Consider the following 144,179-nt stretch of genomic DNA (forward strand, 5'->3'; position numbering starts at 1 on the left):
AATAGTCACAAAACCCCACATTTCTATTTTTAAGTATGGGGGGTTAAAAGCACGACTCTGTACTTTCCTAAAAGAGAATTTTAGATTCTTCTCTCCGGAGACAATTCTTTGAGAGAGACTTTTTGTGTTACTTCTGTGCGAGAGGACCGATTTTGCACAGCAAACTTCAACAGAGACGGCAACTAACAACTCAGACAACGCTCTCCAGCTCGCTCTCTCCATTAGAAGTAGAGGAGAACAGAGTCTTGACTGAAACTTCAAGGGGGCAATTCAATGTGAGACTCTGACATGGCAGACCATAAATTCAGCAAGAAACCTCACCAACTCATTGTTACACCCCAAACACCTTAGACATAAATAGCCGACAGGGAGAGTTTATGAACGTCTAGCTGAATTTACAGCCAGGAAAGTTAGTGTGAAATAATGGTGTGATTTGCTGACTCATCTCAGTAGAAAAAAAAATTATACATTACCCTCCTCAGGGAGAGGGGGCGAAATGACATCGGTGCAAAATGAAACAATAAGAGACAAAAAAAACAACAACAACAGCAACCTTTCACTTCATTTGAGCAGTGTAAATAAAAGAGAAACCAAAGAAACACACACGAGACGTTTCCCTGAAGTATGACAGACTGTGGACAGCATCCTACGGAGTTTAAAACTGAGCTGCCAGGTGTGTGCCAAGACATTTAGCAGTTAAAAATAATAACCCGCTGTTCACAAAAGCAAATTCTTGCATCACAAAATCTATCTAAGAAGAACTCTGGAAGCCATGAAATATTGAACACTTCTTGTTTGCGGTTGCCTTGACCCCACCTAACCTTCCTCATAGATTTATATGATTTATGTATTCATTCAAGTCAGCTGCTGTGGATGCAATCTTGAGGTGCTTTTTAACCCGTTGTGTTTCACAGAGTAAGGCTTTTTCAGCATATCCCTTTCCCCATGGCTAGTTTAAAGGGTGCTGTAAAATTGATTGCTGTTCATTATTGCAGAAGGTCACCATTTGGCCAATAAGCGTTGATGAGGTTTCACCTCTGGTCATTGATCTCAGTGGCGTTAAAGCTGCCGCCTGTAAATTTACGCGCATCTCCTGCCGGCTTCGTCAAGATGCACAACCAGCCATGCATGTTGTTCAATCAAAACACAGAAATTTACGAAGAAGGCAATCATGTGTGCTGATGTTTGTTCTGAACCAAGGACAAAACCTAGTCATGTGGCTACGTTCCAGTAACTTTGTTTAACACCTAAACAAGCAGGTGCTTGACAATCTTTTAAGTCCATCAGTCTTATATTTAAGTCATTTACTAATGCAATTCAAACAGAGAGGTGTAATGACATTGCTTTTTGTTTTTTCATTCGAATTCAACTCAAGCCCAGTTAGTATTCATTAAATGACACAGAATAGTTATTCTCTGATCAAACAGGATTATCTGGAGTGCAGTCAAAGAGTAACACAAGCCTCCTTCAGGCAGAGGTAATGACTATGAAGGACTTGTGTAATGAAATGAAGGACATGGCAGAAACATTCAGCCATGACTTGGATCTGCTGAATTCATAAAGCTGTTGTCATGTCACTAATACATAACTCTAACAATGTAGACTTATGAAACTGGCTGATGCTGATGAGTACTAACAATAATATTATCTAATATCTACAGTCCCTGACAAAAGTCTTGTTGCTTATCTATTTTCTAGAAATACCTTAACCTGACTTTTAATTAATTCATTGGTGTTAGAAATAGCTCATATGAAAAGCTAAAACCCTCCCAAATGATGTTTAATGCACTGAAATAAATAATTTTCACAGAAAAAATATTTATCATTTAATCAAGACAGAAAGGTCAAATTTTTGCAAGACAAAAGTTTTGTCGCCTATACAGAAATTGAACAAATTTACTGCAAATACAAAAATATGTCAGCAAATTAAGTTGTGGTGCTGTGAGATCCAAATCTTGTATGACTTACATGAGCTTGAAGGACTGTATCCATGCGGATTGGCAAGGATTCATACAATTTATTGATGAAGTCATCAGGGATAGCTAAGAAAGCAGTCCCAGAGTTCATCAATATTCTTTGGTTTCGTCTTCCATGCGTCCTCTTTCATCCTACTCCACATATGCTCAGTGATGTTCATGTTTGGTGACTGGGCTGGCCAATCCTGGAGCATCTTGATCTTCTTCGCCTTGAGGAACTTTGATGTGGAGATGGAATTATGCGATGGAGCACCGTCCTGCTGCAGAATTTGGCCTCTTTTATGGTTGGGAATATAAGAGGTAGCTAAGATTTCTTGGTATTTTAGGCTATTGATGTTGCCTTCCACCCTGCAGATCTCTCGCACACCCCCATACTGGATGTAACCCCAGACCATGATTTTTCCGCCACCAAACTTCACTGTTTTCTGGGTGAATCTCGGATCCATTCTGGCTCCAGTAGGTCTCCTGCAATATTGTGCAGGAGACCTACATGGTGTAATTCAACAGAAGATTCATCTGAAAAATCCACCTTCTGCCACTTTTCCTGCGTCCATCCTTTTAGCAGGCTGTGGGCCTTGGCAAATGCCACACGGTTTTTCAATTGTCTTTTGTTTAGTGCTGGCTTCTGGGCACTGATTCGACCATGGAGGCCATTTCGAGAAAGAATCCGACAAACTGTTCTGGTTGACACAGGGACTTCAGGTGACCAGGTCTCGTGGAGCTCTGCTGCAGTGGAAAATGGGCTGGCCTTGGATTTTCGAGCCAACAAACGGTCCTCTCGAGCAGTTGTCTTGCGGGGTCTGCCTGACCTGGGCTTGTCAAAAACGTCTCCAGTCTCTTCAAATCTTTTTTTATCCTCTGTACTTGACGCTGAGACACATTGAAGGTGTCTGCCACATCAGCAGTGGATCTGGTCTTCAGCCTCTTGATAATCAAAACTTTAGTCTTTGGGTGAATCTTAGGCATGTTTGCAGAGGCATGTTTGCATGTTTTTTATACACACTTGAGACCTAATTGATCCATTATTAGTCACAGGTGAAGCTCATATGACAAGGTGACAACACTTATGTCTTTGCAAAAATTGACTCAATGGGCTTTACCAAGCTGTGAATATTAGAATACTTTTTGAAAGTGTGGTTTTTCACTGAAACATTATCACAAAAGCTGGTGGGATTAAAATGAGCCATTTCTTGTAAAAAAAATCTTGATTAGAAATATATTTCAGCGGCACTTTAGGTCAATTTGTACACAAGCGACATATATGTATGTTGGGGTCCAGGCATCTTTTCTTTTCTTTTTTCTTTTTTTTTACAAATATAACACTTATAATAATTCTATACCGTATATTTGTCATTTTCATTCCAAATATTGCAATTTATATTATAAACATTAATTTAATTTACTTAAAAAAACTTTAAACCATTTAATAAGAAATCACTATAAATTATATTTATAATTAGGGAAAAATTATAAATATAATTTATCATATCACATATCAATTTCCTGGTATGACGTCATAATATAATAATTCAAGATTAGCACATCTGGGCTCTCATTTTGTCAAAGGCAGAGAAAGACAGCCAGAACTCTGTTTACACCGATCAAAATTTCTAGCCACTTGGGGACAATATTCAGGCTAGGGGAACTCATATTAATGTTGAAAAACCTCATGCCATGGGACTTTTAATCATAAACACAGGAGAAATACATATTAAAAAAGACAAACAACAAGGGACTGAACAAAAATGGAAGTTTAAATCCAAGACAAACCATATGACTGACAGGTGGTAATGCAACACTGTAGAAACAAACAAGGAGACAATCAGGTGTCAGGGATCTGTGATAAAGAACTCAAGTGCAGAATGAGTTTAAACAGGTTTATTGACAAAAAAGCAGACGAGAGATGGTAGGAGAGGAATGATCACTATCCAAATAATTGGAACAGGGTACAATGCACAATAACTGGCAAGCTGAGCGAACAGCTGCTGAAACTAGCCCAATATGACGGTATGCTGGAGAGCAGTATATGGAAGGGCAGCGAGAGACCGGGGATAGCAGCGATGGCCAGGCAGGACACAAAGCGCGAGAGGCTAAACATCCATGGACTCTCAGGCACCGCACCGGACTTGCTGCTAGGTGGAGAGAGTGTGAGCGCCCAGGGAAGCAGGGAAGGACTGGAACAAACAAGAGACAGAGCAAAACACAAGACACGACAACAAGACAGATGGTGGAGACTAAATCCATGCAATATCAAGAGAAAAACTACAACTAAAAAAGAAAACTAATAAAAGAGAGGAGAAGGAGTGAACTAAAATGAGTCTGACTAGTCAAAATAAATGAAAAGTGCAGAATACTATGAATAAATAAGGGAACAACTAAATACTGTTACACTGGAGCTTCAGAATAAGCAGAGAAGACTAAAGAAACATTTCTAAACAATAGCAAGGATTCTCTGGAACAGAGAACAAAACAGGTAACAACAAAAAAGGGAAAAAAAGTACAATATAAAGGAAGCTGAGAATGTGAGGAACTGATGATCACACTCAGACAAATGAGGACCTAACAAGTACTAAACAAGGGTGTGTGTTAATTGGAAACAAGGAGGCAGGACAAGAGGAGCACATGGCCAAAACAAACAAAAGCAGAGCCATGTGCTCAAGCATAAAACAAACAAAGAAACATTGAATAATTACTAGACAAGAGGAGAACCCTGACAAATATGTGTATTTAATTATGGCCCTGTCCCAAATGGCACCCTAAACACCTGCGTACTAAACACACGAGTCTGGACTTTCGTGTTAAAAAAATGACATTTTCGTCACCACCTTGACTGTCGAGTAGAAGTCTGCTGGGGAGCTCGTACCAGTGCGTGCTCCGCAAAAGTGCGTATTGAGGTAGGCTTACCTACGACTGTAAAGGGAGACATGAAAGCACCCATCTGAAACCTAAAAATGCCAAACGGGACACCCTACAGTCTTGTGAACTTAACGGAAACGTACGCGGCAGTCATATGTCCACAATACCGAAAGTGCACATGAAGTGTGCCATTTGTGATAGGGCCAATGTAGTAACTTTTTTTTTTTGTAGTAACTAAATTTAATCATGGACCCACTTTATATTAGGTGGCCTTATCTACTATGTACTAGCATTTTAATTAATGCACTTATTGTGTACATACATGTTTTTACATTTTAAAAAATACCGGCATAAATAAGTCTGTAGTTAATTTCTGTAGTCTTACACCTAACCCTACCCTTAAACTTACCCACACCACCACACCTGTCCCTAACTCTACCCGGGCCGTATCCCACCTTAATATCAGCAAAGGTGTTTGGCAATACAATTTGAACACAGTAAGTACATTGCTCTTATTTTTTGATGTAAGTACATAGTACTTAAGGCCACCTAATATAAAGAGTGGCCCATGTACTTAAAGCTGTAATTAATTTCTGTAATTACATCTATAATTAAAATGTCGACCCTTCCCTTACCCCCAAAGGCACCCTTAAACCAAACCATACCACCAAACTTGTCCTAACCGTATTCCACTTCACCACAAAAAGTGGTTTGCAATACAACATGAACACAACACACAAGTACATTGTACTTACATTTTTTTCACTTTTTAATTGATGTTAGTACATTGCAGACACCTAATATAAAGTGGTGCAGAGCTATCTAACATGTAGAATAAAAATGGCCTAGAGTGCCCTGCTTGCTCCTTATCTTAGAACAGAGAATATGAGGAATCTTAAAAACTATTCAAGAGAATAAATCGTAGTATAACAACAGAAAATCTTCCTTACGGCATCATTTTAAAATGAACCCACTTGCATGGAAGAGAGCGGCCGACACTCTGACTTGACAAAATGTCAACGTGTTTTCCTCAGGAGAGCATGCTACTTTGTCCTCTCTTCTCGAAGCTAAACGCATGGTTTGCTCCTGGATGCGGAATGTTAATGAGGTTGATGAGTTTGATTGAGCTGAGGTGGGAGAGAGAGGAAAAACAGGGACAGAGAAAGAGAGGACTGCCAGAGCGTGAAGGAGTATGTCGCTCATAAGAATTTACCGCTCCCTCCTTTCATAATACAATAATAGACCCGAGGAAAAAAGAACTGGCTTTGTTTGACTTCACCAGCCCAAGACATAACATGTTTTGCTGCATGTCATCTGCTGATGTCAACAACTGCCGAAACAACCATTGTTAGAAAGTTTTAGTCCACAGATCCAATTTTCCTGCTTCTTCACTGCTAGCACATGCCAATACACAAAACAGCATCCCTACCTGATATAGTATGGCGTTTTTAGAAGTAAAGAAAAACAACCTTGTGTTTGCAGTGAGTCATTTTTTTCTCCATATTTTTAATGAAATTACAATAATTATTATAAATGATTAATCTGTGCACATCATTCATTTATAAGAAAATATTCCTTATGAATTATTATTTTCTCTCATTACGTGTTTCACTTTTATACTAATTACTAATGGACGAAATCAAGTCCCGTATTATGTTTTTTTTCTTTTTACTCGAATATACTGCCGTTTCACTTGAATATATATATCAGGCATAACATTATTACTTAATTTTGTGTTGGTACCCCTTTCGCTGCCAACAGAGCCCTAACCCATCGAGGCATGGACTCCACTAGACCCCTGAAGGTGTGCTGTGGTATCTGGCACCAAGATGTTAGCAGCAGATCCTTTAAGTCCTGTATGTTGCGAGGTGCGGTCTCCATGGATTGGACTTGTTTGTTCAGCACATCCCACAGATGCTCGATTGGATTGAGATTTGAGGAATTTGGAGGCCAAGTCAACACCTCAAACTCGTTGTGTTCCTCAAATCATTCCTGAACCATTTTTGCTTTGGCAGGGCGCATTATCCTGCTAAAGAGGCCACAGTCCACAGAGAATACCGCTTCCATTAAAGGTTGTACATGGTCTGCAACAATGCTTAGGTAGGGGGTACGTGTTAAAGTAACAGCCACATGGATGGCAAGACCCAATGTTTCCTGCAGAACATTGTCCAAAGCATCACACTAACTCCGCCGGCTTGTCTTCTTCCCATAGTGCATCCTGGTGCCATGTGTTCCCCAGGTAAGCGATGCACCATCCACGTGATGTAAAAGAAAGCGTGATTCATCAAACCAGGCCACCTTCTACTATTGCGCCGTGGTCAAGTTCTGATGCTCACGTGCCCACTGTTTCCGCATTAGACGCATTATAAAATTATTTTTCTATAAGTAATAATAGAAAAATAGTGATTATTATAACAATACAAAGTAAATGAAATAAAAATTAGCAAAACTTAGGGATGAGCAAAATGCCAATTGTGTTTCCTGAGGACAAGCCTATGTGGCAGGTCTCAACTTTAAACCTTGCACAATTTTACTTTGATAATGGCTTGAATTACTTACAATAAATGTGATGTTCCTTTGTCGGAAGCCTTAGTTAGCGAATCGCGCTATTACCCCTTATCAAAAGTGCGGGGTCGATTGCTGTCTTTTCAAAACTGCGGGGGTCATGACCCCCTGCCCCCCGTGTCAACGGCACGCCTGCATATAACATTAAATGAATTAAAAATACAGATGACTTGCAGCGTAGCTTTGCTAACAGATACCTCCTCAAAATTGAAAAGCCAAAAGATACAGAAGTACATTACCATGCTGCTTTTGGACAAGATCCACTGTGTTCAGACATGCTTGAGGGGAAAAAAGTTATAAAATCCTTCATTATCCCAAAGCCCCCGTACACCTGAGCCCTTGGCGCTTTTTTGCTCCTGCCAATGAAAGAGTGTGAAGAGAATCAGGTAGCTGTCAGAGCGTATCTTATCATGTCTCCACAGAAAGCCACAATATGTCTCTGCTGATGGTCTTGAAAACAGAATGAGATCTGCACGGTTTTTCTTCTTTAAACCGCAGAAAGGTCCGGACAAGATCAGAGGATGCATATGTGTGTTCATGAATTAAATAACTTTTATTTTGTTGTAATATATTCTAATTTACATGTATCTTTTTTACACAGTTGTTTCGAGCAGATGTTTTTGCAGAAATATGTAGGTCTTTTTTTCAACCCCATTATCAGATGAAACATCTTTTGGGGCTACAGTATCCACGGAAGCGAGAACAAAACTGAAGATCTCATCAGTGAGGGAGCACATCACTAGGAATGCAGAATGCCGTAGCCTACGCTGTGTGTAGGCAGATAGCACAAGGCTCCAGGCAGATAGGCATCGGGCTATGAACATCCAGATCACAGCTTGCAGCGGCTCAAAGCTAAGTACAACATCTAGAGGTGACTGTCTGTGAGGGCAAACGCTGAAAGGTTATTTTATACATATAGATGGTTTAGGGTTTATTTGCACACATAAATATATGTATCTTAGTAAAAAGGGCTGGGAAAATATCCACAAGAAACCATACTTTGCTAAAAACAAAACATATTTTAAAAGGTTTTGGACTAGCAACCATGAACAGTTGCACAAATGTAGGTTGACATGAATAGGTTAGAACATCATTGCCATGAGCTACTTACACAGAAGGTTGATGGTGAGGCCTGGTTAGTCTGGTTTATGGTTCTCTCCTGCCCCCTGCTGATGTGTTGTGTCAATGACAATAGGCTACAGAATAAATTATGTCGATTTCAATCTGCAGCAATGATGGTATGCAAAATTTAACATGTCATATATTTCAGAATTATTATTATTATTATTATTATTATTATTATTATTATTATTATTATTATTATTATTATTATTAATCATCAGTCTTTTTGCTTTGTTTTCCAGTACAAAATCAAATTTACTTGAGAGGTTGTGTAAGGTAATACAACTTATCAAATGTATTTAATATTTTTAAAAACATTTTCTTATATTAAACATAAACTTCAATATAATATATTCATTTTATATTTAATATACAATTCATATAACATATTTTAAATAAATGTAAATATAATTAATATATTTAATATATTATACATTATTTTATAAGTTATTATAAATTATAAAATTATATATATATATATATATATATATATATATATATATATATATATATATATATATATATATATATATAGTTTTAAAATAATATTTTATAATTCAACATTTTTTATAAGATTTAATTTCAATATGAAATATAGTAGTTAAATATAAGTAAAATAATATTGTTTCCATGATTTCTAGGTATCTTTATTGAAATGAAATAGTTAAATTAAATGTAAGTAATGTACAGTGTAATGTACAGTTACAATGTAAGTGTAAATTAAATTAAAGTAAATTAAGTGATTTATTATTATTATTATTATTATTATTATTATTATTATTAATAATAATAATAATAAATCACTTAATTTTAGAGAAAATATTAACATATAGTTCTTTACCCCCCCCCCTTCAAATCTCTTTTTACTCAATTTTTAAGATAATTATCTTATGTTAAACATATACATACATATATATAATTTTATAATTCAAAGTTATATGTCAAAATTATAAAGAAATATTCATTTATAGTATGCAATCTAAGTAAAATGATCTTGTTTTAAGAATGTTCAGGTATTTTCATTGGAATTAAATGGTTTATTATTATTATTATTATTATTATTATTATTATTATTATTATTATTATTATTATTATTATTATATGTTTCCTATGCCCTCTGTTGTGTACTCAGCTGGGCTTGATAAGACAGGAACCGTCTTCTGATTGCTTAACCCACCTAGCTATTTTTAGCACCTTCACCCTCCTTATCATCAAGGTAAAATAAGAGTGTTGCTGAGAGGGCTTCGTTACGTATTTCAAACAGATGCAGCGACACTCATTTCCCTCGTTCACTCACTCTCACTTTTGGGACTCTGTAGTAATGAAACAGGATTTGACCTAAATATTCATTTTGCTTCACTATCGTTTCTAATTATTGCAGCATTACAAAGCTGTGTGCGTTCAAACGCATCTAAAGCTTCAGCTGTATTGTGGGAATTACACTTAAATTAAATTTTCATAATCATTGTTTAACTGGTGCTCAAAGGCAACCACATTCAGAAAATATCCAACATTAATCTATAGGATGTTTTTTTCTTGAAGTCACGAGTTGAATTCTATGTCAGGCCAAAGAAAGAGAATTGTAAAAATAACTGAGTATAAAAAAGTTATCCATTTATTCAGACTGTTTTATTATGGTTCTCACAGCACTTTTTAACACAAGTACACACAGCAGCAGCAGCAGCAGTGCACAGCAATTAAAGCTCAACATTGATTTTTTTTTCTTTTTCTTTTCCAATATATATATTTTTTTCAATGCCAGACAAGCTGTGAAAAATATGTTTTGAACTAACAGAATAACAGCATAAAATAAAGAAAAAATGTGTTTTGAAAATTAAAATGAATCAACAAAATCAATATGAACATGTGAAAATAGCTATAGGCTATATAGGGTTTTGTGAGTAGATATCAAAATTTACAGAGAAAATATATACAAAAATATTATACTCACTTTAAACACTCACCAGTTCAACTGCTCATTAATGCAAATATCTAATCAGCCAATCGCATGGCAGCAACTCAACGCATTTAGGCATGTGGTCAAGAAGACGATCTGCTGAAGAGGCTGAGCATCAGAATGAGGGAAAAAAAGGCGATTTAAGTGACTTTGAATGTGGCCGTTGACGCCAGATGGGATGGTCTGAGGTCTGAGTATTTCAGAAGTTGTATAGTACATAATAAAGCAGCCGGTGTGTATATTGACTATAGTGATTAATCTTTCTACTTAAAAAACCCTAAATCATAATTTTCGATTTGGTTGATACAGTCACATTATATCATTTAAAGGGGCAGTCAGTAGCTAACTTGTTTGGTTTAAAAATAATCCAAAATTACAACCAGCCAGAGTTCAAAACTATCCGATTCACAACCGTAAGCTTGAAATAACGTGTTATAATTTTAGTGTTACTGGTAGTTTTCTTCGGGAAATACGATCTTTGCGTCATTATACGTCACGTCTGCATAAAGGAGTCTGGGCTAGTAGGCAATATATCGTGTGTGTGGATGCTGCAGGTGGCGGATTATTTGTCGAGTTATCTTATGTGGCCTCTTCTTACAGCAGTTGGAATGTAATTATACTTGTCATTTTAATGGCGGCTTGTAATCCCGAAAGATTAAAATGACAATCATTGTTGACAACTGATGTTGATAGACATTACACACACCTCAAAACATTAGATTCTTCTGCACCCATGTAAAAAAGATAACTCTGCAAATAAGTGCAGTTTCAGAGTTTAAACAGAGATGGCGACGAAGAGGTAAAAATTCAATTACACATTGGATGCTGTGTGTAATATTTATGAGGATCTATCAACAAAAATGCAATATAATATACATAACTATATTGTCAGTGGTGTATAAAGACCTTACATAATGTACTATTATGTTTTTATTACCTTGTAATGAGCCATTTCTACAGTGAGGTCGCCTTTTTGTGCCAGCATGTTTCTACAGTAGCCCAAAATGGACAAACTTCTCTACTAAACGCTACTCACTCTCTGCTCTCTGCTTCGAAAGGGAGGGGTGAGCGGTGGGTGAGTGCAATTCACAACCTTACCACTAGATGTCTCTAAAATGCACACACTGCACCTTTAATTCAATATGTGGTGATAAACTAAAAAAAAAACATACAGGGATTAAAATTGGGCCAGACGCCGCAGGGGTTCTGTGAGAGGGAAATGGCACGCCCTGCAAACCCACCCTAAGATTCCAGGAGACAATAACACCAACATACCATCCTATAATGCCTAAAACACTCTCACTACATTTTTACAGTGAATTTCTGGCAATCCAATGCGTACTGTTAATTTGAAAAAAGGTTTTTCTACTCTACTTTATTTAATGCATTTTTAAAAATCTTTCACTGATATCTGGCACAAAAGAGCTTCATGGGAATTTGCTATGTGAGTAGGTGTGTGTGTGTGTGTGTGTGTGTATGCGTGTGCGTGTGCGTGTGCATGTGTGGTCCTGGTAAAACCGGTTATGAAATGTACAAAGATGGCAATGTCCGAAACCAATATCATTGTGGGGACATTTTTGGTCCCCACGAGGAAAACAGCTTATAAATCATACTATTTGATGTTTTTTTAAAAATGCATACATTTTTGTTTAGGAGTAAATTTAGGGTCAGCAGATAGAATATACAGTTTGCACAGTTTAAAAATCACTATGTCTATGGAAAGTCCCCATAAAACACGAAAAACCAACATGTGTGTTTGGGGTGTCTGAACACGCAGTTCACTACTATCAAACTTACACTTGTCAGACTCAAACAAAGTTTCTAAGACTAAACAGCTCAGGTCATTCCTTGAGGGAGACCAGCCCTTACAAGCCAGCTAGTGCCAAATTATTCAATATGCTTCCATTATATGTAGCCTATATCTGATTCCAGAAATAGAATTTGTGCACAAGAAGAGAAGTAAAAAGGAAAAACAGATGTTTACCAGTAGTTTGCACTTATGTTGCAAAAAAAACTAACAATGGTGACTTCACAATGAATATTGCCACAGGCAATATTTTGTAGCATTTCTAGGACTTTTGGAGCTCAGTATGGGGAGGACCTGAAGAAACCGATGAGAGGAGGAGAGAAATGAGGTTTGGAGGGGAGGAATGAACAAAACATTTGTTTGTTATCAGAGGAGGACCTCTTTCCAAGGTCTCCCGTGGCTTTGGCTGTAGAGCTTCTGACCAACACGCCTCTTAGAAAGAGATCGCCCTCCCTGCGGCTTCACAAGAACAGACCACTACAACCACAAATAGACTCTGAGCGGTCCAGCCCAGACCTCACCTGAACATCAGAGGAGATCAAGAGCTGCTTCAGGACGCCACTGAAGGCCTCAGTTCACAAACACTGTAAAAACCCTTCCACCTACAAGAGAAGATGAGAAAGAGGATGGTCTTGTTGATGATGCTCTGCCTATGTCTCGGCTGGTCCACGCCACACGCAGAAGGCATGGTTTCTGGATCTCATTTATGCTCATTTAATGGTACAACTCGTTGTGTCTTCTGTCTGGGCAACAAGGTCCACGAGATGCCAAGAAATATACCGAAAAATACCACATTTGTGTGAGTATAAACAAACACACACATAATTTAGATGCACCTTAAAATGCATGTATAGTAATACACATCTAGATAAAGAATTTCAGGTATTGAATATCAAAAGTACACAAAGATCCACATTAAAAACATTTATGCAGTGTAAAAAATTATTTAGAAAAAAGTAACCTGGTTGCCTTAAAATTTTGAATTCATTGAAATTAAAATTTTGAGTTAATATAATGAACATTTTTTGAGATTCGACAACCTTTATTAAAATATTATTAAAAGATTTTATAAGCATATTGGGTAATTGTGTGTGTTTTATTTCTGATGACGCAGTGAAACATGCCAAATAGTACTATTTTCATGATTTATCACATTTTTTATGTGGTTCAGATACAATAATATTTTCTCACATTTTTAATTTCAATAAACTCAAAATTTTAAGGCAACCAGGTTACTTACTTTTTAAAGTTAAACCAACAAAAAACAACTTCTTTTTTTTTTACAGTGTATGCACATAAATATTAAAGACACGTAGTTGTTTTGGACGTTGAAGCTTTATGTGTTGCTATTTTTAACTAAAATTTCCATTAATTACTTTAACGAAAATGAGCAATTTAACTGAAATAAACTAAGTTGAAGTACTAAAATGACAAAAACTAAAACTGAAATAAAACAAAGCTAAAAATATAAAATAATATAAAACAAAAATAAGAGAAAAATGACAAAAGCATATATCAGACGTAATATTAAACAAATTAAAACTATAATAGATAATTTAAAATATGAATAAATTATATAACAGTATATACAGTAAATCATAATAAAATAAAACTGCAATAGTTAAATAAAAGTAGAAAAAGTAGCTGCATAAATTAGCAAAATTTATTTTAATGAATATTATTATGATTAAAAGTTACTATAAAATAGTATGTAATTACAAAATGAAATATGAATTGTTAGCGTATTGGGATTCATTATTTTATTTAGCTTTTTTGTCATTTAAAACAATTTATATAGTAACTTTAAATCAGTTGAAAATTGATTATACGGTGCGCTATTTTTCAAGCTTTAAATAAAATGATGCAATAAATAAATAATTTTAACGAATGTTGTATATTATGAAAGTAATATACAACAGTGAAAAGCTTGACAGCCCTATTAAAAATCTGAGAAACTCAATGACATTGTTATTGTTCCAGAGCTTGTTATTGTGGTTTTGGAAAGAATGTGATTGACTAGGAATACATGTTTCTGTTGTGAGACTATTTTTTGTAATCTCAAGGCTATCGTCCCTCAAATGAACTCTCAAGCCTGATGTGTGGGAGTGTTTTTTGTACGTCAAATGTATCGCATTAAGTCATTACGTGAATTTGTGTGAGAAAGTTTTTTTTGGTTGCTGGTCAGGGTTGCCGCTTGGTCAAATATCTTGTAATTTGTGCGGCTTTTATCGCCGTTGTGTTGTGTATTATGAGCGCTGTTGAAGTGTTAGTTCGCCCAAAAAGGATAATTCTGTCATTAATTACTCACCCTCATGTCGTTCCAAACCCGTTAGACCTTCGTTCATCTTCAGAACACAAATCGAGATATTTTTGATGAAATTGGAAAGCTCTTTGACCCCTCATAGACTGCAACGTTATTACAACTTTCAAGATCCAGAAAGGTATAAAGACATTGTTAAAATAATCCATGTGACTTGTGAATGGGAACCACGTGTACCTTAATATGTGATGAAGCGACAAGAATATTTTTTGTGCGCAAAAAAACAAACAAAAAAGGACTTTATTCAACAACTCTTCTTGTCTGTGTCATTCTTCTGTTGATGTAGTGTAAACAGTGCAACACTTCAGAGTTCTACGACAGAACGGCGGCTCACCATTGGCTAGCTCCTGTGTCAGCATCACACGCATGCATTGTGGTGCACACGTGAGCAGTGTCGAATACAAAATGTATTCTCATCGCTTCATAAAATAAAGGATGAACCGCTGTAGTCACATGGAGTATTTCAACATCGTCTTTCTGGGCCTTGAAAGTGCTAGTTAAATAGCTTTATATGGAAGGTTTAATAAAAAATATCATCATTTGTGTTCCGAAGATGAACAAAGGTCTTATGGGTTTGGAACAACATGAGGGTGAGTAATTAATGGCAGAATTTTCATTTTGGGGTGAACTAACGACGACAGACGAGACAAAAACTTGTGTAGTGTGAGCATTATGGCGATTCATATAGTCTCATAGTTCTGTGTCAGAGAGAGAGAGAGAGAGAGAGGGAGAGAGAGGGGGGGGAGTGGGGGGGGGCAAACATGAAGATGAAACTATCTTTGGCTCCTCAAGCAGGTTAATCATGGGTTGTATTTCTGTTTTGAGCTGACAGTCAGTCAGTTTAGATAAGGTTGCCCAGCTGAATCTCAAGATGCTCAGCTTGATCACACATTTCACACTAATGGCTGTCTACACTTTGTGTTCATTACTTTAGGCTTCTTTACTTTTCCATTTTAGAAAGAGCACCAAGAGCTTTTCAGCTTGTGTGTCTCAGACTTTCTACTTGGCACCACAGGAACAAACAGTCCTGAGCTTGATAGGAATCATTCAGGCTGCAGATGTGTTCTCTCTTTATAACTGCAAAATATCAAGGAAAATGTCTCTAAAATATTACATTCTTCCCAGAGTCATTTATATACTATTAAAGTTTTTGTCAGTATTTTAAATTAGATTTTATTTTTATATTTTCTGTTTTCACTTTAGGATATTTGTGTAATATTTATTGTGTAATAAATTGTGATAATGTACATTAATGTACAATAATGTACAATAATGTATATTTGCATATATTTGCATTAGCATTTGCCTTGATTCATTGGAGTTTTGTTTTGTTTTACTACTACAAGTTAGACAAAATTATTTTTTTTATTATTATTATTTATTTATTTTTATTTCACTTAAATGTTACATTTGTTTTCTGATTTTATGGTTTTATATTTATAACCCTCATTATGTCATGTGTGATGAGTTCTTAAAGCTACGGTGTGCCACTATAACAGCACCAAACAAATCACAAAAATAAAAATAATGATCACTGCCGCCACTATCAGCCATGCTGATAACCCCGCCCGGTCGCCCTAAACTCAGTCAGGGACAAAACAAGTAAAAATAACAAGAATCAAAATTATATAACAAACATATAATGATTTTTCAAATCTTAAATATCCGTATCTCTTGTAACAGCATCATTTGCTTTAAAAGGCACTCAGTGTGCTTTGTGTAATTGGGCTGTCTACATTTCTGAGGGATTACAGGAATGAATATCCACAGGAAGAACACACAGACACTAATAGCTGTGTGCAAAAACATTTACACAAAAAGCTTGACAGTAAATAGATTGTTTGCAGTTGTCTGTAAATAGGCTACTGGTAACTGTGTATTTCTCATAACATTTCACATCCTGAATGACCTAGTTTCTGCTATGACTCATTCTGTTCATACTAACTTTCATCAGGATACAGTTCTCTCACACACACACGCACGCACACACAATAAACATACACTGAGTCTCACAAATAAACTTAGAAAGGGTTTTTAAGAGCACACACATATTCTGAAACTCTAAATTTGAGCCATTGTGCTCTCATGGAAAGTGATTGTGACATGCATACGTTGTGATTTGTACAGAAATGTGCATATGTGACGGAATTACCAAGGTCTGAATTCATGCAAATTAGCTACCAATTCACTGAAATGCAAAATTGTCACGAATTGGCTTGAAAGTGTGATTTCAGCCAGTCTGTTCCTCTTTGGTATCAATAATAGTTTTAGATGGACAACACATTAAAAAGATAAATAGGATATTTCATAGCGCACTCTCCATTCAAGCACTGGAAAAAAAATCAGGTCTCCAATTGAAAGATTTCAAGTGACTGATCACATCTAAATGTTTCAGTTGGCCGAATTTAATTTCTGTGAATTAAATTGCATCAATTCACAGAATTTCAATTCAGCCAACTGAAAAATTTAGATGTGATCAGCCACTAGAACATTTTCAATTGGAGCTATTTTTTTATTTTTTTATTTTTTACAGTGAGTAAATACCAGCTATGGTTGTATATGCCCATTACTTATAGAAAATAGCTGGCCCGTCTTACCTCAAAATGGCGGCAGAGTCGACTGACTTATGAAATTAAATGATTGGTGATCTTCATGCAAAAACAAAAACAGCCATATCTGATATAGCCATGGCAGCTTTTATATCTGATTGCTTATTAAACATTCACCGCTGAATAGACTGTGATATTTATAACTGTAACACATTGTTGGATGGTGAATCACATCTCTTCTATCTAATTTTGTGCAGGGAGATCAAACTGACTCAGATCAGCGTGTTTCGCCGAGCAGCCCTGTCTGAGCTGCATGAGCTGAAGAGAATGTGAGTGCAAGAGTGAAGGACAACGTCTGAAATGTTTACTATTAAAACCTGGATGTGTACATTCAGCAAGAATGCACATGAAGATTAGAACGCATTCAGTCAATCAAAAACTCTTTTTGGTCTTTGGCTTAGCTTCGCAAAACCACATAAACACATGATATTTAGTCTTGATTGAATATGTTTAGGCTTTGATATGGAACATGATGTTTAACAGTGACCCAAACACCGGAGATATGTATCAAAGGAAAATACTACCAAACCTAAGTGAGAGAAATTGACAAGTGTGATTCTTTGTTGTAAATGTATTTTATTTCTCAAATCAGCATTTTCTGTAGTGTTTTGAATTCCCTCAATGCACTTCATTAGTGAAAATTGTGCATGGCTATTAAGATTATGTATCAATTTGATGTATTGCAATCAAGCTTTAGACATTCATATTAACTGCTCATAACAATATCTGTCGCTATATGATTATTATTCTCCCCAGAGTGGTGTCCGAGAATGGTGCTCTTGAGCGAATTGAAGCCTTTGCCTTCTCCAACCTGACAGAGCTTCAGGAAATGTACGTTGCTTTGCATTACGTCCAATCGCATTCTTTTCAACACGCTGGAATCAAACATTGCAGTAAATATTATGAAACACAAAATAACCTATCTAACCACCTATCTGACAGAACTATTACAAAATCCAAAAACCTTGTGCTACACAAAGATGCCTTCTGGAGACTCCCGAAGCTACGGTATCTGTGAGTTATTTTCTGTCTTCATTACTCTTGTCTAGTAAACTCTGAATGATGGCTTCATGCTGAGGTTTGACAGTTTAAAAGGAGCATATTACCACATGAGTTTAAGTCATTTAGCATTGAGTTATGTTAAGAGTTCTGAAAGACCTCAAAGCGGAACGACCTAAACACAGGTCAATATCCATATCACGTTTCTCACAGGAAACAAAGGCTACAGATGCAAAGACAAAACACAAATGTCAGTCTAACTTATTACATTTCTGTAATCTTGTCTTCCTGTGTGTGTGAGTACTTGCTTAAAGCAGAAATCTCCAACCCTGCTTCATGGGGACCCACCCATAGATATCCATAATAAAGGCCTTTATTATGGATATCTATGGACCCACCGTCCTACAGAGTTTAGCTCCAACCCTAATCAAAGACAGGTGAAGCTAATCAATCTCTTCAGGATCACTTGTTGAAAATACACAGGCTATCGTGCTGAAATAAGGAAATAAAAAGCTTGGAAATAAACTTTGCAGGACAGTGGGTTCCCAGGAGCAGGGTTGAAGACCTCTGGCTTAAAGGGTTAGTTCACCCAAAAATTAAATTCTGTCAGCAATTACTCACCCTCATGTCGTTCGACATCCGTAAGACCTTTGTTCATCTTCGTAGCACAAATGAAGATATTTTTGTTGAAATCCGATGGCTTAAAAAGGCCTTCAATGGGAGCAATGACATTTCCTCCATCAAGACTCATAAAAGGTACTAAGACATCATTAAAAAGTCCATCTCTTTTACTTTTTAAGTAAAGTAAAAGAGATGCAGTGGCTCTAAAATCACTTTTTTAAGGGACGAGAATAGTTTTTGTGTGCAAATCAAAAATAAAAATAATTACTTTTTTCAACAAGTTCTTGTCTTCTATCTCTGACATGAACTCGTGAACTCATGAACTCACGAAGCACCGCTACGCATGCGCGAGAAATATGCCATCGGATTTTAACAAAAATATCTTAATTTGTGTTCGAAAGGTGAACAAAAGTCTTACGGGTGTGAGGCTAAGTAACGACATGAGGCTAAGTAATTAATGACAGAGTTTTCATTTTTGGGTGAACTAACAATTTAACTTATTGGACATCTTGAGGACCAAATGTCCCCACAAGAATAGTCAAACTTGAGATCATCCATGATTCCCCTCTCCATGAGGGTTAGGGTATAGAAAATACAGTTTGTATAGTGTAAAAATTATGTCTGTGTAAGTCCCCACAAAGTTCCTGAAACCTAACTTTGTGTATGTGTGTGTGTTCCTCTAGGACTATATCAAACACTGGTCTTAAAATCCTGCCTGATTTTTCAAAAATCAACTCTGCTGCTCTTGAATTTCTATTGTAAGTCTCTACTCAAGCTGTGTCGCTGTCTTAAATGTTTTTCTGCTTACCCCCAGGGCATCCAAGATGTAGGTGTATTTATTTCTTGATAGAACACAAATTAAGGTTTTTAACTCCAACCGTTGCTCATATAATGCATGACAGTCAATGTTTTTTTTTCTATGAGTGCCACTATAAGAATAAAAAACACATATATTTTGATACATGATACATCATTTCATTGTCAACGGAAATGTTTTTTCAACATTACATATAACTTTCCATATCAAGTATACATAAAGAGGATTATTATTTTAACTGTGACAGGATAATAAATTACATCGTTACTGTTAGACATGTCATAAATACTCACACGACTTTAGCAGGATCCGTCAAAAGTTCTCGAATGGCGGCAAAAATGTCCTCACGTAGTCCACAGCTCGTCTCGGTGACGAAGACGTGCAGTAGGCGGGGTCAGGTCACGAATTTAAATTTCAGTCATTAATCCAGGTAAATGCACTCTCATTACTGGTAAAACCTAGCCAATTTACATTTCTTCAAAAAAACACAAATACATTTTCTTATAAATGTATAATATTTGAATTGATCTAAAATGAGTGATTTATGGTCAGCCAATGAATGCCCATGAGCACTTTTTTGAGTGTACGAATCCATATTAAACCCTGTGGCTCGTGACAATACATTGTTGTCTTAAAACACGAAGCTATTGGTTTCTGCGAGATACCGAACAGTATATATGTTATTTTTTTACCTCACAGCAGACGAATCTCATCCAATATTGCCAACGCCATTATTTCCGCGATCATATATATATGGTATATATATATATAAAGGACCGGACGAATGAGGCATCTATGCACACATATCTATGATCGGCCGTTGTTTTGAGCTTCTCTGGTGGAAGTAATGGCACTGGGATACTGGATGAGATATGTCTGATATGAGGTAAAAAAATTACCATAAATAAAGTTCGGTTTCTCGCAGAAACCGATCGTTTCATGTCTTAAGACATCAATGTGTCGCCACGAGCCGCAGGGTTTAATATGGATTTGTATGTCTATGTGTTTTTTACTCTCATAGTGGCTTTCATAGAAAAAAAACATTGACATGCATTATACGAGCAACGGTTGGAATTAAAAATCTTCATTTGTGTTCTACTGAAGAGACAAACACACCTACATCTAGGATGCCCTGGGGGTAAGCAGATAAACATCAAATTTTCATTTTTGGGTGAACTATCCCTTTAATTTTGATTTGAATCAGGTGCATGTCCTTTCTTGAAACTTACTATCTGTAAATATACAAAGAAATGACCTTTAAACTGTTAAAATCTATGCTATATCAAATTTATGTTATAGTGATCTACAAGATAACATGCACATAGAGAGAATTCCCAGTAATGCTTTCCTCGGATTGACCAATGGCACCATAACTGAGCTGTAAGTGCAGCTGTGTGATTGATTATTCCCAATGACTTATTCTTTATGTGAAAAAAGTAAATGATGAGATGTGATGGGTTGATGATTCATTGAATAATGTACACTATACTTGCATTTCAAATGAATATTAGTCTTGAAGTACATGGCAAAAACAAGCTAACTTCAACTGCTGTTAAAACAAACATATTATATATTACACAACAAAATTACATTATATTGACAATTACAATTTTTATCATGCATATAAATGTAACAGATTTGTACTTTATGTGGTCAGATAACTCAGATTAATGGATTTTTTAATTCAGCAAGGATGCGTTAATTTGATAAGTGACAGTAAAGATTTATAAAGTTGCAAAAGATTTATATTTCAAATAAATGCTGTTCTTTTGAAATTTGCTCATCAAAGAATCCTAACAAATGTATCATCATTTCCACAAAGAAAATTTTAAGCAGCATAAATGTTTTCAACATGTATTAATTACAAACCCTAACCCAATATATTAATAGAGACTAATAAGTGATCTTTTTTTTAAAAAGTCAAAAATTCTTACCGACCCCGAACTTTTGGAAACCGGTGTAACTCGCTGTACTCTTGTAGGAGATTAACGAAGAATGGGATTCGTGAGATAGACAGCTATGCATTCAATGGTACCAAAATTGAGAAACTGTGAGTTCAGTTACATTTTTTAATACATTTATAAATTAGCATCTCAAATAAAACCTCTAATCTTTCGTTTAATCCCTTTCTCACAGCTTTCTCATGGGAAACCAGCAGCTGAGTCATATCCACAGTTACGCCTTTATAGGAGCTGAAGGCCCCATCGTTCTGTAAGCATGAACAACTCTGAATTTCAACAACAATACAACTCACCAGCTGGAGCACCACACACCCACTCTATGTCCTCAGGACAAGCTCTCACAGCAATTCCTGTTACACTCACACTAACCTCAGTTACCTGGTTTGTACACTATTAGTGTGCATATAGTTCAACAACAATCTACGCACATCCAATCCTGCACTGGGAACTGAAATCGCTGCTGTCATTACAGGGACATCTCCCGTACTGCCGTCCACACGCTTCCAGAAAGCATGCTGAAGACCCTTAAGCTTCTGACAGCCATCTCGGTCTACTCTCTAAGGAGGCTTCCGAGCCTGGAGCTGTTTACTGAGCTCACGCAGACCAATCTGACCTACCCCAGCCACTGCTGTGCCTTCAAAAACTTCAAGAAGCACAAGTCAATTACAACATTACATTCAATTACATTACAACTGTTTATTCTGTGATGGTTTACTCATCCTCATATTGTTCCAAACCTGTGTGGTTTATTTCCATTTACAAAATGAACTATTAGACAGGATGTGCACGCTGCTCTTTTCCATACGCTGTAAGTACATGGTGGCAAAAAATACACAAGCTGCCAAAATGAGTAAAAAGCCCCATAAATGCCTGTTCACAACTAAACAAATATTTGGTGCGATAAACATTTTAATTTGGATGAGCAACTCCTAGCAAAATCCTAGTGGACGTTATCGAGTGCACTCATTCAATCCCATAATGCACTGCCATAACGAGTGTACACAAAATGGCTAGAGAATACTCATAATGCTCTTTAGAGGGTTACAAATTATTTATTGCGTCTTACCAGAAGATGGCGCTCGCATCTGAATCATCTATCCGTTTTCCAAACTGCTGGTCCAATGTGGGTATAGCATAATATCAGGTATAAATTCCTTTTTAATTGATTATTAAATAGTATAATTAAGGTTTAAACATGCTAGAATTCCATGACGGAATTGGACTACTGAAGCTGTCAGTTTGCTAGGTTTCAAATTATTATCAAACGAACAAACTATGAAAAAGCGGCAGCCATTACGACGCATTTAGTGCACTCGTTTTCATTCACTCCCTCAAGTGGACAATATTAATGGAGTAACGTAAGGAATAGTGAATGAGGGTCTGGGGGGCAATTTCGGAACACAGCTTAGGATTTGTTATTTTACTGAGCAATATCAGGAACCGGCTCTCTTGTTTCTGTACTCTTGTATTTGAAGTTGATGAATAGTCGTTTTTTTACGCATTGGCTTGAAACGACAAATTACATGCAAAAATCTGACCAAATGTTCCAGTGCATTCCAGCGCACTCAAAACTATTTGACCTTTTGCTGAATTAGTGTATAATTTATATGAATTTGTACAATTCCATTCTTACGTTTCTGTACGATCTGCATATTAAGCACTGAATTAGCTTTAGGGGTGGGGTTAGGGTTGGACCTTCATGCTTACTTTTTGTAATAAGCAGAGTGTACGTGTGTTGTGCGACCGCCTATAGGCACATATTACTAACGCGCCCTTTAAATAACACCAAAAATACTCAGTTGCCTCAAAGTAGCAACAAGGCAACAATGCGCCTGAACACACCTCGTTTTCATACCAGCACGCTCGGCCTAACAGATGGGCGCTATTTAAACAACGTGGCGCTGGAGGTGAAAATGATAGCTGCGTCGGGCTGAAACTTGTAAAAAAACACTTGTGTCGCGCATGGGGTCACATTGCGCCAGGTGTATGATAGGGCGCCATTGTATGGAAAAGAGCAGCGTGAACATTCTGCTAAATGTATCGTTTTCTGTTCCATAGAGGAAAAAGGTCATATAGGTTTGAAACAACACGAGGGTAAGTAAATGGAGATGGAATTTTTCATTTTCTTAATTTAACACTGAAAACCTACTGTATACTCAGATATTATTTGTGTTCGCACAGGCCTGTGAAGAATCAAATGTGTAAGCATCCTGGCGCCCACAGCCTTGAGAACGATTTTTTCAAAGACCACTGTAAGGATGAGATAGAAGTGACCTGCTACCCCACACCAGATGCATTCAACCCATGCGAAGACATCATGGGGTTTACGTTCCTACGTGTTCTGATCTGGTTCATCAGCATACTGGCCATTGTGGGAAATTTGGTTGTCCTCCTGGTGCTCCTCACCAGCCGTTACAAACTGACCGTGCCCAGGTTTCTAATGTGCCACTTGGCTTTCGCTGACCTTTGCATGGGCATTTACCTGTTGCTCATCGCCGGCGTGGACATTTACACGCAATCCCACTACTACAACTACGGCATCGACTGGCAGACGGGAGCAGGGTGCCATGTGGCCGGCTTCTTCACGGTCTTCTCCAGCGAGCTGTCCGTCTTCACCCTGACTGCCATTACCCTGGAGCGCTGGCACACCATCACTTATGCCATGGAGCTGGAACGCCAGCTGCGCCTGCGCCATGCCTGTGCAGTGATGTCGGCGGGGTGGCTCTTCGCCCTGCTGACTGCTCTGATGCCCATGTTGGGTGTAAGCAGCTACAGAAAGACCAGCATTTGCCTGCCCATGGATGTAGAAACGGTGCTTTCGCAAGGATACGTAGTGCTGTTGCTCCTAATCAACGTAGCCGCTTTTCTGGTTGTGTGTGTCTGTTATATGCGCATCTACCTGACCGTCCGCAACCCTGCCTTCGTTCCTGCCAACGCAGACATGCGTATAGCCAAGCGCATGGCCGTGCTCATCTTCACCGACTTCCTGTGCATGGCGCCCATCTCCTTTTTCGCCATCTCCGCAGCCTTAAAACTGCCGCTAATCACGGTTTCTTACGCCAAAGTCTTGCTGGTGTTTTTCTACCCCATAAATTCCTGCTCAAACCCATTTCTCTACGCCTTCTTCACTAAAACCTTCAGGAGGGATTTCTTCATTCTGACAAGCCGGTTCGGCTGCTTTAAAACACGCGCGCACATTTACCGCACAGAGATCTCTTCAGGGCAAAACGGAGCCATGGTGCCTTCGCCAAAAACTAGCGACGGGACACTGTACTCCCTGGTGCACATCGCCCAAGTGCACTGACCACCATAACTCAGGTGTGACGGGCTGTAACTATGTGCTGCTCAAGGCGAAAATGAGGATAAATAAGGAAATTGTGGAATCTGGATATAAAATTCTTTTTCGTTTCTACGGCATTAAATAGGGTAAAGGCATCTCAATGATATTATAATGCTTGACCCCTCGGGTCAAATGATTCAGATGTCTTTAGAAGTACACCATTCACAAGATGCTGCTTGATTGACTTTTGACATATCCTGCACGCACCAGTGTTTAAAAATTTAGATTAGGTGATATCTTTAGTATGAATAATGTAGATTTCTTAATATTTTAACAAGCATGCAGCATTAGATATTGTCATTTAATTGAATTAATAGCCTACTTCTCAGTGTTCTTAAGTGGAAAAGTTGTTATGGGAGTTCACCCTAAAAGTGACATTTCACCCTTACAATGTTTCAAATGTGGAGAAGAGGATATTTTGAAGAAAAAATGTTTTAGTGGTCTTTCCATACAATGAAAGATCACAAAAGTAATTGAAACTCAGACTAACTTTTGTGATCCCTTAAAAGAAAGGAAGTCATACAAGTTTGAAACACATTAACGCTTTGTGCTGATGCTGCTAGCAGAAAAACAAAATGCTAAAAAAATAAAATTGAGGACCTTTTGAGACCTGAAGAGTGGGTTTTTGAGATGAGGATTGTGATTTGTATGTGTGTGCTTTTTTAAATCATAAAAAAATGTAAATGCATTAACGAATAAAAACGTATAAAAACCTCAAGGTCCATTCAAATAGTTATTTCAGTTCTCATGTGTGTTGAATCGGAGAAGACATTTATAGCCCTTCCCATAATCCTTTTTTACAAATATTCCAGTACTTTAGCACTGGAATGGTTTGTTCAAGGTCACAATAACCTCGCTGGCAACCCGCAGTATGAGAGAGGATGTCTGAGAGAGTATGGGAGTTTTGAATCAAATGGACTTATGTTACATGTAATCAATCCTTCACTGGACATCCACAATAAAATAAAGCACAGCTAGCTGCTTTACACAAACTGAGACACACGCCAAGTTAGGAATGAATTTCACTCTGTCCAAGTCTTACTTCTGTTCTTATCTTTGCACCTGCAATAATGTTTAAGCTGTGAGACAGAGAGCTGTTGTTCTGCTGGGTTTTTTTTTTTTTTTTAGGCAGCAATGTTTGCCTCAGTGTTGGAGGGGAGCGATGGGAGTGTGTGGCAGTTACAGCAGCTGTGCTACACGGCACCCTGAACTCAAACCTCAAATGGGCTGAGGAAGTCCACAAAGAAGAGGAATCTGTTATGAAGATATGGCTCATGTATCAAGGCCAGGGGTTCAATGCCGCAAGTCAAGGGAACAGTGGACGGAGAGAAAGCCACACACAAAGACAGAAAACAGATACTGCAACAATTTAATACTTTAAAATCATTTAAAAAATATTTTCAAGACATCAATAATTAAAAAATAAAAATCCTTTTGCTGAATGTGTTTCATGTTTCTACATGTTTTTATAATAAATCATGATTATATCAATGTAGTCCTACGGCTAATTCAACAACGGTGTTTAAAAACAGTTCAGGGTTTCTGGGAATTTCTTGGACTACAACTGACCACTAGATGGCGGTGTAATCCACCAAAAACATGAAGCGGGTCATAACAGCAACATCGTATACATGCATACACTCACTGTTGCTGCAAAATATAGAATTTATTCTGTGCACTGTTGTGCGAATATTCCGTATGCATATTACCCAAAACGAACATTACTGTGTGGAATAACGTATATCTCACAAGACATGACCTTCCAGTTCCAGGGTGATGGATGTTGGTGAAATGTGATTAACATCTTTCTTGAAAAATTAGAAAACTACGGAGTTTCCAGTGGAAACTTTTAACTGGAACGCCCCTTCAAGTCAGATTCGTGACTGGGCAACTCCGGGAAGCTTCAACTAAAGTGAAACAGTAGTAATATATTGTTTAGAATAATTTCTGTTTTTGCGTCTCAATCAGTGTTGGAAAGTTACTTTGAAAAGTAATACGCATTACATTACTTGTGTTACACCTCAAAAAAATATTTAATTGCATTATTTCATTGCATTATATACACGATATATAAACCAGCATTATTTTTATCGAAAGAAATGCGCATAGGATGCTTTTCTTAAACTGGGTTATATATTTTTTTCTTTAACAACAACAAAAAAGGTTGCATTTTCACACCATAAAGTGAAAGCTGGGGTTAAAGGAAATGCAAATTCGCACCTGTATAAGTAAAGAGCATTCAACATTCCTGAAATAAAAGGAATGAAAAGAAAAATGAAATACAAAGGTGACATTTTTGCTTAAAGGTGTGGGCAAAGACAAAGACTAAAAAAGTAAGATTAAATACATAAAGTATATTTGTATTATTTAAATTTAATTATTTAATAATTATATTCAGAGTCTGCATTTTACCGTTTTTATTCAATTTTTTTATTATTTAATTAATCATTATATTCAGAGTCTGCATTTTACCGTTTTTATTCAGTTTGTGGAATGCTTAATCTGTTTTTGCACAAGTGAAATAAATGCATGCTCACATTTAGTGTAGAACTACAATAACAATCACGTTTACACAGCGCTTTTGCACCTTACTCCCAATTTCTCTCGACATGGGGACAGGAGAGGTGCCTGTCAATAAATGGGAGTGGCAAGCAGCAAAACCTGATTTCACCAAGTTCAACATGTTCCTGAATCAACATCTTTGTTGATCCTGAAACAACATTAAATTCAACCTATCAGATTTGAGGGACGAGTTTACAGTTTGTCAAGTTTAGGTTTACTCCCAGGGTTTGGTGCTTCTGCATCAGTGTTGTTCAGTTTGTTATTACCCTCTAATTTTAGGGATAATTTATGAGTAGGCTTTGGTTGAGGGGTAGGGATATGCTTAGGACTACATTTTTTGGACAGGAATGTTGTTCCAGGATCAACAAAATGTTTTGACCCAAGAACACTTGGCAAAATGGAGGTGCAAAAAAAGCAACTTACTTTACTTGTTTGAAAAAGTAACTCGCCTATTGTGTTGTAAAATTTAAAATGTATTACTTTACTCGTCTACTAAAAAGTAACCGGATTACCCAACTCATGTTACTTGTAATGCGTTACTTCCAACACTGGTTCCATTTACCGCCGAAGAGCGATGTGATAGCTCGGAACATTCATCACATACATCACATTATCGTCCGTTAGAGGCCTTTAAACTATCTTCGACATTTGCATACGATTGTCCATTTTACCACTAAGTGGCAGTCGCATGGAACATGCTTCTTCACCATGGTAAAATTACATTATTATTGTATTAATATATCCACAATTTTTTTTTGATTGCCAATATGTCTGAAAGAGTTTCCTGAGGCTAACCAAAGCTATTTAACCATTTTAAATAATTATTTCTTACAGAACTATTCACAACAGAATGGTTTAAAGAATAAAATGGGTAATTATCTCCTCTTTTTACACTAACAATGCAATGCTTAAAGATTTCAAACACATTCAAAGCTCAAATCGGATCTGAAAATGTCACACAATATGAACGGAACCACAAAGCATCCATACTTTTTCATTGGAAATTAATAACTTCTGGTCTGTCGTTTGACAAAGATAGTGAAAAGGCAGCTCAAGACTCTATTTGACTCATGATACAGTGAACAACAAACACTAAATCAGTAAAAGAAAAAACTCTTTTATTCTTTAATACCATATATAATGCAACAATTGCATATCTTTGGCAAAAATAAACTTTATAAACCTTTTATTAACAGAGGTTAGCTTACAAAATCAAAAATCAGGTTCAGACTGCCACATACTACATGGCAGACGAACATGACAAAATTGATGGGGAAGTGGCAACTTAGTTAGTGGACCATTTCTTAATAATAATAATTAATAATAATAATAATAATAACAATAATTAATAGGCAGCTGTTTTCAGAATTGGCCTCAAAATCTAAAACTACTACTCGGTCCCCCTCCCTGCATTAATACTTGCATTCTGTAGTAGCACTATGTACAGCTGGGAGGGGAGGAATTGGCAGCCATGGTTAAAGTGACAGGGAAAGAGCTTCACAAGGATAGGCAGTTTTATAATTATCAACTCAAACAATAAGTTCTGGTTTGCCAGTGTAAGGGGGCAAGTGGCAGTTATATTTCACAATTTCACATGCTTGGGTATATAAAATCCTAATGTAGCCTCAAACAAACACTTAAAAACCCAATCATAAACAAACAACCTAAAGGTCCGGGACCACAGGGTACACACAGCCAGGCAAGTTTTGTGAGCAGCAACTTTGGCGATCTCAAAGGGGACAAAAAAACAACAAAACAAAAACAGCTGGGAGTCCAGAGAGTTCTTAGTAGCACAGTGCTCACTTCACCTCCGGTTGGCTCTCCTATCACCTTTAGCTCATTAAATACAATGTCCACTCTCCCTAGCTTCAGTTACTGTGATCCTTTCTCCCATGATCAGCACCATTCGCGAATGTCTTAGTCTCGGCTGCAGGCATGTTTATTGTGCGGTTCACATTGTCTCTGGTTTCCTCTCAAGCCCTGGGAACTCTCTGGGGGTCTCAAAAGCAGCAGTGGATAGGAGGGGGTCCCCATAGCACCCCCTACTGGAGGATTCGTCACACATTTTGAACCAAGTAAAAGATGATAAAGGCCTTATTCGGGAAGAGGTGACGCTCTCTGCAAAAAAAGTCAAGGGACAGGAAGGGAGGAGAGTGGTTCAAATGTTATAGTAGAGGTAAAGAGGTTCTTGTTTTGATTGGCCGCTATTTAGTACACTCCAAAAGCAGGCAGTATGTGCATGGGCAACGATTTAATCAAGCCAGTGAGTGCACATAGCACACCTGGTTATACAGATCGCTGGCGTCTGAGAAACACTGAGACTGATGTGCATGCAACAAAAAGCTGTTTCTTTCAAGCTGTTCTTCAGTCATAGTGGTCAGGATGGGGATGCAAAACTGATCCAATCAGGATGCACAGAGGAGTCACATGGTTTTGACATCATAACTGCGGCAGCAAAAGGCTCCCAGGGGCATGCCATCCACCACACGATATATAAACCAGCAGTACAAAAATAAAATAACTACAGGTATTTAGGTCAACTAATTATTGCATTTCTTCTTTGTATCATGTTTATAATATGATCCAAAATCAATGGCACTTACAAATATCTTTTTTCTTTTTTTTAAGCTTTTTTCCCCACTATGAAGCGTGAGAGGTCTTGGGAGCTTGAAAATCCATGCATTCATTTTCCGTATAAATAAGTTTGTGTTGATTTAGAGGTGGAAGCATGCAAAATCTTGTAAGTTTGAAGCTTTTTGACAGTCTCTCTCTCTTTCTTTCTTTTTTTATGATTAACATCTTCAAACCCTCTTAGTTTTATAAACTTACTGATGTGGGCTGTTCATTCAAATCGGATTCTTTTCTGTACATGAAACATGTCAGTATGGCTTTTCTCTCCTGTGTTTGTATTGCCATGTTTGATGAGTGGACCGGGACGTTATCCCAGTTAAAAAGACTAAAGGAAAGAAAACACCCCAACAACTACAAACAAGAAGGAAGATACACCAAACCAGAAGAGAGAGGTCGGGCAGGCCACAGGATAGAGTTACAGAATTGGGTTCATTTTCTACTGAGTTTCCTGCTCTTGCGTCTTGAGGCGACTAAACTGGTGCGAATACCGGCCAGGTGTAGAAGCGAGCCGGCCGCCTCCTTGAGCTCCTCATCCACGTCAGACCGAGAATCTCTCCTGTTCCTCTTCCCTAAAAGCTGGCCCTGCAGTGGGCTGTGTGGCCATCGATCCAGGACTTCTCTCTCCTGATCGTGGTGCAAACCCAGGCTGAAGTTGACCGGCTGTGAAAGAGGCATCTGGCTTGGGCAGGGCGGGACAGGGGTGCTGCTGTAGTTGTGATCCTGCTTTGGATCCCGACTAACAACCACCAAGTCCCTTCGGGAGAGATCTATGGGTCCTTCCTGGTCTGCGTCTGAGAAATCATAAGCAGAGAGATAATTGATTAGACAGAATTATGAATTAACTTTGACATTTTTTAATTATAACCAGTTGTGCTGCAGTTTCAGGATTATTTAATAAATAGAACATTCAAAAGACCAGCGTTCCTTTGAAACAAATATTACATTATAAATAGATCCATCTAAAGCCAATTTTTGATCGGATGATCCATGTTTGAAGCCAATAACAGAACAGCCAATATGAACAGTTAATATGCATGTCTTGATTGAAATAAACCAGATGTAAAACATGAATAAAAAGAAGCTGAGAACAAAAAAGGACAATGAAATAAATGAGGTGTTGGTGTGTGATGGTGGTCTCTTACATGAGTCAATGTTCTGCTCAGAGGCAGACTTTAACAGCATCATGGCAGTGGCAGCATCAAAATCACATTCTGTAAAGAGAAAGAAATGTTTGATGCACACAAATATTGACTATGCGATGTGTATGTGTGTGTGTTTAAACGAATGAGTCACTTCCACCCAGGAGCGAAACAGTCTCTTTCTAATTTCAAAGTACCAGTGCCTTGGTTGTCAAGGTTACCAAATACAGGAAAGAGATGGCATCTATGTGCGCACGGTGTAGACTTCAAGTACAGGGTGAGCGGAACAAAAAGAGCTGAGATGAGTGATAGGCTGATGGTATGTCAGATAATGGTGTGTAAAATATGAGCGGGTCATGGATCATCTGAAAAGACTTGATGAAGTGTACTAACCTTTAAGGGCACAGCCCTGCTCTGATGTGAAAAGGTGATGAGGAGGAGACGAGGCACTGCGGAGTAAAGAGAAAGAGCAAGAAGATATTAAACACAACGTTTGCATATTCTCTAAACCTTTATATTATATATTTTTATGTAATAAAACATTTTTACATTACATTATATCTTTTTATTTTATCTAAGGCTGTAAACAGTAAAATATTACAATGGGCTGTAACAATTCACTCTATTTTGATGCATGTGTAAAAATCCAGACGATTCAACTAACTATTTTGAAACTAATTTTAATCTCATGAATCGCTTGTTTCCTAATAACAACACTTCATTTATATATTCGCTGAATATTTCCAATACTAATAATTTTGGGGTGCCCGTCTTAATCTTCCATGTCACACTTTCTCACAAAATATATAAATAATAAATTCTTGTATTATCCCTTATCCACCAGAAACAAGACACGATTCCCATCTTCCTCTGGGCCAGGTTACAGCTATTTGTTCAATTCTCATCCTATTTTCACATGTATGAAATTATTTTATGATTAATCCTGATTTTAAGAGAATTATGGCCAGTGACAAAAAAAAAAGCAAGACTGATGCTTTCTGCTACATCTGTGTACGTTTTACTGCATCCAAACAGTGACAAAAAAGTGTAGATTTTGTCAAACAAAAATTAACTTTTGTTTGTTGGATTGTTGCATGTAATATAGAGGATCTTATTATTTGATATCTCCTTTGTTTATTAGTGTTTGTATATATTTCTCCAATAAAACAGAGAGGGAAAAAAGAACATAATAGATTTTGTGAAAGAAGCTTATTTATTTATAAACTTGTTCTTTGACATTAAGGGACCTATTATACACCCGGCGCGACGCCAGGAGTGAGTCGTTTTTTTGCTAGTTTCCTGAAGCAGTTATAATTTTCACTAGAGATTCTCCGATCAGCATTTTTGGGGCCGATTACCGATCACCAAGATCATGATCTGCCGATTGCCGATCACGGCTGATCACAGAATGGCAGGGGAAAGGGAATCTTTTATCTATAATTTTGCAGAGTTTGCACCATTTGTAGAAATGAAACTAACTCTAAATTAACTGTATTGAGACAAAAAACCTATATAAATATGCTAGAGTCAAGATCTTGAAGAACCACCAAGCGTTTATTTTAAAAAAATGAGATAAATTAAATATCGCTCTGACGCACGGTGACTTTCTGATAGCATTTAGCTTAGTCCACTAAGCCCAGTTCATTCACTATGGTACCAAACAGAGATCAAGTTAGAAGCGACCAAACACCTCCACGTTTCCCTATTTAAATACAGTTACACGAATAGCTGAACGACCTAGTATGGTAACACAAAATAAAAAAAACCTGGAGGGGGAGATGTGAAGGAGGATTTTTCAGGCATGACCTTTTACTGCGTCGAGTCAAAGTACTCTCAAAAGTGCTATTCCGCCATACATTTTAATTTTAAAACAGCTTATTATGTAGGTAGCCAATGTGCCCGATACTTTCACTTGATACAAACATTTGTTTTTGTGATTAAAATACATAAAATATTACCAAAACATTTGTCTTCCTGTGTGCAGAAATTTGTTTATGTAGCCGTGACAACAAAACGCGTCCGCGCACGGAGCAAGCGCTCTTAACACAGGCACGTATGCCTGTGTTAAGAGCGCTTGCTTCATGCGCGCTGCGCGACCACCCGCAAGCCTTGCACTTCTGAAAGTCTGAGGAGCCACTCGTGTTGCTACCATAGATATACATAATAAATAACATACTTAATTACATAATATACTTTATTATGTATATCTATGGTTGCTACTACTCTCCGGAGCCGCCATCTTTATTTTGAGTCTGACGAATCGACGCGCATATTTTGCTTGCGTCGCGTGTGAAATGTTTTCCTCCCAGGTACAGTGGCATATGTTTCAGCATGTCATATGAATATAGTTTTAATTTTTTCAAACGCCAAATGATCACGATGACGTTGAGATGGCCCGCTCATAACTAGTTCAGAGCTATCATGGTTGTCATGTCAACACGCGCGCATTCCCTGATGTAGGATGACAGAGTTTACGACAGTAGTAGAGGACAATATTTTTTCCCAACTGTAGGGGGACCCCGAGAGCAAAAGTTACCTAGTGCTGATTTAATAATCTTTTTGTCAATAAAAACTTTTGACATTCTATTGCTTTTGTTATTTTGGTAATTGCATTAAAGCAATTACATATATAGAATTTAAAAAATAATCTTATTTTGTGCAAAAAATGATATTTTTGAGCTCAGCATCATCACTTTTTTTTTTTTAAAGATGCTATTAAATTATATTATGTGCAAATTAATGGCAACAAAATACGCTAACTTAAAAGTTACTTTTGCCACAAATAAAATAAACAAACTGTCTGAAGTACTGTATTTTTCTACAAGATACGAGCTATTTAAAAATGCATTTTAAAATTGTTGTTAATCAGTTTAAGTATCAAATCTGCAAAAAAAAGGCAGAATCAAATACCAGTGAATCTTAATTTGAACCGCTATATTAAATATAATCCAATCAACTCCATTTCAAACCACCAATACATTTTATACTAATAACCTGTGGTAAATTTTGGTCAACATCAAAGATGTTAGCCTACACTGGACAAGAGCGGAGCATCATGACATATCAAAACTAAATCACTTATTTTATTTTTAAAAAGCTGTCTACTCTGCAAGTGCTTGTCTGTGACAAATCGCCAAGTAACCTTCTGAAATCTTGGGAAGCACCATATAAGCATTGTTGATAAATATCAGAATATCCATTAGTTGTACAATCAGACCCGTGTTGATACCTAGGAGGGGAGGCAGGAGGAGTGCAGAAGGCATGTGCATTTGGGAAGTGCTGCTTCTTCAGGGCTTGCATCAGCATGGGCCGGAACTCGGGGTGAACGCACCACAGAGAGCCTTTCCCATTGGTCTAGAAGGAACAGAGAGGGGAGGAGTCAGAAGCGCAAGAATGATTTCAGCATGGTGGTGTGAGGAAAATGCTCATGTTAAATGACAACAGGACCATCTGTCTATCTGATCCAACACTATACATTCATGAACATGAATGCATAAAATGATCCTTTTGACTCATCATGAAACTATAATGACCATATGGGAAAGGATGTGGAACGGTGGCTTTTGCTGTGTTTGCATTGGGTTTTTTGTGCGTGTTTGAATAAAGGACTCATCACCCTTTGTCTGAGGTGTGGTCCTGCAGGGGGAGTATGACCTTGACTCACTTCACTAGCCGTGTTCATAAACAGGAAAGAGGAAACATTACCATGGCAACAGACACTAGGCTGAGACATATGAAACCCACAGATTCACACACAATGTCACACGTTAATGAAACATACTGTCCTCACCGTTACATAAATCATTTTGCCATCAACGGTTCACACAGAAGAAATGAAAACATCTGCCTCACTTCATTTAACTGCCTGCGTTCCTTTCCTGCTTTGAACACATCGGTTTTCAAAAAAACCCTAAACCAAAATCCCTCTTGACAAGCCTGTTAGCACACTGCAGTCAGCCCTGCACTACTTTATACACTGACCCAGTTAGTTAAACGTCAGAGCGAGTTCTTTGCAGCAGTCTTGAGAAAAAAGATGTTATTCTAATTTACTACAAGGCTCTCGGGAATACTTGATTGTGATTGGTCAATTGCAGCATTCTGAGGTCAGTGTTTTTGAGTGTTGTCCCAGGCAACCATTCTTACTCTGCTGGTTTCATGTCTCTTAAAAAACATTGCAATCATGCATATTAAAAATAATTTCAATCCTCATTAAAATTTTAAGTAGGGCTGTCAATTTAATGTGTTCATTTTAATAATTAGTTATGGAAAAATAACATGATTAAAATTATTTAATGCAATTAACGCACATGCCCCGCCCCTGACCTGCGTAGGCCATCTTACATTTCATACAGTTAATGGGTGACGGACATGAAGCAGGGCAACACTGTGTGATGGAGCCTATATAATGCAGTTAGAATGCCTCTACAATTAAAGATATTGGGGCAAAAACGCTCATGTATAAGTTTTTCTTCTCTTTTTTAAGCAATCGATGATCGTATCACATAAGGGCTTTTTTAAATTCCGAATCGAGTAAAAATGTGATATTGATTTTATACAGCAGTTCAATATATAATAAGTTAATACTGGGGTATATTTTAGACACAATATTGTCGGCTTTTGCAAAATTTTGCCTGCGCAGACCGATGACATCGCGTATGACATCAATGTACCATGAAAGCGATTAGGGAGTAGACAGCTCCATATGCTTTCAAATCGCTCTTGTGATACGTTGTGGTGATACACCCCATCCGCCTTCAAGTCCAACCCACCAGGTGTTTTGTTTTTTGAATGAATTCATATATTGAGCGAATCAATTGGGTGAACCAATTATTGAATGTCCTATTCAAAAAGAGAGCCCTTTACTTGAATCAGTCATTTGCAAAAACCGAATGACTCAATGACTTATTCATTTAAACATTTACCGCCACTTAGTGACATTTTTAGTTTGTTATTTAGAGTATCACTTAATTAAAAAATATACATATATTATTTTGTGGATAGTTTGCCCAAAAATTTAAATTCTGTTTATTTACATTTTACTCTCATGTGTTTCAAACCTGTATGATTTTCTTTCTTTTTTGCATAACATAAAATAAGATATTTTAAATAATGTTGGTAACTAAACTGTTTTAGTCTGTAAACATATCTAAGTACCAATTCAGATGTAGCTTAAAAAAAAAAAAAAAAAGCCATTATAAAGATTGGAAGAGCCAGGACATTTTTAAATATAACTCTGATTGTATTAATCTGAAAGAAGAATATCATACACACCTAGGATGTCTTCAGGGTGAGTAAATTATGGGATAATTTTCATTTTTGGGTGAACTACCCCTGGAAGAATGATAATTAATACATTTATCATGTTATTATACTAAAAACTATACTATTTTGTCTAAATATATTAAAAATGAAAAATCACGAAAACTAAAATGAAATTTCAAATGGTACATAGATATTTTTTAAAGTAACAATATAAATCCACAACAGAGTTATATAGTATTATATATTATAGAACCTATTAATATTTTTTAATTAGCATTTATTTTTATATTTTCCATTTTCAATTAACATTTAGTAATTGTGTTATGTGCTTTTGTCATTTTAGTTTTTTTTATATATATATATATATATATATATATATATATATATATATATATATATATATATATATATATATATATATATATATATATATATATAAACTAAAATCAGTTTAACTTTAATATATTTTTTTCACATAATTTTATAATTTTTATTTTATTTTTCAGTTTCATTTAAAAAAAAATTATATATTATTCCAAACACTGACTGATTCAAAAAATAATAAAAAAATTGTTGTGCATCCCTACTTCGACAAGATACAAGACCCACAAGACATACACAACATAGGAATGTTCATCTTTCTTGCGTTATTACCTTTCCTATGCTTCGCTCTACTTTACGGAAGCACTTGTTGAGGGACAGGTTGTGGCGCACTGAGTTCTTCCAGCCAGTAGGGGCACTGGAGAAATATGGAAAATGCTTGAGGATCCAACCGTAGATGTCCTTCACTGGGAGAGATTTGCTGGGCGACTGCTCGATAGCCATGTATATCAGTAAGGAGAAAGAAAAGGGAGGCTTTGACTTGTAAGGATCTCTCTCATTTCCCGCAGAGACAGAGGAGGCCGACGAGGCCGGGTTGCTGTGTGGCGATCCACCGCCGCCCTCAATGTCAAACAGCGGGCTGTTGATGGGTTGCGCCTCGGTTCCACCGAGCGAGAAGTTCTGCAGCAAGTTCTCGTGAAGCCAGTTCAGGTTGGTTAGCTCATCATCTTCAGACTCGCCTGCTACTACACTCAAAGCTCCAGTACGAACGATCTGGTCCAGACTGGTAGCCATGGGACTGGAAGCACTCTCTGCTTCAGGGAGAGTTCCAGCTCCACACACGCCCTGCGCTCCAGGAGATTCGGCTTTCTTATCTGGAGACATCCCGATGATCGGACCCATCAAACCAGGAGGGTCTGTGGACGTGAAGGGCATTGGAGAGAACAGAAAGAGGGTACTGGTTACTACAACACCCAATGACAGATAAATGTGGATTTATTTATTTACCAAAACACAATTTTCATTTAGCCAAAAATGGAGTTTCAGTGATTAAATTTGGGTCAAAGTAAAATTCTTCAGCAATGCCTCTCAATTTTTTTATTAGAACTCTTTTGCTCCTCTTTTTACCTATTGGGCAATAATTGCAAATTGTTTGGTTTTAATGTTTACTTGTATCTTTTCAACATTTTGCGCACAAAATATGCTTGCATAGTCAAAAGGCTTCTTTCGAGAAGTACCAACTCTTTTTATCAATGATTTTGGTTCTATAAAATGATATGCAAGATTATGACCACATTTGATTAATGTACTAGAATAACAAAAGTCAATTCGGGTACATTTGGGGTAAAATTGAATCACATTTATCATTTCAAAATGTGAAAAGAGGTAAAGTGTTTTTTCACTTTCTTTTATCGCTAGAACATTGCCATCTCTGTGCCTGCAGCATTACTCTTGGTGGAATTAAGAGGCCCTTTAGGACAAAGTTAAGGGCCTCTTAGGTGTCTACTTAAGTGTCTGAGAGGACCAAGACCCTCATCTTCAAGATGCTACCACACCAGAACAAGTACAAGTAAGTAGAGTGTGTACTCTAGGGTTCTTAGACAGCCACTGAAGATGTGCAGCTCTGTCATCAGCACCATATACCAAGACAGACAAGGATGGAGAGGATAAGTGATATTCAGTTCCCGCCTGTGGCCGCACACAGACTCAAGACACACATACAAGAGAAAATCTCACAGAGACCAATTTAGAAATCTACCTGCAACAGACTAAGCAAATGGCTTTAATGGACATCCATGGAAAGCACACAGAATATTTATAAATAAATCATCAGCTCAAGTAAAAGAGGGCTGAGTGGCTGGGAGAGTGAATGTTTCTCTGCCCACTATTATACCCACTGCCATGGAAACCATACAGCACATCAATAAATAAATAATCACATAAAGTGCTGCTCTGAATCATTCTCTCTCCCACTCTGGAGAATAAAGTGGAGGGCACAAGGAGGGGGTTCTACTTCCTCTTACAGACCATTCAAAACACCCCAGACACAAATAAACATCTTCCTCTTCACATGAGTACTGTGATAAAAAGGTGCTAAAAAAAATTGAGATCCCACTTATTTTAAGGTGTCTTTGTTACACTGCAATTATATATTTAAATACTAAGTATATTAAGTAACTTCATTTACTTACTTTAGAGTTAGGGATCACGTAATTACACATAATTTATAGTTATACTTAGGTACCTACATGTAACATACATGTAACAATGACACTGTAAAATAAAGTTACCAAAAAAGCTTACATACAGTTAACCCCAAAATGACAATTATGTTATAATATACACATGTTTATGTCATTCCAAACCCGTATGACCTTCTTTTATTAGTGAAATACAAAAAAAGATTATTTAAAGTATGTGCATGCTGCTTTTTCCCATACAATGAAAGTGGATGGAAACCAGGGACTGTCCAACTCCAAAAACCTTATGATAGCTGAGCTATATTTCAAGAGTTCCAATGCTATATGATAGCTTTCTGTGAGCAACAGATTGTCAATTAAGCCATTATTCACTGAAAATACTTCATTTGTGGTCACCATTTACTTTAACTATGTTCCATGGAACAAAGCAAGTCATACGTGTTTTGAAACACAGAGAGGTGGCGAATAAATTACTATTTAAAGATGAGAAAACTATGCTTTTAGGGAGCTTTTTTTATTTAATTTTGCTGCAAATGAAACACTTCCAGGTTCTATGCCAGGATGTCGGCTCATTACACAGTTCACTTGAAGCAGGAGCTGGCCAATACAGAGCTGGCATTCTGACGTAGAACACGAAAGCGCTGCACTGTCTTAACAAGGTGAACCGCATCAAAGACTGACAAGAAAGGAAAGAAATTGCTGTTATTATAGTTTAGTTTCTTTTCTTTTTGCGCACAAAAAGTATTCTTGTCACTTCAAAACATTAAGGTTGAACCACTGTAGTTACATGGACTTATTTAACGATGTCTTTTCTACCTTCCTGGACCTTGAAAGTGGTAATAACATTGCAGTCTATGGGTCTCTCGGATATCATGAAAAATATCTTAATTTGTGTTTCAAAGATGAACGAAGGTATCACAGGTTTGGAACGACATGAGAGCGAGTAATTAATGACAGAAATTTCATTTTGAGGGGAACTGACCCCTTAATATATGATAATCACATAAACGTTTTTTTTTTTTCAATATCGTTCTGCCCTGGAATAAAACAATCCATCACCCGTGTCCGTATCATTATGCTCCTGTATTGTATCCACCTGCCGTTTTGATTTCCAGTATCATTCTCTTTGGGTGGCTTTCTTCATGGGCACTCAAGGGCAGGGACGGCAACAGTACGTTCTTTATAGCACATTTAGTACTGTCTGGTTCCCATCCTGCCCCAGGAGGAGACCTGATCCCTGCACTCATGGCGGCACTCATTAGCAAGACAAATCTAACTCCCTCCAACAAGCTCATCAGCCCATTACCAAACCCTCAATCCACACATACAGACAATGCTAATGGTGACACTCTACCAGTTAACTACTTCAAACAGAAATACACCCAAACAATCCCACTATGAGTAAACTTTGGTCAATGGGAGGGGCAGCTTAGAAATACAACTAATTACCCTTTTAATTCCTAGGCTCTCTGGGAAAGCTATGGCATTTATTTAATGTCACCGATAATTATCCAGAATAGTTTATGTACACTCTACACACTGAAAAATACTGGGTTATTTTTTTCTACCCAAATCCAGGGTTATTTTTTCAATGTTTAGGTAGTTTTTGTTATATCCAGATCCTCGGTCAGACATAACATCCCAGGGGTTTAGCTATTTATTGCGGACCTCTTCAGGAGAAAGCAGTTCTCGACATCAAATTGGTACATGTCTTATGCAAATACAGGTTTGTGTGCATTTTATTTTATCTATAAATTGATCATTGTTCTGTATGTCCTTTACTTTTATGCAAAGCAACATACAGGGATGCAAGTCACCTACACGCATAAAATTGTATGATTTTATTTAAAAAAGATACAATATAAAATATTTCCTCAGAGCTGCTCACTGTTTTGAAATGGACAGGTTATGGACCCAGTCAAAGCAGATTTTAGAAACGAGATAACAGAGACTGGTCAATTAAGCTTAAATTACTTCCTAAGGTTTAATTTATAATATTTGTTAAACAAGCTTAAAATAATTAAACAATATAAAATATGATATACTGTAAAATATGATTGAAAATAAAGGAATTATCATGCAAATTCTCATGTTTTTTTTAAGTTTAAAGGGTTTAAGTTAATCTGTAAACATGAATTCATGTATGAAGTAAAAAAGAAAGAAAAAAACTAGTATTTTATAGCCTAGAAATCTAGACGCACCCTAACGTCAGCAAATCTAATTTGCCGCGAGTGTCGTTTAGTAACTCTCAATACACGTCTAAGCTGTAAACGCCAAACTCTGGTCAGGCCAATCACATCGTGTATAGAGTCGGTGGGCGGGGCTTGACATAATGACGGTAGAGTTGCACTTGCGTGCTTCTAGTAAACACAGAAACTGGCGAACGGCGGCGGTCTTTCGAATCAGCTCTGACCGCGACTCTGGAAGACTCTGAGTTAAGCTTTTCTCTGAGAAAAGAACAAAGAACGGCACTGAAGTCATTCTTAAGAAGGGAAGATGTCTTCTGAGTTTTGCCGAACGGATACGGCAAAAGTTTAATCTGTCAATAAGCTCTGCTTCACCTTCGTTGCTCTGGTTGGTTGTAGCAATATAAAATTGCGTGCACGCCGTTCAGATGGAGTTTTAAAAAAAAAAAACATTTATCCCGCCCCTCGGATTGAGCCCTGTCAATGGTGAGTGTCCGGACCAAAAAAAAAATCATCCTGGTCCTATACTTTAGGATTAAAGGAACACGCCGACTTTTTGACACTTTAGCTTATTCAAGTATCCCCCAGAATTAGATAAGTCCATACATACCATAGCTCTGTCTGACGCACCTACGGCTAGCTTAGCACAAAGACTGGAGCTAAACGACTCTATCTAGCCTACTCAATAAGGGACAAAATAACGCCAACATTTTACTGTTTACATGTTGTGATGTGTATAGTTACATTGTGTACTAAGACCGACATATTGTGATTTTCTAATATAGACCGATATGGCTAGGGACTATTCTCTCATTCCTGCGTAGTAGTCAAGGAACTTTGCTGCCATACCAAGGGTGCTGCGAGCGCAATGATATTACGCAGCGCCTGGAAATATTCCCCAGCACGCTCTGCTTGTGTTTCGCACCAGGGTTCGGATGGCAGCGTTCACACTTATTCACCTGAATCGCACTAACAGAGCAATCGAACAACACAAGCTAAGTTTATACACCCACTAAATGTTTTTTTTTTATGGATTATTGAAAAATAAATTAGTCCAGCATTAAGTCCAGCATACGTCACCGGAAGATGGAGTTATGACATTCTGCAAGATAATAAATCTTTTGTAATAAATAAATTAAAATATTTTTTTTAACATGCACAGATTCATTTACAATTAAAAATAGATGGGGATTTTATATGAGCAATATCTCAAAGGAAACCATATTTATTAGTGATGCTTTCTAAAATGGCATGTAGCTTCTGCATTTTTTTTGTGCTACACACATGAATGATTGTGAGGCTTCTTAAGGAGAGATGTCACACACAGTTGCACCTCACAGATTATAAAACTGGTGAATAAATTCCAAAAACATGCACTCAAAAGGAGTCGCTCAAGACATATCATGGAGACGTGTGAATAAAAAGCAACCACCTAAAAATAACTTTAACTTTGAAGACCCTAAGAAGTACACTCTAACACACCGAGGACACTTTAGCAAATGCATAGCAATGCCTTATCCACTAAAGCGTTGTGGCAGAAAATTTTGCCAGCACTTCCTTATATTTTCCTCACCAACAACATAAAAAAGAGTGTGAAATTATCTAATAGATTATACAAAGAAAAAGCTGTTTTTCCTTTTTCCATCCCCACTAACATCAGTTTGAAGGAGGATTTATTCAGTATTGAACCACTGATGTTTGCAGAACGTTTGCTGGGAAGAGCATGTGCATCTGTAATAAAACAGTTGGAGATGGAGATCAAGGGGTCTTCTACATGTTTACGCATGCTTAAACAGCCCACTTCAATTGCTGTTCTGCCTTGATTCTTGTAGTGGTTGGTATTGGTCTGTCAAGTATCAGTCCTGACTCAAGGGCTAACCGTGCATCTCTGTCGCTGTGTGAGAGCTGATCTAAAAGCCCAGCAGGAAGGTCACCTAACCCTATTAGAAAACTGGGGGAGATTAACAACTTTTTTATTTTTCTCTGTATAACCCAGAATTCAGGTATTCTCCTTGATGTCGAGGAGACATCTGACAGAGACTAATGGATTTACTTCCAGTTAAAATAAGCTCTAAGAAACTCTAAAACAAAGCACACAATACAAAGACCCTGCTGTTGTTGGTTAGTTCAGAGCTAGTTCTCTCCACAACTCTGAATCACGTTTTAAAGCTAAAGCTTCTTAAACATTCATATGCTGAAATGGTTCTGGAAGCTTGAAAGCTGTAATCCACCACTGTACAGACACCACATGAACAATACGAGTTGGTTTCAAAACATTTTTCTAATTTTTAATTAAACAATGTAATTAAAGTGAATATAAACATGCATATCTTATTTACATACAAATTAGTTCCTTAATTTAATAAATGCTTCCCATTTGTTAACTTCTTAACTTTACTTTATGTAAAACATCTTTTATACTTCTCTAATTCATCTCTAATAGATGCATAGTTTATAAACAAGCCCATTTGCCATTAAATGGTCTGTTTGTTTGTTTTTTCATTCAGGCTTTCAACAATTTGGTGCTTTTATCACAAAATTTGGTTGCTAAATGGAAAGCACACAGTTTAAACTCTGTCACTATGCACCAACCAATGACAGATTATGCATGTATTCATAAATATTACACAAGAAATCATGACTTGAATTTTGTGAATTAATCTGTAAATTACCGTTACAGCAATTCAATTTTAAGTTTACACACCGTCTGCACTGCATGCAAGTGGTGTGAAACAATAATTTGATTGATATCAAGTTTGAACATTTTATATACAAAATTATTTTTTAATTTTGCAACGTACATGCATATTACAATTGAATTTCTCTCTTTCTGTTTGGATGAGAAATGGGGAAATTGGGGTGAAATGCTGTTTCATGCATACTGAGCTTTTTACACTGTTAAAGACTTGGATTCCCATCCTAAACATAGACAAAGTTTCAAAAACTAATGTTGGACGTTTGATGGAGTATTTATTTGTCAAAAATACTCCTTCTGGTTTCTCACAAGTTTCGGAGAGTTTTTTTCGAGTATGGGTCCACTTGACGTTAATAGAGCGGAAGGTCCTTGTATGGGCCGTTTGGGCTCTTCTCCCGGTAGGGTGCGCGCGCGTGTGACTAGAGCGAGAGAGGAAATGCACGCCCGGAAACACTCGCTCAGATGCAGATCCACTCGTCCGTTAACCATTATGACGCGCTTCGCTCCCGCTCCACTTTATTCCTATGGGGGACTTCAACGCTTCAACACAGCATTCCCGGAAGGCAGCGCTGCATTTGAATCGGTTTGAACGCAGAAATGACAGGAAGTTTCCTAACATCGCGGATTTCCACGGTCAATGCTGTCACAGGACTTCACCAAATCATACCAAAGAAGTGTGTTTTTGAAGGAGCGGTCCCAGCGATGAGTAAAACTGCTTCAAATGTCTATGCTGTTGGCTACCGTCGCATGAGTAAACATCAGTAAACAACACGATCGCATGCTTCGTCATTCAAATGCACTAAAGGTTAACGTTACTCCATTGTTGTTCTATGTATAACGTTACACTAGTCTGACGTGCAAAACCGTTTTGCTTGCTACTGCTGAGGTTTAGTCGCATACAATAGTCCATAAACCAAATCATGTCCTCATAAACTGCGAGTAAAGACACACAAATGTTGACAGGCCACTAAATACAGTACATACCACAGAGACGGACGTCCTGCTGCTGCTGTTTCTCCTGTTCAGTTTATTCCAGCCTGATTCTGGATCACGTATTAGCTGAATCCGATCAATAGCATACATGGGTCGATAGCCTACTTGGGTTTCTCCACGCTTGAGGACGTCACCGATTTGTTTGCGATCGTCATTCTTTAGCTCCGCCCACTCGATACGCCTCCAGGCGCTCGTTTTCCCCCGGAAAGACTCGGTACAGCCTATATTTCTTTTATAAATATAATAAAACTAAAGACTTTTCGGATATATGAAGGATGCAATACTACTCTATAGGTACACCCCCCCCCCTTAAGGTTATGATATCAACATTTTTTATACCTTTGAAAAACCAATAAAAACATATAAAAAATTTAATAAATCAAGTTTACTGAAGACAAATAAGCTGAAGAAAGAGCTACAACAGAACAAAGACACAAATAAAACAGACCTAACTGAAAAACTTCAAGCACTAGAAATAAGAAATACTACATCAAATGTATAAAAAAAACACTATATTTGAATTAAATATACACTTATTCAAGTTACAAAAGATTTTCTTTTTTTTGTGGTTATTGTTTGATTAGCATAACCCTTAACTGATAAGATTATATAATATTGAATTGGCATTAAATAAAAATACACTGGACCACTGTGATCCATTAAAAAGAGACTTTATTTTACTGTGCAAAAAGCAGAACATACAGAACAGATCCAACAATACAACCTTGATTCACATTATAAAATTTTCACACACCTGCAGCGTTTCTGACAACAGAGAAAAACTGAATAAAATACATAGCATAAAATAAATAGGCCTAAATAGGACTAAATATTTTTCACTTATATAGGCCTATTACCAGCCTAGAAATCTAGACGCACCCTAGTGGCAGCAAATTTAATCTGCCCGCAAGTGTCGTCTAGGAACTCTCAATACCCTTCTGAGCTGTATTCCTCTCAATCTGGATGGGTCAATCACATCGTGTATAGAGTCGGCGGGCGGGGCCATAATGACGACGGCTGAGTTGCGTTTGCGTGCTTCTACTAAACAGAAACTGGCGAACGGCGGCGGTCTTTCGAATCAGCTTTGACTGCGATTCTGGAAGACTTGGAGTTAAGCTTTTCTCTGAGAAAAGAACGGCACTGAAGTCATTCTTAAAAAGGGAAGATGTGTTCGGAGTTTAGCCGACCGGATACGGTGAATGTTTAATCTATCAACAAGCTCTGCTTCACCTTCGTTGCTCTGGTTGGTGTAGTGCTATCCTATCGCGTGCAGAGGGAGTTTGAAAGACAACCGTTTATCCCGCCCCTCGGATTGAGCCCTGTCTATGGTGAGTTTCCAGACCAAACATCTTGATGTGGGTCTGGCTTGTCAGGCTACCTATTTACCAAATTAAGATGACAAAACGAAAATATACTGAATCCGTCTGAAGTGTTGAAGAACCGGAATAGGGATGGTCAACAGTGGTCAAGTACTCGAATGTGACAGCGACGATGATCGCCCTGAATTTAAAAAATATATTTGTCTATTTTTCGGACTGGTTATTGCTGCATTTTGGGTGGTAACTACACTGCCCTACAAAGGCAAAAGACCTTAACTCACTGGAGTGTGGAACTGAGAAAAATGACTTTAAAGATTTTTTGTTGTCCAGCCAAATTAGTTATAGGTAGGACACTGCAAATCTGGCATTCAGATGTTTTAGTAATGACAATTATCTACATACACTTTTTTTTTACTCAAACTTGACTTTTGACCCCTATTTTGAAGTTACTGCACTCTGCCTTTGTATTGTCTGCAAAAAATGAGGAGTCATGCCAAGGCAAAAGGCAGTAACTTCCATATTATCAATATTTGGTTGCTGATCACCATTTGCAAAATCATTATAGTAACACCTGTATAAAATCTAATGATCATGGCATTTATTTTGGATAATTTACAATTAATTATAGCCCTCTTCTTATTACCATCATGTGCTTTGGTTGCATTCTGATGCCATATTAAGGACACAATACGTCTTGTAAAGAGTACCTTCATCGGTGTGCAGCAAAACTTACAGGTTGATAGGTGACACTGAATTATATGAACAAGATAAGCTTATTTCTAATGAGTAAACATTAGCATATATTATGCAAAGATATAAAAAAATAGAACAAATAACAAATCATGTAAAAATGCATGGGATTGGAATAAGATAAATAGCAAACAGTGCCGCTGGTTAATCAAGGGTTAAGTTTGGCTATCACGCTCTAATGACAGCGCGGACTGGATCAGATTGCCCATTCATAGGCTAAACAGAGTAATTATTTATTGCAATATGTTTTTAATGTTTTTATCTAGTAAAAAAATGATACTATAGGCTACATAGCTTAATTACTTTACATCTTTGAATGAAAATCGCCTAGCCTAAAGAACGACAAGTCGGAATAATTCTCAGAATGCTTGTGGATTAAACATCTCCGATGACGTTCATTGCCATGGATTTTATCGGTTTTACAAGAAAAGGTAGGATATATGGATATAACTGCGAACTGTTACTACTGATTGTATGCGTGAGCGCACGCTGTCACGGCATTCTAGTACACACACTCGTGCAGTGGGCAGCCCCACACTGCCTGACAGGCGCGCTGAGTGATTATTCTGCATTATGAAAACATGTATGACAGTAAACAGGCTACACCGTAACTTAAACGCGGCAAACTTTAATAGACAGTAAAACAAAGGCGGGACACCAACTGCATGTCGGTACCGTAACTTAATTTAGACGCATGGCTAAACAAAGGCAGAGTACCGTAACTCAGTTTAAGCGTTCCAAAACAAAGGCAAAGAGCGGTAACTGCTGTTACGATGTTCTGCCTTGGTTTCTCCTGGGCTTTTGGAAGTTACTGTTAAGACAATCCATAATTTTCTCGAAAAAACAACACATGATAAAGGAGGTCTTGAATGTCGCAAAAATGTCAATAACTCATTTTCGAACAAAAACGAAGTTACGGCCTTTTCCCTTTGCACGGCAGTACAGGTCTGATTGGTTAGAAAGCACACCTTCTAGACCCGCAAAATAAAGTGAAACTGAAGCACACAGTGATGCCTGGAAGCACTGCGATCTATGGCTGGGCGATATCAAAAAAAGTATAGCTCTATATTGTCGACATTTTTACGATATTCAATATATATCTCTATATGTTTGCAATTGCTTCAAAAAAAATTAAATATATTTTCTTTTGCCTCCATTAAAAACAACAAAAACTATTTAGATAGAACTAAATTAAATACAAAATGTTTATGTTTACTGAACAGGTTGGGTGTACAATGTACTTTTAAAATTACATATTATATATATATATATATATATATATATATATATATATATATATATATATATATATATATATATAATTTATTTTTTGTATAATTTATAAAAAATTTTACAAAACATGCAAATTACAAAAATATGACAAAACAGTGCTGTATTTTTCAGCTATAGGTCTATTTAACAGAAGCAAGTCAGGAAATAAATCAAATATATATATATATTTTAAAACTACTCAGTCTTCACTCTATAAATTAAATATAGGCTACACTGATTCTTAATAAATATATTAAAGTTGTTTAGACAAGCATGGGGTGGTTTTCTGTTTTTCATTGTTGTTTTATTAACATTAATCCGGCCCTTTAAGACCTTCACACACCAACTTCATTATAACACATTTCTCAGCACGTTCACTAAAGACAGACACTACTATGTTTACCTGAATACTCGCCAGGACGTGCATTTTTAAATTTGTTTGACCATTGAAACCCATTAATCCATCGCGATTAACCTATTAACCCATTAACCCATCGCGATCACATGTTGTCTGGAAGGCGTGTGCTAGGCTTGGGCGATATCTCGATATTTAAAATATTTTTTAAACTCGATATGGATTTTGACATATCGTATATATCGATATATTGTTTATATTTAATTCTGATTCCGCCACTTTGCTTGTTTTGCCTTCTCTGTGCTGTGCTCGGCCCTGCTAGCGCGCCTCCCTCCTCGTTGCTTTTGTTCCCCCTCCCCTCGCGTGTTGTCTCATTGAATGCGCCGACTTTCGAAACCAGGTGAGGATTATTTATCAAGTTGACAAGCGCGCGCATTGTTCAATGCTCAATTTAGAGACCATGAACTTCGTTCTAACACAACTGCTTGCTAAAACTCATAAATAAATATTAATGTTCATCATAGTTCAAATCGCAAGTTTCACCCACAGTCAGGTGATTGACACTATTGGTGCGAGACGCACTCGCAGTCGCAATCATGGCAGTTTATGATTTGTTTCTAACTGATGACCGCATATTATTTAAAAACATTTAAAAATGATTGCAATATCGTTATTTTTATTTTGTCAGCTTTATCACAGGATTATGATGAATAGGTCTTTATGTTTTAACCAAGAGGGAAATACGAGACATCCTGGGTGTCCTATGAGACACAGTGCTCTTCTGTAAGTTGTACTTTAGCCATCATATTATAGCCTACCATCTGACATTCATTTTTTGTTCTGTAACTGGAAAAGAAGTGAAAATCGACTCATGTGTAGCCTACATGATCCGCATGATGAGGCGCTCAGTCACGCTTTAGTAAAGAGCGTGACATCTACTGTTTGAATTTTGGTACAAATTTAACAGGAAGTGGTGTTATGACAAAATCAGTTTATTAATATCTCAGTCATGCCCCCATCTTTCTGCAAAATGCTTACTGTTTAAGTTTAAAAAAGGGTTTTGATTCGTCTTTTGAAAAGCATGAAATGAATGAAAGGATGGCTATATGTACTGTATATGGCCTATTATTTCGTTTATTTTACAGTTAAATTATTATTATTTATGTAATCAGGGAGGTTTTTTTTATGTCACCAAAGCACTTTGTTCCTTCATGAACTGACCTCCTTGCACTTCAATAAAAAAAAAAGAATTTGTGGTATTTGGCATATTTGTTTTTGCTGTAGTTTTTGGGGGGTTATTTTTCCTGTAAAGATAGAGAGATATATTGTATATCCAGATATAGCAAAATATATAGAGATATATTTTTTGCTCCATATCGCCCGGCCCTAGCGCGTGCGCACTCTTAGGTCAGAGTCCGGCAGCGCAAGCACGTCCTACGCCGCGCTGTTATTTCTAATAATTAATAATGAAAATTAGCCCATGCCCCTTTGAAAGCGAAAGCGCCCTTTCCGATCACACCACAGTGCCCCCGCGAACACGATTTCTATTCCGCGATCCCTTTCCCCCCAGACAGGGCTGGACTGGTAATCTGGCATACCGGGCATTTGCCCAGTGGGCCGACGCACTTTGGGGCCGGTCGTGTTTTTAAATTTTTTTTGTTTATTTTTTATTTCTCTTTTTTCAGCGGCCCATTGGTTTGTCTTCTGAATTGACAAGCCAAAGCGAGAGAGACCTCACCTCCCTATTAGGCGCTTTTTTCTATTTATTTATTTATTAGTATTTGAGCGCATGGAACTGTCTGTAAGTTTTTTTTTACTTACAAATATAATAGTTTATTATATATGTTTTATATAGTTTTAGAAACCATATAGCCATATAATGAGGAGCAAGGTTTTTACAGTCTATGTTTTTACCCTGTGACTAACATGATCTTACATTTAAATGGAACTGGCCTACAGTTAAACTATAGTCTATAAAACAGCTTTAAAGTCTAGATCCCATGTTTACTTACTTTAAGTTTACTTTACTTTATCCTAGCTCAAAATCATCAGTGCTTTACTGCCAAGGGCATTTCTGTTTGACAAAATAAGCAATATTAAGTTTATCTGCATTTGCAGCAAATTCAATAATATCTATCATTATTTGTCCTTGTCCTAGTTTTATTTATATACTCTAATTTAAGGCCCCAACCCCAGCAAAAACATTCACGGGGAACTCATGGGCCGGATGTGCTGGGTATGCCAGAGCCGAATTTTAGCCCCAGTCCAGCCCTACCCTCAGAAGACGATTTCTACCGAGGGGGACCTTTATGCAGCTTAACTATCGGAACGCGATTTCTACCGAGGGGGACCTTTATGCAGCTTAACTATCGGAACGCGATTTCTACCGAGGGGGATTTGCTATTCATATTTGCATAGACATCTCATGTTTGTGTCAACATTACTTTTCGTAAGAGTCTTAAAATAGTTTCATATCTCCATGACGGAGACGCCCGCCCCCAGCACAAGCCCCGTAATGGTTAATCGAGTACTCGTTTTTGAGACCTATCGATGATCAAAATGAGAAATTGACAAAAATTCCCATCCCTAAACCGGAATAGTTTTTTCTTTTCTTTTTTTTGTCAAATAAAAATAGCAGGCCTACCTCAATCCACACCTTGTGTGGTTTTTATTTTTCAAAAGTAACATGTCTAAGTGATGTGGGGTTGGTCTGGAGGGCAGCCTCTTGACAGTTAGACCAGCGGCAGAAAACACTCTCTCAAGCCGTGTTTATCATACTTTATTGTGGCTCCACACGAGCCTCCCTGCGTTTGGGGAGTTGTGACTGCGCACTCACTGTTGTGCTTTTCTTTGAAACGACAGAGGGTGACTCGGAGTAATTGTTCTATAAACCATCAGGAAACAGCGGCGAGAAGAACATATACGTGTCAATGTTTACTTTAGTAAACTTGACCAAAACCAAAAAGTGGCCAGTCAGGAGCTTGTACTATTCCTGTATTTTAATACCACATAGCATATTTTGCAAGTAACTTCGTCACCCTTTCTGTCGAAATGGTCCCACACAGTAGACCTACTCACTTACTTCTTTCCCATTGCTTCATTTAGCAAAAGTCTGTGTAGGCACGTGGCGTTGCAAGTGTTGATGTGCCCTGTGAGTGAACAAATACAGCACATTTTCTTTAACCATGCAGCAAACAAACGAACAAAAAACGTTAAAAAAAACCTTTAAACCATTTAACTGATAGTATTAATCAGTCAAAATTCTTACTTTCGGTTAACAGTTAAATGGTCAATATGAGCATCCCTAACAGCAACGTCATGTGAGTGTAACCGCGGTAGAGACAATAGTCCAAAATTGCTACCCGTCGACAAATTTCTACTGGTATATCACCCACCCCTAATTTCGACTACCTCTGGAATCCATGTTCGTTCAAATCCAGCTCAGACATGACATACATCTGTAGCTTACTATACTTGTTGTAGCCTTTAAACAGTGTTTTTTTTTCTTCATATTTATGTTTAAACATTATAATATTATTTTTAGATTTCATCTGATTATGATAAGTGCAAAGATGCGAATGGGTCAGACATGATTTTGGTGGTTATATTTAGTTTAATATTAAGTTTTGTTTTGTAAAAAGCCTTTCTTTCGTTTTGTACAAATTGTCTCTTAATTTTAATAAAGGTTTCTTCGGTTAATTGCATGTATTTAATAAATACGAAATAAATAAGTAGACTAGGTCGCAGAAGCCATCGCTTTCATTGCTCATGAACTGGAGCGCGTCTCAAATAAACTGAAACTCGGCAGGCTTGCCTCACAGACATGAGGAATATGTAGCCTAATATGTGTAGAAACGAAAAGATTTAAATAAGCACATGGTGCAGTGTTCCAGAACTCACACGGTAAACAACCAGCTGGATACAGATGATCACGGCGATGGGCATGAGCGGGGACGTTAAAGTTGAAGGGATCTTTTATTTATTTTTTAACCTTCTACTGAATCTGATCGGGTGCAAGCACATTTTAAACAGGTAGCACTTATTCACACACGTAATTTTGTGAATAAGTAATTTTGTCGTTTTCTCTAATGCATTCAAAAACATCTTGTAGTGCTTACCTGCTTACAGTTCAGTATAGGCTATACTGTTATATTCTATTATATGATTTTGTCATTTCACACGGTGGCCAATTGAAATGTTACCAACTAAATGAGACATACTGAGTTTATAATTAAATTTATTAATTGCGTTTAATTATTGCATCTAAACACAATAGTGTTGTGCCAAGATTTTTCACGTGAATAAAGGCAAATAGATTTGCACACTGCTTAATCCCTGGTCTGTTAAACTTGTCAGAAGTTCTCGTTTCTAATCTGCCCTCGTGGTCTATTTTTTCTCTCATCAAAACCGAATATCATCAGTGGTTGTACATCAAGAGCAGGGACAGTTTTTGTGCATTTTGTTTCGCGATCTGACCGGAGCAAATAGAAAGTCTCTGCAACGGCGTTAAGCGTTAGATTAAAGCGCTCGTCTGAAGACTACATGAGCCGCGAGAGAAATCTGCAGCACTGATAACAGCGGCAACGAGCGATCGCCTCTTATTTAACAAACGAATGAAATTATACCCTTCTAGTTAACCAGAGATGTTTTGTTTGAATTAGTTAGGTTAATCCGTGAAGCAAGATAAAAAAGTGGTGGGGACATGTCCCACCTGTCCCACCCGCAAATTACGCCTATGAGTTAAAAAATTGGTTGATTGACGCCAATCGGACGTTCATGTTTTTTTTTTCGTCTATTTGAAAGTTAGGCTAATAAACATGTTGCATATACGGCCTGATTATGTGTTTTTTTTTAAGTTACACAAACTGCTTTCAGGAATTTTTGACCGGCATATCATCAAAATGTCCGGAAAACGAAACCTCTGCCGGTCACTTTGACCGGCACCATTTTTTTCTAGCGGAAACTCTGCTCTGGATGTTGTTGAAAGTACACTGTGGTCTACTTAAGCCCCTTTCACACTGCGATTCCGGCAAATACATGGATAATGCGACCCGGCATTTGTTCCCGGGCCACTAGATTTGGTCCATTCACACAGCCAGCGAAATACCGTAATATGTGCGCTTTCACACAACGCTTAACGGTCCCGGGTCGAGTTGACGTATAATGGCGAGCGATCTCAGCTTCAGCGCGGATAGTAAGGAGCTCCGTGGTCTCGACTTGTGTCCAGTTTGCGCACATTTCTGCTTGTTTAATTTTAGTTTCTTTTGTATACGAACACTCTCTGCGTTTAAAACACCGACTAGCTCTTCAGGCACTGCAGGGTTGTATTATTGAAAAAACAAGCTCTAGGAGTCGCACGATAACTACGTACACGTTGCGGCATTAGTTTCGGCTTTTGTTCACACAGCGCTCGTCCCGGGTCGAATCCCGCAATATTACTAGGTCCCCGATCCGGGTCGAATTCGGTAATCAATCCCGGGACGTGATTGCTTTCACACAGAAGGAGACCCGGCAATGTTCCGGGAATATTGCGGGTCCGACGTGCAGTGTGAAAGGGGCTTTTGAAAGCTCAAACCGATTTAGACCCTGTTTACACCTGCATTTAGCATCGTCCACTGAATGCCCACAAAACGCATTTTAATACCAGGTGTAAACAGGGCCAAAAATACCACATGGACCAGCCATGTTACCAACCTGTCTGTAATACTGAGTAAATTCCTGTTGCAACGTCACACTAACAAATTAAATTTGTTCTAATTAAACTAATTAGGTCGCCTCTTCTTGTTAGCTAACGTTTAGTAGGCCATTGGTGGGCAGCCATAGAAGAAATTAACCAAAAGAAGGCGGAGCTTTAGAGCACACCTACCTATTACAGAATTGCAATGGACCAATGGTTTTAGCCTGATTTAGTTGAAAATGATGTCACACCGGTATCGCATTTTACTTGAAAATATATCTTATGATATCAGCAGGGTTTCCATTTCTCAGAGCTTTACATGGTGATGGCATACAGACATTCATACATACATACAAGCCTCCACACAATCTTCACAGCGTGCTGTCTGGACTTTGTCCCATGTCATTGTCACACCCTAGTCTCAATTAAACACACCCTGTTTATTCACACAGGAGTGACCAACACAATGGGGGCCATTATGATCACAATGACACAGGCTATGGTACTGGGGGGCAAGCTCTTCTCATCAAGGCACTGCCTGACATTAGCATCAGTGTCAATGGACAGAGGGGCCCTAACTGCCTGCCGGCTGCTCTACGGACTTAAATCCTTCAGAAAGGAGACGAAGAACTAAATGAGGAGTGTGACAGACCAAGTCTAAGAACACACGGTTGAGTTGGGGGTTGGGGTGGGCGTGAGGTATGACACGGTCCAGGCAAATGCGGGGGGGGGGGGGGGGGGGGGGGGGGAGAAAGCGCACATTTGCAACTGAAATCCAGAGCAGTCGCCTATATTTGATTACCACGCCCCGGTGTCACCATGTAGCCATGGCAACCACAGCGTTATAGCCTCCTGGGGATGTGAGTTGCTCCTTCTGGTCTAACGTTGAGGGCATCGAGGAACAAAAAGAGGCTAACAGCAGATGAGAAATATGTGCAGCTGGAGGTATAATGAGAGGATGGAAGGAGGAGGGGTCAGCAAACAAAGGCATTGTCGTTATAGGCCGCATAAAAGCTTGGACATAAGTTTGTTTTGCTTTTCAATTGAGTTTGGAAAAGCTGATGAGTTATACTTATACTAAACAAAAAACAGTACAAAGCATGTGCAATAGAAAAGCAACTGGATGTTCGTTTACATGTTTTCCCACTCAACCAGGAAGGGTTGCTAAACGTAAATTTGTGGTTTTACTTGCAAGACAATGCTGGCTGTTGTTGTTTTTTTTACACCCCTCTAGCAGTGAAAATGGAGAATATAGTACTGCATGCGTTTCTGAGTATTGATTAAACTATTGTTGATAGCGCAACAACTCATCAAAATTAAGTTGTTTCATTTTGTTTTGACTGCAAGGTTCAACCAGGATTAGAAGTCTGATATATGATATATATATATAAACAGTTTTTTTTCTTTTCTTTTCTTTATTAAGACATCCAAACCTGGTTGAACCTTGAAACCAAAACAGTGATTTAAACTGGTACACTCTGCATTTTTAGGACGGCAACTGCATACAGCCAAGAGCCAGATCTTATCTATCATTGTGAGAGTCATAATGAGACTAATTAATTTCCCGTTTAGTGCCAGGAGAGAAGCAATAAGCAAGGGATCATTTGCTGTGTCCTACAAAAGCCCTCCAGAGAAAACAGCACTGCACAGACACTATTGCCAGTACTAATGAAGTCTCTTTAGGCAATTGTGCCCTTTCTGATACAGCTAGCCATACATCTGAATCCTGTACACTGTGGATACAGCTAATGTGGTCACACTGCAAATAAAAGCAAATACATAACGACCCTGTTAACAACACAGACACCCTTTTCACTGCCTACGCAACATGACCTGAATGAGTCTACAGTCTAAAGTGCAAAAGTAGACAGCAGAACTAAATAATGTGCTCATGTGACACACAGCTAGAGTTGTGTCTCCAGCTCTTCCCCAAGCACAGCTATGCGTTCCCTCTGACCACGTGTCAATGTCACTCAGGCGTTATCTACCGCCGGAAATAATGAGTGCACGTCCGCGTCAGAACATCCCATTTCATCAACAAGTCACGAGCAAAACTATCAGTCCTTTGCTTTCGAACTGAACGAAAGCTTATATACAACCAACCACATGTAATAAGCAAAACAAAACAAGAGAAAATACCAGCCCCCACCCTCACATCTCGTGTTACATAGTTGCCCTAGATTCTCCCTAAACGTTACTCGCCACAAACTGAATATTTATTTGTAACCTTCAAACTGTAACCTTTAGCATTACTCTGTTGTTACAGGCGATAACCAGGAGCGTTCGACGAGCGTTCTATTAGAATGTTGTCTGATTCGAGCATTCAAATTTAAAAGGCACTTTCGCGACAGCTGACATTTAAATTGTAATTATGTTTCAAATATTTTCGTGCGTTCTGAAACTTCCGCGGATATTGTCACAACAATGCTGGCCAGTCTTCTTTAGAATGAGGATCTTCGGTTAGCGTCAAGCTAATGCGTGGCTTTAAAGCAGAGCTTCGCGGAGAGCTTCTGAATATCCAGCCACACAAACCAGCGAAGTCCTGGGATTATGATATACTTATTGTTTCTAGATTTCATTCAGGAAAAGTATACGAATATGACTAGTATAGGGTTGCTATAATGTATCGTGTCAACTCGACGGTAAGCGCATGCATTGCACTCAACTAAGTTAGCTAGCAAGATCACATGGTCTTAAATGTTTATAAATCGATTCTGACGAGTGTATATTTCAGTAGGAAAGATGAACGAATAAATAATTAATTCGTTCAGCGACAAAAATCACCGTAAACACCGAAACTGAGGGGGGTCAATGGATTGTTATTGGCTAGATATTTTTCTCTCCACGAGACACGTTTCATACTTGTCACCTGACTGGCATATATAATTTCCCTTCAAATAAACAGCGTTATAAATGACATGGAAATGAGTTTACTTACATTCGTGCATTCTACTGTCGCGTCCGACGACAAAAGCTGCCGTGCTTTCATGCAGTAGCCTTTCGCTCGCGCTGTGTCAAAAGATCAGCAGCTGCTTCCTCCATCCACGCAGCGCGGAGATCACGCCGCACGGCAACGCTTCCGTACCCCCCCTGCCGTCGCCAAGGCAACAGGGCCACTTCAGCCAATCACACCCCCTCCTCTCCGATATCCCCCTGACAACTGCCGCATCGCAGTAGCACTTTTTTAGCAAACCTAAGCAATTGCGTTCAGCATGCGCTCCGCGTTGCACCACGTTATTCATTCGTTCTTGAGAGGTTTGTGACGGGGGAAAAACTCGGTGTTATTACAAACGCTAACGCTAACCGGTCAGACCTTTTGTCGTCATATTCTCATTGAGAATATGCTTCATATTCAAAGGCTTTACTAACTTAGACGACGTTTGACCACCAACCAGCTTACGTTGGAAACGAGGTCAGATGCTGTTGCGTCATTTCGCGGGGGAGACCTGGAGGCTCGTCGTCCAATCACAGGCCATTTCACGATGTGAAGTAGAGGTACTTAACAAAACTTACCAGGCAAACTTATATAAGTATTGTGCTCCAGAAAAATTAAACTTATTGGAAAGACAGGAGTATGACCATAAGGATTGTACTTTTTTCTTCTCCTCTGGTAAATATTTAACCATTTCTGGCTGAAACATTCCCCAGCCATAAACAGTCGACCACAAAATCAGTTTGGGATTTTTTTAAATAGTCATTTCTAATGTGCAATGTATCAGCTCTGACTGACAAACCGTTTTAATACCAAGAGTAAAGAGCAAAGATAGCAAAGAGTAAATAGCCTTACTCTTTAATTCTAAACAGGTTAATTGTAAGCTAAAATGCAGGTCAACCGGCCAGCATTATCTTATTAAACAATTAGAAAGAAGTAAAAGTGATTTAACTGTAGCCTTATTATAGGAGCTGTTTATGCAACCCCCAAGCATTTTGTTTTCCAGTCACATGATTTGATTTATGGCATTGAGGTGTGGACTGAAGAAGGTCTGTCTTCAGCAGAGGACAAAGTTGAGAGGACATACAACATACAGCCTTCACTCTTAAAGATCCTTACACACTCACAGACACAACATGAATCTCACAGGCTAATTAAGAATAATTTTGCTATAAAACATGACCAAGACCATTTCATTTCAAAGCATTTATTCCTTTATTTTAACATTATTACTATAGGAGCCACTTAGCTATTAAGTGCAGACATGTATGGAAAACATACATTTTCCAATGTAATGATCAAATATGCAGATGTGTCAGTGTGCCATGCCTTGCTCTGTTTTTAACAATTAAGACTTTTAAGGACAGCTTTTTGTGCTGTAATGTATCCAATTGCAATGTGCCATTGTGCAATTTTGCCACGTTAATCCCAGATAAAGATACAACTAATCATTCAGGATTGGGGTATTATGATTTCCAATTGCTAAAATTTTTTTAAAAGATATTTGCATCTGATTTCTCTCAATTTCAATTATTTTTATGTGCCATCTGTTTGTTCTCTCTCCCTTAAAATAGGACATCTAGTTTAATATACAATCCAATTCCACTCATTTCTGTAGATAAGCAGTTCACGGCCACGAGTATGTTCAAACACTGCATGTCTCCATTTATTTGGCCATAAAAGTCTAAACTGCCTACCTACCATGTGTCTGAATTTACTTTAATTCAAGTTTTTAGTTTCTCTAAATAATGTAAGCACTTTTTTTTTTACGTGTATGGATAGTATTAGATGCAAAGCTGCCTTTTTTGTCGTTAAGGCAAACCTTGGGTTACACTGACCCAAAATTAAAGTGTGGAATATTAAGTACTCTCTCAAAATTGTATCCCCTGCATATAATGGGCTTATTTGCTGAGTACAATCCAAAGAATAGAGGGGTTGTTTCTTTGAAGTGTAATCTAAAAGCATGTCTATTTAATAGATTTAAACAACAGGCAACCTTTGAACTAAATGATTGACCTTTTTTTAAAGAGTTCTAGATCATGTATTGTCGCGCTTGCAAGAATGAAGCGTAAAAATAAAAATACTTGAACCAGGAGTGCATCAGTATGCCACAGAATATCTAAAAGGCAATGCGGTTCAGCAGGTTTCTGGCTGTTGTTTGCATATAATGACTGTGCATATTTACCCAAGAATAGTGGAAAGCGAAGGGTTTATGATTCCTTGAGTTATTATCGGACTAGATAAAGCACGCCGCTATAAAATTCTCATACTGAGAGGACTTTTCTTGCATTATTTACACAAGTCAAGTGTCTGCATTTGGATATTACAGGAAGGTGACACCTGCAATCAGGGAGGTTTTGTATTATGATAACTGTAATAATCATGTTTAACCAGCTCTTGAATGCAGCACACTATTCAACAGCACTGACAGATGTTAGGGGTTTTCGTGGCTTTATGGACAGGGAGACAGATTGTCAGAAAGTAGTGCAACCTAGGTTTAAAACAGCAAACCACTTGACGTGTCGAATGTATGGTTAGGAATCAACAAAATCAAAACAACCAGAGTTGATCTAATAAAGTTTATTTTCTTAAAAATGACCAGTTTCTGTTCTTTTCTAGGAAATTAAACCCTTTTAAAATTCATACTAGCATCTACATAATGGTTATTGAAGACTTCACAATATATTAAGTCTAGATGTTATGGTACACATGCATAAAATTCAGGCTGCATGAGAAGCCACAGTCACCACATTACACATAGATGGAGTTTGAGGGGCAAAAAGACAATGAGGCTGTAGAGATACTTGTCTCAGCTTCAAAGAGGCCAGAAGCCTCTGATATAACCAATCCAGCAAGGCTTTACAAAATCGGCATCGTACTTAAAACAGGCACAAGTCAGGCCATTGGCCCAAAAAAGTGATAAAATGCTTTTAAAAGTCAGGATGCACTTTTAACAGTGATGCTATGACCACGTGAACAAAAATTAACTGAATGAAAATGTTCTGGGATTGTTTTTAATAAAAATCTTTTCTTTACATTCTCTGTAAGATAAATGGTCAAACGTTTTTCAGAATTCTTTGGGCCCTTGGTTAACACTTCAAACCGCTTAGATATTTAAAGCTCCAAATATTTAGAAAGGGAACTTGAGAATGAGAAAGATATATACAATAAGAAAAAAATAACCCTTTTCTAATAATGGCAGCAACAAAGGTGATAAACGTTTCTGAACCTGCACGACCATAAGTCCCACACAATCAAACGCTCACATAAAAGAAGTCACCTCATTAAAAAGAAAAAATTGAAAATGCTGGAGGACAATTTAGTGTTAGTTTTCTGATCTTTTCTTTGTTATTCCTCTTTCACAGAAAGAACTTATATGCTGAGACATGAGTATGATTACAGCAAGCCTAATGTGTGCTAACAAAAATATTAATAACAATAATAATAATAATAATAATATATAATAAAATAAAAGACATTCAAATACAGTAAGATTTTTTTTGCCTGAAAATACAAAACTACATGAGAAAGCATTAAAATCATATTTGTAGATCAGAATAACATATTAACATATTTAAAAAAAAAAAAAAAAAAAAGAGCAAGTGCTAATCACATTGTTTTTTTTTGTTTTGTTTTTTGTTTGTTAATTTTTTATATCATACATATATTTCAGCACATCTGCTGTCCAAAAAAAACAAAAACAAAAAACAAAACAGTCGCTGGGGAAGCCATAATGGTATGGCTCTGCCTCTAATCCAAGAAACCGCGATCTGTAGCTCCTAGTGGCTCCGGTCACGGTCAGATCTGTACATGAACTGCAGCAGAACTCGTCTTGAATCTCCACAGGGCAGGGTGCACAGCTCACGGCTATGCGATTGGAGGGACCAAATAAAGTCTACTCCCTTCCCAAACACCACCACTGTGGCACCCACCTCCATAATCTCCAGAATCCTGAGTCAACATATTGCTTCACAATATTTCACTCTTCCGAATCATCCATCACGCTCCCAAGCAGAAGTGAAGAGAACTCCTTGCATTTTCAGTTAATCAATATACAGGAGAGTCTGCACCCAGTACTGAGGCAGCTTTACACGGTTTGAGTTCTGTGTTCCACCTTTCCAAAGATAGTTTCTCTTAAAATTATTAATTCGAAGTCTGACATCTGACGTCTTTTGATATCCACAAACACCAGGTCTCTCTGGCCCGGAAATGGCAGGCGCTCCGGATTTGTAGGCAGGTAAGATAAAGACCAGGGTGCTGTGAAGAAGGGCGAGTTCGATCTCAGTTGTGCTGTAATGTGTTGGATTCTATGGGTGGTGCCGAGTCATACAGAGTGTCCGTGTCGTGGGTCGGCTCTCCGGCCAATGTGCAAGGATTGGACAATGTACCCGCGCCACAGTCACAAAAAAACCTACACGGGACAGATTATAAAAGGGATTAGAGCAGATGTGTCCACTAAACATTACAGAACATTTTTAATTCTGCAATTAACCAGTAACTTGCTCTTCCTGTGGATTAAAAAAAAAAAACTAATACTTAATTAAATTGATCAAAGGCAACAGTGAATGCATTTATAGTTAAAATGTGAATGCGGTCTGGAGTGAGGGTGGAGGGCTTCTATGATATTAGACTGCCTAGCCTTACTAGCCTATTAGGGCTGTGTATTGCCAAGAATCTGGCGATACAATACGTATCACGATACAGGGGTTACGATACGATATAGTGCAATATATTGCGATATTGTAAGAGAGGCAATATATTGCAATATTTCTTTTTTGTGTGTTTTTGTTTTTTATCATTTAAAAGAATAAAGAACACAACCATAAGCCTAAAACACGAGACAAAGTATTTTCTTTAATTAATACAGTATAATTTATATCACTAATCATATGCAATATGCAATCTAAATTAAGGGAAATGTAAAGTGACTGCAGGATTCTTTATGTATATATGTTTTAAAGGTTCACAGTATAGTAGTGGCTATTTAACAACAGAAAGTGCAGTCCATTTCATGACTGAATGACTGTTTGTTTTATATTTAACACAGTAGCCCCGATCACACAGAACGCGTTTTTGCAGCGAGAAGCCTTTTTTGAATGGATTTCGGTTGGCAGAGAGCGTTATGCGCGCTGCTTATGCGCCCTGGGCGCCTCGCGTTTAAACCGCTTGCTGCGCCTCGCGTTTCTGAAGGAGCGCTCCGAGCGCATGAAGTTGAAAAAAAGTCAACTCTGAGCGGAAAAGCGTGCAACATCATCGTGCTTATGTTCTGTTGTCCAATCGAATGAATGAAGAGGCGGGCCTTCCGTTGTGTTGACCGTTACATTGATTTGACTGACAGTACGGGTGATTCGGGGGTTGCCTAGAAACATTAAAGTGCACTGCTCATTTTTGAATGAAAAAACGCCGACCAAAAAAGGGAGTGCAGTGCGCCTCGCGTTTTCGAACCTGAAAAACGCGTTCTGTGTGATCGGACCCTAAAGCTGTTTTCTATAAAGCAGTCTATTGTATAAAGTGCTATTTCAAGTAACGTTACTGAGCTGCAGAGCTGGTGCATCCATATCCACATCGCTATTATCTTTCGTTCTCCTGCCACCGCTGTCAGTTTTGGAGTGTGTTTATTTTGTTACTGAGAGGAAAGCGTGCAGGACATTCTATCGAAACGCTTCTCAGCAGCGCGGGTGACGTCAGGATGTTAAGCGAGCTCTCTGTTTCAATGTGTTTCCCGAGTATTAGATTATAACTTGGCCTATTTTGCAAACAAAATGATTCTTGTCGATTTCCTTAGTGGCTTCTTTATAGCTGAAGCCAACATGAGTCCACACTTCAGCTCTGTATACTGCAAGAGCGGAATAATTCTATCGTCTTGAGAGCTGGGTTTGCTAATGTAAACACTAGCACTTTCACCTTGCGCTTCTCCGGCTCTGCGTCAGTTATGCGTTCTGAGATAACACTGCCATCTAGCGGTTGGGTGTTATACAGTCTGTGGTTTAAACCGAACACAAAGCCACGAAACTTGGATGTAAATAAATAAATATATAAATATCGATACAGCGTTTTTGAGAATCGATACAATATCGCCAAACATAATATCGCGATATTCACGTGTATCGATATTTTCTTACACCCCTATAGCCTATAATAAAAGATAATGAATTTCAAACCTGAACCAAACATATTTATATTCAAAGATCAACAGTCTGTTAGTCTAGTCTGCCACAAAAAACAAAACTGTTTCTACATCAGACAGTTTGTAATGTTTATCAGACAATAACTACTCAAGATTTTGTTTTAAGTATAATTTTAGGGACAATTAGGGCCAGATTCGGGACAACAGTGTAGATTTCGGGACACCGTCACCCTATATGCAGTGATGAAGTCAATCAGCACTGCATTATAATATACTTTATTAATATGAAAAGACCCTAGTCGTGTTCATTGTCGTCATGTTTAATCAAAGCGTTTTATTCTTCTGTTTATTTATCCTACAGTGTTAGCTTCACACATAAGGGATTTCCTGAAAACCAATGTCATTACTTCTCTGAGGCAAATGTAGCTGAAATAGTCCCAATATAAATGCTTATTATAAGTGTACCATAATGATTAAGGGTAAGACAAAAACACGATTTGGAAAATGGATTCATGTTGTACACTCATTATATAATTTTTGTAAATCTTGAACACAAAAAAAAGTTACGGACAGCAGCTTTAATAAATAAATAAATAAAAAAAACTTAACAAACTTAAAAAATAATAAATTTATAGGACAATCCATGTATTTCTTCAATGTACAGGAGTTTTTCCCCCCACAGTGGATGAACAAGAGGTTCATTTATGCTGACTTATCAGTTCATTAATATATTAATAGGTAACCCTGCTGGGGTTTTTTTGTAAAAGAAGTTTTCTGTAAAATAATCAATAAATATGAATTGGTATATTTATTCTGACATACTCTATTTTTAATTTGTAATAAAGAAAATGTTATTGTAATTGTAATAGTTCTTATTTAAAGTAGTTAAGTAAAATAGTTCTTATTTATTTTTAGCAGTAATAATAATCATAATTATTATTATTAGTCATATTAAAAATAAAATATATGAAATCGCATTTTAAATCGCCATTGCAGTTTTAACCAGTATAAATCACAATTATATATTTTCCCCAAATCGTGCAGCCATAGAAACTATTATATATACATACATAAACAAAAATATTTAGCAGCACAACTGTTGATACGACATGTCTTGAGCAGCAAATTAGCATATTACAATTCATTCTGAATTATCATGTGAGAGAGTAACAGTAAAATGGAAAACAGTTATCTGAAATTGTAATAATATTTCACAATTTTAATGTTTTACTTGGCGAGCAGAAGAGCATTATATATATATATATTGCACTGACCTATCATGCCGTATAAACTCCACATCATGCCCTTGGTGGCACTTCTTAATACAGTTCACACAAATTGCATTCCGGTCTGTTGTGTTACAGGTGTGACACCTAATAGAAGAGAACGGAACATGGTGAAATACTACAACCATTTCTGTTGGTTTTCAAAACAGACTGCTTGAAGTTGCCTGCCTTCTGATTACCTGTAGAAATCGTGCATGGGGTAGCTGGTGTAACTGGAAATCTTGTACAGGCACTGACCTCTGCTCACTGCCTTTTCTATGGCATCCTGATTGTTCATGATTTTATTATCTAGAAAGTTAGCAAAGATTGACATTAGCATATATATATATACATACGTTATTGCGGTAAAGTGAGATAGATGGTCAGCTATGAGTTTCTAAGATAAGATTTACCTTTCATTGTAACATTGACACCAGAGGCTAGAAATAAGCCTCCAAATCTGTTGTTGAAAATTTGATTGCCTTCCAGAGTCGCTGTGGCATGGTTTGTGATTTCAATGCCTAAATTAAGGGGTCAGAGAGAGGTTGTTTGAGCAAATTCAGAAGCATGACACACAAACTGCACAGACTCCAATTCCAAGAACTCCAGGATGTCCAGTATGCACTTCACTTACAATCATTGTAATAGCAATTTTTATTTTATTTACCAATTTAACATTACTACACCGAAACAACCTTTACATAAGACTTAACACCACCACAGAGGCAGCATGTACGCACTTCTGACCTCAAACCCTCTACCGACCTGCAGCAAAGCCGTCAAATATCCGGTTCTTCCGCAGCACCGGATGGCTGTTTGTGCTGATGAGAACACCAGCTTGTGCGTTCCTGAAGATGTCATTCTCCTCCAACAACCCTGAAAATGCATATGAAGATACTGCTGAACATGGTACATCCATTATATTAATTGGGCAGATTTTTTAAAATGGATTAAGATCAGTTTTGAATCCCAAGGGCTTTCATTTTGGGATTAATCACTAATTGTGTGATTTAGCTCAAGACAACTCTTGATCCGTGTCTAGGAATCTGTTCTGATTACACTTTTCTACTTTAAGTCTCCCTCAGCTGGTGTAGCATTTTCTTCATTGTGCTCACAGCAAAAATACATTCTTAGTTCTTACCCCTCCCGCCGTTGAATATGCAAATACCCCCATCCCGTCCATCATGAATCTTATTCCTGCGCAGCGTGGGGTTGCTGTCCGTCTTAATCCACACCCCCGCCATGGCATTATCAAAGATCTCATTGTCCTCGATAAAACCCAGCCCTACAAATAGACCAACAAATTATGTCAAACAAACACAGCAAGCAGAAATCTCTTACAACTGGACAGCCAAATATGACAGCGAGATCTGCAACCCTTTTCACATTTTAACGCATTATGGCTAAGAGGAAAGAACATACTCATAAACAAGCTTTATAAGGAGTGAAAAGACAAATAGAAACAACAGAGAGGAAGTATATAAAGTACTTACCAGAGTTGTAAACAAGGATACCTCCATTTTGTCCACCCCAAATTTTGTTTCTTCTGATTTTTGGATTGCTTCCAGTTCTGTTAAAAAAAAAAAAAAGAAAGGGAAAAAAACATCACTTGTGTACAATGCAACCAAAAATGTATCCAAATTCAGTTGACTTTTTTTTTTTTTTTTTTTACCACCAAGACTCTTGAAAACCTATTTGTACCTTGATACTAAATTCAATTACTTCCTACCTGATCTGGACTCCAGAGTACATGTGATTGTAGATATCATTATCTTCCAATACACCATGTCCATTGTCATAAAAATACACCCCAACCTTTTCAGAGGACAAAAAAAAAACCAAATATTAACAGGGAAGAATGAATGTAAATTTTTTAAGCAAGCCATTTTGAAGTTCCAAACCTGTTTTCCGCTGTGTATCCTGTTCCGTCTGAGTACTGGCGTGCTTCCTGTGGTCACCCACACTCCAGCCAAGGTGTTGCTGTATACCTCATTCTCTTCTATTACACCCTGGCCCTTTTCATGCTACAAATAGAAACAGAGTGTTACACTGTGACAGTTTTTGTTCTGTCAAGAGCCCATAATGCATTCCAGGCAGTTTCCATTTGGAATTAGTTGAACCAATATCTTTTTGGCTACTTTGTAGTTTAACTGAGTATCAAAGATATTAACAACTCTACTAGACTACAATTTACACTTTTTACTCCAATACATTTGTGATGAGTGATGCAAATACTCGTTACATTTTGCGTGGCACCTTACTGGTTCTGATGCAGTTTATGTCTGCTATAAAGAAGCGATATCACCATCAATAAATGTAAGAAATTATCACAATTTTACCAGTAAAAGACTGTAAAAATACTATACAAGTATAACTATAATATATATAACCTTACATTTAATGTAAACTTCACATTTATTTATTTTGTTGAAATAACGGTTTCTCCTAACATATTAGTATTAGCTTTCTCAGCTTGTGGAAAAGCAGCTGCGCTTTGATTCACCATGTGACTCATCACCATCTGCTTTTGGTGGTATGGTTTTCAGGTACTCTTTACACCTCTGCCAATCAGATCATGTGCATGCTCACCACATAGATTCCTCCATGCTGCCCGTCATGGATCTTGTTGTGCCTTACTATAGGACAGCTGTTCGTTCTGATCTGAATGCCAGCCAGGGCATTTCCATAAATATCATTTCCCTCAATGAGGCCCCTCCCATCACCAAATATGTAAACGCCTCCTTGGTTTCCATTGAAGATGGCATTTCCCCTAGATTAAGAGCAGACAGCGTATTTTATAGATAAATCCACAAAACGGATCAATCAACTGACAGTGTGCTGATTTTTAAGCTCAGCAAAATAGATACCCAAAATTATTTTTAAGTCTAAAAATAGCGATATATATTTATACTACTATGGCAGGGAGACGGACCTTATAGTTGGGTCACTGTTGGAGGTGATCCACACACCAGCAAAGTTATTGGCATAGATTTTGTTTTCTATGAACTGGCCTCTGCCTTTCTCGTGAACATAGATGCCCCCCGTTTGGCCGTGGTGTATCTCACAGCGTACCACGGTTGGGTTTGCATACGCTTTCACCTCAAACCCTGCAATCCTGTTCCTATGGATATTACAGCTCTCAAAGTAGCCCTGCAGAGGGAGACAAAGAGACAGAAATGAGCTCACTTGAAACAGATGAAATCTCTGATTGAACACAAATTTGGTTTAATTACCATGCCATGGTCAAAGGTAAACACTCCTACGTCTCTGCCATGGTGGATATGATTACGTCTGATGATAGGATTGCCATGGTTTTTTACCCAGATACCCGCAAGCGCATTGTTTGAGATTTCGTTATCTTCATAAATACCCTGTAACACAGCAAACAGGTACAAAAAAAGAACAAAATTATATAATATAATAATGTTTGTCAGTAAAGCATGTAACAGTTTTGTCTGCAACTGTATGATCCAGAATTTAGGAATTACAATCAGAATGTCAACACAGAGATCAAATAAATATTCAAAAAATATTTACTAGAAGATTTGGCCAAATCATGATGGCAAAATAATCAATTTAGGTTAAAAAAATGTACAGTAAACTTTGTAATTTAACCACTATGCAACTATGGATGAAAGTGAAATATTCCAAGCAAAATCTGTATCATATGGCTTCAGAAGACTAAATATAGTTCACAAGTCATAGGACATATTTTTTTTGGGTACTGACTGAAATGCCAATACAATCCTATTGTATGGAAAACAGTTCAGCAGCACAGTGAAAAACTCCATACAATCTTAATATGACATGAGGAAATAAGTAAATAATGAGTTTCCATTTTTAGGAGTTAATTTAACGCACTTCAATAGAAAACAAAGGTTCCTACCTGTGCATGATCAGTGATGTACAGTCCAACGTTTTCACAATCGCTGATGTTGCAGTGTTTAATGGTTGGTCCGGCACCCTGACCACTTACACAGACCGCTGATCCCACTGCACAAACAAAGAGAAAGGACCTCAGATCACTTTGATTACATTTCTTGTACTTCAACTGCTAAAATATGACACTAACAGCAATATCATGATTGTAATTCCCAGAGAATACATATACTGATAACATGTATACTTTTGAATGCAAATGCAATGCAAAGTCAAATGAAAGTCTGCCAAAATAATTGAATGCATGTAAAAGGGACTCCCTCTTAATGAAAAACAATCAAGAGCAAAATCTTATGCCACAAAACATTTAGATATGACACAAACATCCATCCATGATGCCTAGTCACACAGATTAGAGACAGGATACTGTGATAGAATCTGTACTAAGAAACTAATACATTTGATCCAGCAAGAATGCATAAAAACATTTCTAGATTTCTATTTCAAAAACTGTTCTTTTAAACTTTCTATTCAAAGTATCCTAAAAAAATCTTATGAATTCCACAAAAATATTAGGCAGCACAGCTGTTTTCATCATTGATAAGAAATGTCACCATGCATTTCTTATTAGCATACTAGAATGATGATTCAGTCTTGATTTCAAATACCGGTAAGTTACATTTAAATATACATTTAAAACAGAAAACTAAATTATAATGATTTTTGATTAAAATATTACTGTTTTTACTGTATTTTTGATCAAAGAAATGCAGCCTTAATGAGCATATGAAACTTCTTTAAAAAAAAAAACACGTTGAAAATAAATAAAACAAAATATTTTTGAAGGGAAGGGAAGCAGATGGTAGTGTCAATGAAAAGTACCTGTGCAGGTGCTGCGAATAACGCAGTGGTCGATGTTGGGGCTGCAGTTAACCGTAATCTCCAGACAGTGGTGGGCATTATGGTGCTGTGCTGACTTATCATCAGGGTTGAACTGAAGCAAAAATAGTAATATTACAGTCAAAATCATGATTTGCTGCAACCGCTGATAAAAATCAGAACAGGCGAATTTAAAAAAAAAGAGCATTATTTTCTTATTTTTTAGTGAATTAAAAAATTATTGTCATCTAAAATACACCATGCAAAGATTTACAAATGTGACGATTGTAATAGGATGAGCTAAAAGGAAAAAAAGCTGTAAAAACTAACTCACCTTGATGGTCATGTAGCCCACATATGCATCTTCAGATCCCTCCATAAACACAAACGTTGAATCTCTAGTGTTTTCAATGACAACCTTGTCAGCTACCTTCCCTGAGGCTGAAAAGAAAGAAACAGGGTTGTTTTGTGTATTTAGTCAAAGGATGTAAGGTTAAACGTTGGATGTTATTTTCAAGATTTAAAACAGGGGTCATTAAATTCACCTGCGCCAATCATTGTGATGGGGGATTCAATGTAGATCCATTCATCTGTGTAAATGCCAGAATGCACAAATATCAGACCATCAAAATGGGCCTCCTGCACCCCTCCCAGTGCATCCTCAATGGTGTCATAATACTGCAAACCAGAAAAAGACTAACATTACAATGAAGCTAAAAATGCCTCAGTGCATTTACTGAACTCTCTTCAAACAAAACAAAAAAAGAACAGGAAACGACTGAAGCCAACGATCCATACCAACATATTTTCTCTGCCTTTGTATCTGGCTGGATTACTATAAAAGTGTTCTGCAAAACCAGGCTTTACATGTGCTCCTTTATACTGTGGAAAAACAAAAACAAAAGCAAAAATTGAATGAATGCTGCTTCATATTTTAGCACCCGTTTTATCATTTTTTATTTGATTTGTGATCACCCAAGATGGACAGTTAACTTGAGGTGTAAATGTGGCTTTAGTAGTCACTTCATTAACTTTCTAGAGTGAATATCATTATTACGCCAACAAGTCACAAACAAAATGCCTCAGAATAGAAAAATCATCTAAGCATTCACATCCATTCTGACCTTAAAAGGAAAACAAAATGCAAGCTCTCATACCAACTGCTGGAAGCTCTCTTTCCATGGGTTTGGTTGCTCATACTCTTCCGGGTTGATCTGGTAGAACTTCCCCGGCTCTGGATGCATCATGGGTCGTGTATACTCAAACACCTCCATGTATAATCTTTTCCTGTAAAACACACAAACAGACAAAACAATTACTCCGATATAACCGTATGAAATATCTGAACCAATCCCCCACTTATAAAACATTATGGTTGCTGATAAGCATTTTTTAAAGTTTCAATATTTTAATGGCAATTTCAGTTCAGTGCTTAAACACTATTGTTTAATATTTTTTTCTTTTTTTTCTTCTTCAAATAAGTATTTAGCAAGGATGCATAAAATTAATCAAAAGTTAGAGTAAAGACAACCCCCCCCCCCCCAAAAAAAAGCTATTCTTTTGAACTTTCTTTTGATCAAAGTATCCTTTGATAAAAAATAAAAGACTCGTTTCCACAACAATATTAAGCAGCATGACTGCTGTCACCATTAATACATATTTCGAGCACAAATCCAGCATATATTAAACTTATTTCTGAAGGATCATGTGACACTAACGACGTGGGATCACATAAGTAGATTGTTTAAAAATATATTAAATAGAAAACAATTATAACTTGTAAAAAACATTTCATAATATTACTGTAGCTGAATTTTGATCAAATAATGCAACCTTGGTAATCATACAAGACTTTCAAAAACATTTTTAAATTACAGACCTCAAACATTTTAACAGCACCGTATGTTGTTTTATTGTGTAAGATGCAAACAAAGATTTTTTTTTTCGCGATTGTGCATGTTAACAATGTCTGGTGTTAAAGCATTTTACTCTTATAATTATTTTTGCAATATTAGTGCAGGTTGTCCTAAACTACCGGATCATTAGTATCCCAGTTACAGCATGACAACATTTTCCTCCAAGCCCTATGAAAGTGATTAAAGGGTTACTTCAGCGATTAGCATGTGGCTTTGTATCAGTAGAAACCCTGGAGTATATTCAAATGATTGTGCTTCCCCCCTCATATCCCCCTGAGACAAGAGATTTATGCATTTTATTTCTGGAAAAATTCCTCCCATGACGCAAATATTGTCAATTTGCACCATCGGAGGAATTGTTGGCCAGATGCTAAAGACTACAGCCAGCAGAGGGAGCCATTTCCGCATGTTTTCAACTCGCGCGTGGGGGATGGGAGATCGCACTCACAGCTGCAGCCTCAGGCATTCATGTTTAAATGGTGCGGCCAGCAGAGCAAAGTAAGTCTTTCAACTTCTTAAACTAATTCCTATGAAAGTTAAGCTTTCAAAGGCATGAACTAAAAACGCAGAAGACTGAACATGCGCTGTGAATCTATGCCGCCAGTGCCGTCGCGTTTACCTCAGCTCTCATCACGAGCTCATCCATGACTGTCAATGTGACTCCTGCAGCATTTTGGGGTGTGACTGAGACACTCTCAGCGGCTAAATCACATACTGAACACACACGTTCAGTTTTTAATTGTAGTGTCTGTTCTCTAACTGAACTGATTTTATGAAGAAGATCGTGGTCGCGGTGGAAAAGTGATCAGTGATTCAGTAATCTAGTAGCGGTGGCTTTTGGAATGGCCTCGTAGAGCAGCGAAGCATTCTGGGAATTGTTGTCTTTCATCCCCATGAGACAAAAATAATTTTTTTGTCTTTTCTCAGTCTAGAAAGCACCAAATAAAAAAATAATTTTACATTTCGACTACATTAATGACCCAGTTTAAATACAGATTCATCTTCCCAGCGCTGAAGCACTCCTTTAATGTACTTCTGTAAATCATTCTATTGTCAGTATGTAAATTCTCACCAGAGAATGGGGTCATTTGCAAGTTCACTGAACCGCTTGCATACGCAGGCAGCCTGGCACAGGTCCTGCTCCAGCAGGTAAGAGAAGATCTTCAGAACGACTTCATCCGGAAGCTTCTCTTGGAGATACTGCTCTGCAGGGGCAGCTGAAACAAAGTCAACAGGAAAAAGAATATAAAGCAAACTGCTTGCAGAGCACACTTATGTTCTTTAATAAGAAGCATAACTCTTAATGATCGAAACCACAAGTCTTCACTCACCTGGCAGGTCCTGGGATTTTCCCGACACTCTTGCACGTTTAGCTCTGTGACCAAAGTTTTCTGTGGCTGAAGTGGAGGCTCCCTGCATTGCACAAATCAGACATTGACTTTTTTAACTGCCATTTAGATTTAAACAACTTTAGAAGGACTATCTCTGTCAAACGTGCAAGATAAACTGAGCAAAATCTGTACCTCCATACTGTTTTTTGTGGGACACACAGTTCTTTTAGGCAACAGGGACTTTCTACGGAGTTGGTATGGACTGTTTTGAGCTCCTGGACCAGATTCTTCTGCAACCATATCTGCAGGGATGTCCTCATCTAGAAAGAAAAAGAGAAAAAAATCCATTCAACAAAACATATCTCAACCTGCCCTGCACAAGCTCAGACCCCAAGTTCCACCGCAAACTTCTGATTTCCATGTTTGCACGTTGCAAAATGTGCCTGCAGGAACAAAAATAGACCCATTCTCACAAGGAAAATTCTCCAAAAGCAAAGCAGTGCAGACAATATTTCTGCCCGTCAGTTGGTAAGGACATCACACATCGGTGAAAACTCTGAATTCCCATACTTCCAGTAAAAAGTGGCTTTTTCATTTCGTGACACACATTTCTATTTAAGGAGTAAAAATCCTAAATGCTTTAACCTTCTTCATACAGTTGGTTTTGCAAACGTAAACCCCATTATGTTATCCATATAAAAACTATGGCAAAAACTAGATGCAACGACTGCTGTTCTTTATTCAGCTACAAATGACGTACCTACCTACCTGTCAATACCTGGTGTACTGATCACCTGAGAGCCTTACAGTCTGTCCTTCCCTACAGCACAATTGGTACCTGGAGACAACATCCAAAAGTGAAAGATGAGAAGAGCAGCTAAAGCTTGACTCTAAACGGTCACGAATTGTATGACAACTCACAGCTGACTGTCCCATCTGTAACAGACTTCACAGGGCAACAAAAGTACATCAGGGCAAAATATCAACACAAAATGAGATCCTTATCTCTTCAGCCATGGCTCTGGTCACTCTTTCTGTCTGCCTACATATGCATCTAGTCAGTGTCCTCATCCAAAAGGTCTAAAAAACAAAGCAGTATGAAGATGCTTTTCCTTTTCACCAACAACAGCATGCACAGATTTAATACAGAAAAAATGTCTACCCAAACAAGAATCTACAGCATAACATTACACACATATGTAACACAAATACACACATTACATAATTCTCCGTTCTAAAAGCCCAATTACCTTAACTAATAAATATGATGGCCATGATGACATTGATGTTATCAGGTGGCAATACCATAGCACTACTATGGTGCATGTCCAACAAAACAAGGTAAATTTGGCTACTTTTACATGTACATTTTATAATGACATTAACTTTGAGAATATGAATGTACTGTACACTCAAGTCAATCATTGCTTAGGCTAACGCACTTAATTGAAAGACTATAACTGCAAACACCACTTCAAATGTAAACATTAAGGTAGTCAAAATGCACCGATCACTACAGGTCTAAAATGATTCAATAAAGCCTAATAAATGCGTAATGAGCACGAAATCCTAATGCAGTAACACTTTATCAATGGATTTTTCAAAGAAGAACTGAAATCCTGTCAATGGGGGGTATGTTACCCAGCTAAACGTGGAAACAAAGGTTTCTGATTGATCATCGCAGATGCACCTCCACCAGCAGAACCCATGGCTTTGTGCATAGCACCTACACCCCTACAAAAATAACTATCCGTGTGATAAATGTTCCATTACGCACATATCCACAACAAAACGGCAAACAGAGCCTTTATCTACCCCCGTTTTCTCGCTGTGAGCTCAAGTGCGCAGCTACTTACATTAGCTAGCGTGCTACCTAGCCGTGTGTAAACAGTTAACTTCACAGCAACTGCATTCAAAGCTAACGAATAAACAATGCAGTTGAAGATACTAATGTGGTGTAGTACGCGGCTACTATATGTTGATGTTTGGTGTAAATGAACAGTGCTCTGTATCAATGGCAGCTCAACACTGGATTCTAACAGCTACGCAGCGCAGATTTTCCTGCCTAAATCCACTTCGCACGTCTCTCTTCTACCTATAACCCATGAGAGATAACTTACACTAGGCATAATTAAACATTCACCTTGTCACTAGAATTAAAGTAAACCCGGAAAGGTGGTGTGTGTTAAAGCTAGCCGTTTAGGGTTCGGGCTCGTGAAGCCCAAACAAAGCGCGGCCTGGCCTGTATATATGCGCCTCGACGCTCTGCACACAAGCCCTTTTAATCAGGCCGTATGGCTTAGAGTGGCCGTGTCGGGCCAGATAGATAAAGTACCATACACGACACGACAAAACATTGACGCGTTGTGGAATTAAAGGCCCTCGTCTCACCTCTTTCTGCGTTGTTTCTTTCCGGCTGTACCGGGCGCGGCCTCGACACTCGCCTGGGTCTCCTGCTGCTCGCTCTGACGGAGTTCATTTGGCGAGGTGACTTTACCCAGAAAAAATACGCTTCCCTCGAACCTTATTCTGTTGTTTTTAACATTTACACAAATCTCTGGTCTGAAACAAGTCAAATCACCCGTCTACACCGAAAAAGGACACCAACCCAGGGTAGTTTTTCTTATTCGGGGTGTTGTTGGTGTGTTTTTTTTCGGACAGCTCCCCCCTGTGCTGAGCTCCGTGTCTCTCTCCCTCTCTCTCTAGCAGGAGGAGCCATTAACATGGTCATGGATAACATGCACAAGGGGGCACCAATGATATTCAACATGAGTAACATTGAGCAATTGCTTTTAAATATTGATCCTCCAATCTTGAAAAAAAGTTAGTTTTCAAAATGTAAACAGCCCTGGCACATTGATGCTGAGATTACAATGTGTAAAAGCCTTCCCTGCATGATTTACAAATAAAAAATAAATAAACCCAGCTTAGACCAGCCTAAACTGGTCTCCTAGGCTGGTCAAGATAGCAAAAAAGGATAATGGTTCTGGGACTATTTTTTTTTTTTTTTTACAGTCTATGGGTGCGTCTCAATCCGCTCCCTAGCTCACAGGTCAGGGCACTGATTAGGACATAAGTCAATGGTTTGACTCCCTGATCAGTGCCCAGGCAACTGAACTAGGGAGCTAATTGAGACGCACCCTATGTTCTGGGAGACACTAGCTGAGCACCAGGTTGGGAGCCAGCTAGACCATCTTAAAACAGCAATATCTTTTGGTTTCAAATGTTTTCGTTAGACAACAAACTCGCTTACAAACCTGAACAATTAAAATAAAGCAAGCACTTTTTAAAAAGTCTCAGAATTAAAAATGTGTTTTATTCTGCTTGGCTTCATTTATCAGGTACACAATAGCAGGGATTTTCAATATTTTTACATTGTTCCAGACCACAAAGTGAAATGCCCTGAACTGTGGCAACATGAAGATTTAGCACATTTCAAAGAAAACATTTCAATGAATAGAGTTGCTTTTGGGTTTGAATCCAAATCTAAATGTAAAGATAAGTGTACAAATAAGGTCTGTCTGAACTAAAGTAGTTTGTAATTATAATAATATTATCTTTGCAATTTAAACATTTGACCATTAGATGGCGACATTGCCACTAACCAAAATGCAAGTAATTTTAACTGACAGCACACACACACACACAAACATACTTAGAAAATGTTTACTCTGAGAGAGAATTTATGACTACAAAATGCAAATAACCCGGGGGAATAAAGCATATGAAAAGAAAGACGGTGCTAAAATGGAAGATCTCTTTCTAATCTACTATAGATTATAAATTCCATTATACCATAAACGTTGAACTTTCATCCACTACAACAATACTCGGTCGGAAGCCCTCAGGCTGAACACAGCTTGACTTTGGCAGAACGTGACACTATCTCATTGACAAAGCTATTGTTTTGGCCGATGACCTCTGCCTTTAGTTTGCGTAGCTCCTCTTTGACGGCCTCGTCGGACATGCCATCAACAGACATTGATTTAACCTTAGCCAGGAAGGCCTCGATGATCTTCTCCCCCTCCTATGGGTAAGATGACAGGACATTACAGCAGCTTATTAACTGTATTAGTTTAATGCATTGAGCTGCAGAGCAAATGCAAACATTTCTTTTAATAACACATCTCACCTGTTTCTCCAGGCAGCGTTTCTTGGCTTCAGGTCCAGCTTCCTCCCCGGCTTTGGAAATATCCTGGAACTCCTCAAGCTCCAAAGCCTTCTCCCGTGCATTAGCAATCACATGCTTGGGAAAGTTAGCAAGCTCTGCCACATGAATCCCAAAGCTCTGGTCACACACGCCTAAATCAAGCACAAATAAAACATCCAACCAAATACTACGAAGCACATTGGAAGTATACAAAATCTGACTTTTCAAAACAATTAAAGAGTGTTGTATGCATGCGTCTGCTTGGCTGGAATGCCACATACCCTTTTTCACCTTGTAGAGCATTGTGAGAGTGCTGTCTGTGGTCAGTGCAGTGACGTGGAGGTTACGGACCGTGGGCACCTGCTGGGCAAGTGCCGTCAGCTCATGGAAGTGAGTGGCAAACAGGCAGAAGGACTTGAGGCGAGTAGCGATGTACTCGGAGATTGCCCAGGCCAGACCAAAGCCATCATATGTGGATGTGCCTCTGCCTAACTCATCAATAATGATGAGGGAATCCTCTGTGGCTGATCTAAAAAGCCAAAATTCAAAACATGACATGCATTTATCACAAAAAGTACTGAAGGGCAAAAAATGCACATATTGTGAAATAGGGCTGCAAAAATTAATAAAAATAATTAACGCAATTAAAGCAGAATTTGTTCTTTCCTACCATCATAGCGTTACAGCATTAGCCTAGAAATCTAGACGCACCCTAGCGGCAGCAAATTTAATCTGCCCCACAAGTGTCGCCTAGCAACTCTCAATACCCTCTGAGCTGTTTTTGCCTAACTCTTGCCGGGCCAATCACATCGTGTATAGAGTCGGTGGACGTGGCCATAATGACGACGGCCGAGTTGCGTTTGCGTGCTTCTAGTAAACACAGAAACTGGCGAACGGCGGTCTTTCGAATCAGCTTTGACCACGACTCTGGAAGACTTTGAGTTAAGCTTTTCTCTGAGAAAAGAACGGCACTGAAGTAATTCTTAAAATGGGAAGATGTGTTCTGAGTTTTGCTGACCGGATACGGTGAATGTTTAATCTATCAACGAGCTCTGTTTCACCTTTGTTGCTCTGGTTGGTGGTAGCGCTATCCTATCCAAGCAGAGGGAGTTTGAAAGACAACCGTTTATCCCGCCCCTCGGATTGAGCTGTCAATGGTGAGTTTCCAGACCAAACATCTTGATGTGGGTCTGGCTTGTCAGGCTATTACAGTATATGATACTCTCATTCAAGTGCTTTCAAACCATTCAAATGCAGAAAGATGAAAGAACTCGTACTAATATTTAGTGGCTCTCTGAGTTCGCTCATTAGAAACGCACAGAGAAAGCCGCCCCAGAACTACATTGAATTCTCTTTCACACTTAAATGGACAATAACACAATGTCAAAATGCCCATTTTTGCGAGTTTCCACGTAAGCAGACTCTTAAATGAACATAAAGAGTCATAAACAAGAACATAAGTCTTAAATGAACATGAGTTGTGCTCCAGGTCTTAAATTGATAGCAGGCTATTTGTTCATTAAAGTTAAAGGGTTAGTTCACCCAAAAAATTCTGTCAATAATTACCCTAATGTCTTTCGACACCTGCAAGACGTTCATTCATCTTCGGAACACAGTTTAAGTTAATTTATATTTAGACAGAGAGCTTTCAGTTCCTCCATTAATTGTATGTACGGTATACTATGCATTTCCAGAAAGATAATATAAAAACATCATCAAAGTAGTCCATATGTGACATCAGTTGGTTAGTTAGAATCTCTTGAAGCATCGAAAATGCTTAATTCATACTTAATATGACTTTATTCAGTATTATTACACGGCTCTGTGAAATACTTGATTCTGATTGGTCAATCGCGTATTCCAGCGGTATGTTATTTCCAGATAACAACCGCTCATCCGGGTAATATGAGTTATCTTGACTGGCACTACTTCTACGCTTAACGCTGGCGCCATCTTGTGGCTGTTAAATACTTAAACAGCCGTGGTTAATATGGAAGACTTCGGCGGGTTTCCTTTATAAAGTTTTAAATATGGATATTTTTCTTACACAAAGGCATCGATTCGAATCAGAAGGCTCTATTAACCCATCGGAGCCGCGTGGAGCACGTTATTTGATGGACAGCTGCATTTTTTATGGACTTCAAAAACAGCTACAACTACTGCTGGGATTAACGTTAGCCTGGACTTTTTAAATATAACTCCGATTGTATTTGTCTGAAAGAAGAATGTCATATACACCTATGATGACTTGAGGGAGAGTAAATCATAGGTTTGGTTTCATTTTTGGGTGAACTAACCCTTTCAGCATTCATTTTCAACATTTAGCAGCAATCGATAAAGGCTTAAAGCAGTTTGGAACAGTTTTTCTTCGCGGAAGCTTTGCGTAACAGCTAATAAAATATTTAATCTCAAGAGAAATTTTTGTGTCTAATTTATTTTAGGCTAGTAGCCGTGTAGTAAGCAGTATAATGTAAGCAGTATAGCAGTATAAGCAGTATAATCCTTCAGAGTGATGCAAGACCCCGACGCGAAGATCACTCTGTAGGGGTTTATTCTGCGATAACAACCGGCTGGGTGTACATTATACTGCTTATTACATTATCCCTTACTTGTCTTCTCTTCTACATTTGTTTTCAATCCTCAAACAAAGATTTGATCGTTATGAATCAGCTTATTGATTCATGATTCGGATCGCGTGTCAAACTGCTGAAATCACGTGACATTGGCGATCCGAATCCGGAATCGATACACTGATTCATAACCGTTTGAATCTTTGTTTATGTTGTACATTCAATGGGGCAACAGAAAACTCTCTATCTAAATATAAAATATCTTAAAATGTGTTCCGAAGATGAACGGAGGTCTTACGGGTGTGGAACAACATAACGGTGAATCATTAATGACATAAATTTCATTTTTTGGTAAACTAACCCTTTAAAGGGATAGTTCACCCTGAAATCCATCTAGAGCCCTATTCGCACGGGACTAGTATTATCTGGGGACCTCTGGTGATGTGTAATAATTGCAGAGAATGTCTGTGATCTTAATCCCGTGCGAATCGGCCATGTCTGTAATTTGTAAAGTAAAAATTCCCCCGCAAATTACCTACCATATTTCACCAAACACAGAGGTCCAGTGGTGAGAGTAGTCCCGTGCGAATCGACATCTCTGTGATTTGGCCAGGATTAGGCGGATCGTATATAATTTTTGCAAGTTTTTTTTCTTCCTGTAAGCATTTCTATCTTTATCTTTCACGAAGAATAAAGTCTGCATTCATAATGCGCACCGTTATGAATTCCTGTGCAGCCGCGCCCGCACGGATTATAAGAATTTTTCACTTTAGAATGATTATCAATTTGGGAGTAATCTGATTGAATGGTGTGTTTAATATTAACATCAATACTGTTCTTAATGAAAAACATAACAGAACAGTATTGTCATTTCTCATTTGTGATAAATGAAAACTGACTCCTGCCGCTGGTCCGAGCTCAGTTCATGGCATCTGTTCGCTAACTGAACGAAATTATGTTTATTTATTAGGCTACTGTAAAATAACCAAAACGATATCGATGCCTGTTTATGATTTCCTACAGCTATCTATAACGAAGTCTTGACATCATATCCGGGAGAAGTCAGTAAATTAGAGTAAAATCACAGGCTTGCTTATCCCGTGCGAATGCGCCACGCAAAACTCAGATGTGGGGGAGTCATTTCTAAACCACAGAGGTCCCTAGATAATACTAATCCCATGCGAATAGTGCTTAATTGAGACATCTGTAGCATTATTGGTATCAGCAGTGGTGGAAAGAGTACTAAAAAGCATTGTAACAGAAGTGCTGTTACTTATTGTTTGTACACTTACAAATTTCGCAATGCTTCGGTTTGTATGTAGGGACCCTCATTATGCTGCCGTGTTAGTGTGAGGCTATTTTGAGCCTTGTTAGTGGTATTAACTAGCAATTTAATTTCACTTAACCTTTGCCCCATAGACAAGCTTTATAAGCTAATCTGTTTTTAGAGATAAAACTCTTTACATTTGATTTTCATGAAAACGCATCCCAGAGAACGATCTACTCTGTAACCATCTGTTAATCACCCCCTAGGGTCATTTCTCACCAGATTTCTCATCATTTTCACTTTAAAAAAAGTATAATTCCTGAGAAAAACTACTCAATTACATTAACGAGAGTATTTGTAATGCGTTACTTTACAACACTGGGTATCAGTGATACTGACATTCATTCATAGTGTTTAGGAAAAATATGCCATTAAACAAATATTTAAAATATGCTGTCTTTATGTTTGTTCAACATTAATTTGGAGATACGTTGTTTTACGAAATTACAAGATAATTATGTGATTATTACAGAAAAACGTGCAATTAGTTAATTTATTTTAATCGATTGACAGGATTATTGTAAATGCATCAAATGCATAAAATTATGAAAATGTAAGCTGAAAGCGGTAAAAAAAAATTAAAAAAAACAACGATAAATGTGTTTGAAAGAAATTTTCAGGTTCAATACAAGTCATTATGAAATCAAAACTGAAATCGTGTTTTTGATTAAATATTGCAGTACTTTTTTTTTTAAATTCATGTGCCTTCTAATCTTTAATCAAAATAAGTACATGATCAAACGTAACAAACGTGTTCACCGGTGTGAAGGCGGGACAACCAGTCACATGAATTCAGAGTAACAGCAAACAATCCAATCAGTTCACGATGGACAAAGTCATGTCCTGCTCTACATCGTTTCTTATTTGAGAAGACGTTTCAAGGAGCTATACATCACAATAGGGAAGAAAGGACTATACTTCTGTTTCATATCAACTTTAAGTTCAACTGAGAGCATTTGTGGAATAATGTTGATTACCACAAAAACTTTAGATTAGTCCCTCAAAAAAAACAAGATTACAGTGAAGCATTTACAATTAAAGTGAATGGGGACAATCAAAGCAGAAAAGCGAAACTTATACATTTATAAAAGCACTTACATAATTCTTGTGTTAAAACTTGTGTAGTCGATTAGTAAAACTATTTTAATAATTTCTAGAGTCATTTTAGCTTTTATGCCATTGTTGTTAGCAACAAAGTTGTGAAACTGGAGATAACTTTAAAAAGATAAGTTAAATAACTGAATTTCCATACTAAAATCCTGTCAACATGCATATTGTTCACATTTTGTGGCTAAACTACAAGAGGGTAGCCTGACAAGCCAGACCCACATCAAGATGTTTGGTCTGGAAACTCACCAATGACAGCTCAATACAAGGGGCGGGATAAACGGTTGTCTTCAAACTCCCTCTGCACGCGATAGGATAGCGCTACAACCAACCAGAGCAATAAAGGTGAAACGGAGCCTGTTGATAGATTAAATGTTCGCCGTATCCGGTCGGCAAAACTCCGAACACATCTTCCCTTCTTAAGAATGACTTCAGTGCCGTTCTTTGTTCTTTTCTAAGAGAAAAAGCTCAACTCCAAGTCTTCCAGAGTCGCGGTCAAAGCGGATTCGAATGACCGCCGTCCGGCAGCTTCTGTGTTGACTAGTAGCACGCAAGCGCAACTCTGGCGTCATTATGTTAAGCCCCGCCCACCGACTCTATACACGATGTGATTGGCTCGTCAAGAGTTTGGCGTTTACAGCTCAGAAGGGTATTGAGAGTTGCTAGGCGACACTCGCGGGCAGATTAGATTTGCTGCCGCTAGGGTGCGTCTAGATTTCTAGGCTAACAAGAGGGTATAATGAGTATTTTAATATTTGGCCCCATTTACTTCCATTGTAAGTGCCTCAACTGTAACACAGACATTACTTCTTTTTTTTTTAAAGGAGGGAAAAGTGGAAATCGATTATTGACAAATGCTACACTAAATGTGAGTTCTGACCGAAGAATAGCAGCCGTCTCCAGCATCTCAGCCATAAAGGTGGACACTCCTTTGATCTGGCTGTCCCCTGCACCCACTCGAGCGAGGACACAGTCCACCACACTTAGCTCTGCCTCATCACACGGCACAAAACAGCCAATCTGTGCCATCAGCACGATCACACCGATCTGCCGGATGTATGTAGATTTACCACCCATATTTGGACCTAAAAACATCAGAAAAAAAGCTTTTCATCATATAAATTATGGAATAATGCATTTATGTACATGAATCTTTCATTTAATGCTAGTACTCATCACAATTTTATAATTCTCCAATCAAATAAGAGCTGACCTGTGATGATATGAAACATCTCCTCGCCCCTTGTGAAGGTGACATCATTGGGAATAAAAGCCACATCATCTTGGGCTTCAACACAGGGATGTCTTGCCGCTTTCACAATGAGTCTCCCTGACCCTTTCTCTAGTATTTTTGGCCTAATGTAAGGCACTGGGGCAGCATGGGACACCACGGCAAAGCTCACCACGGCATCCAGCTGAGCTATCACCTCATTTAGAGTCTGTACTGGATCCACATAGCCTATGGTAAAACACAGGGTTATTGAACTATTCATTCTCAACATGCTCACAAATGTATTAACTAAAATAAAATAAAAATAATGTTACTGACTAAAACAATTGATAATAGTTTATATAAACATTTGTGGATTAATGTTGATAGCCACAGAAAATAATTTAAAGGGGTGATGAATTGAGAAATCAACTTTCCCTTGAGTTTTGATATATAAAAGGTCAAGATAATATAAGATTATCCTGTAAGTTTCAGAGCTGAAAACTTCCTTTTTAGTCAAAGAAAAGCTTATATTAGATACCAGGCCCAGAAAACGATGGTGAGCTTCATTCTTACATTATAGCGCTACAGCACGTGTGATTCAGTAACCCCGCCCACCGACTCATGGAGCTGCGAAGAAGATAGCAAGCTATTGCGCTATTCCTGGTTGTGGAAGAACAGTTGCTGCATAAGCTTCCTTCGGATCCTAATATTAGGAACGTGTGGTTGATGTTCCAGCTGACGTGGGGAAGACAATGGTGTTCACTTTTCATTTCGAAATCTCTCAGCTGGATTTGCAGACATGTTGAGATTAAAACACAATGTTGTTTCTTCTATACTGGATCCGACAGGAATGGTGCAACAAACTTATGTGAGTAAAACGTTTTTTTTATATGTAACAGTATTGCATTCTTATAGATCGTTTTGCTTACGTGTACTTGTCTAACGGAACATACCTTTAGCAAGCTGGACGCAAACAGGTATGGGCCATAGGGTTCACAAAGGCCAACGTCCCAGGGCTGTGTGTTATCCAGACAGGCTACCAAAACGGAAGCCCGTCAGCAAGCCGATGAATCTCATAATATTCTTTTCTTGTTATGCGGTGTTCTCTCTTGACTTGACATTTGAAGGGTGCGTGCGCACGTGTGTGTGTCTGGTTTGCGCTTACAACGAACGATCATGCGGGCTATGTAATACAAAAATAATAGTCCAATCAATCGCGGGTGGATAAGAAATAAATCATCGTGTTTGCTTGATAAAGACGTTTACTCTGGTTGCCACTTTCAAAACAATCCCTCCCTAATGTGAACTGAACAGAACAGGGGAGCTAAAGCTCATTGAATATGCAAATCCTAATCTCAAATCCTAGCCCAAACGACAGCCGAGGACAGAACCAAACATTCAAACATAGCCTGGGGACACTTTAGCTCTGTGATTGTCTGATTTTATTTTAGATTTTGGCTTCCAAAGATTATAATAATAATAATATTTATGTCCAGCGCAACTTAATTCCCTTTGCAGCAACGCTGTCATTTCTCCATAAAACTCAAACGCAATGACAGAATCAGCAAGATCAGTGATTGTTGTAAAATACAGGCTAGCTACAGTTGGTAAATTTTGGGACGCGTTTTATAATAAAAAGAGCGAATTACAAAAATGTGCGCAAGACGTTATTCCCAAGTAAGCGCGCGCTCCGAAACAGCCCGCAACGAGATGAGCAAATTACACTTTCGGTTTCACACTCGTGTCTAAAGGATCAAATGTACACAAACATCTATGTCAAAATGACCGGCTTGGAGAATCTTCTAAACACAACACAGGTTTGGTCTAAAATGGACGTAGTTATTATGAATATAGTCGGGAGAAAATGTAGTGCATCTGCCTATTATCAGTCGCCTATAATGCTGCACATCTGTCTTAAAGAGGCAGCAATGTAAATAAACATGCTGACGAATTACTGCGAATTAAACAACCAAATGCAAAGAGAAAATCACTCACAGCTCTTGAATGAATAACTTATTTTGGCTATTTATGATAAATTATATATATATATATATATATATATATATAATCTCAAAAAGTACCGATAAGAATACCGTTAAAGTACCGGACCGATAAGCAGTATCTGTAAGAGTAGTAATACCGTTAAAATCTTAACAATACCCATCCCTACTCAAAACCAGTGAAGAAAATAGCCTATTACTTATTAGTTATGTTTTTGAATGTAAAAAACACACAAACATCATTAGTTGACCTCAGACAACAGTATAACATTTTTAAAAAAAAGCCAGTTAATGACACCTTTAAGGGCAGGTGCAAATAGCCTATTACGTTTTTGAATATAAAAAACACACGAACATCATTAGTTGACCTCAGACAACAGTATAACATTTTTTTTAAAGCCAGTTAATGACACCTTTAACGGCAGGTGCATTCACACTAAGAACAATAGCTATTAAAGACTACAGCTGGAACTATAAAGTTAACTATAGTATTATAGGAGTATACTCTGTTTGACTCGGCAAACCTAGCCTGATCTGCCGGCGATTTGATTTCGCCCTGCAAACCTGTACATTAACTTCTACTGCTTCTGTTACACTTTTGCGAGAACCAATCACAGACTGGCTTATCCACCTGGTACGCTTTTGGCGGGTTTAATACAATGACAGATAGAGAAATGATGGGTCATCGCCCATTGATCACGCCTCTTGTGGTCTGATTGGTTGAAGGACTGTCCAATTGCATACAGTCATTAAAATAATGCTCGTTTATCATGCCTTTTGTGCAATAGAAAATACAGTGCAGACTCCCCAGACCAATGCGATAGTTAGATAAATACACTGTAGCAATATTATATATTTTGCGGGATATTATTGTAGTAATGGTTCAGAGAGCACTTAACCTGTATTGTATCCAGAATTACAATCAATTTAAAGTGGAAAGTTCAAAAACCACAGGGAACAACCCTTTACAAATGAATGACTCTCACCAGCGGCTATGCTGATGATCTCTTTGACGATGGCATTCTGAGCCTCTTCATACTCTTCTCTGCTTTTTGTGTACTCCTCATTCAAAGAGCTCAGTTTACTGTGAAACAGACAACTCAATCACTTACTAAGAACTCCAAGCATTAGCAACACCAATATTCAAACATCTCATTCAACATCCTTGCCTGTTAGTGAATCGCACTCCGTTCTTCTGCACATCTAATGTTGTGAATTTCTTGTTGTTGCGAAGGCTCTTTTCTTCTTTGCACGTGACTCGGAAAAAGTAGCCGATCTGTGCGTTGGATTCAAGCTTCACAGTCTTGGCTGCTTCCAGCCCTAAAGATCAACATTTGTTATTAGTTCAAAACCAAAAATGCTTAATAGGGAAATGCCTTTAACTTCCACACTTTGATCACTTACCAAGATCACGAGCCGCACTGCTCAGGGCACCCTGCATGGCTTTCTCCAGCCGATCCATGTTCTCCCTGAGCTCACTCAATGTGGGATCAAACGAGGGCTTTACCAGGAACTCATGATGCTCAACCTGAAAAAAAAAGCAAGGAGTGTTACATATTAAAGAAGTTTAAGGACAGAGCAACCTACAAAATGATCTTCAAGTTTGCTTAAAGCTCAAAGTGCAGATGACAAGATTAGACCTGGTTCATGTCCAGTGTGGTTTCAATCATCTCCTGAAATTTGGAGAAGTCAGAGATGAGGTCATTAAGGGGAGAGATGAATGCTGCGTGCAGGAGAACCTGATGCTTCCCTGTTAACAGATTCAAATATAGCGGTCACTCATTGTGGTGTCCCACAACAAACTTTGTTGCTCAAATGCAAATTAGAAGGCTAACAGGCAAAGTTTTGCAGGCATGTGTTCAGCTAAAGATGAAAGAATCCTCCCCCACAACCTCAAATCATAAGTACTAAGCATATTTTTATTTTATTAAATAAATAAATATCTTACTATTGCCATAATACAAAATATTGTACTCTAAAATTAAAGAAATTAGCAATTAATAATCAAAATAATACATTATATTATTTTATAATAGAATCTTATAATAAAAGTATTCATATAATTATGGTTATTATTACTATTAATAATAATAGTAGTTTTTAATTTTTTCACAGAACAACAGTAAAATTACAATACTAACATTTATCGTCTTAATTTCTTTGCTTTCAAACATTAAACCACAGAGAAAACCCCCTAGAGAGACCTTAAGAATCTCTTAGTTGACAACTGAATATTCCCATTACGAATTTGGGAAGATGGTTGGCGCATTTTGCACTCCCAAATTCAAATCATAAGCAACTCAAACACACAGCACTTGCAGTGTCGCATTTACAGAAAATCGACACTGAAAATGAACATTGCTGTACTTTACTGTGAAAAAGCAGTGGGCCAGACTATTTATTTTTATAACGACATCATATCCATTGTGATTTTAAGATTACACTAAGCCATATCATATTCTCACAACCACGTATTTTCAAAATTCATTAAAAAAAAAAAGTTAACCGGCAACTGGCGAGTAACAGAGACAAACAGCTTTTTCTAAATCGCACTTGAGGCTTTGAACACTGGCTGACATGCAATGGATATCGTAGATGGTTCGTGGTCACAAACGTGTGTAGCAGTGTCAGGAGAAATTCGTGCATGACAAATGTATTAGGAAAAGTAACATTTGGCAGTTCATTTAGTAATAATTTAACACCATTCCGCAATTTCAATCATTGTACAGTTCAGGTTAGAAAAAAACAGAAATATGTGTAAATACGGAAAAATCACATCCCTGCTTTTATTCACCTGAGTATCTCTCCAAAACCAGCATCAGACTCGGCAGTTGCCCCACAGCTTGATAGACCCGATAACAGTCCTGTAAAGTAGAGCTCTGACGCTGGAACTTCTTTGCCATCCGGTTCAGGTCTGGAAAACGGCGGAGAAGATCCTCTTGACAACTTTTCCTCAGCTCAGAGTCTTCTACAAAAGTCTCCACAAGGTCCAGTCTGCACAACATGATCACAAATCACAGCTCAGTCACTTCATTTCTTAGTCAAAATTTTTAATTAAATAATATAATAATAATACTTTTATTGGGAAGGATGCATTACATTTATTAAGTGACAGTAAAGACACTTTATGTTACAAATTATTTGTTCTTTTGAACATCATGATGTTCTATCCGTTCATCACAGAATGCTGAAAAAATTCGTTTCTACAAAAATAAGCAGTACACACTGTGACACTGAAGATTAGACTAATGCCATTACATGAATAAAAAAAACATTTTAAAATACATAAAAACAGAAGTCATATTTTAATAATTTTTCAATACTAGCTTTGTCTGTATTTTTTTAACAAATAAATGAGTGTGAGCATACGATATTCATTCACATACATAGAACAACAAAAAAAAAATCTTACCATCCCCAACTTTTAAAAACTATTGTAAAAAGAATTATAGTATTATTTTATGTTTCAGAAGTTCATTTCGAAAAGAGAAAAAATATGAAATCTTACATGACTTAAATATGCAATGTATTAAAACAAAATTCAAATAAATGTCATCCAAATGTCCAGATTATACACTGTATTGCCAAAAGTCGCACATGAACATAATGACATCCCATTCTTAATCTATAGGGTTTAATATGGAGTTGGCCCATCCTTCTGGGAAGGCTTTCCACAAGGTTTAGGAGTGTGTTTTTATTAATTATTGGAACAAAACTGCTTAATATATTTTGGAACCTGCAATTATTCTTTCAGGATTCATTGATAAATACAATTTTTAAAAGAACAGTATTTATTCAAAATAGAATTTTCTTCTAAGAATTCTCTTTTGATTCACAAGTTTCAATTGGATACATTTGGATATATACAGGTACAGATAAGTACAGTACCATGGCAGTTTTTGTCAGATTTAGCAAAACGTTCCTTTGTAGAATTCATTTTTCTTGCTGATTAACAAGTTTATGGGCATTAAATGGCTTTTCTGAGGCAAGTGTGACATTCATGACATCTAAAAGCCGTTTGTTGACATCTTTCCCAGGTTAAAACACTGATTGAGTGATTATGCCAGACCTGATACAGATTTCAGTAAGTTGTACTGCATCTCAAAATATACTTCAGTGTTCATTCATGTTTATTTCATGCTGTAAACAGCAGTAAAGTGAAAGACATTATCAACTATGCTTGAAATGAGGTGCTACAGCGATTTTTCACGCCACAAAGAGCGCAAACTGATCTGTTGTTTGAATTTCATAATAAAATAGACAGAATTTAAAATCGGTATTTGTCTCGCATCAAAAGTAACAAAGGAGAAAGATTATTGTGATTTATTGAACAGGAGGCACAATACAAAGTTCTGTTCATTAATCAACTGAGAACGGCATAGACAGAGATTCTTGTGATTTAAGAATCTATAACGGTTCATAAAAATGAGAATCAATTATAAAATTGAGATATGTATATTTTTACCCAGCCCTAATAGATAGCAAAAGTCTCACCTTTCTTCTATCTTGTTTTTGTCAATGAGAGGCTGTTTGATCCACTGGTTGACCAATCGCTGTCCTTGTGCGGTACGACATTTGTTTAAAAGGCCTGCCAGGGAGTGTGTGCCTGTAGCATCATCAGAGGAACCCTGAGAAATCATAGAAAAATATGCAATTTCTTCAGAGAAGGGTTATTTTTATTTCTGATATATGTTTTTATTCTGTTTTACAATAACCCCTGACCTGGAAGAGATTCAGGGCCTGCACAGCAGCATTATCCAGACGCATGTACTGGTTGAGGTCAAATGTGGTCATTTTGAAGGAACCAAAATTGGCCTCATCTGAAAGAAGCTCCAGGTATTTGATGACTGCTTCTAAGCAAGACATTGCAATCTGGAAAAGCATTAGCCTGATTAAATATCCAGCTGAACCACCTGAAATTACACACTTATAACTTGCGTTGCAGTGCCCCAAACCTGTTTCTCCATCTCTGGAAGGGCAGCACTGGACACCGTCTCTCCCTTGCGGGCCTTCAGAAGGCGATTCAGATCCTGCACAATGTCTTTGGTTGTGAACTCAGATTTCTTCCTGTCCGTGAGCAGAATGCCACCCCGCTGTACCACCTGAATTATGAACAGAAACCAGCATGTATGAAACAAATATGGTTATAAAATCATGCTTTAGAGATGCAGTGACATAGCCTGGGAAAACCCAGACAACTTCCGGCAAATTTTGATTTGCTCTGTAAGTAGTTTGGCAAAGAGCCCATTCAAACCCATTTCTAATCCGTCGAAATCGCGGCACCAATCAGAACGTCTAGGTGGTCCTAACACGATGATGACAGCGCAGTGACAGTAAAGCTGATTTTGTGCATTACAAAGATGGATGCCAGTGTGGATTATCACTATCACATCTGTTTTAAGCGATTTAAACTTTTCCTTTTCGTTAAAACCCAACCAAAGAACTACACTCGGCTACCAGATGTGGATTAACGTTACACCGGCTACTTTGATGAGAAGGATGTGGAGTGTGAGCATGTGCTAACCCCACACAACAGTTCTGGATCTGGCCTTTCTGTGCTTATTTCTTCACACTAGGGCCCCGTCTACACGAAGCCAGAGCTTTCCCAATCCGATGTTTTTTAGAAATATCTGCGTCCACACGAGATTACCGAAACCGACTAAAAACAATGTAGTTTGCATGCCAGGCCAGTGTGTGGCACTGTAATTCTGCCACAGAAATACACTAAAAACGGAGAAGAGGAGTTGTGACTAGAAGGGGTATAGCAGTGGCAGGAGGCGAGGTAAAATCTCACAATAAAATAACAATAAATATATTTGCTACTTTACAGATGTGTTTTATTAATGCCTACACCTACCCTAACCCAAAACATACCCTTACAGGTATGCAGATACGTTAATTAAATGAGGCGATATTGATGTGCGCATGCCCAGTGCCCGTAGTTGTCTCCCTTAACTCTTTCACCGTGCTGGACGTAGTGTGATGACATCACCGTTTACGAAAATATACGGATTCGCTGTACAAACAAAAACCGAAGATTGTTGTTTTCAGATTTATCCACTTTGGGACCCGGTTTAAAAAAAATATCGGATTCATGCTTCTAAAATGCCGGATCTGTGTGGACGAAACGCTGATTCAGTACAAAATGTATACGGATACAACTAAACGGGGCCTAGATCTGGTAGTCTTGTAAAAATTGTAAATGAATAACTAGCGTAACTATGCACAAGCCTGAAAATGTTCTTACACATCTGAAATGACTGAATTTGAATAAAGTTTGTGAGAGACAATTTTCCAAAGACTCATCGATATTATTGTATTTTCAAAATATTGCAAATCGCGTTCTAATCGCAATACAAATGCCTTACAAAGGTGGCAAATGCGATCAGAGTTTGATGTTTTCTGTTCGACCATCAATCCGAGATATTTCAGTCTGTCTGAGATGCTATTAGGGTTTTCCAAACTTTGCAAAAATGTTGATGAAGTTGCGGTGGACACCAGCTAACATATTTCTTTTACAACAATGGCAAAAGTTTTCAGAAGCCATTGCAACATCTTCCTCGAAATCACAAACAGAGAACTGCGTTTCGCTATGATTGGTTTTAGATCTATCCAATTGCGCTCAGAGGCATTTGAGCGACGTCCGTTGGTGACGCCCCTTTGGAAATGATGTCTCTATGAAGCTTTGCAAGACCATAACTCAGTTACTACTGAGAATGGTCTGGTTTTAACCAAGCGGCAACCTCCCGCGATCTCTCTTGAAGCCAATACGGAAGTAATGTAAACTGCAATTCCTCAACTGGCCACTAGGGACAGGCTCCAGAAGGGAGCAGAATCTCATTGAGCCCCATGTTAAAATTCTCAACTTTAAAGCTGAAAAAAACATGTTTACAGCCTGGTACAAATTGTGGTTTTGGCTTATAAGGCTAATGTTGATCTTCATGACAACTCTGAGGGGGGTGAATTTTTTTATAACTCATTCGTTTACGTTATATAAAGCCTTAAGGTTCTGCATAATTAAGGGCGTGGTTACAAGTGGATAGCCATTTATCCGCCGTCTATAGTTATTGCGTCACCTCAGCTCCGCGCACATCCCGCCTTTTTGCCCATTTTCTGTTATCCGGGAGTGGCACGCGACGACTCGCTCACAAGATGGCAACGCCCAGCTCGCCCCTACTTTTAGCTTCAGAACGGCTTATCAGAATCCTATGGGTGACGTCACGGACACTACGTCCATATTTTTTTACAGTCTATGGTTTTAACAAGGCTAGCAGTGACATTAAAGGGGTCATGAAATGCATTTACACATCTTTATATTATGTCTCTGGAGGTAAGCCTATGAAGTTAGTAAAGTTTTATGCATTAAAAAAAGTTAAAATATTTGTAACAACTATCACTTTCCATCCTCATTTCCACCGATGGATGGTCTTACTCAAAAGCAGAATTGCTCTTGTAATTGGTAGACAAATATGGGTTGTTGAAGTCATCCTGAAACCAAGATTAACAAATCGTATTCCTTTCCTCAATCTTTAATCAAAATAACTGCTCCCTATTGCGACATCTCTTCTCTGATGACGCGTTAACTAGTGCGAGGGCAGGATGTCCTGTCAATCACATGACATCATAGCAATGGCAAACCACAACGATACAACAATTCAGTCAATTCCTGATGGACAAAATCAAGTCCCACACTACATTTTCTTCAAGAAGCTGTTTCACTATAGAGAAGAAAAGATTAATCAGAATTTCCTTTTCATGCCTACTTTAATCGAAAGCCTTCTAGATTTATATATGCATGTTAAGGGGAATGAAGGGTGGAAAACAAAAGCTCATTTTAAACTGTGGCATTACCTTTGAGATACGGCACTTATAAAACTGGTGGTGTGTTTAAATATTAAAAGCACAATATGCAATTTTTTGCCACTAGAGGTCACTTATACAAAACAAAGGCGTAGCTTGATGGTGCCTTGATTTCGTGGAGTCATGGGAGCTGCTGTCTTCCCCTCTATAGCCGATGGAAAAGAATCCGAAAGTCATATTAATGGATGAGCTAATGTATTAATGCAGTATATGAAGCAGGGTGGGGCAGAAAACTGTTGGAGTGGAACGAGACAGCTGGAGCGTTTGCTTATGAGATACAAGTGCAAAACACAGCTCAAGCTCACACGGTGGAGCTTTTTATTATGCCCCAGACAACCATTTCTGCTTTTTCAGGTCATACATATGTGTGGTGATGCAGCACTGCTTTATCATATTACACACATTTTAGTGTATTGAAAGTTATGTTATAATGCTACTCCCTATATATGTGTTCGCTCTGTGGATACTATAAGACAGCAAGACCGATTTTAGGCATGGTTAAACATGGTACTAGCAGTAAATTAAGCAAACAAGATTTAAACAATACGACTAACTAACTGTGTTGAGCTATATACCAATGAGTAGTTTTCTGTTGATGAATGTATCCAAGCAGTTGCTCACCTGTCTAATAAAACACATAATATAATAAAGCGCCTTTGGTGTTTCTATGGTTTCTACAAACTCGAGGGTAACGCGGGAGTAATGTCATTGGACATGGACATGGTCCATGTCCTGGTTAAAATAGCTTATTCTTGGAAACATTTGGTATAATGCAAGTACACGAGTCAACAAAATATATAACACTGTCCTTTTTTTGTATATTTTAATCTAAAAATCTTACATATTGTGTCTTTTAGGACATTTTCCATTTAATTTCAATACCATTTAACTTATATTGTCAGTTATTAAATGATGTGGCACAGATTATACCATACCATGGGCGTCGCTAGGCCCTTTTTAGGGGGGCTGAAGCCCCCTTAAACTTATGCCTCAGCCCCCCTAAAAAAATATGTGATTGACCTTTAAAACGTATGAAACTGACGGGAGGCTTCGGCTTCGTCCCGTTTTTTAGCCTGTCTCTCCAATCCGCAGCGGCTCTGAGGAGAGCGCAGCGCACGTCAGAAGCAGAGGTGTGTGTGTGTGTGTGTTTGTGTAAATCTGAGCGTCATTGGTCTGTCACCGCTCGTCAATGTCAAAATATTTGATAAAACCAATTAAATCAGAGAAGGCGGGCTTTATGGTCACACAGAAACTGCTGAGGCTGAGCGCAAATTTTTTTTTAGCAGCGCAACTCGACGTCAAGTAAGATAAATGCAGCTAAACTAAACATTCCTGTTTGACAGCTGCTGCTTTAAGTCAGAAATGTTAATCAAAAGAAAAAATATTTAGGCGAATGAATAAACTTGTTGTGTCTAATTTGTAGAAATTTTTAACCGGAAATATGCCTATGTGATTCATAATGTAGGCCTAATTAACGAACAAGAAATATTAACAAAGCCATTTTCATCAGATTAGGCACAAGATTAATAATGAATGTGTATATATTGTAAATTAATATAATTCTATTTTTAACATTTAGTAAATAAAAAAATAAAAAACCTCAGCTTTTTCAGCCTGTATTGGGCATAAGATTAGTATTGAATGTGTTCATATTGTGATTTTAATAAACTTAAAACTTTGATAAATAGTAAATTAAGTAGATTATCTTAAAAGAACATCTTAAAATGCTCATATGTAGACCATAGAAATCAAAATTTTCTCGGGGGAGCATGTTAGAACCCCCTAACATTTGGGATCTTGGTGATTATAAACCTGCCTACATTATTGGGTATGATTAATGCATGTGCAGTATGGCCATGCAGTAAGGTATTAATATTTGCTTTATGAGTAATGATAAACAGCCAATATCTTAGGGGTATGCATGTTTGTAAGCTATTAGTTAATAGCGCGATTTGGACCCTAAACTAAATAGTGTTAACATTTTTTCTACAGGCCTACCCTCACTGGGGGCTGAGCCCCCCTAAAATGAAAATCATAGAAACGCCCCTGTACCATACATCTCTAGTTTCAAAAAACACAATCTGGCATCTATAAGAAACTTACCTGTTTGAGTTTCCCGAGGTCTCCAACTGCATCTCCTCCAGGAAGCACACACTCTTTGGGCCCAATCTGCACCAGAAGAGCCTCCAGATTGGAAAACTGATCATTGTCTGGGAATTCACACACACCGAGTTTCCTGAGGGTGTTGTCCACATAGCCAACACCGACAACACGCTGTCCATCAGCCCCGGTGCCAAGACGAACCCCAACGACACCGGCTGCACCCTCCCCAGGTCCTCCTCCACTGCCAAACAAAATCTCCTCAAACTGGGTCAGGTTTCCTGGAGAAGCCTGGGACACAAAACACAAACATAATGAGACTGGAACAACTGATTATTATTATTTTAAATAAAACAGTAAAGAATGTTAAGACACCTTGAAAGATATCTGCCAGTCATGATCTTTGCTACTCTTACTGGCATTCTTGTAAACCTCCACCCGGTACTGCCTGACCAGCAGCAGGTCCCTCACAAATGACTCAAAGTTCATCTTACTGAGGACCACACTCTCCAACCTCTTGTTTCCTGCGTTAAATCAAAAAATACCTTTATTAGACTTCATTCCAGATATAATAATATATTCACCAAACTAATGATATATGCAGTTTAAACACTATGCATACATCCGCACAATAGAAAGAAACAAAGAACAAGATCTCTTTAATGAACAGAATCTGATATTTTATTAAATAATTCCATAACTTAAAAGCCAACCTGTTCCCAGGTTTTTGATGACCCCGTTCGTCTTGAAAACTTCCTTGGCTGCAAAAACCGCATCTTTTCCGTGGACCGTATAGTAATCGTTTCGATCAAATACTCTCACGGTGGTGTCAGGTTTTTCAGGCATAGAAAAATAAAAATTCAAGAATCCATGTTCAGAAGCACTGTCCATAGACAGATTTTGTTTAGGTTGCACCGCCATGCTGGAATCTCCCGCCACAGCACAGGCGCGCCGGGAGGGTCAAAGGCAAAAGGGGCGGAGCTAAAATGACGACAACCACACTGCAGAACTGTTCTTTTGTTACAATTATTTTGAAGATTTGCTATTATTCAGTTAAAACCTTGTCATGATTTAAATGTGAATGGTACTTCTTGTGATTCATAACCCGAGCCTTTTTTCGGCATTGTGTAGCCTAAACTATGGCAGGATATTTGCCAGTTCATTATCCATTTCATAACGACTTCATATCAGAATTGTTTTTTTTTTTTTATGATTTGGAGATCATATTAGTATACAACGGTGATTTTTTTAGCAAGGATTGGTGTATTTGATGTGCTATTTCATTTTAAATCTAACATTTTTAAATCTAAGATTGCAATACAAACAAATGCATATTGTATAGTTAATAACTATTCATATGTATATGAATATATATGAATGTGTACCTTGCACACCCAGATGCTCACATTGAATAAATATGAAGTCATGAATTATCCTTTAAGGTTTTTTTCTTTTTCTTTTCAAAACATATTAACAAATGATTCAACTGAAAAAAAGTTATTTATGATTGATGTTAGTAATGTTATATGCACAAAAAACTATTTTCTGTGTTGTGGCATTGATTAAAAAACATGTTGGGGGGGGGGGGTGAATTCCACAACAAAGATGTTCATAGTATAATGCTATTTCAATATCTTAATATTCTAATATCAAGAATACTGAATGACATAATTATTATATAAGCAGGTTTTACCAGTGTGTGCTGGAAATAAATACATACCGGTAGTTGCTAAATAACCTTACGTGGAATATAGAAATTAAGTGTGGAATAAACATTTTACATTTTTCAAACTGGCACAATGATGGTTACCGTTTAGGCTACCTTAAATCTGACCCAAACTGCTTTGTCGCCTTTCTGGCTGTTGTTGTAAATGGTGATATTTTTGCAAATGTTTCTTTACAAAAAATCAATGATATCTGTCCACTGAAACGCTATCGCTTTTAATTTAAAACGGTTTATTTAAAGCAATTACTTTTTCAAACAGATGGAATTAGAAATACAGGCCTGCCCCTTACAAAAGCCTGCTTCAAATAAAAGCCTGTTCCCTTCTTCAGTTCATGTAAATAAAGGCCCCAGTCTTTATTTGAGGAATTACGGTACATTACATAAATCTTATTAACAGAGAACTGAGAATAATCCATACGTGGTTACATTAATAATGTACTATGATTAAGTACTTGATCCAGCTATTTAGTAACTTGTATTTATAATATGGTAGGCTACTAATGTTACAGGACTTCTGTTGTTTAACATGCAAACAAAGCTGTCATAATAAGCAGTATAGTAGTTCTGAGAGTCTAAATCACAGTTATATCTGATTGAAAATAGTTGTTTTGCATGTGTCGGTTTAATCACAGATCAGCAAGATCACATTTAATGATGGTTATTTTGCTTCAATCCCAGCTGGGACAAGATAACCATCCATTCTGTATGAAGCTGTAATTAAATGACTGATAATTTGAACCCTCACTCTAAGTTTCAGTCAAACAAAAAGGCTTGTATAAAGCTATGCGGAAAAAACAATAGTAGCTTTAAGCTAGAGTTTAGCAGGGGAACCTTTAGGTCAAGATATGTGGATTTTGGAACCCAAACACATGGACAGAAGTGCAGAAGTTGCAATAGCAAGTAAGTGCCACTTGGTGTCAGAACTGAGCTGGTAAGGCCAGAAGAAAAAGTGATCCATCTCTGCAGGGATTCTACATGAAAGACTTCTTACGTAATAGCTACTTCAGCTGTGTGCCTCTCTAAAGTAACTTCACTCCGTCCATTCACCGAATGAACAGACTTGGGACTAATGCTGTGGCAAACATTTGTACTGTTTTTTAGCCTACAAAGCACACTTTGCATATGTACATCATACAGGTAAGCACTGTGTATATATGCCAACATAAGCCTATGTGCACACACGCAACCTTTTTCCACTGAAAGTCACTTTCCAAATTTGAGAAAACAGGTTGAAAGACAAACCAAAGCTGCAGAGGCATTATTATCACATTATTAATTCCCTATTATATTAATATATCTTCATTCAAATGTATCCCTTTTTACACGTTTGTATACAGGTTTGTCCTGTTCGCAGTTCATCCTTAAAGAAATAGTTCACCCAGAAAAGAAAATTATGTCATCATTTACTGGCCCTCAAGTCGTTGCATGTCGTTCTTAAGAGGAACCTAAAAGATAATGTGAGAAATCCTTTTTTGTATGTACAATGAAAGTAAATAATAAGGATTTTTTTGTTTTTTGGTCAAAATATATTCTTCTGTCTTATGCAGAAGAAAGGTTTGGAATGAGCGTAAGTAAATGACGATGGAATTTAATTTTTGAATTTAAGTGACCTATTTCTTTAACTATTTCTTTACATTCTTGGTTGAATTATATGTTTTAAGATTACAATATATCAAACTTCTGTAGTGTGAGTGAAGTTGAAAAGTGGTGTGTGTTCAGTGGAAAAATTAGTGGATGTTTACTGGCTACATTTAAAGCTTTACCAAGAATCGATTTAATCAGGTTGATACATGAAATTGTGTTGGCTAAACATTTAAGTATGTTTGCAAATGAATATACCTTATTACAAAAGGAACCGCCAAAAATTATGTACACTCCTACGCAAAGAAAAAAAAAGGGCCAAGCCCAAATTAGCGAAGCACACTAAAGGTACAATTACACGACAACGATGTACTAAAAAACTGAAACGTTTTCCCTTTGCAATTGCATTTGCAATTGTGCAGATGACACCATTATCAAAATGATCTCCATTCACACAGTTTAAAATGATTAAAAATGCTGCTGTATTGTGCTAGTCAGGTCAGTAGGTGGTGATCCCTTTGTAAAGAAACACTATATGCATAGCCTGAACATGCAATACACATGAAATTGCCTTTTCCCCAATTTTTTTGTTTTTGTACACTTCGAAATATGTTTTCAAAAGTTTACGTTTTGAGGTGCCCAAAAAGCCGTTAACGTGTAAATGGATGGCCAAAACATGTAAAAAGTGTTCAGTTTTTAGTTGAAAATGTTAATGTGTAAAAATGTAGCCTCATTTGTCATTAAATCATTCATTCAAGAGATTTGTTTAAAAAAGAAAACGCTGATTCATCTAGCAATGAAACAAGTAATTTAAGAGTGAGTCATTGAACCATTAATTCAAACCATAAAAAAAAATATAAAAAAATAAAAACTCATTCAAAATTTTAAATAGACTGCAGCAATTAGCATTTTGTCAGAATCTCTAGTAAATAATGTATTATGGTATTATGTTTATGTTTAGTTGTCGGCTCAGAATTGAGGGAGTCTCTATTTGAAACAAAGAAATCGTGATTCTCAATCGTTCAGAATATACTCAAGCTTTATTGTCCAAACCACAAATTATTGGTCAGGAAATTAGTTAAATTTAAGCAAATGTGTACTACTTAAAAAGCCATTGCTCTCTCAGAAAAACATCAAAGACAGAATTAAGTTTTTTGGCAGATTATGGAAAGTTGTGTGTTGAGTGATGAATCATGATGAAACACGAGTTGCATGTGTGATACAGAGCAGTGTGTTCGAAAATATAATATAATATAATAATAAAATCATCTCTACCACGGTGCAGTATGGAGGATGAGATGTCATTGTGTGGGAGCCTTTTTAGCTGCTGGTATTGGTGAGCTGCTTCACTTTGAAAAGTAATTTGATGCTTTGGCATACATATTGCAAAAGGGCTTGCTTCCCACAAATGGAGAGTTATCTAAAGTAAAATGACAATGCTCCAACAAGACAATGCTCAGAACTACCCAAAACTGCAAAGACAACCAAGAAGTGGCTTGAGATTCCATCAGGCTCATGTTTTGGTCAGAGTCTAGATTCCTATATTGAATATTTCTCTATAGGAGACATTTTTCAACTACTCATGAACTTTAACATTGAGTGCAACAATACTGACTTTTCTTCCTGTAAATGTGATCTTCAATTTGGGGAAGGCTATTCTTTCAGAGTTACTTTATCTACAGTATTTGTGCAATTCTCTCTAATTTCCTAACCAGTGCTCTGCTTAGTGATTAAAATGGTTAAGACTAAATATATTTAAAGAACCCATGACTGTTGCATTGCTGTTGGTGTTAGTGATATTGCTCTCCAGTGAATTCAATATGGGCCGGTTGAGAGTGTGTTTGTTCTGCAGTGGCCTTTTGCGGTGGGGATGGCCTGCTTTAATGGGGGTGGCAGACTGCTGCAACGCTTTGGACTGTGGCCAGATGCAATGGTCTGACTCTTACTGCTGTGACAGGGCAGAACTGGGAGCACTGCAGAGGATTAAATCATCAGGACAAAGACAAGCAGATTTAAAAGTATCCTCTGTTGCATTGAAAAATCAGTCAGCAATTCTAGTTCAAATAACAGAAATTTGTACACACTGTCAAACTTTTTAAATACATATTGCAAGAACTTTGTCAGTTTATGCACTCAGGTATTTGTTGCATTCCATAAATATTACTTAAAAATATTTAATGAGACCTTCATCACAGCACCTGTTACTCTGTGATATAGTAGGCAGCAAGTGAACATTTAGATCTCAAAGTTGATGTGTGGGCAAGCGTAAGGATTTGAGCGAGGTTGACGAGGGCCAGATTGTGATGGCTTAATGACTGGGTCAGGGCATCTCCAGAACTGCAGCTCTTGTGGGGTGTTTCCTGTTTGAGTTGTTCAGAATCTATTCAAAATGGCCGAAGGAAGGAACAGTGGTCAACCGGCGAAAGGGTCATGGCCAAAGCTATTGACTGGCTCATGTAGTCTGAAACAGACAAGTACCACGTTGATATAATACCACTAAAAGTTGACCGTGGAATATTTAGTAGTTAGGAAATTTCATGAATGGACTTATTGAGCAGGTGGCACATGTGAAACATGAGTAGAGCAAACGATTATCAGTTTAAACTAAAGGTTGGGCTCGATGTAGTGGTCCATACAACTTACCACAGATTCAGTGGTCCATGGATAATTACATGCAGCCAGGAATCGTGTTTTCCTGACATTTTTATGAGCCTGATTTCGACATGATTATTTATAACTGTCAGTCATCACATTTTTCGAGTGAATCCCGCTTGTGGATGGGTCACTGTATTGAAGTGTGTATGTGGCTGCTTGTCACGAATGGAAAACAAAAGTTTTATTCAAATTCTGAATGTATTATAGATCCATTAATAAAAAAATAAATAATAATTATATTGCCCAGACAGCGCGCTAAGAGTGCTCCCTTTATAATCACTAAAAGCTGTCACTCATTCAATAAACACAATCTCACAGATTTCCGCAGTGAAGCTGGTATACAATGAATCTCTTATTTTCACGATGTCTCCACTTACAGACGCGCTTGTTAACTGAACTCAGCGTCTGGACAAACACTCGAGCAGTGAGTGGATTCCAATTTCAAAACCTGTGATTGGCCAACTGCGTTGTAGAAATCTACAAACATGTCTGTGATTGGCTACATTACTCACCGAGGCGAAAACACGTTGGAAATGTAATCATTTCACGAGTGCAAATACAAATACAAATTCACACTGTATCATTTGCTAGCTCCTTTTCGCTAATAATATGCTATTACGAATAATATGCTATTACACCAATCCAGGTTGGTGGTTTAAGCTAGAACATTGCACGCTATTATCTGTCTCAAGCTCGGAACAGCGACCCCCCCCCCCCCCCACACACACACACACACACACACACACACTTTAAACAGCTTTTTTCAAGAATAAGAGTGTGAAAAAGATTAAACAACTGAGACATAAACTGAACAAATTTCACAGACATTTGACAGACAGAAATGTGATAATGAGTCAGTATCTGATGTGGTCACCAGCTGTTTTAAGCAGTGCATCTCACCCTCATGGACTGCAGCAGATTTACCAGTTCTAGGTGGGAGATGTTACTTCACTCTTCCAAGCCAAGGTACTTGCAATTTCATTAACACGTCTGGGGAGACTGCAAAAATAATTAGCTGTCCTTTCTGTCTCACTGTAGGACTGTCTTAGTCATTTTAAGCCGGGTTCATATTGTCTAAGACCAATTTTGTGAGTCTTTGATCATTAGTTAGTTTGACATGTTTACAGCCGACAGCGAGCTGATTAATGACCATTACGATCAAATTATACCTCTTACAGAATTTTGGCAGTGTCAGAAGATTTGACGCACAGTCCTGCAGTATGACTTCTATGACAACTGTAAATACAAAAAGCAGTAGAGTGCAGGTATGATGTCACTTTGAAAGCACACTGACTCCCTCATCAAAAATCCAATAGGATTTTCCCATAGGCTTTTGGTTTATAGCAAAAAACAAGCTCTGGGATCAACAAAGTTCACTCGTTTTGTGATAATTATCACAAATGAAGACAATTTTTATGAACCTTAGGCCATTTAAACAAAATCACATTTAGAAGTACATTACTAACTTGCTACTGAGTTTTGGCTTAAAATCTGAAGTCTTTGATTATTAGTTTGACATGTTCACCGACATGTTAATGACCGTCGCGATTAAATTTGACCTCCGTCGAAATTCTGGCAGTGTCAGAAGATTGGCACAGTCCTGCAGTGTGACTTCTCCTCCTACGATGACCACCAATTGTCTTCATTTTTCAAGACAAGTTACAAGCTAGACAATTCTTTGTAGCCAGGGTAGAAAGGTCTCTTTAATGTCATAAGTTATTGTAATTTAAATACAGCCTGTTATCTTTTAGTGTCTTAAGGATTTTTCCACAGGTGCATGTGCAAATATTGTTTATTTATGGTTCACTGAACAAGCATGAAAAACATTGTTTAACCCCTTTCCAGTAAGTATTTCCAAGTAAAGCTGGCTTGAACTTACTTGATATATATTTTGGTATATATATATATATATATATATATATATATATATATATATATATATATATATATATATATATATATATATATATATATATAGTGGTATCAATAGCTCTAAATCATTAATGTCATATACAGCACAAATTGCAACAAGAACTGATTTCTCAACCGCGCATAGACCTTAGTGTGAAAATTTATTTCAAAAGAAGATGAGACAAAAAATATTCTACAGCTCTATTGTTCCACCCCCCTGGTCTGCTTTTGGTTTTCAGGTGACAGCATCAGTTTGCACACTTCAGACGGTCACACAAAAGAATGAAGTTGCGAATCGGTCATCAAATAACAGGGTCAAACATGATATCATTTAAGTAGAGAATCAAACATAATGCTCCCTGCCACAATGCATAAGTTTGAGGTGTTGACTTGGCCTCAAAATTCCCCAGATCTCAATCCAATCGAGCATCTGTGGGATGTGCTGAACAAACAAATCCGATCCATAGAGGCGTGACCTCAAAACCTACAGGACTTAAAGGAACTGCTGCTAACATCTTGGTGCCAGATACCCCAGCACACCTTCAGGGGTCTAGCGGAGTCCATGCCTTGACGGGTCAGGGCTATTTTGGCAGCAAAAGGGGTACCAACACAATATATGAAAATATTGCACATTGTTACAGGGATGTTTATTATAAAAAAACTTTTAAAAAAACATATAAACGAATGAAAAACGGACATCTCAAACGTACGGTAGAGTTTAGCCTATATCTTTAAAGTTAAAGACAAAAATGTTAACAAAAAACAGCCTACGGGTCATTTTTCATATGTTCAATGATAAGAATTTTCAGAAAAATATTTTTTTCATTGGCTCCTTCTATGGGTGGGAGTTAAAGGGTTAAATAAATTATTTCTGGAACAACATGAGGCAAGGACAAGCCCAAAAAAAAGCTATAGCAAGCTAGTTGTACCTACTTTCGGTCATATGTCAGTAATTGCCCTTGTCAGCACAATGGCTGTGCATATTAGTCTTCTCGTTGTTATCTGCTAAATGGCATCTCAGTAACTTGGCCATCAGTAAGTACTGAACAGAGTGTCTGTGTGTGAGAACAGCCAAGTCTTGCATATCAGCTGTCTAAAACGGGGCCGTCTGGAGAGAGAGAGAGAGAGAGAGAGAGAGAGAGAGAGAGAGAGAGAGAGAGAGAGAGAGAGAGAGAGAGAGAGAGAGAGAGAGAGAGAGAGAGAGAGAGAGAGAGAGAGAGGGAGGGGAGGGAGAGAGAGAGGGAGAGAGAGAGGGGGAGGGAGAGAGAGGGAGGGAGAGAGAGAGAGAAAGAGAGAGAATTGATGGTTAAATATAATGTAAAATTTATTTTGAATGTACTTATATTGTGTGGATATTTTGCTATAAAGCTACTTTTTTAATGTGTTATTTTCTGGAGGAACCCTAGGATGTCAAACAGGTCTCACTAAATGGTTATGTGGTTAAATATTAATGCTTTTTGTGAAACTAAAGCCTCTACTGTACTTGAATTACAAGTAGCATTTCTTAGACACGTAACAACTGACCAAGAAACTTTATGGTAAACATATTAAACTATATAAATATTCATCAATTTGAACAATCAACTTAGCATTTGTTTGTTTCCTATAGCAAACATGGTCTGAGGTTACTACTTGTTTTTTTCTTCTTTTTTCTTGTTTTTTACTTGAAAGGTTTTACAGTAATCCTTGTTGCAATATCAGTTGCACTTTAACCCTCTGTGTGTGTGCATTTTATTTGTGGCAATTAAGGCTATCGTTGAGGTTTGTTTTAACCGTGGAGCTCTGCATATCTGCAAAAGGGCATAAAAGTTGTGACATAATTTATGTCCGTTAGACAGAAAATCTGTGTTTCTAAATCTAATCCTATTTAGTGCTGCAGTCATGTATTCTTTGGATGAATGTATTGTTTTATTTACATAAACGTTGTCATGCATTCAGGCAGTTTATTATATTGCCTCTTTTATAGATATATTTTGTCAACATAAAGAATAATGTGGACCTAAAACGATTGCATTATCTACCACATTACATATAATAATTTCCATTACAAAGATTGAAATTGAAAATGCCAAATCTCTCTGAACACTTTAAGCTCCAAAACCATCCATAATTAAGCTTTTTTATATCACTGATCTCTTAAAGCTCCTGATGGTAATAAAAAATCCTGTGTTTGCCACAAAATACTCTTTTTCTGTCCATTTAATTCTGATTTATTTATTGTTCTTATTGAGAAATCTCACACAGGTGGTAGATTATGTGAATATAAATCCCCTTTTTAAATCGGCTTTACTGCCAAAGATCCAGAGCTTATCTATTACGAGTCAAGATTCAAGCCTGTGTGAATTCCATAGTGGCAAAATATGAATTGAATTTTTACAGAATTGAATTTGAATAGATAGCCTATGTCAGTTTTGTATAGATCCTGCCTATAATTACCATACCGTTCATTTTTTCGTGAAGTTTGCCCAACATTGATAACTGCTGCCTTCACTATTCAACTTTTTGGCTGCCATTTCAAAAAGAGAGAGGGAAACAGATGGATACTTAAAAAGGGAAAGACAATCTCAGTCACGCTCTTTTTCCTTTATGTACAGCTTCGTGAACACAACCACACATACGCATACACAGACACACGTGCATACAGCCACACACAGGTCTATATTGGGAAACCGGAGCCTGGTGTTCCAAAGTCTGCCAGGGCTTGCTACAAAGACTCAATGTGCATTAAGAATGAATAGGTCTTCAGTTTCATGGCCCTCGCTCTGAGTAAACACCTGAGTGGTCAGGGAGTCTTTATACCAGTGATTATCAACCATCTGTGTGTCTCACATGGCTTTTTATGTCCTCGATTACCCATTCACAGACATTGGCATCTTATTACCAAAGTTCTTGGCATAGTTAAAAGCAATACCAGGATACATAGTTTACCCGCACTCATTTTACTAGATTAAAATCCTGAGTGAATGAATTCAGTTTAACTAATGACAATGCCAATCATTGTGACAAATTCATATTCTATTTTATGATAGCCTGACAAGCCAGACCGACATCAAGATGTTTGGTCTGGAAACTCGTAGCCTATCTAGGCCCACCCTAGCGGCAGCAGATCTAATCTGCCGTGAGTGTCGTCTAGCAACTCTCAATAAACTTCTGAGCTGTAAAAGCCCAACTCTGGTCGGGCCAGTCACATCGTGTATAGAGTCGGTGGGCGGGGCTCAACATAATGACGGCCGAGTTGCGCTTGCATACTACTAGTAAACACAGAAACTGGCGAACGGCGGTCTTTCGAATCAGCTTTGACAGCGACTCTGGAAGACTTGGAGTTAAAGGGGTACTTCAGCGCTGGTGAGATGAATCTGTATTTAAACTGGGTCATCAATGTAGTAGAAATGAGAAATTATTTTTGAATTTGGTGCCTTCTAGACTGAGAAAAGACAGAAAATGTATTTTTGTCTCATGGGGATGAAAGACTACAATTCCCAGAATGCTTTGCTGCCCTGTAAGGCCATTCCCAAAGCCACCTACTTGATTACTGTGACTGAGTTGGAGAGAAACTACAATTAAAAACTGAACATGTATGTTCAATATAACGCAGTGAGTCACCGCACGAGTATCACAGCACTGAGCACTAACTGCAGGAGTGAGATAAATGAGCTGATGAGCTCGTGATGAGAGCTGAGGTAATCGCAACTACACTCACGGCATACATTCACAACGCAAGTTCAGTCTGGCGCGTTTCAGTTCATGCCTTTGCAAGCTTAACTTTCATAGAAATTAATTTGAGAAATTAAAAGACTTACATTGCTCAACATAGCTCTATATAAATGAGTGCCTGTAGCTGCTAGCTGAGCTCTGAGTGTAATCTCCCACCCCCCACGCGCGGGTTCAAAACATGCGGAAAATGGCTCCCTCTGCTGGCTGTAGTTTTTAGCCTTTGGTCAAACATTCCTCCTATGATGCAAATATCGTCAATTTGCGTCATAGGAGGAATTTTTCCAGAAAATGCCTAAATCTCTTGTCTCAGGGGGATATATGGGGAGAAAGCACAATCATTTGAATATGGTTTCTACTGATACAAGGCCATATGCTAATCGCTGAAGTATAACCCTTTAAGATTTTCTCTGATAAAAGAACACAGAACGGCACTGAAGTCATTCTTAAGAAGGGAAAATGTGTTCTGAGTTTTGCCGACCGGATATGGCGAAAGTTTAATCTGTCAACTAGCTCTGCTTCACCTTCATAGAGTCCCATAGACTCTATACACGATGCGATTGGCTCGACCAGAGTTAGGATTTTACAGCTCAGAAGTGTATTGAGAGTTGCTAGATGACACTCGCGGCAGATTAGATTTGCTGCCGCTAGGGTGCGTCTGGATTTCTAGGCTAATTTTATGACACTATGCTGTACAAAACATATGACATTCTTAGTTCATATATATATATATATATATATATATATATTAGGGCCGGGACTCGAATACATTTTTTTATCTAATTAATTAGAGGCTTCATAATTAATTAATCGAAATTAATCGCTTTTATTTGCATATAAATATTTGACCTGGAACAATGAGAAGTAATTTTTCACATGGATTTTTGGTATACCATTGAATAATGACTGAATACATAAGCATAATCAACAAAATATAGTTTATTTATTTCAGTCCAGCAGACCAGTGCAATGTTTGCCATTAAGTGTAGCAAAAGCATATTTGTGATATTTGAGGCTCGATGTGCTGCGGTGATACACAAATTCCTTGTTGTATAGCTTCCACACAACCATGCTCTTGTCGACGGCTCCATCCTTTCGTTTTTTTTAAAACAAAATTTCCCATCCACAGGGTCAAGCAAAGCGGTCTCATCAGCTTCTTCGTTCATGTTCACTATGGTATGTTGTTGTCGTGACTCGTGAGGTGAGCGCTAGTTGGTGTTCCAGTATAATCGGTCCGTCGAAACTCATTTATTGAAAAACGTTCCGCGGTGCAAAAATAAGTGTGGTTAAAATTATGTTAGTTATTTTTTTGCGTAATTAATTAACTTGTTAAAGTCCCGTAGTTAATTAATCTTAATTAACGCGTTAAAGTCCCGGCCCTAATATTATATATATATATATATATATATATATATATATATATATATATATATATATATATATATATATATATATATATATATATATATATACTGCTGTCTGAGGTCAACTAACATTCATGTGTTTTTTAAATTCAAAAACATCATAACTAATAAGTAATAGGTTATTTTCTACACTGGTTTTGAGGCTGAACGCTGGGTTTTGATGGGTGTGCCGCACTGGAGACATTGAAGTGTACACCCGTGGCTGACTGGAGAAGATTTGCATATTTAATGAGCTTCAACTCCCTTGTCAATTCACGGGAGGGATTGTTTTGAAAGCGGCAACTGGAATAATTAACTGACAGGGCTCTCAAAACGTATTTATCAAACAAACACAATGATTTATCTCTCATCCACCCGCAATTCTTTTTATTACTTGGCCCGCCTGATTGGTTGATAAGCGCAAACCGCACACACATAAGCAGGCGTGCTCTCTTCAAATATCAAGTCAAGAGAGTGAACATTAATAACACAGATCAAGAAATTAATGTTATTTCACTATTTAAGATTGCCTGCCGACATGCTTATGTTTTCTGTCTGGAAAACACATAGCCCTGGGACGTTGGGCTTTGCGAGCCCCCTGGCACATAACATATCCGATCTAATCGGTTCTGATCCAGAATCGCAATGAACCAACAAATAAGGGATTCTCCAGCCTGTGACGGCGTGCTTAGGTATGTTTTGTTAGACATATACACATAATCGATCTGTGACAATGCAATACTATCACATATTAAAAAAAACACGTTTTACTCACAAACGTAAGTGTGCTGCACCATTCCTGTCGGATCCAATATAGAAGGAACCATAGACAGTAAAAGAAATGGACAGAGCGTTCCCATTGACGTCTACGGCGAAAGAATGAAGTCAACCTAGGGGCACTCACTTCCTGATGGCTGAGCGAACTGCGCAGGCTCAGACTGAGCTTGACGACGTAGATGTGACGTGAGCCTCCTGTCTGACAGCTGTGAGTCTTCTAGTAGATGTGGAAAGCGAAATCTGAATCACGTTGTTTAAATATTTTCTCCCGTTGCTTTTGGCTCACTATGGGCTTCTCCCCATTCTTCCCCCTTGACTTTATCAGACTAGTCTCCAGGACATGTCTCCACGTCCCCCCCGACTGTCTCATAGACAGTAAAAGATTGCCTGCGAGCGTCTCCTCAGGTCTATACGGTAATTTCTCAACTGTGCGACAGGGTCGCGTTGGTTATGACGCAATCATTAGCCTATTTTTACAAAAACAGCTTCTGCGGGGCGATAGTGTAAGATACAAGGTAATGGAGCCTTTTATACATTGTCGTGTTTCTTTAGAAATAAACAATGGACAAATGGAGTCTTTAAACGTCTCAGATGCAAAGTTATTCACTGTCAAAGTGACTCAAAAATGAATGGGAGTCAATGGGATGCTAACAGCAGGTGATGGCTTGGTTAGCAATGGCAGCCCCTAGGGGTGGAACGCTTTCCGAGCGCTAGATTACCCCCTTGGAAGGAACAGCTTTGTGTTTTAATCTCAACATGTCTGTAAATCCAGTGTCGACCTGTGTCTTGTTTACAAACAATTATCTTACTATTTTCGGCCTGTTTATTGCTCGGTAACGCGATCAGTTGGGTGAGGCTACAGAAGCAGTGTACACCTAGGTGGCGTTTCACTCTCCTAATACGATTTTAGAGCCTTTTTTCTGGGCCTGGTCTCTATAAAAGCTTTTCTTTTACTAAGAAGGAAGTTTTCGGCTCCTAACTTACAGGATATTCTTATATTACCATGACCTTTTATATATCAAAGGCTCAGGGGAAAGTGGGACATTTCTCTACTCATCACCTCTTTAATGTTTAGAATTTAGCTTTAATTTAATTTTTAGTCATTTTACTTCAAGCTTTATTCCAGTTAACAATATAGTGTTTTAAGATACCAGACACGCTTCCAGACAGTGCGGAAACTGTTGGTAACCTGAAAGAGGCATTAAGCACACATGGTGCATGTGTTGTGTGTAACCAATGCATGATTCACTCTTTCCCCTTGGTTTTACAACCTCTGGGAATGCAAGTAAGCAGGAACCACCCAAGTCCATTCTAGAACTTTTTAGATGTAACAGTTTTCTTAAAAGGAAGCTTGATTCAGTCATTTTCTTTTTAGTGGTGGCAGTGGTTAGGGGTGGGGGGTCCAGGGGCATGTGAACTCCATGATCCAAAAGCAGAAGATGAATATAATACAAATGTATCACATTTACTGAGGACTGTTGTTCACTCAGATAATCTCAGACAGTTCCTCCTGCTGCTCTTTTGGTATGAAAATGCCTCAACCCCCCTCAGCAACAGTCTGTCTTATCATCCCTTCAATATCCAACAGTCCTGGGACATGGCCAGAGACAGGTGGCCTGGAGCTAAGGCAGTCAACCATTGAGAAGCTGGCTGGAAGCTTGCATATAGGCCTTGTTAAACAAGGCAGGATCTGGAAGTCGGCATCACTACTTTTGGTGACTTTGTATGGTCTTATTAATCAAACTTTCTTTATCATAAAGACCTTGGTTTGCTTTCCCTATTGTTTTTGTTGTTGAATGATAAAATCAATAAGATACATTAAGATACATTACTTAATAATATACATTAAGTCTATGTGCCTTAAAAGTAAATTATATTCAAATATTTTGCTAAGAGCTTGACAAACCCATGGTAGATGGAATGACTTGATAGAAAGGCCACTGTAAAGCACCATATGAAAATACAAGAATGAGGAACAACACAGAGGAACAATCATTGGAATCACTTTCAGAATGATTTTTTCCCCAGCGGAACGATAAAAGCATTGAAAGCCATTCAGAATTTTTAAAGCATTTCAAGTCTCCATCAAAACGGGCAATTATAATTTTGCAATATTTATAGTAAATTATTTATCTGTGCGCAGCATTATTATTATTTATTTATTTTGTGTCCCTGTAATCTCTAATCTTTCCCAATAGACAAAGACACTCACGTATACAATTTATTTTCTTTGTTTGAGAAGCCTTTCACCTAGATAGGCATATCAGAATAGGGAAGAAAAGACTATCACAGCTTTTGTTTCATGCGGCCTTTGGCAGACTGCAGCATGCCCTTGCAATAAATAAAACGTTATCGTTTACTGCTGTGGACGCTAATATAGTTAATATCATTATTATTGTTCTTGGTGTGTGAATGGGCCTTAGTTGTGCATAGTTACACTTAAGTAGGCCTACAACTTTCCTTTGGATGCACATCCAAAGCGCATTTAAAGTTCCATGCATCTAAAAATGCTCATCAATTGCACAATATGTGCATAATCTACAGCCTAACTTTTAATATATAAATTCTATAATCGGTGTAAAGATTCATTATAGCCTAATATAAGGCCCACACTGAGCAATTTCCATTTAACTTACATTAAATGTGGTGTTATGTAGGTCCTAATTGGAAAAAAAATCTTAATATTTAACCAGCAGATTAACACTATAATTTTGGCACCCTAAGGGTAGAATTCACAACAGCTCAGGTGATCCCTATTTCATCCCTGTTACATGGCATTTACGACTGGGCAGATTCTACAGTGTGTGACCAGGGAGTGACGCATTGCAGGTACAAACGCACCAATCAGAGTCATCCGCACAACCGAAACGCGTACAGTATTCTTCCGCCGTCAGCTAGTCCCGCTTGTACTTTTGCGTCCTTATCTGCCGATACCACAATACAATACTATTTTGTTTACGAATAATAACACACGTCAATTTAATCAAGCTTTGTTTAAGGTCCGTGGACAAATATTGCGGTATTTCCGATGCACCCCTAGCCAGAATGCAGTGCGTTCGGCGGATAAATACAGGAAGATGGGAGGTGTTTATGTATGACCGTTGAGGCGGGTCTATACCAATATTCCGACCACCATTTGTGAATCTTTCACGGAGACGGAGGGAGACAGACAGAGAAAAAGACAAAATGGTGAGTGCACGCCAATCTTTCTAATGAATTATGGATATGCGTTAATTAAACAATATGTAACATTTAAATAAATCTGTGTGGGAGCAAGAAAGTCAAGAAATAGAAAAATAATAGTTTTCAGTCGTTTACAGAAATGTGCCGCCAAATTTACGGTTAACGTACAGTGGATGGACCGAATGAGGGAATATTCGCGCCGCTCTGCATTCTTCGGTTTTTGATTTTCTTTTTTCCTTTTTCGCAAATATCACAGGCTAAACCTAAGAAATTCCGCTGCGGAAGTAATACTAAACTTCAGGGGTGTGCTCGCGCCCCTTTACTTTCAGTTTCCTATTCAGATCGTAGTTATTACAAAACTTGGTAACGTTATTGGTGTTCAGCAAATCACATTTTTTACAGGCTTTAACATTATTTGATATTTTCTTCATGCTTTGGGTTTGTAGCGAAAGTATCATGGATGGTTTAGTTAAGTTGACAGAGCAGCATCACATGTGGGCTGCAGCGCGGTGTTATAAAGGGCTGCGTTAAGAAAAGTAACTGTTAGCCGGTTAAACAAACAAAACGTATATATTGTGAGGGGTTTTTGTTGTGGAGGATTTATGTATTCTAATTCGTAAACCATCTTAAGGATCGTAATGTTCAGCATCACACTTTTTGCTTATATCTTTTTAGTTTCATGTGCATTATGTTACTGGTCAGATTGGCTCGTTCTGAAATAGCCTGCAGTTAAAGTTACGTTTCGTCTTACTGGGTTACTCAAGCACAGGAGTAACTTACAACAACAACAGTAAAAAGGTTAAATTACTATCTAAAATGACTGTTTATAGTGCCACGAGGGAATAGTTCACAAGGAATCAGGTGGGTGGCTGAACTGCTGTTGTTAGGAGTGTCTAAAACCCGGCGCTGTGTTGAGACTTTATTCTCTTAAGGTGGTGTCGTAACATTTAGCTGGGAGGGAATCTGAGGTCTTTGTTTGGTCTCACGGGTTGTTAGGCATTGATGTCAGAGTACCAAAATACTACGAATTCGTAGTGAGTATATTCTTATAAACATGATTTATTCATACGGTTGTTTGCATCTCTTCCCATCCCCAGGCCGATCAACTCACAGAGGAGCAAATAGCCGGTAAGGTCCTTTACTTGCTTTGCTTACACACCCCTTCAGAGTTTCTGCATTGGCTTGTGGCGTTTCAAAATAGCCTGGCTGTTCTAGTTTGTTATAATTTGCCTTTTAAGGTGGCATCTTAATCAAATCTGTGAGCAGGGATGGGTTATCACCTCCTTGAACGTGAAGACTTGTAACTTTTGCTATAAAAAAAAAAGTGAACCAAACAAAAATAGATAACGTTACTTTAAAAAAAAAGAAAAAGAAAAGTGAGCCAAATGCATTTGCTTATGTTTTAGTATTATTTTGCATGTTTAAAGTAAAACATTTAAAGTGGGTCAGTGTTCTGTGTAACAGAGGAAAGCCGGAAGTATCAAATAGTCTCATCAACACTACTCAATGGACAGTGTTGGCACAGAGGGGAGTTTGCATTGCCCTTTAGTGTTCAGACTACTGTGGGCAAATGCATGCACTGCTGAAATGCAGTCTCACTTGTCACTACAGTTTTGTCCTGTCTATGCCTGAAAGGATCAGTTCTCGTTTCTTTTTAAACTGATCAGTGACAGTTGCTGGACCTTCTTATAAAATGTTATCTTGTGAAATTAAGTCGTTAAGATAATACTTGAGGCATCTATACAAAGTGGTCTTGTTTTGCATGGCTATGCATTTAACTACGTGTGCTCTGCAGGTCTGATTACTCAAGGCCTTACACTAGTACTCTTGGTCGGTTGTTGCCATGGCTCTGGGGTGTTTGTGTGTCTTCCACGGCACCCTGTCATCCTAGTTATTAATCTATGAAGGCGTTTGCTGTTACTTGTCTTGCCTATAGACAACTATGTAATAAATACTACTTTTAGCTTTGGGAACTTGTTTTAGAGTTTGAACTCTGCCTTTACTAACATGTAATACATGGCATACAGGACAAATTGCATATAGGATCTACAAAAGTAATTTATTACTTCAAAATCTTGACATGAAGTCAACTTTACCTGCTCCTTTTGTTTATTGCTCAAACGGAATAGTGATTCGCTGTTTATGACATGTTTATAAAAATGTGGTTATGTGGCTATGTTCACAGAGTTCAAAGAGGCGTTCTCGCTATTTGACAAAGATGGGGATGGTACCATCACCACGAAAGAGCTGGGAACTGTTATGCGCTCTCTTGGTCAGAACCCTACAGAGGCGGAGCTGCAGGATATGATCAATGAGGTGGATGCAGATGGTGAGGACACATTTTTGCTGCTACATTAGCCATCAGCATGATGTTAACTCTTGCGATCATGGTTCAATTTGCATATGACTTGAAACCATTTCCCTAAAGAATTTTCATGATTAAAACATTATCTTCACCTAAAGTGCTTTGGTATTTATCTGCCTGTGTACTTTGCTCTTTTATCAGGTAACGGAACAATAGACTTTCCCGAGTTCCTGACGATGATGGCAAGAAAGATGAAGGACACCGACAGTGAGGAGGAGATCAGAGAAGCTTTCCGCGTTTTTGATAAGGTGAGGCTTTGAAGAACTGTTGCATGCATTTAACCTGCTATTAAGGCTTTGCTGGTAACATTCCTAGACTTGAAATAATTTGGATGGATCGTTGCTCACTGGGTTTTGTCAGGATGGGAACGGCTATATCAGTGCTGCTGAGCTGCGCCATGTGATGACAAACTTGGGGGAGAAATTAACAGATGAGGAGGTGGATGAAATGATTAGAGAAGCAGACATTGATGGAGATGGTCAGGTCAATTATGAAGGTGAGGGTTGTAATTTGCATAATCTGCATTTGAATGGCCCTTGTTTTGGAGTTGACTCTTAAAACTTCCCCTTTTCTCTTTCTTTTCAGAATTTGTACAGATGATGACAGCGAAGTGAAGGCCTTGTACAGAATTTCTTGTATAAAATGATATGCCTTTTCTTGTTTTTAATTTCTGTAAAATGTTTAATTTTAATTTCCACCCATCCCCTCCTGCTGTCCAAAGGATTTGCATGTATACTATAAGATTTGAGTGCCCATGCCTTCCCCCAACTCCTACCCATTGTAAACAATCTTTTAGAAGAAGCAGTTCTGGGACCAGGTGATGCGTATAGGCACATATACTGACTACGCGCAGGCCTCTTTCCCCTTCGGTTGCTCTGTCTGCCTGCCCACCTGACAAGCGGTGACATCAAGGGTCCAGCTGACTGACAGTGTGGCGTCTTTTCAACAATTTTGGCATGAATTTGTCTTTTTTTCCCTCTCTCTTTTGATTTTATGCGGAGGTGCAACTCTGCATGGACAATGGACTGAGTATAAATAGAAATGGGAAACGTCCTCAGCTTTGCACTATTGCAACATCTTTGAATTCAATACTAACGGGTTTATCGCCAGGTACTCATACACTCTAATCTTTTTGTATTTGTTCTGTTCTTACTATGCTTTTTAATTAGTCACTTTTCTTTTGTAACTGCTTATGGCACAGCCATGCCTCAGAATCCATTCCAAGTTGTATATTTGTTTTCCAATAAAAATAACAATTTACCCAAAAACTGCTTCCATGCCTTTTTATTTGAAAAGATTGCGTGGTTGGGATCAAAAAGAGAATTCTCACTATTTTGGTTAAACACTGGCTAACAAGTAACACGTATGTTGCTGTTATTAAAATGCATATACTATTGTTAGTCCACTCTTTAGTAACATGATATTGGTTTTACCCACCCAACTGATATTGACTTGATTAGTTTTGCATAGTTTTGAATTTACATATAACATTGTCAAAAGAAAAGTTGCTCTAGGACTACTGATCAGGCCTGTAGCAGGCTAATTCTGTTCCTGCTCAAAGGTCCTTATTCTGCTACGCCTTTTTCTATCAGACCACTGCAGCCTCCTTAAAAGGGCTTGTTGAAATGTTGCCAGAGATCCCCATGTTAGATACACAACAGATTTTGTAGCTGCAAGGCTGAAATGCAAACACTGCCCGAGTGTTTCATTGTTAACAGGCTGTGCACAAATGGTGATGGGCCTTTTGAAGTAATCACGTGTAGGTAACTGCTAGTTTGAGGAATGAGCAAAGACTCATTCGCAATGCAAACAAATGCGAAGCGATGGTGATGGAGGCCAATGAAGCATAAGCGACTCGCTGTATCGAGGAAGATGTGTGCATCTCATCTAAGAGAACTATTTACCACCATGCTGAGCTTTCTGACGTGTGATATTCATGTTCCATCACGTTTCCTAGCAACCGTGAATTCCAGTCTCACGGGTAGCTGCTCTTTCCCTTTTCCAGTAGGCTCTGAAGGATCATCGGGAGTTGAGCAGTGCTCCCATGTTCACGTCATGTAACTATGCGACTGAGTGACGATGGAGATGTGCTCTGCGGAGGTAGTGTAAATAAAAGACAAGGCCAGACCTTGTATTTCTGAGGCCAGTATTTGTAGCCAATGGTCATATATGAGTAAGAAAAACGGCTTTTTGTTTTTAGAAAAGGATTAAAAGGCACAGCAAAGTCCACTTGACAACAGAGTCATGGGACCTTGTGATATTACTGTGATGCAGGCTAACAATAGCTCTTCCCTTTATTATCATGATATCAGGCCACCTTTATCACAGCACTATAAAACCTTCTCTCAAGTCCTTGGACGCTCTTATGGCATGTGCTTTAGTCATTTCTTCATTATTAAAAAGAAGAACTAAAAATTAAATGAGGTTCAAATCTATTTAAAGTGCAGTCATCCTGTTCTGTATAAATCTAATTTCTGCCTCAGATAAAAATGTATAAAAAAAGGTCATTGCAATTTGATTTATCATATTTGTAATTATTTCACAACTGCAAAATTAATTTCACTGTGACTATATAGCGCACAATTAAAACTTTGTTCATATTTTCCATATAGTAAAAATAAATAAAAAATATTTTCTTAAAGCCTTTATATTTCTCAGTTGTAGCTTTAACTATAGATCACAATTAAAACAATCAGAACTTTATCGCACATACATACCAATCATATCTGATTTTTTTGTCTTGATATTGTGACTTTACATGTCAGAATTTCAAGTTTATCTCTCAATGTAACTATAGCTCACAATTAATACTTTCTCACAAATGCTTTAGAGTAAAACATTTAAAAAGTTGATTATTAATTTTTTATATTAATTTGATTTCTCACAATTGTGACCTCATATTTGCCACTATACATGTCACAATTTAAGTTTATATTTAAACCTCACAATTACCCATTTAATTTTTTTAATCAGATGCAAAAAAAAAAAACCACACAAAAAAACATTCTTCCATAATTCTGAGATCATTAACCATTGGTAACATTTAGCATGGGAAAATATTGAATCATCCCATTAACAAAAGTGTGGTGAATAAGCTATTCCTGTAAAATATCAATCTTTGTCTTGTTTTTTGGAATGCATCGGCTGAAAGTGCTCTGCTCATCTGGTGACTGGTGCTCATGTTGTTGCCATCCTTATGATTATTGCTATCACTCAGCAAGGACACAATGCCAGCCATTCTCAGAATGTGTCAGCCACCTCACGTACAGCCTCCCGTACCACATTGACACTTAATAAGATCATCTTTCTCCCCAGGTCCTGGCTGTCCACCCTCTCTGTGCGTGGTTTGGCAATCGCTGTGGCCATTATCACATGTTGCTGATGGATATGTGTGTGTGTGTGTGTGTGTATATGAGTGCGAGCACACAGCTGCTCCTGTTGTTGTGTCATGATAAATGGGAAAGGGGTGTTTAATGGGCCCCTGTGCACTTCTGTGGTTATTTTTCAATCCTGGGTTCAGAAATGGCTCGGGGCGTCGCACCCCCTGGGCCCCGTTTGTACCAAAGAACAAGCCAAAAACGGAAATCACAGGAGGACACCAATGAGAACCAACAGTTATTTCATACAAACGCTATAGTGTTGGGCAGTTCAAATGCATTTTCCTCAGAGACTAAATTAAATCTCTAATTTAAAGGAACAAGATAGGTCCAGTTAAGCCCAAGGTTTGATTAGCCTCCTTGTATGGCAGCCAAATCCAATTCTCCTATTCTCTGCCAGATTGGAAACTGGTCCAGAAAAAGTTATTTTAATGAGGTTAGCACTTGGCAGCCTCTTGGTCACAACAGGTCTCCATATAGTCAGGGTTTGGATGTGCCAAAATTAACACCTCTTCTTGAGTCTGTTTACCCCTCTTGCCTCTGAAGGATTGAGTGACTCGTGCCTTGGGACTGGGAGTCTGATGACATATAATGTTGGTGTAACCAGATTACTAGGTGTGATTTAACCAAAGCTGGGTGGTAACTATATAATTCAATCATATTCCAAAAATTAAGTAATTTTAAATACACTATATTGCCAAAAGTATTGGGACACCCATCCAAATCATTAAATTCAGTTGTTCATCACTTCCATGACCACAGTTGTATTAAATCAAGCTCCTAGGCATACAGACTGTTTCTACAAACATTTGTAAAAGAATGGGTCGCACTCAGGAGCTCACTGAATTCAATTGTGGTACCGCGGTATGATAGGTTGCCATGTGTGCAATAAGTTTATTTATGAATGTTTATTTCCATATCCATTTATGAAATTTACTAAATATTCCACATGCAACTATTAGTGGTATTATAACAAAGTAAAAGCAATTGGGAACAACAGCAACTAAGCCACAAAGTGGTAGGCCATGTAAAAAAGTGGGGTCAGCGCATGGTGAGTCGCACAGTGCGCAGAAGTCACCAACTTTCAGTCAGTTGCTGCAGACCTCCAAACTTTGTGTGCCTTTAGATTAGCTCCACAACAGTGCGTAGAGAGCTTCATGGAATGGGCTTCCATGGCAAAGCAGCTGAATCCAAGCCTTACATCACCAAGTTCAATACAAAGTGGCGGATGCAGTGGGGTAAAGCACGCCGCCACTGGACTCTAGAGCAGTGGAGACGTGTTCTCTGGAGTGTTTAATCTCGCTTCTCTGTCTGGGTTTGGCAGTTGCCAGGAGAATGGAACTTGCCTGACTGCATTGTGCCAAGTGTAAAGTTTGGTGGAGGGGGGTTATGGTGTGGGGTTGAACTTGGCCCCTTAGTTCCAGTGAAAGGAACTCTTAATGCTTCAGCATACCAAGACATTTTGGACAATTTCACACTCCCAACTTTGCGATAACAGTTTGGGGATGGTCCCTTCCTGTTCCAACATGATAAAAGCAAGGACCATTAAGACATGGATGAGTGAGTGTAATGTTAAGGCACTAGACTGTCCTGACCTCAACCCGACAGAACACATTGGGATGAATTAGAGTGGAGACTGTGAACCAGGCCTTCTTGTCCAACGTCAGTGCCTAACCTCACAAACTTCTAGAATAATGATCAGAAATTCCCATAAAAACACTCCTAAACCTTGTGGAAAGCTATCCCAGAAGAGTTAAAACTGTTGTAGCTGGTAAGGGTGGGCCAACTCCATAAAAAAAAACCCTGCGGATTAAGATGAATGTCATTAAATTTCATGTAAGGCAGACGTCCCAAAACCTTTGTCAATATAGTGTGTATTATATGTCTCGATATGAACATTTTGGCCGAGACGACACAGGTAATTCTTTATACTTGAAAACAGATATATTGGGCAATAAATCTAAATCCAAACTTTTATATAATTTCTGAGAGACTAATTACAAAAAACAAATCTCATCATACATATTTTGTTAGCTGGATATCGGCTTACAATTAATCATACAAAACAGTATGAATAATTGTAAACAGAGATCCAGCTAACAAAATATGTTTTCAGTCAAAGTTAGTTCTGAATGTTCTCTAAATCTTTAAATTTCAGTTTTTTTAAATGTAAAAAAATAATAATACTTTAAATATTGCAAATGTTAATGGAATGTTCCATTTAGCAAACATTGAGGGAAGGTTGCTTTGGGTTGCTATTAGTGTGTTGGTATGTGGTTTTAAGTGTGCATTTTCTAGGGAGTTTTGGGTTGTTTTAGTGTGTTGGTTTGCACTTGCTAGGGTGTTTTGGGTTGTTTTTAGGTGTGTATTTTCTAGTGTGTACTTGCTACAAGCCATGTACCAAGCACACAATTATAAAAAATGCATTATTCAATTCAAAACTATCATGGCGAATAGTGCGGCTCTGAAAGAAGTGTCTCAGCTGAAAGAAAATAATCCATTATTAATATGTTTTAATGTTTCGGGCAGATAAGGATAATATTAAAATAAACATACAGTATACTGGCCGATATCAATATGGATAATTATATTACATTTCAAACTGCTCATAACCAGATTACAGATTACTATTTATTATTAATTACATTATTATGTGTTATTCACACATGGCAGTAAATTGTTAAAAATGTACTGTTTTCTGTAATTAATCTTTCATATATTTGAAAAGTTATATACATTCACATTTTTTTGGAAGGGGGTTGTGAATACATTTTTAAAATATATATTTTCTATCTCTGTATTTTTACATCAATATATCACAAGGCTATCCTAGTCAAATCAATGTGATAAACAAGTTAGATCAAAAGTAATCTAAAAGTAATCAAAAATTGCCATAATAGATTACATTACTAATTGCAATTTATGTCATATAATTTGAAATCAGTAACGTGCTACAGAATTTTTGATTGATGAATGATTTAACCAAACAATCTCTATGCTCGTCATCATTTGGTTGCTTTACCGAAATCCAATAGACTAAAAATCAAAAGCGATCTGTTTCCAACAAAAAATGATATCTGGAAACTCACTGGATAAAATTGAGTCATGGGAGGCCTGATGTGGACACAACTGGGTCATAAAAGTAATCTGTTTTCATTAATGGTGGCTAAATTTTCTGTCTAGAAAGGCACACTGTAGATACAAGCAACATGCGCTATTTCTGCCCACCTTCAAAGGCCAGGGAGGGGGTGGTGAGAGAGAGAGAGAGAGAGAGAGAGAGAGAGAGAGAGAGAGAGAGAGAGAGAGAGAGAGAGAGAGAGAGAGAGAGAGAGAGAGAGAGAGATTGGGGGTGGGAGGTGGAAGTTGCTGAAAATAGTGGAAAGCAATTAGAATATCACAAAGTTCAACCCTGGGGGGGACTGGTGAGATTTTTTTGAAACAAAAGAGCTGTGTTCTCAGACGGATGAGCAAGAAACAGGAGAGAAGCAAGGAAAAAATGGGGAGTTAAATGGGGGAGGGGAATCGTAATGTTAGTGTAATACAACTCACAGGGATCTGACGTCGGGAGGAGTGGTTAATTTCTGGCACAATGCCACAAAGAACTCTTTTCAGGAAAGAAAAAAAAAAGATGTCGGAGGCTGAGATTATGTCAAGAGGCACTCAGAATAATTCTAAAGGTGAAGCCAAGTGTGCTGGAAACAGAGTTTGGAGGTCATATAACTCAAATAGAAGAGGAAAAGGACAGTTTAAGTGCTAGCCTGTTTTTTTGGGTTGCAGCTTGTCTTTGTAATCACTTTTTCCAAGGGCTAGGATGACATTACTGTGCTACCTTTCTATAATGCTCATGTGTTATTGCCTGCTGAGGGGAGTGAATTAAAATGTCACCTGAATCCCTCATTTTGCAGTTGACCTAGACCAAATTTAAGTTGTGCAAGGTGCCCCAGGGCCTGTCTTTTCTCTTTTTTTGCAAGACAGATTTAGTCACTGTGGGCAAGATATTTGCCATTCAAACTAATCCCTGGTAAAATGCTTGGAGAAAAGATTTATTTCCATGTTTTAAATACAGAGGCTATTTACCTTAAAGGGTGACCTTAAACATGAAAGTTCTCCCTATTCAGCCTCATTCTAAACCAGTTTGACTAGTTTTTCTGAAAAAACAGGTACAAAACGGTGGTTCTTAACCAGGGGGCTTCAGCAAACTTACTGTTGCAAGTATTCAACATGGATGAGTATATGAAAGTGTTATCTGTCACCAGTTTCCACCCCAATTTTTTTTTGTTTTATTCTAACAATGCAATGTTGTGACAACACGAACATGAACAAACCTGAACGGCCCTCTGTACAGTTGACAGGTCAGGGCTACATCATCCTGAATGTTTCAGCCTTTCCAATGAAGCTCTGGAAAAACACGCAACTGGGAATTTGTTCTCGTGCACTGTGGGGGAAGTTTAAACATCCCAAGTACGCGCCCTGAAAGACATGTCTCAGACAACTCATAAAGTCGAGTTGTGAAGATCTGTAACAGTGCAATAGGGATGGTCGCATATAAAAAATACATGTTTTACTCAATAGGTGGGCTGCACCATTTCTGTCGTATCCAATATAGAAGGCACAGGATTGTGTTTTAATCTCAATATGTCTACAAATCCAGTGTGGACCTATGTTCCTTGTTTCTTCGGCATGTTTATTGCTCTGTAATGCGATCAGTGTCAATAAAGGCTTTTCTTTTACTAACAAGGAAGTTTTCAGCTCTGAAGCGTACAAGATATTCTTATATTACCATGACCTTTTATATGTCAAATTCTCAAGGGAAAGTTGATCACCCCTTTAAATCTTCAAACCCGATTCCAAAAAAGTTGGGACACTTTACAAATTGTGAATAAAGAAGTAATGCAATAATTTACAAATCTCATAAACTTATATTTTATTCACTATAGAATATAGATAACATATCAAATGTTGAAAGTAAGACATTTTGAAATGTCATGCCAAATATTGGCTCATTTTGGATTTCATGAGAGCTACAGAAGTCAGAAGTCAAGATGGGCAGAGGATCACCAATTCCCCAATGCTATGGCAAAAAATAGTGGAGCAATATCAGAAGAGTTTCTCTTCTCTTCTTTACTCTAAGAGAAAAATTGCTAAGAGTTTGAAGTTATCATCATCTGCAGTGCATAATAACACCCAAAGTTTAAGAGAATCAGGAAAAATCTCTGTGTGTAAGGGTCAATGCCGGAAAACCATACTGGATGCCTGTGATCTTCAGGCCCTTTAGATGCCACTGCATCACATGCAGGAATGCCACTGTAATGGAAATCACAACATGTGTTCAGGAATACTTGCAGAACACATTGTCGGTGAACATCAATACACCGTGTCATTTTCTGTTGCCGGCTAAAACTCTATAGGTAAAAAAAGAAGCCATATCTAAACATGATCCAAAAGCGCAGCCGTTTTTTTTCTGGGCTAAGGCTCATTTAAAATGGACTGTGGCAAAGTGGAAAACTGTTCTGTGGTCAGACGAATCAAAATGTGAAGTTCTTTTTAGAAAACTGGGACACCATGTCATCCGGACTAAAGAGGACAAGGACAACAATTACAACATCATGGAAGCGTAGAAGAAGGATCTGGGTACTGAAATGGCCAGCCTGATCTTTCACCCATAGAAAACATTTGGCGCATCAAAAAGAGGAAGATGCGACAAAGTGACTTAAGACAGCTGAGCAATAGAAGCCTATATTTGACAAGAATGTGACAACATTTCTATTCCTAAAAGTCAACTTATTTTCCCCTTAAAATTATACATTTTCTCAGTTTAAACATCTGATATGTCATCTATGTTTTATTCTGAATAAATATCGGCCGTCATAATGTTAAATAATGCGTCTAGATTTCTAGGCTAAGCGCTCACACTACTTCTGCCATGAAGTGGATTTGCATCGGTTACTTGACATGTCCAGTGTAGACTCCAGAGCAGGTTTTATTCTGGGCAAGAGATTGCAAACTAAAACTGGACCAATCAGCTGTGAGCAAAGTGACATATATATATATATATATATATATATATATATATATATATATATATATATATATATATTTTTTATATATATCGTTATATATATATATATATTGTTATATATATTGTTATATATACTGTTAACTGTTAACTGCTTCCACATGGAAGCAGTTAACAGTGAAAGCAGAAATATATCCTTAATACATTACACATAACCAATTATATTTTGACAACTTTTAATTTCAACTTTTAATTTCAATTAATATAAAAGTTTAAAATTGTATATACTTACGTTTTATTTTAGGATCTTTAACATATACATTATTAATCAATAAATTCAGTTAATTTACTTGCAGGAATATATTCAGATATTTTCGTTTCTACTTCTACTTCTACATTTCTCTCACGAACTGAATCAAACTGACGCTTCTCTATGTTTTGTGTCATTGGCTGTTTGCAGATGGCACACTTTCAGGTGCACACGGTCCAGAGTTAATCATCTCTAGTCTAGATCAAACCCTGAGTTGACAGATTGGATTGGGTTTGTCCACTCGAAACCTACCCTGAAACTCAGAGTTTGTTCCGCACAAGCTTTGTTTAACATGCCAGAGCAACGCATATCAGCTTATACAGGAAGGTCTTCTTCATATTGCCTTGGCCAATGGGGGGCTTGGAGTCAAAAAGGTTGAGAACCACTGTTTTATATGCTCTCCTTTGAGCTTTCCAGATTCAAAAATAAAATGAAATAACATTAAAGTCTCTTAAAGGTGGTGTGTACAACTTGTGTTCTATTCCACAAACAGCTTTGTGTTATGAACAGACCAGAATTTAAGTTGTTCGTTATTCACTGAATATTGTGATATTTTATCAATCTGATTCACCAAACATGTTTTAATGATCTAGCAGCAGTGGTTAAGGGAAGGGAATTTCAGATAACCTTAAAATGGCCTTAAAATGGCTTACAGGGACCACCACTTTTATTGTTTGAAGCTTGCATGAAAAAAAGAGGGGAAAACATTTTTGCATATTTGTACATATTTGGAACAAAATGAAAGTGAAAAAATTATTAAGTGCACAACCTCTATATGAGCTATATTACTAAGCAATGCCAGCTTTGTGAGCTCATGTCCAAGCTGACAAACACTATCTGGGGCCTTTGCCATTAGCACAAGGGTTATAAATTCAGATCCACTTACTCATTGACTTAATATGAATGCAATTCTGCCCTATTGCCATTGTGCCCTTGAGCGATCCACGTATCGGCAGTTTGACCCAGGGGGACAGTTCCTGTGGTTTGGATAAAAAGGCTTCAGCTGAATGACAAGTAACCCTAATATCATCCGTGGAGTGTTTCCCATTATTAGCAGAGCAACAGTATTAGACCATCCTTCTGCTGATAAGAAAGAGTAGACCACTAAAGTAGTCGTTGGGATGTCTCTGAACAGCCCAGTCATAATGGCTGACATAAATTTGGATCAAAGCAATATCACTTTTATTAGCAGCAATATATTCTCCAGCATTCCCAAATGTAAAACGAGAGCCACAAGAACAATTTGTGTTGGGCTTTATGACGTGTGTTTATTTGTCGTGAACTTTTACCTCATCCCTAGATGCCAATGCAAAGACTGGCATTAAAACCCTTTGACCTTCTGGCACAGGTGAAATTTTGGCATCTGCACAAAAAGCAATATAGTCTACTAGAAGATCACATGTTGTAAGTGGTCAAATGAAGATATTTATGACCCAACTGAATGTAACCAGTATGGATATCTTTCATTATAGTACGACAATAGATGTTAGTGATATTTAGACAGTGATCTACAAAGGTTTGAAATTGAGTTTGAACATTTCTTGCCAGAGCTGTGGTCAGTCTAATGTAATCATGTACGCAGTAATCCATTTAAGCCATTTTATGGATGCTCAGCAGGGAGACGACTCAGTCTCCTGTCTCAGATGGCCATGACTTCTCTAATTGATCCATAACATAAGTGAGACACACCGATCGATGAGCAAATCATGTCCGGAACAAGGTATTGTACTCCTGCAATTATGCCCAAATGATAATCATGTTAAGATTATTTAGTTCTAGCTAGGATTCTTTGTATACATTAATGGGAAAGTTAAAGGGTTAGTTCACCCAAAAATGAAAATTATCTCATGTGGCTAGACACCCGTACGACCTTCGTTCATCTTCGGAACACAAAATAAGATATTTTATTTGAAAGCTGATGGCTGAGAAAGGCTTCAGATAGGCCTTCATTGACATTCAGTACATTTTTTACTCACTCGACCCATAGAGGCACAAAAAACGTCGTTAGCCGCCCCATTTTGACCACTAAGCCAAGAACTAAAGCACGATCAGTGTAGAATTCAGCAGCTTAGATATGGCGCGTCTTCCCTTCCTCTGCTTGTAAACAAACTTCCTCGCTTCTGGATCACGTGTCCGAACGGCGGACTGCGTCATATTCTCGCGCATGCTTAGTGGTGCTTCGTGAGTTCACGTCCGAGGCATACGCGGAAGACAATAACTTGGTGGATTAAGCAGTTATTTCGATTTTTTTTTGCTTAGTAACATAACTGTACAGCCACTGCAGTGAGATGGACTTTGTAACAACATTTTTAGTGCCTCTATGGGTCGAGTGAGTCAATTTTTTTACTGAATGTCAATGAAGGCCTATCTGAAGCCTTTCTCAGCCATCAGCTTTCAACTAAAATATCTTCTTTTGTATTCCGAAGATGAACGGAGGTCTTACGGGTGTCTAACGACAAGAGGGTGAGCAATTAATGAGATAATTTTCATTTTTGGGTGAACTAACCCTTTAAAGTTAACCGCTTGAGTAGGGAATCTTTTGAGTAGGGAATCTTTCATTATATTTTAATATTTAAATTCTTCCTTTAGTGGCAAATCTGTATTTTTATCATCATTACTCCAGTCTTCAGAGTCAAATGATCCTTTAGATATCCTTCTAATATGCTAATTGCTCAATAAATATTTCAGTTAAAAAGTGTTATTATCAGTAGTATTGTCAGTGTTAAAAACAGTTGTGTTGCTTAATATTTTTTTATGAATAGAAATGTTTGTAACATTATAAATCGTGTTACTGTCCCTTTTAATCAATTTAATGCACCCTTGCTAAATAAAGTTTTTTTGTTTTTTTTAACTGACCTGAAACTTTTGAACGACAGTGAGTGACGGACAATTTATTATTATCCAGTTGGGCATGGCATTTATTTAACAATGTCAGATTTGTAGTTATTAAGGCATGAAGTTCATTTGATAATAGCTTGTGCTCAAATATAATCTCTGCATGATCTCTGTTTGCGATCTCACAGGCCACAGAGCAGACAGCCATACTCAGTGTAAATGATTAAAGCAGTCCTGTGAGGGATTTGGTTAGCTCTTGAAAGAGAGTGTTGTTCTAAACAATGGCGTTCTGTACTACCAGGTCATCTTTGGAACGACCATTAATGACAAAATCCAAGGAATCAGCAATCTCCTCAGTGCCATTGTCCATGGACTGGGTAATCTTCTGATCAAGTGACCTTGCCATGATAGGTGTCCAATCTCTAAAATATGCTTCTTTCTAAGATTAAAACGCCCACACCTGATCCTTACAGAGACAGATGATATTTATCTGCATACAGCTGCATGCACTTGCATGCTAATGAAAATGAGATCCCATGAAATCTCTGTGACCTCAGCTCTACCTGTCTGAACCTTCTTGAAGCAAATGAAATTAAACTAAACTAATGATTTAGACAGAGAGAGAATAAGAATTAATAATGACACACCTTAGAATATATATATATAATATATAGCTTCTATCTCATTTTTTCATACATGAGATAGAAACATGTTTTTACAGGAAAGTAAGATACTTTGCTGTGTTTTTTATTTTATTTTTCTATTCTTCTATTTTTCATATTTACTTTTCTTTTTAAAATGTTTGAACATTATTGTATTTTTATTATTCTCTCATGTTAGGAAAAATAAATAAATAAATAAATAATAATAATAATAAATATATATATATATATATATATATATATATATATATATATATATATATAGTCCCTGACAAAAGTCTTGTCGCTTGTGTACAAATTGACCTAAAGTGCCGCTGAAATATATTTCTAATCAAGATTTTTTTTACAAGAATCCCACCAGCTTTTGTGATAATGTTTCAGTGAAAAACTAAATAAAACTAAAACTAAATATTCACAGCTTGGTAAAGCCCATTGAGTCAATTTTTGCAAAGACATAAGTGTTGTCACCTTATCATATGAGCTTCACCTGTGACTAATAATGGATCAATTAGGTCTCAAGTGTGTATAAAAAGAACCCCAGTACACTAGACATTCACATCAACTGCAACTAGACCTCTGCAAACATGCCTAAGATTCACCCTGAGACTAAAGTTTTGATTATCAAGAGGCTGAAGACCAGATCCACTGCTGATGTGGCAGACACCTTCAATGTGTCTCAGCGTCAAGTACAGAGGATAAAAAAAAAGATTGGAAGAGACTGGAGACGTTTTTGACAAGCCCAGGTTAGGCAGACCCCGCAAGACAACTGCTCGAGAGGACCGTTTGTTGGCTCGAAAATCCAAGGCCAGCCCATTTTCCACTGCAGCAGAGCTCCACGAGACCTGGTCACCTGAAGTCCCTGTGTCAACCAGAACAGTTTGTCGGATTCTTTCTCGAAATGGCCTCCATGGTCGAATCAGTGCCCAAAAGCCAGCACTAAACAAAAGACAATTGAAAAACCGTGTGGCATTTGCCAAGGCCCACAGCCTGCTAAAAGGATGGACGCAGGAAAAGTGGCAGAAGGTGGATTTTTTAGATGAATCTTCTGTTGAATTACACCACAGTCGCCGCAAATATTGCAAGAGACCTACTGGTGCCCGAATGGATCCGAGATTCACCCAGAAAACAGTGAAGTTTGGTGGCGGAAAAATCATGGTCTGGGGTTACATCCAGTATAGGGGTGTGCGAGAGATCTGCAGGGTGGAAGGCAACATCAATAGTCTAAAATACCAAGAAATCTTAGCTACCTCTTATATTCCCAACCATAAAAGAGGCCAAATTCTGCAGCAGGACGGTGCTCCATCGCATACTTCCATCTCCACATCAAAGTTCCTCAAGGCGAAGATCAAGATGCTCCAGGATTGGCCAGCCCAGTCACCAGACATGAACATCATTGAGCATATGTGGGGTAGGATGAAAGAGGACGCATGGAAGACGAAACCAAAGAATATTGATGAACGTGCAAGACTGCACGCTTAGCTATTCCTGATGACTTCATCAATAAATTGTATGAATCCTTGCCAAACCGCATGGATGCAGTCCTTCAAGCTCATGGAAGTCATACAAGATATTAAATTTGGATCTCACAGCACCACCACTTAATTTGCTGACATATTTTTGTATTTGCAGTAAATTTGTTCAATTTCTGTATAGGCGACAAAACTTTTGTCTTGCCAAAATTTGACCTTTCTGTCTTGATTAAATGATAAATATTTTTTCTGTGAAAATTATTTATTTCAGTGCATTAAACATCATTTGGGAGGGTTTTAGCTTTTCATATGAGCTATTTCTAACACCAATGAATTAATTAAAAGTCAGGTTAATATCAGGTATTTCTAGAAAATAGATAAGCGACAAGACTTTTGTCAGGGACTGTATATATGAGCAAAAATGCTTAAACTAGTATATGTCCAGGCCCATCTGAAGTTTGCTAGAGAGCATTTGGATGATCCAGAAGAGGATTGGGAGAATGTCATATGGTCAGATGAAACCAAAATACATCTTTTTGGTAAAAACTCAACTTGTCGTGTTTTGAAGAGAAAGAATGCTGAGTTGCACCATACCTACTGTGAAGCATGGGGGTGGAAAAATCATGCTTTGGGGCTATTTTTATGCAAAGTGACTAGGACGACTGATACATGTAAGTGAAAGAATGAATGGGGCCATGTATTGTGAGATTTTGAATAAAAACCTCCTTCCATCAGCAAGGGCATTGAAGATGAAACGTGGCTTGGTCTTTCAGCATGACAATGATCCCAAACACACTGCATGGGCAACGAAGGAGTGGCTTTGTAAGTAGCATTTCAAGGTCCTCCAGATCTCAACCCCATAGAAAATCCTTGGAGGGAGTTGAAAATCCATGTTGCCCAGTGACAGCACCAAAAGATCACTGTCCTATAGGAGATCTGCATGGAGGAATGGGCCAAACTAGCAGCAACAGTGTAAAAAAAACTTTCGGCGACATAAAGAAAACATTTGACCTCTGTCATTGCCAACAAAGGGTATATAACAAAGTATTGAGATTAACTTTTGTTATTGACAAAATACTTATTTTCCACCATAATTTGCAAATAAATGATTTAAAAATCAGATTTTCTGGATTTTTTTTTTCTCATTCTGTCTCTCATAGTTGAAATGTACCTATGAAAAAAATTACAGGCCTCACTCATCTTTTTAAGTGGGAGAACTTGCACAATTGGTGGCTGACTAAATACTTTTTAACCTCGATATATATATATATATATATATATATATATATATATATATATATATATATATATATATATATATATATATATATATATATATATATATATATATATATCCATTTTCCCCAAATTACAGTGATATGAAACGCCATATACCTAACCAGAGCTATCAGAGAAGGTCACATTTGAATTATCCATGGCCTGGAACCCCACCTGTGCTTTTTTCCAGTGACTCCCCAGATGAGATGGCCCTGACAGGGCCTCAGTAATGGAGTCAGACTCAGGTGCCCCAGTATCCACTTTCTCTATACAACAAGGGCTCCCCTGGATGGACCGCACTGCTCGATTGAATGACTCTTGAAACTTTGATGAGCATGAATGGGCCAGCGTTCCACAGACAAAGAGGGAGTGTTGTTTGCCCAACAGTGCTACTAGGAAGACACTGGGTCAGCCATGGGACATGGATGAAACCTGTTATTTGAAGCCAATCCAGTGCTCATGCTTCCATGAAAACAGAGGATAATGGGAAAACCGCTGGCTTATGCCAAAATACAAACAGACTGATTAGGGGTTAGCCCCAAGTTCACCTGTGAAGAATAGGATGATTGCAAAGTTCCATTCTATTGCATTTTTCTATATTAGCAGCTGAACTGTACAACCATTTCAATTAGCGAATAAAAAAATTAAACATTAGGTGATAATTGTAATAACATTATGTTTATTATTAAATATATATATATTTTTTTAAGTTATCAAACTACGTCTAAGTCTCATCAGTATGGAATTACTTTGATACTGGGTCCTTTATGAATGTTAATTAATCTATGTGACATGAATATGCATGGCAGGGCATAGTTACACAAGCCTGTTCAAAACATTAGATAATCTATCTTCAACCCAGACAGAAATTCCTGGCAGAAGACCAATAACATCTTTACAACAAAGCATTCAAAGTGGAGACACATTCCTGAGAAACACCACAGATACGCACAGCTTCGGAAAAAACAAAAACACGTTTCAGACACATGGCATTCACAAACAACAATGCTGGTAATATTTGTAGTTTGTTTATTTATAATCCTCTCATAATAAAGTAATAAAACTACCCTTTTGAAAAGCTTCAAGCAACCAACAAATAGCAGATTTACACAACAAACACACAAACAGGATCAGGATCTGTTTATACAGAATTAATCAATTTACAGTAATATTGCATAAAAATGCAGATATATGTAAACCCATTCTATATTATATACAATGTCTAAACATAGAATGTATACAGAATGTATATATTCTATAATTATGCACCATGTTGAAACTTTGCATGGTGACCATACAGAAGTATAGACAGTAATAAATATAATAGCATCCACAGCCACATTAATGGATGATAGCATTCTGTTTACTATCAGCACATGCTGCAATTATATTGTCTAACACTTTAAATGCTTGAGCTCTTATAAAACAGTATGGATTCTGATTGGCTGTCAATGTTTTTATCAATCACCATCTGGGGGGAAAAGTCTGAAAGTAATCCCAACAATATAATTTCTGTGTGTCATTATGATTACAGCTGTCGTGTGGGCTTCCCTATTCTCACAGATTTAGAATGATTAATACAACTTTATATTTTTCATTATACACTCTTAGAAGAAAAGGTTCTATATAGAACCTTAAAAGGTTCCATCGGCACTACGTATTTGGATCCCTTAAAATGTCACTGCAAAAAAATGCCTTTCTTATTTAGTATTTTTGTCTTGTTTCTAGTCCAAACATCTAAAAATTCTTAAAACAAGAAGTATTTACTAGGCAAGGAAAAATGATTGTCTTTTTGGGCTTAAAATAAGCAAATTAATCTGTCAGTGGGGTAAGTAAAATAATCTTAAAACAACATCATTTTAAATACCCCATTGGCAGATTCTTTTGCTTATTTTAAGCAAAAACTCTCTTCATTTTGAGTTATTTTTTCCCAAAAAAGACAATAATTTTTAATTGTCTAGTAGTTGTTTCTTAATGTAAGAATGTTTAGATATTTAGACTAGAAACAAGACAAAAATACTAAATAAGAAATTCATTTTTTGCACTGTTCTATATAGAACCCCTTTTAAGTGCCAAAAGGGTTCTTTCTAGTCATTATAGAACCTTTTTAGCAAAAAAGGTTCTTTGGAGTATTCTCAACTTTACTTCTATATAGAAACTTTTAGGGCTTCCAAATACGTAGCGCCGATAGAACCTTTAAGAGTATAGTTATCGTCTATGGTGTCCTCAAGGTGTGGTCTAAATTTTATCAAAATTCGGCTCATTGATGCAGGGAACGAGGGTTATTATACGTAACCGAGACGTTTGGTGCGGATGTGACTGCATAGCCGCAGACCAGTCAGGGTGCCCACGCGGACCCCTGTCCACAGCCGAAAGCGGCAACAGTCGGCATGTGAGCATCAGAACTGGACCACTGAGCAATGGAAGAAGGTGGCCTGGTCTAATGAATCATGGTTTCTTTTATATCACATGGATGGCCAGGTGCATGTGCGTCACTTAGCTGGGAAACACATGGCACCAGGATGGACTATGGGAAGAAGGCCAGAGGCAGAGGCAGTGTGATGTTTTGGGCAATGTTCTACTGAGAAACCATGAGTCCTGCCATCAATGTGGATGTTACTTTGACACGTACCACCTACAAGTATTGATGCAGACCATGTACAACCTTTCATGGAAACGGTATTCCCTGGTTAATGTGGCCTCTTTCAGCTGGATAATATGCCCTGCCACAAAGCAAAATTGGTTCAGGAATGGTTTGAGGAGCACAAAAAGAAGTTTGATGTGGTGATTGGCCTCCAAATTCCCCATATCTCAATCCAGTTGAGCATCTGTGGGATGTGCTGAACAAACTAGTCCACCTCACAACATCAATGACTTAAAGGATCTGCTGCTAACATCTTGGTGCCATAAACCACAATACACCTTAAGGGAGCCAATGGAGTCCGTGCCTCGATGTTTCAGGGCTGTTTTGGCAGCAAAAGTGGGATCAACACAATACTAGGAAGGTGGTCATAATGTTATGCCTGATCGGTGTATGTATGCGTGGCAAAAATAATGTTTATTTTAACATTTTTTTGAACATTTATGTCTTTTATTTATCATATTGATGTTGCCATTTTAGAAGAGTAATAAACCACTAAATGCTGTGTGTTGCAGTGATTGTACTGCAGTTCAGGGGGGTTTAGGCATTCCACTTCACATTGTTCCAATTGAAAAAAAAAATGTAAATGGCATTTAGTGGTTTATTGCTTTAAATGTGCATTTCGTTGTGCTACACTGCAACTGGAAAAGATAGTATTATGAAAACTGCTGCAGAAAGTAATTCATTTAGGACCTGCTTAGTTTGCTTCTACTCAACACTGATAAATACTGTGAATAGATGTATGGAGATGTGAAGGTGAGAAAGTCTGCTCTTTGCATATTTTATCACTCTTTCATCTCTCTCCAAAGCTGATGGTCCAGAAGAATGGCTAATTACAGTTAAGCAACAGCACATCCATAACTAAGATACAACTCATGCCCATTATGAAGAGAAAGAAAGGTGGGCTGATTATATAGATGGTAAAGAAGGAGAAAAGAGGCAAGAATGGGGGAGGGGAGGATGCTCGAGTGAAAGTCTGACATGATTTCCCTTTTCACGAACCCATGCATTAAAAGAACCTCCCACACTTGAGGCTGAGGAGAACAAGAGACTTTACATCATCGGGATGGTATAGATTTCAGACATTCCCACCAAAAGGGAACATGACCACATCCCCCACATAAGCAGTCTTCTCCTGGGGATCTTAAGAGTTCTGCCGGGATATACAATGTGGGATACAAGAGAATAGGATAAATGGATTAGACATTGACACTGCCTCTGGGTACCCTCACCTTACATGCCCCGTGTGAGAGAGAGTTTCTAACCGTTTGCCACACAACGCTGGTTCTTTCATGCAAGCAGGCTTCTCTGTTAGAGTGTATTTATCCTGTCAGGCTGCAGGGTTCAATACTGTCCTTTTGCGTAATTGACAGGAATGCTACCCCACCAATAGAATTTAATTTACAACCCCCAGAGTCAGATTCTCTTGACAGGTAATTGAAAAAATGCTGGGGGCAGAAAGCCACGCTCAGGATGGCTGGAAACTGCTGTGCAATCAGAAATCCTAAAACACTGAGGACAAATCAAAATGATCACTGGGCCAGAATCAGAAAGATAATATTCACTAAATCATTCCATGCCTGGACTGTGTAAAAAATGTAGAGACACACATGCAGGCTAACCTCTGATCATGACAGATGGAGGATGAATGTCTGCTGGCTACGCATGAAGACTTTGTGACGCACAATCCATGCAGTTACTTCTCTTCATATGTTGCGTTCTGATTAGTAAGATGGAAAAAAGTACAACACTATGAATTGAAGAACTATATGATGCAATTTGTTCCTAAATGTCAGGCCCACACGTATCATGCTTTAAACTGATTGCTCCAAAAACAAAAACATAAAAATTCAATGTTTACTTTTATATAAAGTCAAATTGTAATATATAGGCTAGTTGAGATTAACTGTGAGAAATAAATGTGGAATGTCAATATATAAAGTTCCATTTGTGAGATATAAAAATACAGGAAATAAAGTTGCAATTAAGTTCAATTAAAATAAATAAAGGTAACACTTAGTAGACAATAAGGCAGGGGTCCCCAATATCGGTCCTGGAGGGCCACTGTCCTGCAGAGTTTAGCTCCAACCCCAATCAAACACACCTGAAACAGCTAATTAATGCATTTATAGGCATTGATTAGCTGTTTCAGGTGTGTTTGATTGGGTTTGGAGCTAAACTCTGCAGGACAGTGGCCCTCCAGGACCGATATTGGGGACCCCTGCAATAAGGTGTCATTATTTAGCCTAGAAATCCAGACGCACCCTAGCGTCAACAAATCTAATCTGCCGCGAGTGTTGTCTAGCAACTCTCAATACACTTCTGAGCTGTAAACGGCAAATTCTGGTCGGGCCAATAACATTGTGTATAGAGTCGGTGGGCATGACTTAACATAATGACGGTAGAGTTGCGCTTGCGTGCTACTAGTAAACACAGAAACTGTCGAACAGCAGTCTTTGAATCAGCCTTGAACGCGACTCTGGAAGACTGAGTTAAGCTTTTCTCTGATAAAAGAACAAAGAACGGCACTGTAGTCATTCTTAAGAAGGGAAGATGTGTTCTGAGTTTTGCTGACCGGATACGGCGAATATTTAATCTTTCAACGAGCTCTACTTCACCTTCGTTGCTCTGGTTGGTTGTAGCGCTATCCAATTGCGCCGTGCACGCTGTGCAGAGGGAGTTTGAAAGACAACCGTTTATCACGCTCCTTAAATTGAGCCCTATCAATGGTGAGTTTTCTGACAAAACATCTTGATGTGGCTCTGGCTTGTCAGGCTAGTCATTATTATCACTCGATAATGTATTAGGTAACATTAAAAATATACAACCACTGGCCACTTTATTGGGTACACCTTGCTATTTGCTTCTGCTGGATTGAGATCAGCTAACTGTGGAGGCCATTTAAGTATAGTGAACTCACTGTGGTCATAAACATGGTCAGCAACAATACTCCGGTAGGCTGTGGCATTTAAATTATGCTCAGTTGCTCCCAAGGAATGAAAATGAAATGAAAATGAAATGAAAATAGCCCCCACACATTACACCACCAGCAGCAACCTATACCGTTGATACAAGAAAGGATGGATCCATGCTTTTATGTTGTCTATTCTGACCCAAATCTGAATGTCACTGCAGAAAACGAGACTCATAAGACCAGGTGACGTTCTTCTATTGTCCAATTTAGGTGAGCCCATATGAATTGTAGCCTGTTTCCTGTTCTCTACTGACAGAGTGTCACTGGTGTGTCTTCTGCCGCTGTTGGCCATCTGCTTCAATTTTTGACATGTTGTATGTTCAGAGATGCTCTTCTGCAGACCTATCAGCTCAAACCAGTCTAGCCATTCTCCTCTGACCTGCGGTTTCCACAAGGTATTTCCACTCACTAGATATTTTCTCTTTGCGAACCACTCTCTGTAAACCCTAGGAATGGTTGTGTGTGAAAATCCCTCTGGATCAGCAGTTTCTGAAATACTCAGACCAGCCCGTCTGACACCAACAACCATGCCACATTCAGTCACGTTAAGCATCTTCAGCAGATCGTCTTCTTGACCATGTCTAAATGCACTGAGTTGATGCCATGTGATTGGCTGATTAGATATTTGCATTAACGATCAGTTAAGGTGTGCCTAATGAAGTGGTCATAGTGTATTTTTAATGTTAATATAGATACAGCTTTTGATTTCAATAAAGTAGTAGACTAAATGTAAAATTAACATGAACAAATATACTAAATGCAGTAGAAGTATTGTTGTTAACTTGCTAATGTCATTAAATAATGTCAATAAATGAAACCTTATTGTAAAGTGTTACCGAAATAAAGCTGTTGTTGATTATTAGTGAAAAAAGCTCACCATCACAATTAATAGTCATAATTACAGCATGCCTGAGAACTATCAAAAATTGTAGGGACATGCAGTGACATACATTTAACATCCCATAAAACACCAGACATTTTGGTGTGACCCTTTCAGTGTGTGCTATAATGGACAGCACAGTCATCACATTGAAGACCTCAATTATACAAATCCTAAAATGCACCAGACAACTCCAACAGTAACTGTCACTTACACAATGTGGTTCTCCTTCCTTTCCATCTAATTAAAATATTACGCTTTGTCAAATGTCTGACATGTATGCGCTTGAAAATTCTCGCATCTATTTTTAAAGCAAGGTGGTTACGTAAATCTTCACACAAAGGAGATCTGAATACCGATTTCTGACTGACTCTCGCCTCCCTTCTTATCCCAGTTCGGACCTTCTCCTTCCTCTTCCGGCCTCTTCTCTTTCTTTATGTGCATTCTCAGAAAGATGGTTATTCCAACGGAATAAATATTCAATTATTCACACTGTGATTGTGTAGCTATGCCCTCAGGTCTGCATCACACTAATGGAGATGGCAGGCTGCTTTTACTTGAGGAGAAACAGATGACCGACGCCCCCTCAGTCTCAAATCCTTCCTTGCTTCCAAAGCAATCACTAGATATTCTCATTAAACCTCTGTGTATCGATCCTTGTGTTCTGCTTTGTCCACTTTGGTGAGTGACTTATGTCTGTGAATGAGTGATTGACCCAGAGCTCACAAAAGACCCAGCTGACACTCTTGATTTACAGTAACTCAAATTTACTCCTCTTCAGTAGACTGCTGTGCTTCCTGCCTTTTTAATACCTACATTTTAGGTCAAACTGGTTTCCTAAGGTACACAGAAACGGCTTTATTTAGAAAAAAAAAACACCTTGTTCCAAACCTCTATTACTTTCTTTGATGGAACACAAAATAAGTTTTTTTTTAAATATTTATTGTACTGGTCAAATCTTGCCTGTGAAAGAAGCATTGAAGCACCACTAAATAATCATAAAAGTTGTCCATTTGATTCATGTGCTATACTTATTAAATTAAATTTAAATAAAACCATAGTTCCAACGGACGCTCGCGATAGCTCTCGACCTGTGGTTAGAAGCATAGTTTCTTGTTTACATGACGTGGACTTAATAAATCCTTACCTTGAGTAAAATAAGCAAGAGTGCACATCTGTGTACGTGCTCTAGTATGTAAGGACGAGCCTATGATTAAATCTGGAAATAAAGAAAAATAACAGAAAAAATATGAATTAGTCCTCAGATGACATGTCTGTAATTTATAGATTTATAGATCTCAAACGAATTAATTAAAAGCACTTATTACTCCACCACCGTACCTGCGTGACATCACTAACCAATGTGGTTGAACGGCAGATTTGCCACAATATGGTTTCGGGAAACAGTTGCAACTAGCTAGTTGATTTAAGGTACTGGTATTTTATTAAGCAGTGAGTAACATCGTTATACGGGAAACACACACATAAGTGATTAATTAACAAATCGGAAACATTTGGTTCTCAAGATTGATTCATTGACTCAATAATCTGTTTGGAGCAGTTGGGAACCAGTTATGGCAGTAAATGGCATACCAAAATTTGAAGAACAAAAAAGTGCTTTTTCCATTATAAAAGTAATCCGCATGGCTCCAGGGGGGTTAATAAAGACCATTTGAAGTGAATCGATGGGTTTGTGTAAGAAAAATATCCATATTTAAAAATATACATATATTTACTAAAATATCTAGTTGTAGAATAGCGGGCTTTGTTAATGGAGCTGTGTGAAATACTTTTATAATAAATGGATGCACTTTTTTGGTCTTCAAATTTTGGGCTGCCATTCACTGCCATTATAAAGCTTGGAAGAGCCAGTACATTTTTTAATATAACTCAGATTGTTTTGGCTGAAATAAAAAGTCATATACACATAGGATGGCTTGAGGGGGAATGAATCGTGGTAATTTTCACTTTTGAGTGAACCATCCTTTTACCTCATGTCTTCCAAAATATACTTTCTTCTGTGGAACACAAAAGAATATTTTAAAGATTGCTTGTTAACCACAAAGTTTTGGTTACCAGTGACTTCCATTTTATGGAAGGGGAAAAACCACTTAGAAATATCTTATAATTATGTTTATGTTCCACAGAAGAAAGTCATACAAATTTGGAACAACATGAGGGTAAAAGATGAACGGAACAACTATCCCTTTAAATTCTGAGTTCACCATAAAAAGTTTTGTATGTCTTCAGATGACTTGAAATATAGTTCATCTTTTAGAGTATTTTGTAGCTTAAAACCTTAGCCTCCATTATCGCAATTTCATGGATCATTCCAATCCTTACATCTCTTATTTTGTGTTCTGTAAAATAAAGTCCAAAAAGGGGGTGAATAGTAATAATTAACTTACTTCATAATAACTTTATACACCTGATATAGATTTTATTTGCAATTATGATTTTAATATAGTGTATAGCATACTCACACACACACACACACACACACACACACACACACACACACACACACACACACACACACACACACACACACACACACACACACACACACACACACACACACACACACACACACACACACACACACACACCTCCTCAGTACTAACAACAACAATGTCTTATAGCAGTGTGTTTTGAGGATCATGATGAAGTACACTTTTGACAGCCTAATGCCTTTCCTGCTTTCTGTTGTCAAGTATTTATTTGATTCATATTTTCTTATTACTAAATGCAGAAATTTGTCGTAGATTAATGCTAACAATTCAAGATTTACATTACATTTGTGTGTATTTGAGCCACTGTTGGTATTGCATTAGACTAGAGCAATGACAAGATTTAACGGACCTCATAAAGATACATTTTATGTTAGTAGAAAGCATATTTGAGTGGTACCAGAATAGCAGGTGAACAATTATTATACTGCCCTTTCCCTCTGTCTCTCACACTCACACTCACACTCACACACACACACACACACACACACACACACACACACACACACACACACACACACACACACACACACACACACACACACACACACACACACACACACACACGAAAGTATCTGGTGATGCAACCCACTGAAATAATGAGAACAACATTGGATTTTTCTTGCAACATTTAAGCTGCGAACAGCCATGTTGAGATTTGCATGTATCTCTTTGCATGTATTACTTAATTACTTAAATTATTCCATACATTTTATTTTGTGAATGCAAATTGCAATCTACAAATAATATCTGTAACTGCATCTAACCAATCAATTACTAATGAGTTTTTCATTAGATCTGTCTATAGCAATGTCAACCCTGTCTGACCTTAAACTGAACTCAAAATGGTATCAGACATTAAACTTGCTTCGTCTGTATGAGGAGATAGTGTCGACACCTGTGTACATGGAAGAACAAAAGCAGGTCAGAAGTGCTTTGACCTCATCTACACCTACATCCATCTGTCCCTTATCTCATCACACTCCAGTGCTCACTTAATTGGACAAGAGATGACACTCACACTAACCAAAGCCCTGGGGGTCACAACCTCATCATGGAGAGAGAGGTGGAGTTTTTATTACAGTGTTTATTACGTCAACTGCTGGATTGGTCTATTTGGCTAAACCTAACAGGGTTATCCCTTACTGGCAAACAAAACAGATTTTAAGACATTTTTATAGTTAAACAATCCAACTTAAGCACCATATACCATATCATCTTAGGATTTTTTTATTGCAGAATGTACATAAAAAAGACAGGGAACAAAAATATTTAAGACACTTCCATTGGGACAAAACACAGAGTTTGAAATTGAAAATGAATACTTATTTTGAGGAGCAAGGCTGAGAACAAACAGGTAGTCGATAAAGACATGAAAGAAAAACATACTAAGAATCTATGGACTTAGGAACTATGATGGCTATAGATGTCGCTTATTCAAAACAAAGGCGTAGCTTGATGACACCTGGATTTTGCGGAGCATTTATTATGCCACAGACGAATGCTTCCGCTTTTTCCGTGTATGCATATGTTGGGTAGTGCAACACTAGTTTTATCATATTAGATTGGCAACATTTGATTGTGTTGAAAGTTATGTTATAATGGTAAATGAGCTGCATTTATATAGCGCTTTTAACAGACCCTATGGCCATCCAAAGCGCTTTACATTTTTGCCTCACATTCACCCATTCATACACATCAGCCATGTAAGGCGCCATCCAGCTCGTCGGGAGCAGCTGGGGTTAGGTGTCTTGCTCATGGACACCTTGACACTTGGTCAAGTGGAACAGGGGATCGAACCACCAACCTTCCGGTTAATAGACAACCTACATGAACCACTGAGCCACTGCCGCCCCAAACAAATCATAATGCTTCCCTGGTTGCTCGCTCTGCGGCTACTATAAGACACTTGTTGCGCGCTGCTGTAAGCTAGACCAATATTAGGCATGGTAAAACATGGCACTCACGGTAAATCAAGAACACAAGATTTAAACAATAAGACTAACTCTCTTGAGCTATATCATAATGATTCGTTTTCCATTGATGAATGTATCCAAACAGTTGCTCATCTGTCTAATAAAACACACACACACGTTTGTTTTTTTTAAATGTGCATGGGGACATTTCATAGGCGCAATGGTTTTTATACCGTACTGTACATTGTATCCCCCTACACTGCCCCTGCCCCTAAACCTACCCATCACAGGAAACATTCTGCATTTTTACTTTCTCATAAAAAACCTCATCCTGTATGATTTATAAGCATTTTGAAAAATGGGGACATGGCCAATGTCCTCATAATTTACCCTCTCCTTGTAATGCCTGTGTCATTATACACATTTGTATCCTCATATTTCACAAAACACACACAAATACACTCACACACACAGTCTGGTGCGCTATCTTTCTGGGGACTCACCATAGACGTAATGGTTTTTATGCTGTACAAACCATATATTCTATTCCCCTACACTGCCCCTGCCCCTAAACCTTTAATGATTTATTAGTTGTTGTACCCATGGGGACCTCAATTTAGGTCCCCACAGTGACACGAGTCCCCATGAGTCTGTGTGCATTCAGGTTGAAGTCCCCACCGGGCTAGAAAAACACGTGTACGCACACACACACACACACACACACACACACAAACACGCACACGTTTGGTGTGCTATCTTTCTGGGGACTCTCCATTGACGTAATGGTTATTATACTGTACAAACCACATAATCAATCTCCCTACACTACCTAAACCTACCCATCACACAAAACTTTCTGCATTTTTACATTTCCAAAAGAACTCATTCTATATGATTTATAAGCTTTTGTACCCATGGGGACCTCCATTTATGTCCCCACAGTGACACGAGTCACAATGTGTCCATGTGCACTCAGGTTAAAGTCTAGCCTAGAAAACTAGACGCACCCTAGCGGCAGCAAATCTAATCTGCCGTGAGTATCAATACACTTGTCAATACACTTCTGAGCTGTAAAAACTAAAATCTGGTCAGCCAATCACATTGTGTATAGAGTCGGTGGGCGGGGCTTAACATAATGACGGCAGGGTTGCGCTTGTGTGCTTCTAGTAAACACAGAAATTGGCGAACGGCGGTCTTTCGAATCAGCTTTGACCGCGACTCTGGAAGACTTGGCGTTAAGCTTTTCTCTGAGAAAAGAACAAAGAACAGCACTGAAGTCATTTTTAACAAGGGAAGATGTGTTCTGAGTTTTGCCGACCAGATACGGCGAATGTTTAATCTATCAACGAGCTCTGCTTCACGTTGCTCTGGTTGGTTGTAGCGCTATCCAATTGCGTGCACGCCGTGCAGAGGGAGTTTGAAAGACAACCGTTTATCCCGCCCCTCGGATTGAGCTGTCAATGGTGAGTTCTGGCTTGTGGTGAGAAACATCTTGATGTGGTAAGAAACATCTTGATGTGGGTCTGGCTTGTCATGCTAGTTAAAAGTCCCCACCAAGCTAGAAAAACATGTACACACACACACACACACACACACACACAGTTTCTACAAAATAAAACCGTGTCCTGGTTAAAATTGCTTGGATTTAAGCGTTCTTGGAAACATTTGGGATGAAACTACACAAGTCAACAAAATACCATTGTTCTAGTGGGTTTTAAATATTGTAATCCAAAAATCTTACATATTGTGCCTTTAATGATAATAAGTAACAATAACACATAAGCCCTAATTAGTGCAGAGACCACATGGGCGTTCTTTGGGTGCCTTTGGTGCCTCTCATACCCGTCAGTCTCCAGGAAGTCACTGGGAGTTTGGTTGGATCAACAAATGCCAGTGTCAAAATCACTTGGCAGCATGGAAAGGGCACTGAGAGCTCCCTTTGCCAAAATTTGTCTCATTGAATAATTTGGGTCAGCAGGGCTCAGCTTTTTTACACATCTTCCCCGTGAAGCATTGACTCAGCCTGAAACATTCTCTCTATGCACAGTGATGCATATTCTACTAGGCAGCTATTTTGTCCATTACAAATACTCCTTATTTTTTTTTAACAGTCTAACTTCTCTCCCTCTCATTATCTGCCTCTTTTTTACTCTCCCTCTCTCTCACTGGAATTAATTAGTTTAGTTGTTAGAGGACTGAAGGCCCATGGCACAGGTTCTGGGTATTTATAAAAAGCATATTTGCGCCTTCTAATCAGGTACCCAAAAAAACACAACAGGAAAGAGAAAACACAGAGGAAAAACGCAATATTCATGATCCATGGGAGTTTAAAGAGAGCTCACACTTCGCTATCTGTTCTGTCTTTACCAAAACCAACAAAATAACAACAAAAAATTGCAATAATCCCAGCATTTATATTAAAGACAAAGAAGCCCGTTGCTCAGAGTTATATTGCACACTCTTATAAGAATCTCTTTAGACTAAAACATTCAGGGAATTATATGGGTCTCCAGAGAATCCTCATTTTACCTCTGTTACTATCTCTTCCCTGGGATGGAAATAAGTGTGTTGGGAGATGGTGCGTTGGATGAAATGGGCTGAAGTGCTCTGATGGAAGAGAAAGAGACAGAATGTGGATTAGCAAGATTCACCGCAGTTTGCTCATTGAAACAGACCTTAATGTGCTCTCATATTTTCAGTACTCGTTCACAGAGAAGAACAGATAAAATACAGTTATTATTAGTGCTTGCTAAGGCAATCTATTGTTCTTTTTATGGCAAGGGATTTCAATAAACCCTTACCCTAAGTATTAAAATTCAGCATATTTCATCCTGCACTTTTTGTACTAAGGACACACTTCAAATCATGGAGCTTGTTGAGAAAGAATGTGCTATTGCTTTTCGAAGCATCAGACTTTCAACTCAACAACCATTTCAACTGCATAGCAACATATTAAAGACTACTCGTGCTAAACACTCATGCACTACTCATGCAACATGCTAAAGATCAAGCACACTTCAACGTCTCGAT

General features: G+C 37.9%; 5 protein-coding genes across 8 annotated transcripts; 2 read left to right on the forward strand and 3 right to left on the reverse strand.

The window, feature by feature from the left end:
- Positions 1 to 12,706: 12,706 nt before the first annotated feature.
- On the forward strand, positions 12,707 to 25,664 carry fshr (follicle stimulating hormone receptor). The gene is made up of 10 exons (XM_067429738.1): positions 12,707 to 13,082; positions 17,410 to 17,481; positions 17,969 to 18,043; positions 18,155 to 18,226; positions 19,516 to 19,590; positions 20,949 to 21,029; positions 21,631 to 21,699; positions 21,786 to 21,860; positions 22,083 to 22,268; positions 23,792 to 25,664. The coding sequence occupies exons 1-10, from the start codon at positions 12,898 to 12,900 to the stop codon at positions 24,912 to 24,914; spliced, it is 2,013 nt and encodes a 670-aa protein (XP_067285839.1). The 5' UTR covers positions 12,707 to 12,897; the 3' UTR covers positions 24,915 to 25,664.
- Positions 25,665 to 28,609: 2,945 nt separating this feature from the next.
- On the reverse strand, positions 28,610 to 57,861 carry foxn2b (forkhead box N2b). 2 transcript variants are annotated; one of them, XM_067430063.1, is made up of 6 exons: positions 57,252 to 57,853; positions 37,199 to 37,782; positions 34,512 to 34,636; positions 31,676 to 31,731; positions 31,286 to 31,354; positions 28,610 to 30,934 (listed from the first exon to the last, which is right to left on the reverse strand). In XM_067430063.1, exons 1-6 carry the CDS (start codon positions 57,259 to 57,261, stop codon positions 30,573 to 30,575), a joined length of 1,206 nt encoding a protein of 401 aa, XP_067286164.1. In that variant the 5' UTR covers positions 57,262 to 57,853; the 3' UTR covers positions 28,610 to 30,572. The 2 variants fall into 2 exon arrangements, with proteins under 2 accessions (XP_067286164.1, XP_067286165.1); XM_067430064.1 differs by lacking the exon at positions 31,286 to 31,354 and having other exon boundaries at positions 57,252 to 57,861.
- A 1,949-nt stretch (positions 57,862 to 59,810) lies between these two features.
- Positions 59,811 to 75,348, reverse strand: fbxo11b (F-box protein 11b). Of its 3 annotated transcripts, none has more exons than XM_067430061.1 (23): positions 75,034 to 75,100; positions 73,411 to 73,480; positions 72,835 to 72,962; positions 72,643 to 72,724; positions 72,384 to 72,528; positions 70,553 to 70,682; positions 70,194 to 70,277; positions 69,941 to 70,073; positions 69,730 to 69,836; positions 69,399 to 69,510; positions 68,524 to 68,630; positions 67,871 to 68,008; positions 67,570 to 67,787; positions 67,227 to 67,407; positions 66,539 to 66,661; positions 66,367 to 66,452; positions 66,131 to 66,207; positions 65,779 to 65,922; positions 65,403 to 65,513; positions 65,051 to 65,158; positions 64,838 to 64,946; positions 64,647 to 64,745; positions 59,811 to 61,656 (listed from the first exon to the last, which is right to left on the reverse strand). In XM_067430061.1, the coding sequence occupies exons 3-23, from the start codon at positions 72,940 to 72,942 to the stop codon at positions 61,527 to 61,529; spliced, it is 2,532 nt and encodes an 843-aa protein (XP_067286162.1). In that variant the 5' UTR covers positions 72,943 to 72,962; positions 73,411 to 73,480; positions 75,034 to 75,100; the 3' UTR covers positions 59,811 to 61,526. The 3 variants fall into 3 exon arrangements, with proteins under 3 accessions (XP_067286162.1, XP_067286163.1, XP_067286161.1); XM_067430062.1 differs by lacking the exon at positions 75,034 to 75,100 and adding an exon at positions 73,564 to 73,688; XM_067430060.1 differs by lacking the exon at positions 73,411 to 73,480 and having other exon boundaries at positions 75,034 to 75,348.
- A 590-nt stretch (positions 75,349 to 75,938) lies between these two features.
- On the reverse strand, positions 75,939 to 95,946 carry msh2 (mutS homolog 2 (E. coli)). The gene is made up of 16 exons (XM_067429848.1): positions 95,683 to 95,946; positions 95,345 to 95,493; positions 94,973 to 95,260; positions 89,965 to 90,111; positions 89,732 to 89,881; positions 89,504 to 89,637; positions 87,804 to 88,003; positions 86,650 to 86,759; positions 86,414 to 86,537; positions 86,179 to 86,329; positions 85,996 to 86,093; positions 83,010 to 83,255; positions 82,677 to 82,881; positions 77,074 to 77,321; positions 76,775 to 76,944; positions 75,939 to 76,669 (listed from the first exon to the last, which is right to left on the reverse strand). The coding sequence occupies exons 1-16, from the start codon at positions 95,888 to 95,890 to the stop codon at positions 76,487 to 76,489; spliced, it is 2,811 nt and encodes a 936-aa protein (XP_067285949.1). The 5' UTR covers positions 95,891 to 95,946; the 3' UTR covers positions 75,939 to 76,486.
- Positions 95,947 to 111,797: 15,851 nt separating this feature from the next.
- calm2b (calmodulin 2b, (phosphorylase kinase, delta)) lies at positions 111,798 to 115,549 on the forward strand. The gene is made up of 6 exons (XM_067429473.1): positions 111,798 to 111,922; positions 113,014 to 113,044; positions 114,102 to 114,245; positions 114,423 to 114,529; positions 114,642 to 114,777; positions 114,867 to 115,549. Exons 1-6 carry the CDS (start codon positions 111,920 to 111,922, stop codon positions 114,893 to 114,895), a joined length of 450 nt encoding a protein of 149 aa, XP_067285574.1. The 5' UTR covers positions 111,798 to 111,919; the 3' UTR covers positions 114,896 to 115,549.
- Positions 115,550 to 144,179: the final 28,630 nt, after the last annotated feature.

The sequence above is a fragment of the Pseudorasbora parva genome, chromosome 21, assembly GCF_024679245.1.
Source record: "Pseudorasbora parva isolate DD20220531a chromosome 21, ASM2467924v1, whole genome shotgun sequence".
Taxonomy (NCBI): Eukaryota; Metazoa; Chordata; class Actinopteri; order Cypriniformes; family Gobionidae; genus Pseudorasbora; species Pseudorasbora parva.

Bases quoted from the DNA above. Each gene is read 5' to 3' on its own strand.
- fshr (XM_067429738.1), top strand. From the start codon at position 12,898: ATGAGAAAGAGGATGGTCTTGTTGATGATGCTCTGCCTATGTCTCGGC. The intron at 17,482-17,968 runs GTGAGTGCAAGA...TATTCTCCCCAG, and splicing joins CTGCATGAGCTGAAGAGAAT to AGTGGTGTCCGAGAATGGTG. The intron at 19,591-20,948 runs GTAAGTCTCTAC...TTTATGTTATAG, and splicing joins GCTGCTCTTGAATTTCTATT to TGATCTACAAGATAACATGC.
- foxn2b (XM_067430063.1), bottom strand. The intron at 31,732-34,511 runs GTATCAACACGG...TTTACTCCGCAG, and splicing joins CCTCCTGCCTCCCCTCCTAG to TGCCTCGTCTCCTCCTCATC. The intron at 30,935-31,285 runs GTAAGAGACCAC...ATGATTTCTCAG, and splicing joins TGAGCAGAACATTGACTCAT to ACGCAGACCAGGAAGGACCC.
- fbxo11b (XM_067430060.1), bottom strand. From the start codon at position 75,121: ATGAACTCCGTCAGAGCGAGCAGCAGGAGACCCAGGCGAGTGTCGAGG. The intron at 72,529-72,642 runs GTGAGTGAAGAC...ACTTTGTTTCAG, and splicing joins AAAATCCCAGGACCTGCCAG to CTGCCCCTGCAGAGCAGTAT. The intron at 66,208-66,366 runs GTAGGAAGTAAT...TTTTTTTAACAG, and splicing joins TACTCTGGAGTCCAGATCAG to AACTGGAAGCAATCCAAAAA.
- msh2 (XM_067429848.1), bottom strand. From the start codon at position 95,890: ATGGCGGTGCAACCTAAACAAAATCTGTCTATGGACAGTGCTTCTGAA. The intron at 83,256-85,995 runs GTGAGAGTCATT...GTTTTACCATAG, and splicing joins GATCATCAGCATAGCCGCTG to GCTATGTGGATCCAGTACAG. The intron at 82,882-83,009 runs GTCAGCTCTTAT...TGATGTTTTTAG, and splicing joins GATGTTTCATATCATCACAG to GTCCAAATATGGGTGGTAAA.
- calm2b (XM_067429473.1), top strand. The intron at 113,045-114,101 runs GTAAGGTCCTTT...CTATGTTCACAG, and splicing joins CACAGAGGAGCAAATAGCCG to AGTTCAAAGAGGCGTTCTCG. The intron at 114,246-114,422 runs GTGAGGACACAT...CTCTTTTATCAG, and splicing joins CAATGAGGTGGATGCAGATG to GTAACGGAACAATAGACTTT.